Source organism: Perna viridis, chromosome 11, assembly GCF_037379345.1.
Source record: "Perna viridis isolate PV_CMFRI_1.1 ecotype Kerala chromosome 11, ASM3737934v1, whole genome shotgun sequence".
Lineage (NCBI taxonomy): Eukaryota > Metazoa > Mollusca > Bivalvia > Mytilida > Mytilidae > Perna > Perna viridis.
Window position 1 is genome coordinate 16,190,378 of NC_142455.1, and position 144,179 is coordinate 16,334,556.

The 144,179-nt window shown below is 32.8% G+C and overlaps 3 protein-coding genes and 3 long non-coding RNA genes across 8 annotated transcripts; 3 read left to right on the forward strand and 3 right to left on the reverse strand.

The window, feature by feature from the left end:
• The first annotated feature begins 2,770 nt into the window (after nt 1–2,770).
• Nucleotides 2,771–32,460, forward strand: LOC148603126 (calcitonin gene-related peptide type 1 receptor-like). The gene is made up of 13 exons (XM_088552261.1): nt 2,771–2,937; nt 5,534–5,586; nt 6,082–6,523; nt 13,426–13,517; nt 22,509–22,600; nt 24,725–24,878; nt 25,760–25,910; nt 26,315–26,375; nt 28,459–28,525; nt 29,061–29,143; nt 29,963–30,098; nt 31,208–31,249; nt 31,884–32,460. The coding sequence occupies exons 2-13, from the start codon at nt 5,554–5,556 to the stop codon at nt 32,106–32,108; spliced, it is 1,578 nt and encodes a 525-aa protein (XP_088408387.1). The 5' UTR covers nt 2,771–2,937; nt 5,534–5,553; the 3' UTR covers nt 32,109–32,460.
• A 2,132-nt stretch (nt 32,461–34,592) lies between these two features.
• Nucleotides 34,593–40,320, reverse strand: LOC148603127 (uncharacterized). Its single transcript, XR_015916549.1, has 2 exons — nt 37,840–40,320; nt 34,593–34,696 (listed from the first exon to the last, which is right to left on the reverse strand). It is a non-coding gene; the product is annotated as an uncharacterized LOC148603127 (long non-coding RNA).
• A 3,134-nt stretch (nt 40,321–43,454) lies between these two features.
• Nucleotides 43,455–50,716, reverse strand: LOC148603128 (uncharacterized). Its single transcript, XR_015916802.1, has 3 exons — nt 50,454–50,716; nt 45,439–45,570; nt 43,455–43,560 (listed from the first exon to the last, which is right to left on the reverse strand). It is a non-coding gene; the product is annotated as an uncharacterized LOC148603128 (long non-coding RNA).
• A 6,942-nt stretch (nt 50,717–57,658) lies between these two features.
• Nucleotides 57,659–60,827, reverse strand: LOC148603129 (uncharacterized). 2 transcript variants are annotated; one of them, XR_015916652.1, is made up of 3 exons: nt 60,696–60,827; nt 59,428–59,574; nt 57,659–57,703 (listed from the first exon to the last, which is right to left on the reverse strand). It is a non-coding gene; the product is annotated as an uncharacterized LOC148603129 (long non-coding RNA). The 2 variants fall into 2 exon arrangements; XR_015916651.1 differs by lacking the exon at nt 57,659–57,703 and adding an exon at nt 57,778–58,066 and having other exon boundaries at nt 60,696–60,826.
• A 27,551-nt stretch (nt 60,828–88,378) lies between these two features.
• LOC148603130 (uncharacterized) lies at nt 88,379–93,838 on the forward strand. Of its 2 annotated transcripts, XM_088552217.1 has the most exons (4): nt 88,379–88,511; nt 89,021–89,102; nt 89,900–90,043; nt 90,861–93,838. In XM_088552217.1, exons 2-4 carry the CDS (start codon nt 89,045–89,047, stop codon nt 93,548–93,550), a joined length of 2,892 nt encoding a protein of 963 aa, XP_088408343.1. In that variant the 5' UTR covers nt 88,379–88,511; nt 89,021–89,044; the 3' UTR covers nt 93,551–93,838. The 2 variants fall into 2 exon arrangements, with proteins under 2 accessions (XP_088408343.1, XP_088408344.1); XM_088552218.1 differs by lacking the exon at nt 89,900–90,043.
• Nucleotides 93,839–125,762: 31,924 nt separating this feature from the next.
• LOC148603131 (uncharacterized) lies at nt 125,763–129,940 on the forward strand. The gene is made up of 2 exons (XM_088552766.1): nt 125,763–126,056; nt 126,422–129,940. Exon 2 carries the CDS (start codon nt 128,185–128,187, stop codon nt 129,229–129,231), a length of 1,047 nt encoding a protein of 348 aa, XP_088408892.1. The 5' UTR covers nt 125,763–126,056; nt 126,422–128,184; the 3' UTR covers nt 129,232–129,940.
• The last annotated feature ends 14,239 nt before the right edge of the window (nt 129,941–144,179 follow it).

Here is a 144,179-nt window from a genome sequence, read left to right on the forward strand (position 1 = left end):
ATCACTGCAAGCTAAGCTTCAGTTAAATATCATTTAACCGATTACGAGATGTAAGCTTATACGATTCATCTTTGTGTCAGCATAAAATTGGTATAATGATAAAGTGGAAAGTCGTGTATTATTTGGTTTACTTAAGTACCATTGGTTCTCATCAATAAATTTGCACATGTAGATAAAAGTGAATTAACTCTTCTAGAGAAGATGAAAAGATCGTAAATACTCGGAAATAATTGCGAGACCAAATCACTGTATTGGAAAAGAAATGTACTGATAACTGTATTTAAAAAAAATGGATTGCAAAAGAAGTATTCTTAAGAATATTGCCAGAATACAATAACGGCATGTAAATTTGGTGTCAGACAATATCAATACGTTAAAAATATTTTATTTATTGGATTTTAGGTATTTTAAATGAAATTTTTTCCGTCAAAGAATGGTCTTGGAAAAAATGTCTGAAGTCCGCTGCTCAAGAAGGGACAGAACCCGTTGAATGCTCGAGCAGGAAATATTTCCATGCGATCGCCCGACAGAGTCCGTTGCATGGTCGGGCAGAGAGGCTTTCCCTGCGATAGTCTGACATAGTTGCGTGCTCGTGCAGGGAAGCTTTCCATGCGATAGCCCGACAAAATTCGTTGCATGCTCGAGCAGGGAAGCTTTCCATGCGATAGCCCGACAGAGTTCCTTGCATGGTCGAGCAGGGAAGCTTCTCCTGCAAAAGCAACTTTATTGTCCTCTTAACATTAGCGTATGATTGGTAATAGTATTAAATGACATCACAATAGAAAAAACACTGTGATGTCATAACTTACGATCAATTTTTCACTTACAACTTTCAGTCCATTCACATTTGATAAGCATGATACACGCATTCTAGAATAATAAATGAAATTTTATTCATTTCGGTCCAAATGTATTTATTCAGGGGTAGAATAAGAAGTTTATTAAATTGAAACTACTGCATGAAAAATCAAGGTTTATTTTGTATTGTGTGCACTAGCAAATGAAGTGTTACTTTTATGTGATTATAGAACTACTCACCAAATATTGATGTTGGTATATGACTATAATAAATTATTTATCTACTTTTGCTGTATCCATTACAATGTAAAGACATCACTTCAATGGTGCATGTCCAATATAATTTACGATCAACTTTATCCAGTATATGACGTTGCTTTTGATATATGTACACAAAATTTATTATTCAGGTGTTTAATACTTACTTTTAGTTTCCTTACCTTCTTTAGCTTCAACGTGAAGCTTTTTTTTGCATATCAGCAATTGGGATACACTGAAAACAAAACAAATTTATTTTAGTTTCAAGATTATCAAGTTTATTTCTCTAATATTTGTGCCTCTACATGCATAAAAATGTAGTTTAACAATTGAGAATCATAGGAATAACCCTTCAGCAGGAACACTTCAATTGCATTGTTTGTGCCAATACTTCAGTAACGTTAAATTACACAGACAAATATGCCACATATGATAACCATATGTTGCTCGATTTATACGACATTCATATGGAAACCATATGATAATCATGATATTTAACATATGATAGTCATATTATTATCATATAATTCTCATATGTTAATTTGGCTTGAAAACATTTGCTAATCCTGCGATGATCATATGTAAACTGAAACATGTGACAATCCTGTGAACATCATATGTTAACCCAAATATATGACATTTACATAGTGTTTGATTCATATAATAATCTTATGATACAAACCACATGATTCTCTTGTATGGCACATTTGCTTGTGTATGGAGAGACGAACAAATTCTATTACATTTTTTATACAGATATAATGCTTATGTTAAAAAAACAAATTGTGCTATAAATTTTGACCAATAGTTAATGCCAACTTTTTCTAATACTTCCATATCTCATCCATCTGAATTTGATGTAATGTTTTAATAGCAACATGCAATATACACATAACAAAGTCTTTGATTTCTTTTGCCTGTTGAATTCATAAACTGTGCAATTTGTTTCTTAAAATATTACTATCTAATCAGAAGTCACACACACCTCAAAAATTTGCATTCTGTTTCATAAAGGAAAAGATGAGTAGGTTATAAAAAAGGTCATGAGTCGACTGATTTTCTATAATTATCATGATAATTGGGCAAGTTATATTGTAAACATATTAATTTTCGCGTTGCACTAATTTTTACTATTTTTGCGTTTCACTGAAAGTGCGAAATGTATTACCCTCGAAAATTATTTTTAATACAATATAACATTATTTATTTTTTTAAATCTCGAAAATTGACACCCGTATATGTACAAGTGCCGGAATCTGCGAAAATTAATACTTTTGCAGACTATAATAACTATAAAGAAGTAAGAGCATGTGATTTCCATGTGCAAATATAGTTCAATAAGAAATATTATAGTCATAAAATATTCTATCTGGTTTTTATCTAAAAAAACCTTTTTCTTTTTCTTTTTTTTTTACAATATTTTAGTCTATGACAATAGAACAGTAAACAATTTGTTTTTTTTCGTAAAGTATTTAAATAAAAGTAATTTGTCTAATAAAAAAAAAAACTCCATTAATTTCTAACTTCAACAGTTACAACGCTTATCCATTTAATACTTAAAAACAATTCTTTTGACAGTGGTAGACACTAAATTTACAATTTGCTATTTGAAGTAATATATTGGATAATTATCTGTGGTTTTATTGAACAGTTGCTTCATGAGAACTAATTATTTATCACAAAAATCCTGTTAAAAATAAAGAGATTACCGAAGATGTCAAACATCCTATTTAAGATATTGATTGCTTTCTTTTGAGCAGTAGATGTTTTCTAGGATAACATTTCTTCGGACTGATTGCATTAAACCGTTCTCTTCATCACTGTCCAAGGACTAATTGGTATCGGATTGTTTTGAAGCCTTGGATACTGCACTGGATAAAGGTAAATATGAAATAATACTTCAATATTAAGCTATAAAATAACAATGTAAAGACAACATTTTAACGACAGGGTTTTGTTAAATGATGTTTTGGGTCGTTCAACTAAATATTTAAATGACACTGCATTTAGTAATTGTTTAGTTATGAAGTAATGCATTAACAGTGAGTAAACTAAAAAATGTACTAAGTTAGTAGATATCAAAGGTGCCAGTAAAAATTTATATTATACACGTAAATCTTATACATAAATACTGCAGCTAATTGTTTTGTTTTAAACGTTCAAAATGATGATAATTTTGTAAAATATTTATAAGTTCTATATAAGAATAATAATTTTATCGTTGCTTTTTAATGTAAAACAGCATGGTTTTGTTAAATGATTTTATAAGCCGTTCAACTAAACATAATAATACACTTAGTAATTGTCAAGTTATGAAGTAATGCATTAACAAACAGTGAACTTAAAAATGTTATTAGATGTCATGCGTGCTTGTAAAAAATTACATCATACATGTAAATCTTGTATATAAGATATATAAGCACTGCAGCTAATTGCATGTATTATACGTTCAAAATGATTACAATTTTGTAATATAATGAAAAGTTCTATAAAATAATAATTATATCATCGTTACTTTTGTGTATACTCCATTTCAAAAACTGTGTGGTGCTTTTTTTAATCGCATTTCACCCATGCATTCCCAGCTTAAAGTTATACGAAGATTACTTTGTAGCAACCAGAAAGTGACTATATGTGTATGTATCCACTAACGATTTCTTGCCATTCCATATTTGTAAAGTTTACTGCAAAATGCATGGAAAACCTTAAACCTGATTCTCCTTCTACAGTGTCTAGTATATTGCTATTTACGAATTATTTACTAGATAAGTTCTATTGGAAAGCTTCACATTTTACTTTTGCAATACTCTTAATTTTATTAAGTTGTACTTCAGCTAAGAATCGTGCAAAATGTGATTCATTTTTGAAAAGCCTACATATTATTTTTGATATGTTGTTTAAAATGTTATACTAAACAGAAATTAACATGTGTTTTTTCATAAAACCCTGTTCGTAAGATATATAAATTATATATAATGTACAGTAGAATTCAAAATAAAAGGAGATAACTCTTTCAAAGACACTAAAATACAGTAGAAACTATTAGATTTTCAATGTGAGTTATTTCTGAAGAGCAGACAGATTAGAATAAATGCATACATTTCATCATATAGACCTATAAACCAAGTTAATAACATAAATAAAGTATGAAGCCATTTTTACAGAATTTGCATGATTCTTACAAAGACTGCTACTTAAGTATTTGAAGACACTTTATCCAAATGTATTTTGAATTGCTTTATTGAAATCTGCCATTGTTAACACTCACTAGCAATTCACGCTAGTGCAGCATTACGTTTCTAAGTTTCATAAATGCCTTATCCATGTAATAGATAACCTATTTTTTTTTCGAGGAAAAATTAGACGATTGGTATTGTAATATCTATTCATACTATTTCTTCTTTTCAACCTTCAATTTAATAACATTACATATTGATTATCATTTCATGAACAATTACTTCTTATCTGGGATACAACAAAACCCCAAAGTACCATCGATCTCTTTCCTTATCTCAGAACATACCCAAGAAGAGATACGTTTTAAAATCATAAGATAAGTAATAAGTTGAAGGTAAATTCGAATTTGTAATTGAGTATAAATTTATTACAAATTGTTACATATTATTAACTCTGACTGATATTCTTAATTTCTATATTTTCCTACTTTTTTTGGAATATAACACTGAATGAACTTAAGAATTTTAATGTAAAAACGTAGGTCACCGAAATTGATATTAAGATAATCGAGCATTAACAAAGGTAATAGTTTTCACAGCATTTTAAACATTATTATTTCATAGCAAATACATATGTCTGTATTATTTTGTAAGATGACAGAAAAAAAGGGCTCAGTATAATAAGTATGATCTATCTTGAACAAAATTGTAATCTGCACAAATATTTTGTCCATTTGAAAAGCAATAATATTTTAAATATTTCACTTTGTTTTAGGCCCCGTGCAGGTCCGGGTGTTAAAAGAATAGGCCTGCAGCAGCGCTAAGCTTGTCGTATAAGGCGACTAAATAGTGCTCAGAAACCTAGCCGGGGGCTAGGCGCTCTGCCCACAGAGCAACTGGGATGTGTGCCCCAGGTGGTGGAATGGGGTACCCCTGGCGTGCTACATGCTGGGGTTGTCAGGCTATAATACGGAAAACCTGACCGCAAACCATAGTGGTGCACCGTGTTGGGAAAGATGCCACGTTCCTCGCACGTTAAAGAACCCTACTGTGGTATTCGATAGGAGTAGGAACCTTTGCGCTCCGCCACAGGAGGCTAAATTGCCCGACCTTACCCATCCCCCCCTTTTTCCAGTGGCAATCAAAATTTGTCGACCCTATTGTCCTTGTGTCCCATCCTTTTTTTTTCCATTTCATGTTCATTTTATCATCCATTTCATGTTCATCGTCTGAATATAGCTGAAATATTGCTGCTCGGACGTTAAACCCCAACAAACAAACAAACAAACACTTTGTTTTAGAAACATCACCTGACAGAATCATGGACATCTTCACGTACTTTGTCATTTACACAGTAAGTAGTTTCTTATAGTATTTGATTCTTTAAGTAAACTGCTTTTTTTCCATTGTTGGGAGAAAATATCTTTTTTGTTGTAAAGCGAAATGAGAAGTATGTGAAAACAATGTTATTTCTTTCAGCAATCAAATCTCAAAGATCAGATTCAAAGTGAAGAAAGCAGACAAAATAAAATGTCAACTCATACAACAACAACAAAAAAAAACAAAAACAAAAAACCAAAAAAAATCAAAAAAAAACCAAAAAAAAAAACAAAAACAAAAACAAAAAAAAAAACCAAATAAACAACCAAAAAAATAAAAAAAAAAAAAAAATGGACAAATGGATATTAATTCAAAGTAAAGTACTGAGAAAATTTTTCCAATAATACGCATAAAACTCGGTACGACATACTTGAAAGTTAAAAGGTAATTTAAGAGTGTAAAGGTTGTTTGATTAAAACCAAAACTGCTTTAAAATGATATGACGATTTTCTTAATCTCTTTTCGTCAGGTATGCGTCACAAAAGTCCTTTCCAAATTAGAAAATACCTGTAATTCTAGAAATGGGAACCACGATCCAAAAACATTTGACCTTTTTTCGTGTGCATGGTGCTATCACTTTCTTTTTTCTGTGAAACAAAGTATCTTACATGCCAGTGATAGAAATTTCTATCTAAGTTACTCAGACAGATCACGCTATTTAATTCCAAATATCACCGACGAAGGAAATAGAACGGAAATTTGCTCAACATTAACAGCGGACGAGTGTATAAGGTGGCAAGCTTGTTGTTCAAGTGCTAGTGAATGTTGCAAGAGACAGATAGCGGTATCACCTGGTGACAATAGTTCGTGCAAGCGAACATGGGATGGTTGGGGATGTTGGCATGATGCCAAACCGGACACCTCAGTGTATTTGTCCTGCCCGTCGTTCCTGACGTTCTCAATTCCATCAAGTAAGTTTATGTAGCGTTTCCTACCTGCAGTTAAAAGTAAAGTTTAATATAATGCAAACACAAATTATGTAATATGAAATGTCATTTTCACTTATACTTTTTAGAACCGGTTTTAGCAGTCAAGTCAGAACACAGATTTGCTCATTTTTAAAACAATGAAACAAAAGGTCGAATTCCTTACGCCCATTATTAAGTAGAATAATGTCTACATTGATAAACTTAATTAAATTAAAATAGTAACAATGACGTACCATCCTTGGAAGTTTAATATATATAACCAAGTATAATATATCGATACTAATGCTCAAACTGCTTGGCAATTGATATAATCTTTAATGTCATGGTCCTACTATTTCTATTACTGCTGAAATACATGTATTATCGCTTTTGTTGTGAACATAATGTCTTTTGAAATATATGTTATTTCTGATTAACAACTTTAATCACTTTGAGAAATTGAATGATTTATTACATGCAACTGAACAACAAAGTAAGCATCCAAGAACAGCCATTTTAAAAAAAATTAGTTTCAAACACTTTTAAAATAAAAAAGTGATAAAACAAGCTCAGTGTTTGCCCTTCATAACACGCCCCTGTATGGGAAAATGTTTACTCCGTAACCTCTCGATGGTTTGCCAATAGCGATGTTGGACAAAATCACGATAAAGGTGTAATTTTTCACATTTGACACTGCTCGTGTTTTTTTACCTATAAGACAAAGGAAGCTCTCAGACACACCTTAAGTACTGGTTTACACTTCCCTGTGAATAAATTGTCTCGCTAAAAACTTTAAATTTAATCAATGACTTTTGTCATTACCAAATTCAGTTTTCAGATACTGTATTAGAAAAAAAGGACACAAATATATGCATGCATGATCATTTAGATATTTTCTGATGCAAGATACTACTAAAATCCACTTGATTTAAATACTTCACCCCTATACTGCTCATGATTTTATTCCGTTCCCTTTAAAAGAAGAAACTAACCATTTACATCTGCCCGAAAAAGCTTCATCAATTAGGCCCTATATCTAAAAGTAAAACATACACATGACACCAACGAGTCATATCATAAATCTATATTTGACAGTCTACAGTCGATTTTTACATTTTGCAGATAATGCCTCTCGAAAAACAAATATTTTAATATTAATAGTGTTCTTTGTGCCAGTGCCGTAATGCATCGAAAGTGACATTCAGTTACTGTTAAAATACTTTAGATCCTGACCTAAATAGGTGAAAATGTTCATTCATTTTCCCGATCCACTATTCTCATTAATACAGGTTTCCCATCCTTGGGCATACTTTTAATATTTCATATTTGACTCTTCTCCTCTCCTTGAAGTAAAGCAAAAAGTATTTCAAACATGTACAGAAAGTCTCCTGTGCAGTGTGTTATTAAATGGTGTTCTCAAGCAAATGACGCTTACCCTTACCGGTGCATCTGGTCCATGCTCCTAGTTTTTAGTGGAGGCCGAGTTGCTCATTTGCTTTTGTTACTTTGTATATATGATTTTAGTTACTTTATCTTCTTTGTTGTATATGTCTGTTTTCCATGTTTGGTCTTATTCCCTTTTCAGGAAAGTTTAACATTTCGTTTAAAATATTTTTATTGTTCCTTTAATGCTGATCCATATAATTATTCGATTCTTTTTATGACCTCATTTCTATTTCCAAGTTATTAAATTTCAAAGAAAAAAGCTTTGGCTATATTTAGATTTTTAAATTAAATTATGAAAAATGACTGTCATGTTGTTTTCAGTCTATTTGAAATAACCTCAATTCCCGCGGTGCACCTTGAAATTAACCAGCTACACAGGTTATTCAGTGTGCACCGCGTAATTGCGGTAATATTTTCATACACCAGAAGAATATAACAATCATTCCTTAAGCATTTAATATTTACATGTTATAACAAATTCATATACTGATCAAAGTTTTCTGTTGCTATGTAATTCATCAACTAGAATGATATAGTGAATACGATATTTCATGAAATTAGAACTACAACCAAAAAAATAATTGTTTTTCAAAAGCGTCTAAATTCGATGTTCATACAACGAAGTTTAAAGCTCATCAGCGATTGATATTGAATTCATTTTTCCGCATCTTTGAAATCTATGTAGAACACTTATATTGCAATCCAAAATTAAAAAAAAATAGTAATGCATTGTTGCCTCAAAATCAAGGTAACAAACGTATGAAGATTTTTTTCGCATTAATTTACAGAAACGTACTTTAAAAATCCTTTATTTAATTCATTTCTTAAAATACACACACAAAGATGATTTAAATCAAATATCAAGAAATATAACAGTCACACATAGTGTATTGATTAGTCACAATGTTAAATATTTATGGAGACAAAAAGCTCTAGGATATAGAAATGGACTATTCATGTATAGTATGAGAGAGAATTATACCTATATTTGAAGATCTATTCTATAAACTAAGTATCCATCAATCTACTGCCAAGTACTCTCTTCACTGTCAAGTCGGATCAGTTGACGTCTTATGACGTCAGATAAATCGTATGTTTTCCCGCTTAATGGTAAAATCTTCCAATTTTCTCAGAGAAAATTGCACTGTCGCAAGTACTTAACATCAATATTAATCTCAAAGTAGATGCTAGAGGTTTGTTGATAAGTTACATAGTCAAACATTATCATATTAACTATTCATTTTTAACGCATTATTTATCGAAATTTTCAGTAGCACAAAATTCAAAACCTCTTCAACACTGATCCTTCATTCTTTCCATTAAACATGGTAGCTACAATTATACAGATCCGTTGATATACTCTGGGTTTGGCTTTTAGTACTATTTGTATGCATTTTTGTTTTGGATTTTGAACTTCTTGAGTATTATGTTCTCATGCTGTTTCTCCTTGAAACATGTGTGCTTCTGACTGAAATGAAAATTGTTATGTGATTGGTATTTTTGTATGTATTTTCATAATAGTTACATACATTGCTATATTGTTCCCTTGATTACTCACACTGCCGCGCTGTAAGAAATGTTTTCAGTGCTATAATATATATTTTTTTCTCTTAAAACCAAAATACTCTTACAAGCAAGCAAATGTCAATAGTTCATGTAAATAGCTTTTGTCATTGTTCATTAAAAACTTACTTTGATATCCAGGAAAGTGCGACTTATTTCGCAAAAATCTATAGCGCTAAACAATCATTATCTCTATATGTACCAATTGAATGTTGAAATCACAATTATTTTGCATCACGCTTTTTGTTCAATCATATTTGAAGTTGTTTAATTGCTTAGACTATCGGCCAAAGACGGCCATAAGCATGCCCGAACGATAGAAACACAACTTTAAATAAAAGATTTCATTGCGTTGTGAATTTTATGCTCTGTCTTTTATCCAGTCTAGTTTCGTGACATAACTCTTCTCGTCCATATTATATATCTAATGGGGATAAAAACTGACAACTAGTGAGTTTATTTACCACTTTGATTTTGATACCTCTACCAGGACGGCATTGCCAGATTGTTAATTTGATACTGTGATAATCGTCAATGTTTGTAGGTTTTTGTTTGGATATTTGCCAATGTTTACTTCATACAGTTGTTACAACCTATGTTTGTTTTGAAAATTCTCCAGTATAAGCTGCTATTACTAAATTGAAGTAATATCTCATTTTAGAAATATCAGTATTCATACGATATTATATTTAGCATGAGAGTTGAGAAATCGCATCGATAAAATACCACTTTCCTATATTGTAAATTTCGATAAGCTGTACACATGTTTCTAGGAGTAACCTCTCATCAGCAGCATTAAAATCAAATATGTAGAAAGATCATAATCAAAATATTATTGGTATACAAGAAGTACTCAAAACCAAAACTATCGAAAGAGGAAGCCAAATCCATCACCGAGAGGTTCTACCACATGCAATGCAAGGAATGAAGCCTAATTTACCCCTCTCCCACAAGACACCTCCGTTTAGCAAACGCCATAGGCAAAAATGTTCTTCCTTTGTCTACATGACTGGAAATACGCCGTACTCCGTTGACTTACGAAACAACTGACTGGTTTTCGGTTTATTTGAAATAACCTCAAAGCCCGTGGTGCATTTTATAGTCATTCCCGTCGTTGGGGATCAGTTCGTATTGTTAGTGCTTTTGATTTTCAGTGAAGTGCTTTTTTCCCAATTTCTAATTCTATTATATTTTGTTGTTTACATTATGTATACAAAAGGATGTCGTCGTGTTTCATGTTATCATATTTTCCATATCATTCCATTTTGATATCTCTGAATTGTCCTTTTGTTTGATATTGGTAATAACAGACCTTTGCCTTAAAACTAATCGGCTATAATTAAATAATGTTCTTTTACATTTTTAATGCAGCTCACTATATTGCCTACTCTCCTCTTTTTTCTACGCCGGACGACTTTTTATAAGTAGATGGGCGGTGTTTCTAGGAAAGCAGAGGACGCTTACCCTACCGGTGCACCTGGTCCATTACTCCTTCTTTCTCTTTTTTTTCATTTTTATCTGTTTGTTTGATGTTTCATTTGTTTTCATGTGATATCCTAATGCAGAATGTCAAAATATCAACAAAAATGACAGAAGAGTTAATGATAGGACATTTCAGATATCAAAATCTAACACTAGCCACAACGTGAAAAAAAAAAAAAAAAACACAGCTAAGCGAAGAAAATGAACTACAACTACACCAACAAATTAAAGAACCAGCCATAAAATCAAAAGTGGGATTAGGTGCTCAGAAATGTTTAACATATCCTGCTCCACTATTTGCACCTGTCAAATCGCGAATGTTTAAAATCGAGGAGGAGTCTAGCTTTAATAGTGTAGCTCTTCTAAATTGTTTACTCACAAGTCATTTCCACTTCGTTGACATGTTGTATTTATCATTTAATTATCATCATGCAATGACGACACATTACGCGGGGGATTTTGCTTTAAAAGCAATATTGTATGGTAAACATTATTTGATTAAATCTTCTAAAAAATGCATTGACAAGGACATTAACAGCAGATAATTCTGTAATATTGTATAGTGGAACAAATTGTATTAAATCTACTATAGAAACATTTTGATGAAATTAATGTAATTTCATGTGAATTCAATTCACAAGAAATGCATTGGTTTTTGTTAAAAGAGAAATTTTTTCGACGATCAATTTTAACAAAATATGTGGTAATTAGTTGCAGGTTTATCGTACCATTCTATGCCGGATTGATATTTTAGGCACGGCCACTATGAACGGGTACATGTATAGTTGCATTACTCTCTGAAACACAAATAATTCACTGGCACAACTAAACTTGAAGAATCACTTCATCGATAGTTTTACAGGAATTATCTCGTCTTTCTAGACAAATATAAGTAAATTTACTTATACAAGCGGTTAATGAAGTATATGGCATAACTGATTTTAAAGATTTTAAAAACGAAATGTTTACATATTTTTTTTTCCGGATAAATAACATTCGCTTGAGTGTGATAATTCTTGAATTGGAACAAAATACATGAAATTATTTAGGATATATTGAAATTAAAAAATGTAAATTCGAATCCATTAAAGCAGATAATCTGAAAAAAAAAACCAAATTGAATAACTACATCGAGAAGACTATAAATGTTTCAATTTTACATTTATCTGTACTAACGTTATTTCAGGGACTGCGTGTGTAGTTTTATCTTCCAACTCAACTTATGCAAATAAATATGAAAAGCAATGTTATGTTGCCTAAATTAAACAAGTGAAATTAAAACTTGTAGGGAAAACAACTTGTCAATTTTCACTATAAGTCGTTTTCTTTTTCCGTATACTTGACCAAATATTACGTAACTCATCAGAAGTAAATGCTAACTCTAACCATACACTGTTTGGAAGCTCAACGAATTCTTTTGGTGAAGTTTGGGCTGCTTATAGTTTTAATGTTCTGTGTTTGTTCATTTGCCTTATTTCTGTTTATGTTACATTTCCGGCCTTCCCGTTTCTTTCTAAATATTTGAAAAAAATATTATCCTGAGTTCATCCAGGTAAACAATTAAAACCTGTTATAACCCTGCCTATTGTTTGTCAACGCTGATGATTGGTGTAGGAACAGCATTTGTCAGAAATTGTCAGCAAGTGAAGTCGTAATGAAACTAGAGTAAAATTATTAGAGGTAGAATCGTCCCAGGATGGAAATGTCAAATATTACGTTTTATTTCAGTTTCCAAACAGTTTCGAACTAACAACCAAGTACCATTGATAGAATGGTTATTTTGTTTTAAATATCAAATATTACGTGTTGATACATGAACCTTGCAAAATAATTAGTCAACATGTTATGGTTGTATTTTTAACTTGTATTAATAAAGCATTGAATTTATGATTTTGTTTTCTTCTTTTTGTTGAACAGTGTGTGACCATAAATTTCATGGTTTGATTGATTACTAGTATGTGCAGAAATAAATAAGCACTAATAAAAAACATTTTTTCATAAAGACAGATTACCTCTCTCGGGTTTTAATTAAAGTTAATAATCATTCTCCAAGTTGATCTGAAATTGTTAGAAAGGTAATTGAAGAATCGTCATCGTAACGATTTATGACAGTTCTAAAAAAAGGTTTGAACTGATAACCACTGGAGATCCCCTAGAAACAGATCACATATATTAGTGTGTTTAAAATGTATTAAGACTGTCAATGAGTTGAAAGTGTTTTGCTTACGAATGAGAAAGACACTGAGACTCCAAGTACCCTTTTATATCTTTATATCTTTGAAGTCCCTACATAATGTTACATATGATACATTGGATTCAATTCCGGTTCCGGTTTTCGGTTGGTATTTTGGTTCCTATTAATTTTCCCTTGATCTATTTTAAAATACCTCATCCTATATAATATTTTTTTGTAGTCCAGGCAACAAAAAGATGTTTAAAGAACGGATCATGGGAGGAGAGAGATGGCGAGGCATGGACCAATTATCAACCATGTCTCAATTTTCATGTAAGTAAAAAGAAAGATATTCAATTATTCATTTAAATGCTAGATAATCAAATGGTGCAGGGTTCAAACATGTTGTTAAACAATAAATTATAAATGACGACGAATCTGAATCCCCTTCCATGACCTTACTAAACGAACTATCATTTTCAGTGTCTTTTGTTTCTCTTGAACACACCACTTCCTTATCAGCGTATGCATTTTGAAATCTTGGTCCAAGCGTGAGGTTTATCTTTCAAATGATTATTTTCAACTGCAATAATAGATACCACGCAGATGATATTTAGGGAACGTAGGTGTTACTATTATTTGGTCACTATAACATGAACATGATTGACATATCTGCTTTTAGTTCATAGTAAACAAATATTACACATTTCATGCTCCTACATCATACTTAAAGTTTACTGCGATTGCTCCCTTTTTGTTGTTGTGATGGTGTATGTGTTAATGTGTCAGTTCTTCCCCATATCCCTTAAAGCCTTGCGTTTCTAGGGTCAAAACAGTGACAATATAAAATTTATTATAATTATGATCATTACACATTCTACAATATTTATGTTTTGCTTACCGTATCAACATGGATTTTTTACAATATGGCTTTTGGAACACGGTTATATTACTACAAAATTGAAGCCTTCACTACAGAAGTTTTATGGCCTACGTCATAAACTCATGGATCGTTACAGTGTATCCATATACACAATAGGAACAAATTTGTTTACCGTGATATAGTTTTTCTTTCCTCTTTTCTCCACCCCGTACTCAACATGAGCAACTAGGCGGTCCTTGCTCCCATTTTTTGGTGAAGTCCGAGTTTCTCATTTGCATGTGTTTCTTTGTACATGTTATTTTGGCTATTTCATGTTCCTTATTAAGTATTTCGGGTTTCCCTCTCTAGTTCTCGTCCATGTTCTTTTGATTTCTGCCCGGATCTTGGTTCCATTGATTACTCTTTGTTACACGAATAACACATAGAATTTCCAATAAAATGTTGGCAACATTAGCATGGTATTAGACTCATTGTAGGTTTATTTCTATTTCGTTATTCAGTTTTAAACAGGTATTAATCCCCCTTAAAACACAGTCAAACACGTCTGAACTTTCTTGCATTGGCCTATATTATTAAAATTTAAATTATTAAATATTAAAATTGGGATGTTGTTGGAACAAAAATGTTATGTGTGGGAAAATGGTATCATAAACGTGGAAAGACGTCTAAGAAAATCGACAATATTTGTTCAGAAGAAAGATATTCAACGAAGGTTTTTTTTTAAGTTGTTATATTTAAAATCATAAACCAACTGGGTTACGCTATTTTGACAATAACCCATTTCCGTGATGAAGTTTCAATTATATGAATTAATCCCGTGAGTTCGATAACAAAACGTCTGATCTCTAGAAATAATTACGCTGTGTGTGTTGAACTGAACTAATAAACTATGAATGTAGGAAATTAAGCTAAAACATCAATGTAATTAATTTTGCGGTTCTGAAATTAAAGATTCGCCAGAGAGAATTACTTTAATATAACTGGTGTTATGCAATATTTGGAATCAAACTTTTACTGCAAAGCATCTAAGGCTATCGGGGAATACAATGAAAGACAAATTGTGACAATCCTTATTCCATATCCTCAAAGAGGGTTATCATTTAATGATTGTCTACAAATGAAAAAAAATATTTATATTGTTCAGTTTTATCTCCCTATAATTACCACGTTTTTGTTCCAACGTGTTGCGTTCGAGGAAAAACCATATACGTATAATTGCAAGTTAGTACATACAGTACTGTATAAGTTAAAGAAGAGATTTTTTTTTATTTCTAAAGCATGTGTAGCGTTAGTCTGTAGTGGATAGGGAGCATATAACTGCGATGTGTTCAACGCGTTTCGTATGCGTACATGACATATGCTTTATATGGACAACGTTGTCCACTCGTCTAACGTACACAGAAAGCATGCATAGCGTTTGACGATCTGATGAAAGTAGTTTTCTTTAAATGCATTACACAGAAGGTGATTCATCAATGTAAAAAAAAAACAATGAAATTACAAATGTATTTTACTTTCTATCCATAAACAAGTGTTAGTTTTTCATTTGGTTGTTGCATTTTTTAGACAAAACAAACATTTATATTGAACATGAACTATGCAGTTTTCTTGATTTAGTTGATTTAAGGAGGTAAACCTAGGGTAAGGGACATAACTTATGTATCAGTGATATGTTTGTTTCATATTTAATTTCACCACAGACTACCAACCTTTCATTTTACACAGAACAGAATAAAATTAATCTAGATTGATACACTACATTGATGTAAAATGCAAAATACAAACGTTCCAATGATTTTTAAGAGTTGTGTCCCTTACACTAGGTCTACCTCCTTAAGTGGAAGACAAATGTATTTCCTCTGAAATAAATATTTATAGGGAGGACATAACGGTTTTATGTGAAGATATTGTGTATGAAAATAGTAATAATGATAAAAAAAACATTTTTTTCGTTTTTTTTTTTTGCACCATGAAGCATCTCTTCCATATATACAATGGATTGGTATTCAATTCATCATCCCAAGGTGAACGTAAGCATAGATAGACATATCTCGACTCTTTTGCAAAACCGGTTGATTCGCTACTCGCTAGTATCACCTGGTGTTTTCCTTCCATGTTAAAAATACATTGATCATGGAGAGGAATGTTCGATAATACGTTAGACTAGTGTTGCTTTATCGTTACACCTTCATTAAACAATCGTTTCAAGTTCGATCAGCTCATATCCAACGCACTTCAATATGCAATAAACAACTATATAGCGCACGTGAGCGTGTGTATAACGTACCTCTGACGTTTGTCCTACATGTGTCTTAAAGACTTAAAACAAAACATGCTTGATCATCATGTAAATGTTAAGTATGTTAAAAATGTTCAACAGCACATGTGTCAAAGTGTGTGTTTCATTTTTAGTGACACTTCACACAACATTGTGTTAGAAAAAGTCCTCACATAGCACCAGCAGAAACATGCATGTCAAAACCCAACCGATTTAACAATATAGTTTCACTCAATGATGTTTTTTTTCTATTGGAAATCTATTTTTTAAGTAACCAATAGAATGGTAGAAAAATGAAATATTTTGACAGAGTTTTCTGCCATTAAAATGTTCAATTTCAGGGTAGTTCAGTGAAATCATAACTCAATCTACCAACATAATATGAAAAATCGTCTCCTATTTTCTTGATTCAAATGAAGCAAATAGTCAAATTAAACATTGATAACGTTGGGTTTTTGCATACTATGTTTCACCCTCTGCCTGATTCTTACACAGACTGACGCTTAAGAAGAGTTCATGGCGATGATATTAAAAAAAAATGATTTTGTCTGCACCACTTGGTCTTCTGTTGTCCATATGGTGTTTCCAATGATATTTCCTTGACAGTACCTTCAGGTTTGCTACTCTTACTCGTACGTCGACTGTATACATGTTTGCTTTGATTTGAATAAGAAAATATGATGGTACATGTAAGAACATTACAATAATGAGAAATAAGTCATAGTAAAAGCAGTAAAAAAAAAACTCGAAAGGCTAAGGACAATCATTGGAGAAAACAGAATCAGTATGCATTAAGCAAAAAATGGGCGGGAACGTATACAAAAAGAAGATATATTGAACTACTCATACTTGGTCTCGTCGTTATTGTAAGCATAATTGATGTATGTGGATTGTTTAAAGAGTAATCAAGGGAACCAAGGTTATAGCGGTAATCAAAAGAATGCAATCCAGGGACAAAGACCAGACATGGAAAACAGACATACACAACAAAGAACATAAAGTAACTAAAATCATACATTCAAAGTAACAAAAGTAAATGAGCAACTCGGACTCCACTAAAAACTGGGAGCATGGACCAGGTGACATATTACAAATTATGGAATATACATTTTTAGCCTCTTCATGTAACCGTTTTCCTTCTGGCTTAATTCTTAGGTAAACTGTTGTGAAATTCAGATTTTGTGTGGTTGAAATCTATTTAATCATATTTAACCATGAGATCGCTGAATTATAATTTCTGACTTTGGCATTGATAGCATATGATGTTAAAATCTAAATAAGTTCTTATATATGTTTCACTATCAATTGGTTATATATTCACCTCACTAAAACGGTAAGCACTATTATCTAAATCGAAAAAAAATCATTTGGTCAATTTGTTTTAAAAAAAAAACTATGAAAATATGGAACTGTCGTAGATTAGAAGGTCTCAAACCTATTTCTATCATGACAACATTTCTTATTATGATAATTTCACACTGAAGAATTATCGGGATTAAAGTAAGGAAAAGAAAGTTTTTTTTATAATTCGATTTGAAAGCTCGGTAAATTAGAATCAATAGAATTCTGGAATCTAGAACACTTGGCATAAATAATCATACGGATCTCTATTTGACTGTTTATTGGTACGTCACTAGTCAAGACATACATAAAACTGAATAGAAAAATTATCTCAATAAGATTGTTACTCTTTATTAGTTGTATTTCATGATCAAGTATAAACAATTTGTTTAGTTTTACATTCTTTGTGTTGAATTATTGAGATAATTCCAGACAATAAATTCATTTTCACCGTCGTAGAAAAAGAACTTTATTTGATAAAAAAAACATGGTACATTATATTGTACACATTGTAAACACGTCTTTCAATAAAGATTGATATAGATATCTTTTTAATGTAATCTATAACATATGAAAACAAGGGACAGCCATGACAATGGGTTTCCAAATAGTTATCATATTCCCACGAGATCAATAATAAAAAGAGAAATCAAGCGAACCAAGGTTATAGCGGTAATCAAAAGAATGCAATCCAGGGCAAAGACCAGACATGGAAAACAGACATACACACCAAAGAACACAAAGTAACTAAAATCATACGTACAAAGTAACAAAAGCAAATGAGCAACTCGGACTCCACTAAAAACTGGGAGCATGGACCAGGTGCACCGGTAGGGTAAGCGTTCTCTGCTTTTCTAGAAACACCCGCCGGGTTGCTCACAAAAAGTCAAGTTCGGGGTAGACAAACCTTTGTGAAAAGAATGAACGTGTTAGGTGATACAGTTTCTTTAGTATTGGTCAGTGAATTCTAGAACCAAGAAAACTGCTTTGTGAATGTTAAATAACAAAATATGTGATAGATAAGTCAGATCATGTTAAATGTTAAATATATTTCCGTTACGATATATACATTAATATGGTTACTCGGTGAGATGTGCGTAGGTTGTTCTTATATGTACTTTATAGGAAATTCCGAATAACCGAACTTTAAAGCAAATTATGAAGGGGAAACGATATGCACAAATACCGAAAAAGTAAATATCATTATACAGACTACACCAAGGCGGTTATTCTTGTATTGTACATGGAGATGTTACTTCTTGTGATAGGTGTACAACATATTGAAATTTGCAATATGTATGATTGGTATTATTGTATTTACAATATATTTCAAATGTATACATTATACATAAATAAAAAATTGTCGACTTAGTCATACCGATTTTTTGTACGAAGTTTATCAATTGTTTCGTCATCGATATAATATCTTGCATTAAAACTTCACAAATAAGTTTAATGTATTTTGTATGAAAGCCGAATTTGTAATCTTATTACATTAAATGAAGTAACAAGCTTATATTTTGTCTTCATTAAACATCTATTAATTCATGATATCACAAAGATCTGCTTTATTTTCTAGAATAATAATCACGACAACACTAACTAGATTTTAACAAACACTTGTACATTTATCATGATCAACAGTGAGAATTGATTAAGCCGTTTTGTGGTTTCACATGAAGTAGTTGATATATATATTTTTACAAATTTTATGGCGAGGGGTCTTAATTAACATTAAGTCGTAAAACAAATGATATAGTAACGAAACCGCTTTTGGTCTTAAGTCTGGGATCATTATTAATCCAAGTATTTGTAAGATGAATGTTAGTTTTGTAAAATCTGAAGTATGGTAGTAGAAAGCAAACAAAGAACCAGGATATCTTTTTCACTCAAAACCTACACCAACAGTCGATCTACTAATCTGCATTAAAATAAGTGTTTCCGTGTATGCGGTTTGAAACAGCTTGCTTTTTAACTTGGTAGTATAACCATTAACTTATCGCCAGATTGCGAATTTAAATTAAAATGAAGCTTATCTAATTAGTAGGGTTTTTAAAGTTATACTTATTTTTACCGCAGACAAACATTTACGAAGATAGACTTTATAGATGTTGAATGACTAAATTCCACTGATTTCTATACTTCATTTTGATTTTTATAAATTATTTCCTCTATTGATTAAGATGGTATGATCCAGTTTTGTTACCCTTTAGATATACTTTGTCATTAGGGTTCTGTGAGTAAATTACTTTGTTTAAAAAGAAGCATTAGTAGTAAATTGACGTCTTTTATTTACGATCAGTGATTTGTCATTTAATGATTAAAGCCATAAAACTAATAGTATAGGGAATGCCTAAAGGTTGATGCAGGTGGTTTTATTCAACATTATGGCTAAATATATTTAGATTAATTTGATAAAAACTATTACAACATAAGTGCCTGAAAACAAGTTCGGTCATCCTACAGACAAATTTTCCACTTTAAAAAAAAATTTTCTTGTCTATAATTAAGATTTTGTAACACATGTATGCATGTAAAACAATTGATTTGTGTTTTTTTTTATTTTCAACAGCAGATCTTGTTATTTTCATGATCAACTTAATTCTATTCAAAGTATTTTTGTTCATGCTTCTTTGTTATTTGTTTCTTATTTTAAATTCTTATCTTAGTTGGTATAACCGGGCTGTGCATTTAAGTATTGACATTCGTTCCTTAAACGGTTTTGCTAGTTTGACGGCTCTACAGGGAACAATTTTAATGTTTGCTTCAGTTTGAATTAAGTGTTCCGAATAAAATGTCTATTAAAGCAATTTACAAGGCTTTTCCTAAAGTATTATATTGTAAATGATGGAATTATCGTGATGTTTTGTGTCGACGGAAATGATTATTTCTTAATTCAGACCACATTTTTCTCAAAAGAGAAATTATTTTCGCAGCAACAATATCCTAGTGTCGGAAAACTATTACTGTTCTAAATTGGCATTTTTCAAGATGCATTATTGCAAATCAAACAATAATGCTTTGTCTATAAATCGTTTATTCACATCTTGTATCATTGCACTTTATGATAATAATGGTTATTATACAGTTTAATTGTAAATCGTGATGATATTGCACGAGTTTTTACACGGTTTTTCAACATTATATAGATAATTAGAATATTTTTTTTTAGTAGTAACGTTGAAAGAGTAATGAAAGGAATCAAGATCTATTGGAAATCAAAAGACTGTAATCCAGGGACAAAGATCAGATTGGGAAAACACACACACACACACACACACACACACACACACACACACACACACAACAAGGAAATAAAACAACCGAAATAATAAGCACAAAGCAACAAAAGTAAATGAGCAACTCGAACTCCCATTAAAACATGGACCTGGTGCACCGGTAGGAAACGCGTCTTCTGCTCTTCTAACATTCAGGGAGTTGCTTTTCTAGAACTTTCTGACTTAAAGAAGGAAAACCCTCGACTCAGCTAAGAGGGGGTCTGAACTATGTTTGCATGAAAAAGAATTCTTCTTAGTCAAAAAGATCATTTATTGAAAAATCATAAAACATAATAACAAACTAAGACTAGAAAATAACAAAATATTTACAAAAAAGAGACTACAATACTGTTCATCAAAATATTGTTACTAAAAAGCAAAGGCGGGGACCAAAAGCGCTACCAGATGAGAAGCATAGCGAAACATATTACTATGTCTTAACCCTAGTATCCCTTCAATAATTTGTAACCAACGTAGTACAACCAGCCGCAGTTAGGTTAGTATGTGGTCAGTTTATGTGTTGCGTTCAAGTCGAAAAAAATGCTGAACGATCTTTTTATAATCAGTTGTATTTCAGCTTATATTTGGTATTGTTTGCATATTGACCGAATTACAACTTGAAATTAAGATTATCACTCAGAGTTGTATAACTCAAAACCGCCTGATTAAATGCATGCTATCAATCATATTCAAGAAAAGATGTCATTATCGTAAATTTTCTTGATTTGTAATTTTATTTTTATCGTAAGGACCGATCAATCTTACAGAGTTTTCTTAAACATGTTACATGGAATTCATTAAAACTTTGATATCAAGATCCAACAGTCGATTTTAGAAAAAGTCGAAAATGAAACATTGATTGCAATCATTAAGCAATTTCCATCAGTAATAGGATATTGTGTACATTTGATGGATTTTAATCACTGAAACTAATCTTGAATAAGATCAGGTACCTTTGTTTCAGTTTGTCATTTGCAAATTAAAACATATCAAAACAATAGACTGGGAATAATCTTTGTATTTCTACGGCCTAATTATGTAGACTTATACAACTATATTTTAGAATGATATTGCATGGCGGGTTATGTTTGTGTGATTTCGAGGCAAACGAAAAAAAATAGCAAATAAATTTTGATGGATGGTCACGAAGTCCTCTAACATTTGTTGTTTTATTTATTTTGGCGTTTTCAGGCAACCCGGAAAATCTCCAAAATTAGCGCGAAAACTTCCCGGTAAACGGTATATTAAAAATCGCATTATTTCTGCACATCATAGCCTGATAAATTTTCTAATTTTATTTGATTTTATCGTTAACTAAATCACTGAATTAATTACATATGATCTCAGTTGATCTTGCTGTGTAAATAGGTTGTACATATTAATGGGGAATTGGAGACACGGGACGTGACAAATTATGTCAACACAAAACGGTTAAGTCTGGTTGTAAAACAGATTATTTTACTTTAGCACATATTGTCTATATATATGACCATTCAACACAGATATACTATCTACTAAGTTTAAATTTATAATAATGCTTTCAGGAACTGAAAACATCTGTGTACATCAGTATCGCTTGCAGTGCTGTGAGCATAGTTCTTCTGTTTCCAGCCATCATTATCTTTCTGCGATACCAGTAAGTATTTCTAAACACATCATACATTCATTACAATTAAAAACTAGTTGAAAAATTGACAGAAAAAATGGCTTCTCTTACAGTAATACAGGTGAATACAGTGAATATTCTTACTCCTTTTCACACTATTTGTGTAGACAAAAACGTTTTAAACGTTATCTTTCAGCTATGAACGTATGTTTACAAAGGAAATTATTGCTTCATATGAAGTTACAAGATTGAATTGGTAGCTAAAGTAAATAGACTTTTACAGTTAAAACAATTCTCCAGTAATATGTAGCTTTTGTATTTTTTTTTTCACTTAAAACTAGTTTAGTTAATATTTTCGTGTTTCCGTGCTTCAGGAGAAGCGACGAAATAATCCTTTCTTAAACAACAAACCACTTCGTGTTGTGATTTGTACTGAAATAGAGTATTTTAAAACAAAAAATAAAAGAAAGTGATTCGATATCAAGCTTCTTGCTTTTAAAAGAATAATTATTGAATGAATGAATGATAATTCTTTAGTGAAAACGACTTTGTTTATAAAGAAAAATCGAACAATTGTCATACTGTGAATTTCCTGTTATGAAGGAACACTAAACGACCGGTCAAAGAGTCAAACTTCTTCACTTGACGTTCCAATCAATAAACCTTTGTGTACATCAACATATGACTGATTCATTTGTATGTCTAAAACGAATTTCTCTTATTTAAACAGAAACGTGGTCAAAATAATAGTTTAAGAATCTTATTTGTCATTCTTACATTATTTCCTTCCGGGGATTTAGCTTTGACAATACGACTGGATCCGCATTATCATACTATAATATAAGAATCTGCCATGATTTAATTCATTGTAATTTGAAGTAAACTGCCCTTTTTAAACTTCCTGAAAATTCTGCTTTTCATGCAAATATGGAAACTTGAACGAAGTATCAATACCTAAACAAATATACAAAAAGCGTTACGTTGAAATAGTAAAACTGACAAGGTTCATTCTGTTTTATTATTCCATTTTTATTACACAGAAAAAGAACAAAATTATTGCCATGATAAGATGTTTAATTTATTATGTAATAACACGAACTAATGTAAACAAACGTTTACGTATTTTTGAGAGTTGAGCGAGAAGAAAAGAGAACGCGAAAGGAAAATATATTTTAGAGAGTGTTGGACGCAATGTTAAAAAGCCGCAAAATTGGCTTAGCATACTAAATCGTAAAAACAACTAATTGGCCTATAGTAGCTATCTGTTATTTGTTAACGTTACTTTGTTTGAATGTATTACGCTCCATTCATTCAAACAATCGCTAGAAAAATAAAGATATTATCTATTCATGTCATATTACATAACGGCAACCATTATTATGGCAACATTTATTTTTTTTCGAATGTAAATGAAATTTTTGTACATGTGTAACGTTAAAATTAAACCGGTAGTTTGAGAAATGGGCGGATTTTGTTTTGTCTTCTACACGCGCATTTATGTATAAGTCTCTATCGTAAAGTATTAGTTACATATTATATTTTGTAACAAAAGCAAAACGTTCAGTTGCTTGTCCATGACAGAAAACAAATAAGAAATAAGAACAATGATAAAAATAATAATTGAAGAAGTCTATTAAACACATTATTAAGTAGCACTCCAGCTAAGGATCATGCAAAATGTGATTCATTGGTAAAAACCCTACATAATTTTATTTTGATATTTTGTTTGAAATGTAATAGAAACAGAAATTAGGATGTGGTTTTTCATATAACCCGTGCTCTTAGGAGATACAAATTATATATAATGCACTGTAGATTTCAAAATTAAGGGAGATAACTCTGTAATTTGCGCTCAAATACAATAGAATCGACTGGATTTTCAATGTTGATTATATCCTAAGAGCAGGCAGAATCACATTTCATAGACCCATAAAATGACTTAATTACAAAAATAAAAATATGTAGCCTTTTTTAGGATGTATCATATTTTTCAGATTTTGCATGATTCTTATAAAGACAGCTTCTTAATAATTCATAAACAATAAATCGTTCAAGAGTAATAATAGTATATAGTGAAAGGACTGTCTCAAATATAAATGAATATAATGTCATTTATGATATGTAAGATGTATTAACAATTAATTTTTTTCACAGCTCTTTACGAAAACAATGCCGAATAAGACTCCATACTCACTTCTTCCTTGCCTTGTTTATGAAAGAGATTGTATCCATGTTATGGGATATTCTTGTTACGTATGACAGATTATCAACGGACACTATTTATACCACAACACTGACACGAAACCCGGTACTTCTTATCTTTATTACGACTTTAAAAAAATATAAAATAAAAAAAAATATGTGTTTCTAGATTATTTTGTTGCATAAAGTGAGCTTGTTGATTGATTGCATTAATCATGGCAATTCTGGTGTGAAAAAAAAACCCACCAATTGATAGTTTTTGATAGTAACTTGACTACTTGCACCATCAGAATCAATGAAAAGAAGCAAGAATTTTAATATCACTTTGGTAAATTGAGATATTATTTCATAAAACATTGTAAATGACAATATCAAGGGCAGATAACTCTGTCAAAAGTCTTGTTTTTCTAACATTCTATTATAAAATTTCTGAGCCAATCTAGTGATGCAGAGATCAAATTATGGTCTTTTCAAATAGAGAAATTATCATGAAGTGACATTGTATTGTCAGAACAATGGGGTTTTGATGTGCATAATTCAGATTTTCCCCATTTTACCCGATTCTTACGAATACTTACACTTTACAATTATTCTAGACATTCTGAAAATTCAAATATATAGCGTAGATCATAAGAACTGCATGTTTTGATGAATTAAACTTTAAGCATAAAAATTGTCCCGCAACTATATAAAGAAATAATTAATGTCAACAAAGAAGAAGTGGGAACGATAAATTTGCCAAAGAGACAACAACACTAATTAACATTAACAATCAACAATAGAATTAATTGTCTTTCATTTTCAATTCATTCTCAAATGATCTCTACGCTTAAAAAAATCATCAACTAGTTATTGGACAAGCTTGAAATAAAGCATAGGTTAATTTCTTTTTTTTTTGGACACTTGCCATAACAATGCAATCAGGAATAAATTTACTCTAAAACTAACTTCCTATATCTGATGTCCATTGCGCATGTATCTTTACAGCCATGGTGCAGATTCTTAGCATTTCTAAGAATCTATTTGACAAGTTGTACTTACTCTATGATGTTCTGTGAAGGATTCTACCTCCACCAGTTACTAAGCAATGCATTCTCACCACCAAGTTCACTTATAGGCCTAACGATATTTGGTTGGGGTAAGTAAAGAAAGATATTTTGCTCACACAAAATTTTACAATAGTAGTGATGCTTGTGTAAAATACACAGCTGTGTGAAGATTTTAATGCTTTCTGCAACTTTTGAAAAATTAAGCCACACCATGTGAAAATTAAACACTGTAAAATGATAAACCAATCATACTACCATGCACTTAACGGCCACTGTTTAAAAATAAGTTTTATATTCTGTAAAACTGTGTTTCTTTTTAATTATACCTTATATTTTTTGGAGTTCTTTTTTTCACGTAAATTTGAATATCGAAATCTATATAAAATGCAGATTCAAAGTTTAGGGTCAATTATATCTGAGATATCAAATATTATGTCTTGACTTGTAGATGGTTGCATTTCGGATGTAATTATTACATCTATAAATGTTTTAGGTATTCCCTTGTTTGCAGCTGTTCTATATTCTATAATCAGAGGGTTGTATTCCAATGAAAGGTATGTTTGCACATCGAAATTTCCTTTTCTTGAATTGTAGGTTTATTTAAAGTTTTTGTAGTACATGAACAGTTTTTTTCTTATTGCTGTTGTGATGCATGCTGATATTTGTTTTAAATGAACGAAAATATTAATAAATTCTTGCCAATTTTCGAAGGAAGTATTAAAAAAAGGAGTCTGTATTATTTATGACAATATTAAGTGAAAAACCGAAAAGTGGCAAACCACCGCAAAGATCAAGGTCATTTTCGACGGAAATGGTGGGTTAAATTATATACCTTTGTATAACATCACACCAAACCTCCCGCTTCTATCACGGTTAACTCTTTCTGGAATATTAAAATACAAACCGACAAAAAAATGACTACGGTCAAAATTGGAAAAATTAATAGTAAAAATGTATTGACGAAACTAAAAATAAATGAATAAGAATAGTAGAAAAATATTAGAAAAATTAGAAGTAAAATAAGCTTTGAATTCGTGGAGAATTTGCGTCAATTTTAATACGAATATAATAAGATACAAAAAAAATATAAAGAACATAAACTTATTGACACTCCATCATCTTTAACATGTTTGTCAGAACAAGAATATTTCTCAATAAGTTTTGGGTATTGAAATATGTTTGGGCAGCGTATGAGACTAATCTTTTATAATCTTCGTCCAAATATCTGTCTCTCAGGAAATAATTGCGCTTTAAGATTTCAGAAAACTGGACATATAGACACCATATGCAAAGAATGTTTGTATATTATTGGACAAAAAAAGGGAATTTATAATTTTAAAAACAAGTTGGTCTCTTTTGTCATACCTTTTTGTCCTGCATTGACACCTGTCGTCAAATTCAATGGTAAAGGTATAAAAAAATGACACAGAGGACGCTCCATCAATATTTCTTTTTTTTTTAAATTTAGATTTTTAAGGGACGCCATTCTCCAAATTAAGCAATATTAATCGAGAGAACATCGTCATTGTATCGAAATGTGAAAATTAACGTTTTTGTCTATCACAAGATTCTGATTAAACTCTGATTCACATGAATGAAGAAAGAGACCGGCTTGGAGAAGGGTACACTAAATGTCCGACGGAATGCCAATGGCTTCGGGTCAGAAGTGAAAAATATGTTTTCAAGAACAATCAATAGCAACTCTAGCAACCTGTTGCTCGGTATAGCAGCTTTTGTATTTTTGTTTTGTAGTTGTTGAAATATATAAAATCGTAACCTAAAGCAACAAATGAGTAAGAAGTCCAAATCTTAAAGGAGAAGACCATGTTATTGTATAAGTCATAAATATCAAAACTAATCTATTGCATATTCATGAAAATCAAATTGAAACAAAATAATTTCCTTGTCTTAATTAATTAATCGAGATTTATTAGGAAATTTGAATGATCGGTTGAACTGTGACGTCACGTAGTCGGTTTGTAAAGTGAATGTAAATAGGTGATTGAATACGATGTCCGAAGAAATCGCAAATTTGGGACTTTCGCCCTATAAATTCAACCCAAAATAAATAGAAGAGAAGAAGAGATTAAGGCACAACATGTAAGCAAATGTCAGACATCATTGATTCAGTACATCTAGAAAACAACCAAAAAGCTATTTAAGTTTATCCGTAAACATCTGTGACGTAGATATTTTCTGACTGCTTATACAGGGAAAGAGTGCAGGAAAATTTTCCTCCATTTTTCCGTTAATTTGACCTATCAATGTCATAAAGAGGCAAAATTTACAAACACTTTGATGGTTATTTTTTGTTGTTATCAGGTATAATTAATTGTTAATACGTTTTTGTCCTGCATGTGCCATACCTTATATACATTTTACCCGATTCTAAGACGGAGAAGTACTTCAAATAAAACGTTAAAATGCCGAAATTTCGAAACTCACTAGTTTTCTCTCTAAACGTTTAGCATTGCTACCCTCAATTACAATGATACCGTACGCGATACTTATTTACATATATTGTACTAGTTTTTTTTAATTATATTCACCTCTTTCTGTATTCTTGTTTAAAGATATTTCCCAATTCAAAATCGTAATTATTTACTCGCTACAAACTTTTTACACTTCATTTTACAGTTGTTGGTTGGAAAATTTTAAGTCTACTGAATGGATATTTTACACTCCGAACCTGGGTTTTATTTTGGTAAGCATTACAACTTACACCATTTGTTTATCACACTTGTTATAGCCCTTGAAGGGAACTGAATGATATGACCAATGATCGCGAATCTTGACATTACTTGAACGAGGTTTCCGAAGTAGACTTTACAAAATGGGAAAATGAAACATTTTCTCAACAAAATAAGGTAGCAAATAAACAAAAAATGACATCAATAATTTAAAATGTTATTAATGTGACTAATAACAAAATACACACTATTAATATCAAAATGAAGGATGACAAATAATACCGAACTAACTCTACACAATAGTCAAATGGCAATATGAAGGCAAATACCGGAAAGTTGAAAACAACTGCAAAGATCCTACTTTGGTACAGGGAAATCCGATAGAAATGCTTGCTTTCAAGTACATAAATAAAACATTTGTTTTAAGAAATCATTACTACTATATTTGAAGAAATTTTATATATGTTACAACCTTTAAAGCTGTAGTAACATATATCACTACATGTACAATTAAAACTAGTATTCTACCTCGTATTTTTTTTCTCTCAGGCAAACACATTTTTCCTGTGTAATATTGTCAGAATATTGCTCACTCAAATACAATCCCACCCAAATGAACCCAGCAACTTCAGGTAATAACGATATCAAATCATTCTGCAACCAAAGTATTTATTCAAAGTTTTGTTTTTTGTTCTTATTTTTTAGTTAATGAAAAAGCTTCAAACGATAAAGATCGTTGTAATCATTAATATATTTCCAATCACCAAAACATCTTAATTAAAGTAATTAATCAATAGACCCTTTTGTGGTAAGTTGACGAGCATGCTTAGTATACACATCCGCGAGGTGGAGCCTGGGTAGAACAAATGCATTTTCCTCGCGAAAGTGTGTAATAAGAATGTTGTATGCATGTTCATCGACTATTCTACAGCTAGCACAAAAGAGTCTATCGAAATAAAACAAGTGAATGGGAAGTAAACAAGAATAAAGGAAAGTAATTAAATGATTTATCATGAGTATTATCATACATCTCTATTTCAAATAGATAAAACAGTAATTAAGCGAACCAAGAATCTAGCAATAACAAAAGAATGTAATCCAGGACATAAACATGACATGGAAAAACGAACACAAAAACCAAAGACCATAAAATAACCAAAATAATACATACAAAGTAACAGAAGTGAATGAGCAACTCGGACAACACTAAAAACCGGAAGCATGAACCAGGTTCACCAGTAGGGTGAGCGTCCTCTGATTTTCTGGAATCAAAATATTAAAGAGTAGAAATGGAAAACAGACATACACAACAAAGAACATAAAGTAACTAAAATCATAGATACAAAGTAACAAAAAGCAAATGAGCAACTCGGACGCCACTAAAAACTGGGAGCATGGACCAGAAGCACCAATCGTTGATCTGTAAAAACATATTTTCTCTGACATTCCAGACGAGCAGTGAAGGCAACCTTTGTGTTGATACCATTATTTGGTGTGCACTTATTCGTTAAAATATACAGGGTTCCATTGTCGTACAAAGGTGGACATGAATATGAAAGATTCACAATATGTTTAGACAATTTACAGGTAAAGTAGAGAAAAAATGATGTAAAGACAGTGTACACGTTAAAGCCAGGCAGTGGGATGCACATGACAAATTTTATATTCAAAATGTTTTTATCTATTTTATAACGTATTTGCATCCTTTATCAAAGTTGAATGTTAGTTTTTGATTAACTGCAACGGTTAAAGAGAAAAATAGATAGAAAGCACTGAAATTCATTAAAAACGGGAGATTCTCTTTCATTTTGTGCAAAATTTTGTTGCTTTTTTTAGGGAACTGAAAATAATTTTTTGAGCCATCTATTGTTGATTGTACTATTGGACATATCATATTACATTGGGTAAAAAAATAGTGGGATAAAATTAAATAGGAACTGTCTGGTTTCTTAATGAACATCTCATAAAAAGTTAACGTCACTTTTAAACATATAATGCAATAAAACTTTAAAAAATTTAAAATAAAGCCAATAAGATTGAAGAATAAAGTTATTTAAAAGAAAAAGAAACAAATGAGACATGACATGACCGTCACAAAACTACAATATCACATAAGAAGTCAACATTTGCATACATACTTTTCAAAATATGATAAATGTATGTATTCCTGATAAGTGTATCCATCCAGTTCAGCGCATTTGTGTACCGTTTCGAAATGCATATAACCAAAATACAAGACATGAAATTAAAAAAGATACAATTTACCACTATTATATAGAGCTGCGTGAGACCAGACCATCATTCATAGATATTTCTATGCTTTGATTTTGCGTTTTACGAAGTAATAACCTTAAGATAGTGTACCCATGCAACCCAAAAATTCTAGAACGTCTTCTAACAAATTTGAAAGAAAAATCTACGTGCAGTTATTGAACATTTTAGACTAACAAAATTCCTATTTTTTTTTCTAGAAATATGGAACATTGACTAAATAGAACTATACCTACTATTGGAAGATAATTTTGTACAAATTGTTTTAATAAACAACTAAATATTGAGTAGGATATACCAATATAGAACATTTATCTTTTAATTTGTTATTCCTTTTTATATTGTAGTAGAATAACTGGGCTTTTATCCTCCAAATACTACTTTTTGTTAAAACCCATTCCCCTCATTCGCTTTTCGTTTTACAGGGATTTTTGATAGCGTTGCTGTTCTGCTTTTTTAATAATGAGGTAAGTTACCCTGAGTACATTACACATAATCTGCTTATATCGGCATAAGCTAGGAGTTCGTAGATAATTTCTTTGACTTTGTCGTTAATTACATTTTTTTTATTACCACTAGAACCTTGGTTCTCTTGGTTATTCTTTGCAAATATGAAGCACACATAGTCTGACAACTAATGTGAATATAGGAAAGACTTACATTATGTATTACAAAATATACAAAAGTACCCTATGTATTTCGTATTTTTATCTAAACCTCATATCATATTTTTAATTTAAATTTTTACGCCAAAACATAAGTCAAATCGATTTATATGAATGATTGAATGCAAGTCAAAAATTTGATTCTGCCATTTCCAAAAATGGGACACTTCACAAGACGGGGTAATTAAAAATATTTTATCTTGAGTGTAAGTAGATATATTGAGTAACAATCTTTTTGAAGGAAAGTTTGTATCATCGATCGAAGACACCCTCTTCAAATAAAGATAATAACTATCCATATCTTCAGCTTCAACTTTACTTACTATATTATCTTCATCATTTCTGATATGTATTACATATATATATATATATAGTGTAACCGTTTAATGTTATTCCAGAACCGACTGTTTTAAATTTATCAACCATATTTTTAAAGGTGAATGGAAAACTTCGGAGAACCTGGCGACGCCAAATCAGTGAACGTCTTACATCACGCGGTAGACGGATGACTTTGACATTTAACCAAACGCTATCACTTCGATCTGATATGGATTTCAAAGCTCACAAAGTAACAACAAAAGATGAAGAAATCTGTTTGAAACTAACAGCTAATGGAATAAAGGATGAACACAATTCTGATAATTCTATAGCGAGTGTGTAAACGGAAACTTTCACACACACACTGTTATAACGCTCACAGTTACTAACTCATTGATATGAATAGATCATAAATTATTATAAAAGACTGTAATTCAAAACTGGTGGTGTGCTGAGGATATTAGACCAATAAAACATTTACATACCTCAAAAAAGTATATTGAAGTAAACCACATAAAAATATTGATGTGTTACGTTTTATTATGTTAAAACAACGACTGAATTCGTGGTTTTATTTTTCTTGCAAATAAGAACATTGTCGAACTACGGTTTTCTAAATGTGTTAGTATAGTTGCATCTTAGTTTGTTTAAACTTGCATCAAACCCAGTTTACGAAAATTGTTTTTTTTATATAATATTTGACTTACATTACATGCTAGTACCTCATTATTATCATAATATTTTGAATAAAAGAAAGAAGAAAAGCCTATACTTATTAATCCATTCGATACTAATTGAGAGAAACAATCAAATTGAAGTACAACTGTCACGGAATCTAACTATTGTTCGACTCTGTCATGCAGAACGCTAATCTGCTTTTACCGTACCATTTGTTCTTCTGGTCTTAATAAAAATAGATGAAAGAAAGCTAACTCTGATTAGGTGTCAGTCTTGTACTGCAAATCCCTAGCGAATTGTAGTCATGAAATGAGGTGAATAGTTTACGATAAGTTTTTGGGTTGCTATTTCTTACTTTATTTGTAAATTAGTGTCATTGTTATGCTAACTATAGGTATAATAACAAAATATATTCTGTCTTGCATAGGTTTTTATATCAATATAAAGCATCAAAAGGGGGATTACTCTATTGACTTAAAATGAGAGCGAAATTTGAACACAATCAGTTATTGTTATATTTGTTTAAACATCAAAAATGTTTTCTATTCAATAGATTAATCAAGGGAACCAAGATTCTAGCGGAAAGTAAAAAAGAATGTAATCCAGAGATAAAGATCAGACATGGAAAACAGACAAACACAACAAAGAACATAAAGTAACTAAAAATATAAATACAAAGTAACAAAAGCAAATGAGCAACTCGGACTCCACTAAAAACTGTGAGCATGGACCAGGTGGGCCGATTGGGTAAGTGTTCTCTGCTTTTCTAGAAATTCCCGCCGAGCTGCTCATTGTGCCAAGAAAAGAACTTTAAAATATGCGATAACCCGAGGAGGGGACAGGTCTATATGCAGGTTATGTAGAAGTTGGTGTATCTATTGTTCCACTTTATTGCAATACATTGGCGATAACCGGTAATATCCCGCAAGTGCCTCTACACTTGTTTGTGAACACGTTTTTACTGAGGTAAAGAAGGTTTTCAATAGTAGTCTTGTTTGAATAGCATGATTAATTGAAGCATATCTACAATTACAGTGCTTTTATTCAACGTCTTATTCATGTCGACTTTTCTCCCGATTCGTGTTAAACGTCAGTTTAAGTAGGTCATTCATTTACTCTTGGATGTAGATCTTGTATTTAGGTCATTTTCTAAAATTTGGAAAAAATTATGAATGGTCTGCTAAAACATTTTGCATTGCAAAGGAACGTCAGCATGCACACGTACCTAATGTTGGTGAAAGTATATTGAATATTAGTTGCTTACTTAAGACAAGTTTTTAAGACTTTGTGTCATTGAAAAATTATTATTTAAGGGGAATGTCCACTGAAGAGACAATAATTTGCAGTATAATGAAGCATGGCAGCTACTATATTTGAAATAGGATATGATAATTAAGTAAAACAATACTTCTTAAGTAAGATGAATTATTTTTTTCTCATAAATCATTGTAGATAGTTCATCTTGTATGTCATTTGCGGTGAAGATGTTACAAATTCTGGTGCACAGATTGTAGATCTAACTGAGTGTTTTGGCTCAGTTGATAAAACGACAATATTTTTATAATACCAAAGGAACATAGTTTTGGAATAATATCTTCCAATCTTTGATTTTTCCCCCATTTGTTATAGTTTAGGTGAATTTGGATTTTAGAAATGCAATATGCGGTAATATTTCTTCTGCTAATGTAGTCACTTCCAGTGACGTTCAATTTGGCTTCATTGTTTACGTCATTTCTACTTAAGGCAGGTTGTGTCAATCAAGAAGCAATTGATAATCAATAATAAAAATAATTTACAGACAAACCAGAAATGAATTTCAATTTTGAGCTTTTTATAATTTCAAGAAAAAGCAGACGTAAACAATGGTTCACAATTACATTCACGAGTGGCTTTGTGAAACACCTGTAAATGTAAGTTGGCGGTGGTCGTAGGTGTACTCGTAAACGTAGAACGTCCGATTTTTTTGAAAAACCCTGGCATGGAGGTTTAATAGGTAACCTACTATTACAACTTATACAGTAAAACAGAACATATCCCCACATTACTGCAAACAACACGATGAATTTAATATGATATCCATTTACTAGGCATGACAATACTACATCACTTGTTATAACTAGTTTTCATCCATAATTTAAACGCAATATCCTGTTTGTTCAAGCAACATTATTTATTGGTAATATCCAGAAGATTAACCATTACATCATTACTGTTTACTGTTTACTTCAGCATTGCAGCAAAGTTTGCTGAAAGCTGTAAATATAAAAGAAAAAAGAGAGAGTAACATTTAGGCATGATTAGAAAATTGTGAACGAAACACGCACATAGATACCAGTCAAATATTAAAACCATACTCATTAAATGAAAACAAATAAAAGCAAAATACAAGCCTTCATTTAATACAGAATGGAAACACAGTTGCTTCAAGGGAAAGTCCTACTCACACTAATTGCAATTCAGATTAATAATCAAAACATCAGGAAACAATGACTAAACGTTAAAACCAACCATATAAAATAAATCTATGAAAAATAGATGGATACAAAATCGGAACCCTTACCATCTATTTAAATAAAATCATGTTACATACCCCTCTTTCTAATGTCATATCTTCTAACCGCTGATTATCCCAAATTTTCAAGTTTTTGTGTTATACATTTTAGTGTACATGTTTATCAATGCTGAATGTCCCTGTGTTTTGACCACGCTCCATAAATTGGAATTATTACTTCTTATAAGTTCTTATGGATGCCATGGAGGACTATGCAAAAAATGGATAAAACGAGAAGAAGAAGTCATTGATTCATTGTCAGAGAGGTTAAAGGCCGTGAGGTCTTTAATTTTAAAGAAATGAAAGTTTTAAGTAGGTCAATGAGTTCCAATGCCACATCAGTTTTAAAAGACCCCGATGTAGCAAAAACATTGTCTACTATACATGATAAATATGTTGCCGTACCAGCAGACAAAGCCCAGAACAACCTTGTTTTTATCTGCAAAACATTTTACATAAAATGTTTATTATCAGAGGTAGACGTAGAAGAAAATAATAGCAGTGATAAGACCTATACTGCTACCACACTCTCCAAAGAAGAGTTTGTGGAAAACCATAACTCTGTGCTATCCTAATTTGGTCTCTCTACCAAAGACGATTTACCGTCTGTCTATGTAATGGATTCCTAAACTCCACAAGAATCCATACAATCAACATTACATAGCTGGTTTCCTTGATTACTCTTGTGATCACTGATGAGATGTACATAAAGCGATATAACTTTCAAAAAGTGTGTGAATTTTGACGTTTTTATGCATATTGTAAATAAATCAGGGTACATTGTGTATCTAAACTTTGGCACATTCACTCTGGTATTTCAAAGATAATTGGCCATTTAATAATGGTCTTATATTGTCACTAGTACAGTGGCGATCACTTCTAACCTCTCTTAAATTCTGCAAGAATCTGTCAGGATTTCTGCTGTACGACAGCAGATAGAACAGAAATCCTGACAGATCCTGACAGAGTCTGACAGAGGCTGTCCTGAGTCAGGACACATTTTGTTCTATTCCTTGACAGATCATGACAGAAACTATCCTGGGTCGTGACAAGGAAAAAAACGAAAAGCTGTTCTAAACTGTCAAACCCCTAAACAGTTCCTGACACTAAATCTTTCTTTTCTGTGTGACGTAATTTAGGACAGGAAGTCTATAAATGAAACTGTGTGACTAATGTAATTCAGCAAATCCAATTAGGAAAAAAATCTTGATTTTAAAATTAACATTGGATTTCCAATTATATATAGAGAGCTCGTCGTGATCATCATCCCACAGTCACTCGATCATTGTCCATGTTCAAAAATTATCATGGTTTTTATGTATGTGGTTTTTTTTACATTCTCTCATACACCTGTAATATTAGTTAAATTAAATTATTTAATTATAAAATTGAAGGTCTATGTTTCTGTTCTAAGCAAGGATTTGTATATTTAACTCCTTGTTTTAAGTGTAGAAGTAGTAACCGATAACTTTCAGATGTTTGGTAATTCTCACGAAGTTTAAGCTTGACAACGTACTTTTTGAGTGAAAGCTACTTTTAATAACATAAGTGTCACAAATCATTCTAAACAATGTTAAAATTGACAATTTTAGCATTAGATGGGTGACTGATACCTAAATATTTCGGTCAAAATTCTTCAAAATGCCACTTTTAGCAACGAATATGAATGTGAAAACTTCCAATTTACCTACATGGTCTTATATGTAGAAAATGTAAAAATGTTTGTTTTATATTAGTGACTGTGACATCTGTGTTTAGGTAAAAATTCTGCAAAATGTATGAGTGCGAGCAGTTTTATTTTTCATAATGATCTGAAACTAAAAGAAAATAAAATGCTTATTTTTTGAATATATAAAAAATAAATAAATAAATAAATAAATAAATAAAAAGATATAATAAAATATCTTGGTGCCTGTGATACATATACTTCTGTCTAAATTCTTCAAAAATATCATGTTCCAGCATATGTATAAGTGCCCACACAATTTCTATGAGGGTCTAAAATGAATAACTGAAATGTTTTTGTTTTCAATATAACTATCTTGTGGTGGCTGCGACTCATTAGTTTGAGTCAAAATTCTTTAAAAATGTCATATTCTTGCAAGTATGAGTGTGAAAACCTTTAATTTCCATGAGGGGCTAAAATTAATATTTCTGTCAAAATTCTTCATAAAGGTATATATACATCAGTCAACATTTTTCAAAAATGTTATACTCTTTCAAAGTATATGAGTTTAAACACTTTAAAGTGCCATAAAGGTGTAAAAAAAATTTCTGTATGAACTGTTTAAAATTGTCAATATATATAGATACTTTGTATCATACCGGTGTCTAGATATGCAACCAAAGAATTCAGTGCAAATTCTTTAAAGTCAGGGGCGTAGCATGTACGGCAGGCAATATTTTTATTGGTACTGCATGCCGTACATAAAAGTCGGGTAAAAATTGAAAAAAAATCAAGTTTAAACATAGCAAGGGTTCTTTCCCGTCGTAAGAATCGGGATTTGGATACTATGACTTTTTTCGGAATCAGGTACATGCACTACATGTAATTCAGTCAGAGAAGTATGCTCGAGCTTATGACTCTTCTAATCCACGTTTCTGTTCTACCTAGAACAGTTCCTGACAGGAGGTATCAGGACTCATGACAGGTTATGACAGAGCTTGTCCTAATACCTGACAGACCCTGACAAGGTGTGTCGCGGGTCAGAACAGTTTCTGACAGTTTAGAACAGCAATCCTGACTGGATCGAAGAGAGGTTAGAAGTGATCGCAACTGTCTATATCGGAAGTGTTTCAATAGAATAGGGGTTTTTTGTAAGTAACTTAGTAAAAATATACTTACGGGACTTTATACATTTCCCTTCACGTCCATTAGGATATCTTTTGGGAAAAGTTTGAGTAGATGGTTGAGTAAAATATTGTTGGTTCTTACAACGTAATTACTAGAACCATCCCTATGTGGTCCATTGATAGCTAACACAAGATAAAATTTAATAAGTATTATCAAGTCAGTTTGAAAAGCTTAGGTCTATATCATAAAATCCTATTTCTAAAACGATTTTTCTTACAGATTTTAAGAAGTACTCCTGATAAGAATCATGCAAAGTGTAATTCGTGGTATTTTTACTTTTGCTATTTTATTTATTTTTATTTTACAGTAAACAGAAAGTAACATGTGGGTTTTCGTTTACCCCTTTATTGGAAATAAAAATTATATAGAATGTACTGTAGAATTTAAATTAAGGGATATAACTCTTTAAAGGACAGTAAAAAATACGATAAAAACTGCTGGATTTTTTATGTTGATTATCTCTTAGGAGCAGACAGACTGGAATAAATAGTTATGAACGTTGTTATACTGTTTGAAAGATTGGTTAATTAATTGAGGTTATTCTTTGGCTGGTTGGAAGAAACTTTAATATCTCTTAAGATAGTTTAAACGTGACAGTTCACTTAAGCAACACCTCTCTGGATGTAAAGGTAAACTGAAGATTTTGAAGAAACTACAATCCAGGAACCACAAAGTGGTTATATACTTATAAAAACATGGGGACACCGAAAATATTTCAATACTGAATACTAATTACGGACTCATACTAAATATAAAGTACTTGTTGCCCCTATATCGTTAATTAACAAAATATGAACCACAACGCTCTTTTGACACAATAAATCCAATTACAAATAGATTGATTAACAATAACAGACAAGTCAAATATATTCATGACTTTGGACAGGAGTAAAACTCTCAATGTATATACCTTACTTTGATAAAAGTAAATTTAATAGCTATTTTTTTTCGCTATATACATGGCGTGTTGACTTTACAATTATGGTGTCATGGATGTTTAACTTGTTTGACATAATGACACTACAAACATTATATCTCATATCTTGACGCTTATCTTACCGGTGCACCTGGTCCATGCTACCAGTTTTTAGTGGAGTCAGAGTTGCTCATTTACTTTTGTTACTTTGTATGTATGATTTTATTTACTTTATGTTCTTTGTTGTATGTGTCTGTTTTCCATGTCTGGTCTTTGTCCCTGGATTATATTCTTTTGATTACCGCTATAACCTTGGTTCTCTTGATTACTCTTTGACCTACTGTTAGAGATCAATGTAAATGTAAATTTAAATAAAGTTACATCCATCATGTGGAACTCTTTGGGATTTCTGGATTTGGTGTTCCAGAAACAGCCGAACAGTTCCGAATTAGAAAACAAAGTGAAATGCAGTTTACATTAGTTTCATATCTTCTTCGTTGAAGAGTTATGCCCATAGACAAGTCGTCCCAAATCTGATAGGACCTAGAACGTTCTTGATAAGGCCTCCCTAGCTTATTACTGCGTCTTCTCACATGTTAATTTTTTTTCATATTACAGTATACTTAGTTTCGAATTCAAATAAAAGACGAACATATATCTCACAATATGACATGTTATGTTTTTTTTATGATTGTTAGATGCCCTGTATGAAATCTAAATGATCCTGCCTGTTTATAGGCCGTTGTTTTAAGTGGCCAATAATACAATTGATGGACTAACATACGTATACTTTTAAAATTGTTCAATGAAATGCTCCTGGATTATCTCTCTTGAACCACAAAAATATTTTAGTTTAGGTATGTGGGTTACGTAACCAAATGAGACAAAGGATCAGTGCTAACCTTACTTGTAAGTGAAAACACATGTCCACCTTTCAAAAGTTGCTAAAATAATTTTCGTCAAATATGAATATTAGGCTAATAGTACAGAGAAGCTCGAACCTTTATTGTTTTTCTTTTTTTTTTAACTTATACATACCTCTAGCTGATACTAACGGAGAAGTCCATGGTACTAAAATAGTAATTATCAAAATTATTCCAGGTGATTTCATTCTTAATATATTCCGCTTAAAATAAACTCTATCAGTACAACTGTATATTTTCGAATGTTTATTTGTGCTCAGTTGAAGACTTTACTTTGAGATCTCTACTTATTTCCTTTTCGTGTCTTATAAATAGCTTTGTTCGTCATGGTGAACTACAATATTCGTACATGTATTCACTGAAACAAAAATGCTGATTAAAAATTCAGTTTGATCGTTAATGTACTTCATCTTTTATACACATATGAAACAGCTTTATGATAAGGATGGTGATCGAGGTTGTTAGCAATTCAATTTACATTTCGCTTTCCGTGTTTTCTTTTAATCGATTGAAGATCTTGATTTGTGGTAAAGTGTATGAAAGAATAATTAAGGGAACGAAGGTTATAGCGGTAATCAAAAGAATGTAAAGACCAGACATGGAAAACAGACATACACAACAAAAAAACATGAAGTAACTAAAATCATACATACAAAGTAACAAAAGCAAATGAGCAATTCGGACTCCACTAAAAACTGGGAGCATGTACCAGGTGCACCGGTAGGGTGAGCGTCCTCTGTTTTTCTAGTAAAACTCGCCGAATTGCTCATAAAAAGTCAAGTCCAGGGTAGACGAAAGAGAAAAAGGAAAACTATGACACATTGAATAAATCAGTTTTCATGGCGCAGATGGATACACCATAACGATCCAGGAGTTCATGATGACGACCATAAAACTTGTGATGTCTTCAATCTTGTAGCAGGATAACACTGTAAAAATGATGATCTTTTTTTAATTTATCAGCATTTTCTGTTCTTGTTTCTTTGGAAATTTTTTTACAACTTTAGGTCATAGTTTGATATGTAAATTCGTGCATATTGTTAATTTATTTTTAGTTTTAAACTCTGTGAAATTAGTAAAATAATGATTTTTTTTTAAGCTGCAAAAGGATAAATGTCTAATATTATTAAGAATTAAAGAACCTTACTAATCACTCTCACAATACCCTACGCATAAATAATTCAGTTACCATTTCCAATGATAAAAGATGTTAAACTGGATCGATTTTTGTGAAAATCAATCACATCCAAGATCTTATTGTGGTCCGGTCATTCACGAAAGTTCAAACATATTGGTGAAAAGATACAGGTGATATTTAGGCGACAACTTTGTTCGTTGATTTTTACTTAGCCCTTGATAAAAAATGACATTTCTGTGAAAATATCCTATTTAAATTTTATTGCTATTTTATATTCACCAAAGTTTGAAAGTAATGGACTGACGGATGTTTAAACCAGTTGATATCCTGGATCTGCACATAACAAAGGATGGAGGTTCACGTGGTATTCATGCCCGTTAATTAAGGGATAGATTTAAATAAGGCATCTTTGAACATTTAATTTCATTGAACATTTTTTTTAAATCGTTTGGAACTGGCATGGCAGTAAAAACAACGCTGTCACTGTACCTGTGTATAATGGTGTTAAAGGGGATGCTGCAGTCTGCCCTGTGGTGTGAAATTTCCTTTTCGTTCATTGAAGACAAATGGATGGTCTTGACCTGACATTTTCTTCCTGGTGGGGTTGTTGTCTCTAATATTCACCATACCTAATCTCTTCATATGATGAACATAAATTATTAATCTATTTTTTATGATAATAAAAAAAAAATACTTGCTATGGGAGAGAGTCTCTCCTTTAATTTTTCATAAAGCATTCATAAAATATATTTAACGGCACCATAAAAAAGAAAAGAGAAAACAACGGTTCCCTTTGCTCTCAGAATACAACATTTATTCCTCTTAAACCATTTAAAAGCTAATAGCTGCATGTCGAAGGGAAGCGATATAAATATCAGTTAATTAAACTATACTAATAACTTATCGGTGTACCTTAAGGTGGTGTTTGGTAGCTTCTTTTTGTCAAATAAAAAAATGCGTATGTACCGTTAATACGTTTTCAAATAGCCTGTAGTTTAGAATGATTTCAACAGGTTTGCATCTATTTAATTGAATTACTTTTGTAAAGATAAATGTGAGTCGGGTACCGAGCGGATATAGGATATATAAGGGGGTGGAGTTTCAGACCTTCATTTGCTCATTTGTGTCATAAATGTTCACATTATTAACAAATATTTCAAACAAATGGTCTCCCCGAAATTCACCCCATGGATCCGCCACTTAAGAATAAATATAAAAGTTTACATAAAACACAATTACTTGAAATATGCAAGCAGTTAATGTTAGAAAACCCTGCATTTTTAAACTCATAAAAACCTAATATATATTTTTTTCAATGAACTTTAAAATATTCGTTAACCCGAGTAAGGGACATGCAAGATTGGGTTTTTCTATTGTTCCATTTTATTGCAATACATTTGTGATAACCGGAATAACCCCAGAAGTGCCCTTACACATGTTTGTGAACACGTTTATATTAATGACGTCAGATTATTTGAAACATTCTTACACACGTGAACCATGATAGTCATATACAGAATCTTTTGAGTTATGATTCCTGGAAGGACTCTTTGTTCACAAGAAGAAATTTTCAATAGTAGTCTTGTTTAAATAATACATTTAATTGAAGCCGTTCCACAATCTTGTATTTAGGTCATTTTCTGAAATTTGAAAAAGATATGGATAAACTGCTGAAAAATTTTGCATTTCAAAAGAACGTCAGCATGTACACATTTTAAATGTTGGCGAAAGCATATTGAATATTAATGCCTTACTTAAAACAAGTTTTAAAGACGTTTTGTTACTGAAAAATGTTCCAGATTTTTCGGAACAATATTGATGGAGAATAGCCATCGAAGAGAGAATAATTTCCAGTGTAATGGCAGCTACTATATTTGTAGTAGGATATGCTTATTAAGGAAAACAAACTCTTCTAAGGTAAGGTGAATTATTTTGTTTCCATGTATTATTGTAGTTAGGTTATCATACATGTCATTGGCGGTAAAGATGTTACATATTTTGGTGCATAGATTGTAGATCTAACTGATTGTTTGGCTCAATATTTTAATAATACCCAAGGAACATACCTTTGCGTAAAATCTTCCCATCTTTGAATTTTACTCCATTTGTTATAAGATTGTGAATTTGGATTTTAAAAATGCAATATGAGGGGATACTTACTCTACTTAAGTAGTCACTTCAAGTTACGTCCAATTTGGCTTCCTCGTTATTTCTACTTAAAGCAGATTGTGCTAATGAAGAAGCAATCAATAATCAATAATAAAAATAGTTTACAGACGAACTGGAAATTAATTTTAATTATGAGTTTTTCATACTTTCAAGAAAAAGAGTAACTCTTAAAGAACAAGAAAACGATGGTTCACGATTACGTTTACGAGTGGTTTTGTGACCCACACGTAAATGTAACCTTACAGTAGTCGTATGTGCACTCATAAACGCAAAACGTATGATTTTATGTGAATCGGTGGCCTGGAGGTCTAATAGATAATCTGCTAGTTAAAGCATAACACATGGCAAATAACACGATGAACTGAACATGGTATCCCTTGTTCTATACCAGGCATCACTATACTATATCATTTATTTATACATTGTAACTAGTTTTCATCCATAATGTAAACACAATATCTTGTTTGTCCAAACAACATTATTTATTAGTAATGTCCAGAAGATGAACTATTACATCAATAGGTTTTAGTATTGAATTCCAGCATTGCAGCAAAGGTTGTGTATAGCTGTAAATATAAAAAAAACACAAAAAGAGAGTAGCATTTAGGCATGATTCGAAAATCTTATGATTCTTACCTCTACATAATGAGGAAAATGCTAGCAATAACACGAGTAAGAGGTCTAGTAAATTTCTGTGTAACTGGTTATGGCTGTTATATTAATTGTTAATTACAGTGCTCTTTGATTTACATTAAATGCTTTGCAACTGCTTCTCATTGAAAAACAACTGTTCCTTATTTTTGCAACAATATTGGAAACATCAAATACCGAATAATATTTTGAAATTTATTTTCTGAAATAAGCCGTTACACAGAATTCGACGCACACATCAAATAAAGCACTTCGATCTGCTATATTCCTAGTATTGAACGCAATATAGTATTACAACAAGAATGCCGATAGAGCTTATCGTTGCTGGATTTGCATATCTTTTATTTTGATTTTTTTTTTAAATATTAAGTACTTATTGTATACATGTTTTTATTCTTGAACTGGGTAAATGTTGCTGATGAGAGGTTACACCTTAAAACACGTGCACAGTTTACCGATATTTACTATATTTATATGACTGGTATATGTGTGTGTGTGTGCAAAGCACACACATAGGTACCATTCAAATGTTAAACCATATTCAATAATTAAGAATTAAAATTGCAAAATCAAAATACAAGCGTTCATTCAATACAAAATGGAAACACAGTTGCTCCAAGGCAAAGTCTTACTCGCACTAATTGCAATTTGATTCAGATTAAAAATCAAAACAGCAGGTTCACAATGATTAAACGTTAACACCAACCATAGAAAATGTCATATGAAATACATCAAATGGTTTATGAAAAGTAGGTGGATACAAAATGGGTACACTTACCAACTATTTGAATTAAAATCATACGTAACAAAACCCCAATTCACAGATAAAAAAAATGTATGAATTCGCGTCTTTGAAATTGGGAAATTTATTTGGTAACGAAGAGTAAATGGTGCAAATTTTTTCATTACAATAATTATTATTATTGTTATTTTTAGTTTATTTCCCTTGTCTAATGTCATCTCTCCTAACATTGGTTATCCCATATTTTCATCATTTCGAATTCGTATGCTACATTTAAAGTGTTTATCATGTGGAATGTCCCTGTATTTTAACCATGGTCGTATATAATTGCTAAGCACTTTCACCGAAATCCGGGGTTGGTTCATCAAAAATGTTACATTAATTTAATAACAGCCATGTATAATCAGTCTGTGAAAAACAAACAGTCATGTGGATATTCTTCAAGTACTGTCGTAACACAGTAATGTGAATAAACGTAAAATTCGACTTACGAAAATATAGACATTTAGGTTGCTTCGAAACAACTTTTCGATATATAGTGCCTGATGTTATTATTGTCAATATAAGTAGAAAACACCAGTTGATTAACCCAACTAACATCCTGGTTATATGTGCTGTAGGTTATTGATGTTTGTCTCTTTAAGTACCATAACATATGTTATTGACATACTAAAGCAAATACAAGCAAGATTTAAGGAGGTAGACCTAGGGTAAGGAACATAATCAGTGATATGTTAGCATCATATTCAATTTCGCGAAAGCATATCAAGCTTTTATTTGAAACAGAATGAAATTACTACAAGTTACTTTGATGCTTACATGAGATTAATGTAAAACGCTAGCTGAATAGAAACGTTCCAATTATTTTTATCCCTTACTCTACGTCCCCCTCCTTATATGTAAAATATTCTAATTGACTGTAATTGAAAAAATGAACAGTATAGATTTATCTTACTGCATAAGTCTTTGCGCTTAGTCAAATATTGTCAACAGCATTTATCGAACGGGTTGCAATAGATTGATGTAAGGTATTTAGTAATAATATACTTACGGGTCTTTATACAGTTCCCTTCATGTCGATAATATCCATTAGGACAATTTGTTTGAGTAGTTGGTTGAGTAAAAACATTATTGGTTCTTCCAACAAAATTACTAGAACCATCCGTGTATGGTCCATTGATAGCTAACAAAATATAATAATTATTATTAAGACAGTTTGTACAGCTTAGGTCTAAATAATTAGTTCTTTTAAAATGGTTTTCACTTTCATATTTTTAAAGTATACGATTTAACCTAACAATATTTTGTAGCTTTATTAATTTTCGCTACATGATGAAGATCTCGATACGCAGGTTTATATGGAAAATTTTTTCTATGCACATTTGTTTTATTGTTTGAAAGCTTGAATGATAAATTGAGGGGTATTCCAATGCTGGTTGGAAGAAACTACAGTACATTTTAAGCTAGTTTAAACATGACAGCACACTTAAGCAACACCTTTCTGGATGTAAAGGTAGACTGAAGATTTAAAAAAAAATGTCAATCCAGCAACCACAAGGTAGTTATTTAAGCTAGTTTAAATAGACAATTCACTTAAGCAACACCCTTCTGGATGTAAAAGTAAACTGAAGATTAAAAAAATGTCAATCCAGCAATCAAAATGTAGTTATATACTTATAAAAAACATGAAAAGGGGGGGGGGGGCAACGTAAAGACGTCAATACTAAGTATGAACTCATACAGCTCTTGGATGGTATAAACTTCCCACTTTTACCGTATACAAAATGTACCATCCCTATATTCCCCATTCCTCATAGTCCCGATCCCAATCCCCATAGAAAAATCTCCATTCCCCCATTGAATTCCCATTGCATAATTCTTATCAAATATTTACATACTTACAATTAAAGTTTATATTTATAAATACTTTAATTCTAAAACTGATATCCTAAATTAAATTTGATATATTTTACACGTCAATACAAATTTTTAAAACAAATTTCCCCTTCCCCATACAATCTCCCATATACCAAAAAATCGGAAGTTTTCCGCATACAAGTACTTATCGCCCACTTTATCGTAAATTAACAAAATATGAACCACAATGTCCTCTTGATACAATGAAACTAATAACAAATAAAAAAAATTATCAATAAGAGACAAGACAAATATGTTGATGACCTTGGACAGGATTAAAACTCTCCATTGAAGTGATATGGATATATTGTTTGTACAGAAATAAGTAAATAAAAATTATATATAAACCTTTCTTCGATAAAAGTAAATGTAAATTTAATAGCCGCTAAATACGTGGCTCATTGTCGTTCTACAATCATAGTTTTATAGATGTTTTACATTGATCTATCCCATATAACTTGTTTAACATAATAAGGGTAACAATAAAATTATCGAACACTAATACTTTTAATAATAAAGTCAAAATAAATCTGGCCAAATAGATATTGCATCACTAGAGCAGCTGGTGTAACTTGGTACAGGCACTTAAAACTAAATGGTGTGTTAAATCTAGGTTATACAGCGCGCTAAACCTCCCTCTTCCATTGCAGCGTGACTATACTAGTGGTGATTAAAAAGCATTTACTTGCTATTGTTATAATCGGTAAATCAGCAGTCACATACGCAAAAAGAAAAATTTACGAAAAAAAAAAAACCCAATCATTAATCATTGTTTTAGAAGAAACAGAGTATTTTTCAACCATGGACTGATTTCGAAAAAAATGATTCAATAAGAGATCTTTTAAGACATATTTCTTCATACCCCGGCCCTGATTTAGGAATCTGATACGCAGATATTTATGGCAAATCAATTGTGAAATATAAAAACCATATGCATGAGATGAAAGAATATTGCTGCACCACAGGTAATAAACATTTATGATATTAAAATTAAAGTCGTCTATTGTATGATAAATATTAGTGCTGAGATGACCACTGTTGTCAAATTCGAGATGATGGTCCAAAAAGTTGCAGAACAGGCTGTTTCTGTAATCACCTTCATCTCGAGCTCTGGTGGATATATTGACGATAACCAAAAGAAGGGTCATCAATATATTTGTATGTAAAAATAAAGGATTTAACATCTTTTAAATTTTCATTCTTTACGACGTTCTGAAACAATTCAGTCTCGTATGAACATAAGAACAAATCGATTAAGAGAGAAGCACAGTTATTGCCCACTGGAATGCCAACTTGTTGTTGAAAAATAATTCCTCAAAATGTGACAAATATGCTTTCAATGAAGAAAATAAACGTATCGCCAACCTGCCTTTCTGTGTAGCACACTTTGCCCTTCTGCGTTGTATCAGAAAAAATATGTGGATTTGTAACCAAGAACAACATAATTTTTTGAAACAGCAAAACATTTACGAATAAGTCCTTTCAAACGAGATTTCAATTCATCATGTGGTATCGTACATGCAGAGTAAAGAGTTGAGAAGTCAAATGTTTGGAGAGAACTAATTTCAGAAAAGCTGCGGGATTTTAGAGTTTGAAGTAAATCTTTAGAATTTTTAAGTACATATACATATGGTTAATGTCACTACGAGAGTAGGTGGTATTGCAATAAGCTTGCTGTCCATGCTTCACTACTGTCATTATTTTTGTAAAACGAATTGACATCTCATTCGTGACGCAAGATGAAGATTCTGCTATATATCTTTCTTTGTATGGATACTTTTGAAGTTTGGGAATCCAATACAAGTAAAGTAAGTCCTCACGTTTTGTTCCGATCTTGAGAGAAGACATGCAGGACTTATCATTGTTTAGGATTTCATCTTTATCAAAAGTAGTACGTTTGTATGTGGAATCACTTGGGATGTTACTATCAATGCCCAATTTTTCAATAAGGCAATTCAGGTAATGCGCTTTACAAACAAATACAATGTTGTTTGAAGCTTTGTCCGCAGAGACAATAACATATTTCTCATGTAGTAAGGAAAGACACTCAAGTGCCTCACGATCGTTGAATACGATGGGTCTTTTATTGACACATATCTGGAGATTGTTAATACGATTCCGTACCAACGATCGGATGACACGTATCCAATCTGACAAGGACTCGATTTCTTGTTCCTGGTCTTTTTCTCTCTCTATCCATGATCTGCCATTATCTTCAACAGCATCCATTATGGCTTTGAAATTAAATTTCCAATTGAGGCGCTATGGTTTTCTGAATTTTGGACCATGAGAAACTACATTACATAGGACTTCATTCTCAATGATATTCAAATCTCCATTGATGACATGACCAGAAAGACTGTAATTAAAGAAAGAACAAGCACAGTCACATGTCAGAGTGAATTTTAAGTATGAATGACACTACAAACATCATATCTCATATGTTGACCTACTCTTAGAGATCGATAAGAAAAGAAAACTGCTGACCAAATTATGCGACAAACGAGATAATTTCTCATTCCATATTGTCTGCCTTCCTTTCAGCTGTGGCAACACCTCCTCAGCAACTGCGTATGGACTTCTAATATCATAACCAATACCTTATGTCGGAGCTTGCCAAAACCATGCAGACTTTTTGATTACTCCATAATACATACTTTTAAAAATGGACTGTAGTTTATAAGGAATCATGCCTATAATATGTCTCGTTTTTTAGTTGTTTTTGTATCCAAAATTTCTATAAAGTATTCAAAACCGAAAACTGCGTTTGCTTCTTACTATCACGTCAATATACAATTCATGGAAATATAGATTGATTTTTTTTCTATTTTCTGTTATAATCAAACTAAGGTGTTTTTACTATACAACCACGTCCTATGCGTGAATTCACGTGAAGAGAGCTACAAGTCTTGTTTAAAGAATTTGAGCTTCTATTTTTACTTTCAATAATTTTGCATAGTCATAGAATGAAATTTTAGAGGTTTTAAGAAAAATCATCTTTGGAATATTTATCCGCCTAATATTATCACCTAGAAATTCCTAAATATTTCAGAAGTTATGACGATCTCTGAATTGTTCAGTAGCTTGGTAACGAAAATGGTCATTGTTGCTGGTTTCTTGTTTAATATTTTTGTTGTAAATTTATTGCTTTTTCGATTTTTCTCAAAATTTGATAAAGATATGGTTATGATATCACTGATGATTTCATAAATTTTTCAAAACTCAATTTTGAGGTTATTCATAAGTTAAGATATTTTCTTATAAAATGTTTTATAATTAGCTTTGATTTTTTTTAATGCCAGTAGTATACTGGTAAATGGAATTAAATTATCTTTTGAATTTGACCGACAACTATTTATAGTACTTTATATATGGTTTATTCTGCGCCATGACTGGATATAACGGGGTCGTAATTTAAGTGACTACGTTTGTCATCATAACACGAATTCGACAAAATCTTAGACGCACCAAGAATCTGAATTCAGTCTGACAGATCTGTCCTGTGGAAGTCTTTGGGATTTCAAGATTTGGTGTTCCAGAAATGGCCGAACAATTCCGAATGAGAAAACAAACTGTAATGCAGATTACACTAGTTTCATATCTACTTCATGGAAGATTTTGGCCCATAGACAAGTCGTCCAAAATCTAATAGGACCTAGAACGTGTTCGAATTATTGATAAGCCTCCCTTACTCATAACTGCGTCCTCTTACTGGTTAAACTTGCTCAATATTACATGTCAAAATTGCTTCATATAACAGTATACTTACTTTCAAATTCCATTAAAAGACAATCGTATATCTCAGAATATACAATGTAATATTATTATGATTGTTAGATGCCCTAAATGGAATCTAAATGACTGTTTATACTGGACCGTTGTTTTAAGTGGTCAATTATATCCAAAAAGAGAATACAATACCAACATACGTACGCTTTTAATGTTGTTTGATGAAATGTTCCTGGATTATCACTCTATAGCCACAGAAATATTTTTTTTTAGTTTAGGCATGTGGGTTATGTTATCAAATGAGTCAAAGTGCTAACCATATTTGTAAGTGAAGACACATGTCCACGTTTCAAAAGTTGCTAAAATAATTTTGGTCAAATCTGAACCTTTATTTTTTTCTTCTTTTTATCTTATACATACCTCTAGCTGATACTAACTGAGAATTCCATGGTACTAAAATAGTAATTATCATAATTATTCCAGGTGATTTCATTCTTTATATATTCCTCTTAAAATAAACTATATCAGTACAACTGTATATTTTCGAATGTTTATTAGTGTTCAGTTTAACACTTTACTTTGAGATCTCTACTTATTTTCTTTTCGTGCATTATAAATAGCTTTGTTCGTCATGGTGAACTACAATATCCGTATTCACTGAAATCAGTTTGATCGTTAATGTACTTCATCTTTTACATGCATATGCGACAGCTTTATGATTAGGATGACGATCGTGGTTGTTTTTTTTAATCGATTGACAATGTTGATTTATGATAAAGTATATAAAAATGATGAATTAAATTTTTTTTTTACTTATCAGCATTCTTTATAATTTTAGGTCAAAGTTTGATGTGTAAATTCATGCATATTTTTGATTTATTTTTGGTCTTAAACTCAGTGAAATTAGTAAAATAATGAACATTTTTAAGCTGCAAAAGGATAAAGGTCTAATATTATTAAGAATTAAAGAACCTTACTAAGCACTCTCACAATACCCTACGCATAAATAATTCATTTACCATTCCCAATGATAAAAGATGTTACACTGGATCGATTTTTGTGAAAATCAGTCACATTCAAGATTTCATTGTTTTCCGGTCTAAATATACTGCTGAAAAGATAAAGGTAATATATATGCGACAACTTTAAATCGTTGATTTTTACTTAGCCCCTGATAAGAAAAATGACACATTTCTGTGAAAAAATATCCTATTCAAATTCTTATTGCTACTTAAAATTCACCAAAGTCTGAAAAGTAATCAGTCAATAGATGGGGTGTTTAGATCATATGACATTTGGACGAATGGACTGACAGACGGACAGATAAAAAACATTATACTCCCGCAATTTCATTGTGAAGGTTATAAAAAAACGTTGTCTCTGAAAGTTAGATCAATAAAAATAAAAGATTCATATTTAAGAAAAAATCAAGGGAACCCGAATTCGAAAGATGCATGCAAGAAAAAGAATATATCCAAGGATAACGACTAGGCAGGGCAAATACACACACCACAAAGATCATAAAATAACTGAATAATAATAATACTGAACTAATTAAGCAAGCCGGACTACATTAAAAAACTGAGTATTGAACAGATGCACCGATAGGGTAAACATCCTGATATATGAACAAATGTTTAAACCTGTTTGCTCCTCTAGATAGATACACTTGGGAAGTCATGCATGTGGTATGGTAAGCTTAACAAGCTGTCATTTGAAGCAGAATAAAATCAACCTAAGTTACTTAGCTGCTTACATGAGATTGATGTAAAATGCTGAATATAAACATTCCAATGAGGTTTATGAGTTGAGTCTCTTAACCTAGGTCTACCCCCTTAAGCGCAACCTTTGTGTATAGTGATTTTCTAAAAGATGCACTGTAAAAACGTATTTTCGCATTATTTGTTTTTGAGTTACTGTTTAAGACAGACAAATTTTCAATACTTTTCAACAAATAAGTTTACTAGTATAAACATCTTGGGAATGAAACGGGCATCATATATATTTTTTTTCTATTGATGTTTCAACTTAAATACCAAAGTATAAGGAATTACAGACAGTATTACAGGTTGAAATAAAAATTTTTGGGTATCATATTTGTAATGGTATGAGTTAATTGTTTTAATTTTAAACTTTGTCTGGTAATCGCTGCATTGAAACTTTGACCTTTCGGATCTTCAATAAATCGAGCATATTTACAGGAATTTGAAACCTATTACAAGCACATGTCATAAGTTTCTTTTGTTGAAGACTTACTGTTTTAAGTAGCAGTCTTTGTAAGAATCATGCAAATTCTGCAAAATGTGATACACGTAAAAAAAGGCTACATATTTTTGTTTTTGTCATTAAATTGCTTTACAGGTCTATATGATGAAATGTATAATTATTCATTCAAATCAACCTGCTCTTAGGAGATAATCGACGTCGAAAATGCAATAGATTCTATTGTATTTGAGTGTAATTTACAGAGATATCTCCCTTAATTTTGAAATCTACAGTGCATTCTATATATTTTTTATCTCCTAAGAACACGGGTTATATTAAAAACTGAATGTTTACTACTGTTTACTATGGCAATTCAAACAAAGTATCAAAAATAAAAATATGTAGGCCTTTAACCCATGAATCACATTTTGCATGGTTCTTAGCTGAAGTACTACTTAAATATACTTTGATTTTCACTTCCTATTCGTGTTAAGCCTTCAATTTTTTAAGAATTTGAACAAAGTTCTTCGAAATTAAATAAAATATCTCTCCAATATGCGTTAAACGTCTTTGTTACATGTGTTGGCCTTCTTTATTAAAATATCTTGCCTCCGCCAATCAGTTTTATTTACTAGTAATATAAAATGCATGTGACGTTTTCACGACCGAGTGGTTATTAAATTTCTGTCAGAGTTTTCCCGTCATTTACATTTTTCAAGGTTTCTATAGATTTTATGGGAGAAGCCAATTCCTCTGAAGTCTTCTCCTGACTTAACTTATTTTCTTGTACTCTCTATAGTAAAAACTCGTAGGTTGAAAATCTTAATTTTACAATCTCGAGGAGAGACATAATTTGAATCACTCATTACTGTGGGAGAGTATGTAACAACGATGTATTCAAATCTTTACAGAAAGGTATAATACTAGTACAAGAACGTGGAAATTTAAGATCACCTCCCTTAGTATTATAAATCATTACATTTCTCTAACCTTTGTCCGGCTTCTAATCCCACAAAAGTGAAAAGAGTATTTTGTGTTTCTTGTATGATACTATGATGCCCAAGGATTGTGATTATGGTCCCCGTCATATGATCTGGGGGTATGTAAATATGTTAGGATCTATCCCAAATTGGGGAGAGCAAATTTCTTAATGACAATGGTTGGACCTATGTAGGCTAACCCTTATTGCCTATCCCCCAATATTTATTTTCAGTCTAGCAAGTATAAGGCATTTTTATAGTACTAGTTTTATCACTTAAAATTAAGGTTGAGTCGGATGCATACTGATTGTAATGATACATTTATGGTGACATGATTGACCTAGGGATCAAATTCTTATAATGAACTTAGACCTTAGACACAACGGAACCAAAAATGATAGATAATTATGGGGTCTCTTTGAGAGCCCCAACAATTCATTTAAATATCTACATATTCCAACTTTTTTATCGCTCCACTGGAGATATTTGTGTAAAATCTTCACAATAAAACCCACACTACTCTGTACAAAAATTATCCAAATTAATGAACAATAACAATATCTAGAAGTCTGCCCCAATTAAGTCTAAAATAAGGCAAGCATTTCCAACTATATCTTCCCTTAATGTGTATGGCATACACATTTTTGTTACAAAGAATGATCACAGCAAGTAATTTTAACTTCATCCTGTTAATATTTTTTCTCTTTTATACTTCTTTTTCAGTTCAGATAACTATTGCCACAGATATTGAAATGACATAAATACATATATACTGTTCTTTATTCAGTTTTGTCACAACTAGTTGTTTACATTGTATATTATGTTTTATTGCTGACGTATGTTCACAAAATATTTGCAATATAATTTAATTTATTATGAGGAAAGGACCTCTGTAAGTTGATATAACTTATGCCCAATCCAATTGCCTGTAAATATATTTAAACTAAACTACAAATAGTGGGAAAACATAAGTGCACAAATATGGTATACCAAATTCTTCATACATGAAGATCATTAGTCGTATTCATTCAATGCAAGATAACTGTAAGGTGAACGACAACTTATGCAGAAACATGTATATGTCTTACAATCAGAGAAAAACCAAGTCAGATTTTATTTGACATGGTATGTAGGGTAAAACGGAGATAAATGAATTGGAAAGAGAAGAATGTACATTAGTACAAAACAAAATACGAATCGTACGTTTTGTAATAGCCATAGTGTCACAGTAGCAAACAGGAAAGTAACTTTTCTAAAATTCATCATTGGCATTTCCTCCTTTATTCTTACACAATGAATAGGGTAACAGAAATTTAACCCTGCTTTAGCTCACTTGATTTATTATGAAACATTGGCCTTTTTGTACCATGATACTGAAGCAAATACAATACGGATAGTTTAATAATAACGTGTTCTCGTACACGTCAATCAGTGGAAGTAATTTTATTAAACCGCTGATCACAAATTATTTTATTTTTTTATAGTTTGTATATGTAAACGATTTCCTACAGTTCATTTTGGTGAATTCTTTTGAATTTGAATAAACATGTGTATTATGAAAGTGCATTTAATGTGACAGCTTTAAAGATTTCGATTGTTTTTTTTATTACGCAATCAAGAGTCTAGTTGAACAAATGCAACATTTTAATGTTTCTTATACATTTGTTTGCGTCTTATTATCTATTGCCTATACACTTAAGGAAAATGACATTTGGTAAAGGAAATAACTCATAAAATCATTGATATGTTTGTATCATATTCAATTTCACCAAAGCCTACTATGCTTTCTTTTGAAACAGAATGAAAGCAGTCCAAGTTACTTTGATGCTAACATGAAATTGATGTAAAATGATGAATAAAAACATTCCAATGATTTGTAAGAGTTGTGTCCATTACCCTAGGTCTACCTTTTAAAGTTTCAATATTTACAACACATCAGGTGATGTTCTGATTGGTATCTATTTATTCTTAATAAATATTCTTGGGGTGATTAAGTTTTTTAAAGATTTATTAATTTATTATCATTTAGTTCAAGATCAACTGTTAAGCGTTCGATGGTTTAGGTCTTCTATGTAATAAGGTGGCTTTTGATCTTCTTCATTTTAAGAATCAGGCAAAATAAGAAAAATCAGAAACATACATATCAAAAACCCACCGATCTGTCAACATAATTTCACTTAAGGATGCTTTCTATTTTTGAACAGACCTTTATTTGATCTCTGCGTCACTGGCTTTGCTCAGACATTTTTTCTATAGAATGTTAGAAATATGAGGTTTTCACAGAATTATCTGCCCTTGAAATGTTCATTTTTCAGTGCATTACAATGAAATTGTAACTCATAGATCCAGCATGATATTGAAAATCTTGTCTGCTTTTCTCTGATAGTGCAAATAGTCAAATTACACTATCAAAATGATGGTTTTTGTACCATGTTTCACCTACAGCCTGATTCTTATGAGGACTGAACTTAATTACACAACAAAACTTAGTTAAATGATATCGCCCAGGTGCTAAACGCATAAGGAGTTACTTCGTTGTTCCATGTATTTGTGTGAACACTTTTGTGCCCTGACAAAGTGTGTCAAGACGCTTCATTATTGAAGCTAGACTCTAAGTAGAATTAAATCACTTATCCTCTCGGTTTTAGCGTAAGATCCATCAGCACCATGAAAACTGATTTATTCAACGGGACATAGTTTTCCTTTCCTCGTTTGTCTACCCCGAACTTGACTTTTTATTAGCAACTCGGCCGGTGTTTCTAGAAAAGCAGAAGACGCTTGCCCTACCGGTGCACCTGGTCCATGCTCCCAGTTTTTAGTGGAGTCCGAGTTGCTCATTTGCTTTTGTTACTTTGTATGTATGATTTTAGTTACTTTATGTTCTTTGTTGTGTATGTCTGTTTTTCATGTCGGGTCTTTGTCCCTGGATTACATTCTTTTGATTATTGCTATAACCTTGGTTCCCTTGATTACTCTTTCGTATTGTTATAGTGTTTTAGATGTGTGTGTTGTACATTGTTGTATTTAATTCTGTTCAGTACATTATATTTGTAGACTGTTCTCGTTTCCTGTTTGTAATTAGATTGTGATGTGTCTGCATTGTTTAATAGTTTATGCTCTAGTGTCGATATCTAATAACTTTTTCTGAAGTGTGTTTTCGCCATAGGATTTCTCTTCAATACCGATCTTTTTCTTCTCTTATATATAGGTGTTATGAACCATGTTTTGCAAACCGGCCAGCCTGTTTATTATCTCAATCTCAAAAGTGTTTTGCATTGTTTTTTAAACTTGAAAACAAACTTGAATTTATTATCGATTGCCTGAACTTGTGATACTGACAGGGTATGAGTCAGGAATTCAATTTGAGTTGTATGTAGTTATACGTACTTAATTGCGACTGCAGCGACGCTTCAAGTTTTCTTTTCTTTTGTTGTGTTTTTTTGCAGCATTACCATTTTAAGTAATTTTGACAAATTCTGAATATTAATCTGTGTTGTTGATACGTTGAATTAAACCTAGATGGTGATTTTATATGTACATGTGTAATTCGCAGTTGTGTTAACTTGGTGTTGAAGTTTACGTTATAAGTGTAAGTATTTGTAAGAATCAGATAAAATGGGAAAAATCAGAAACATGCATGTCAAATCCCCATCGATCTGACAATATAATATCATTCAAGGATACTGTCTCTATTTTGAAAAGAGCATTATTTGATCTCTGCATCACTAGCTTTGCACAGAAAGTTTTCAATAGAATCATAGAAAAATTAGTTTTCTGCCCTTGAAATGTTCATTTTCAGTGCTTATCAATGAAATTGTAACTCAAAAGCCCAGCATGATATTGAAAATTTTGTCAATTTTTTCTTGATTCTGATGGTGCAAATAGTCATGTTTCACCTACTGCCTGATTCTTACAAGGACTGACACTTCAATATTTCAATAAATTCTCTAGCATAGTCGTTAATTGAATATTCTCTAATGCAAACAATTCAAAGGAATAACATTGATCTCTTCTTCATTTCAAGGTTTAGACTGAAATTTAATGACCTGTTTATTTGCCATTTATTACTTTCTTTTACTTAATGCTGATATGTTTGTTGTTGTTGACATACTCCGTACAAGTGGTAATGTCAGAGCACCTGTGCTGATACGTAGCATCAAGGCTGATGATAGTCAAACCTGCTGTTAACAATAGACTGCAGATCTATTTTCCAAGTTTTGGTATTAATTTAGAAACACAGATTCCAAGATTTCATCATTTTAAACCATTTTTGTGACATCAACCTATTGTTTAACAGTTGATTTTTTTTACGAATCAACGGTGGACAAACAATTGACAAAGCTTTCCAAAAATAACTCGGTGGATAGTTTTTTAAACAGTGCAAGTCTTTGTTGGATTTAAGAAATAAATCACGAAAACTCCTATTTATCGTTGTTTTACCACGGGCTGATCATTTATGCCGCATCATTTTACCACGAGCGATAGCTATATATAGAATGAATAAGATTAAAAGATGCATTAATAAAGGCATTTTCGTACCGTCTATTTAATTTGGATATAAATTGAATAGTTCCATTGTAGACAGGTTTAATAGAATACGAAAACAGAAGATAACACTTGCATCACATAGTTTTCCTACTGATGGGAAATATGTGAAATTTAAAAATAACAAGATCATAAAGAATTAAAGAAAAGTGATTACGAAAGATGACCAAAGTGTTCGTCCTGATATCTTGGTGACATATTGTTTTTAGCATGAGTGGGTGACGATTGTTAAAAATTTGATCAATCAAAATTAGACAATAGCTTCGTTACAACATTGAATAATAGGATCTTCATCGGGGATACCTACAACAAAATAATAAAAAAAAATGAAAAATAAACATATGACATTAGAAATTTTGTCTTTGATCAACTTTCCGAGTTTAGCTTTGATATAAAACAAATTACCAATTTCATTTTTTTCTGTTTTTTTCCCAAGCTTTAAGATTTGACTTTTGTGGATACGTATTTTCCCCTTGTCCTTGAAAACAATTTTAGGAGACACTAAAAGTATTATGTGACGATAGAGACAGTTAGTGTTAATCGAAAACTCCAAATTCCATTTTCTGCGTAAAGGGATTCTTCAATAAAATCGTAAGTCTCATCATATTTGACTCCATGATTTCTCGAGAATGGGTCCTAATCTATCATGCAATTGGATAGTGATATGTCATTTTCAGAGCGTTTGGTTCAGTATCCAAAAGGAATACATATTTCCATGTCAAAATACCAATGAAAATGACAAATATCTATTCTCACACGATAAAAGTGTTGAGAAATAGCGTAAAATAGAAGATTTTGCATGGTAATACGGCTTTTCGAGATCCCAGAAGTAAACAATAATGCAGATCAGAGATCAATACGCTCTACATCAGAAATTCCAGTAAGGAAAATGAAACTAGAACGAGACTTACAGACCCTATTTTCCTGTCTTTTTATTTTGTTAGCATTGTTACTGTAAGGGTAATCAAGGGAACCAAGGTTATAGCGGTAATCAAAAGAATGTATTCCAGGGACAAAGACCAGACATGGAAAACAGACATACACAACAAAGAACATAAAGTTACTAAAATCATACAAACAAAGTAACAAAAGTAAATGAGCAACTCGGACTCCACTAAAAACTAGGAGCATGGACCAGGTGCACCGGTAGGGTAAACGTCCTCTGCTTTTCTAGAAACACCCACCGTGTTGCTGTTAATGATGCTCTATAATATGCTTAAGTATTTTCTTTAGATGATTGTCGATAGAGGGAAATCAATACAAAATAGGATTCGAGCGGTATTCCAAGGATAATGACAATAAACATGAAAACAAAAGTAATTAAGCAACCCAGACAGGACTAGAAAACTGAACGAATGAAGCAGGTGCACCAGTAGGGTAAGGAGCCTCTATTTATGGATTATAATATGTTGTAAATTAACTTCATATTAATTATTCCCTTATCGTCTTATTGTATTCTAAATTAAAGCCAACGATATTATAAAATGTGGTGCCAAATTTCCTAGTTTGAGAATAAAATGATTTTACCTGCTTTAAAATACAAATAATGGTAATTCAGTAGTATTAACAACGTTGGTGTGACAATCCCTAACAAGATACTTGTAAGTATTCTTTTTATTTCACATGAATTAAAACAAATGAATTATAGTTTAAAATGAACATACTTCTACTGGGCTGTTCTTTTACACAGTCATTCGTCACTTTGTCAAATGTGTAACCATCTAGACATCTTGGAGTGTCAGGAAAATCCTCTTCCAACAGTTTAATGTCCTCAACACTTTGTTCCATACTTTTCTTAGATCGATTAATACCTTGTAAATGATTAAATGAATTATTAAGTAGTACTCCGACTAAAAATCATGCAAAATGTGATTCATCGGTGAAAAGCCTACATATTTTTAATATTTTGTTTGAATTGCCGTAGTAAACAGAAATTAATATTTGGTTTTTCATATAATCTGCGTTCCTAGGAGATAAATATTATATAGAATGCACAGAAGATTTAAAAAATTAAGGGAGTTAGCTGTAAATAACACTCAAATACAATAGAATCTATTGGATTTTTTAATGTTGATTATCTCCTAAGAGCAGGCAGATTTGAATGAATAATTACACATTTCATAATATGGACCCATAAAACAACTTAATTACATAAATAAAAAAATTGTAGCCTTTTTAGGGGGTATCACATTTTTCAGATTTTCCATGATTCTTACAAGGACAGCTATGTAAGCTAACACGAACATACATGAAACGCCAACTCTTTGTTGATCAATAGATGGTTTGAGCCAACTTTATGATTACGGATGTACATTGGTCAAGTCAAGCCATTTTTGTCTGACTTTCGGATTTCTCATTTCATAGCATTAATATTTTGTGCGCAGTGTCCCCACTTTTCTGCTCACAATTTCATGATATACACATTAAAATGTAATTTGGAAAGCTTTTTTTAAAAATAAAATCCTTGTCATTTCTTCAGTGTTTTTAATAGATAAAACCTACTACGACTAAACCTATGGAAAATCCAGAGAAATCGTTTTTCCCGTTTAATTTTCAAATGCTTATACCTAAAAAACGAGCACACTGACCCATCATTTTTTATACTCATATTGTTCTAGCATGAAAGGTCTAAAAAGATTTCATAAACCTCTGAAATCCTTGTTATTCTTAATCAGAGCAGCGAACATCCTTAAGCAAAACAGTTGGTCTTTGGGCATTAATCATCGAAAATCCTTTTCGATTACAGTAAAGGAGAAGATATTTCAAATTGAAAACTATCTGATACTACATCACATGTCGCTCTGCATTTCCAAAATTGGAAAACGATGCCAGTTGATTTTCAATTGAAGCATAAATACAGATAATGAAAAAAAAAGAGAATTTTCAATATTTAAAATACAACCTTAAAAGTACAAAACAACGCAATACAAACCGAAAGCTGACACCGATGAGTTCTGAACAATCCAAAGTGTCACAATAACGAAAAGGGTGATCCATTTTCTAAAATTCATTTTCAGCATATCTCTACCTTCCTCCTACTCTTTTATAATCTAGAATTTTAATAGAACTTTGACTATATATGCTATCTGACTACCACGATTATAATATATCCATCACTAGTTTGATAATAACATGGTCTCGTACACGTCAATCTGTGCTAATCATTTAATTCAACTGCTGAGCACAAAATTTACTTGTGATTAATAGTTTTGATGTGTAATTGACTACCTGCTGATCATTTTGGTGAATTCTTCTGAATATTAATAAACATGTAGTTTATCAGAGTGCATTTCAGGTTACAGCTTTCAAGCTTTCGATTTCTATTGCGTGATGATGCAATCTCACTATTAGGTATTATAAATAGAAGCAACATTCTTTTTTTTTCTGATGCATAATTCTTCTTTCCTCGTTTGTCTACCCCGGACTTGACTTTTTATGAGCAACGCGGTGGGTGTTTCTAGAAAAGCAGAGGACGCTTACCCTACCGGTGCACCTGGTCCGTGCTCCCAGTTTATAGTGGAGTCCGAGTTGCTCATTTACTTTTGTTACTTTGTATGTATGATTTTAGTAACTTTATGTTCTTTGTTTTGTATGTCTGTTTTCCATGTCTGGTCTTTGTCCCTGGATTTCATTCTTTTCATTACCGCTATAACCTTGGTTCCCTTGATTACTCTTTTGTGTACCCCTTACACTGGAGTTCCGATTTCCAAGACACAAAGTGGTCTTCTGGTATCTACTCATTGAAGAAGCCTGTTCTTACGTTTTTCAAGTATTGGATATATTTTGGTCTCTCAAATATCTTTTTTTTTCTTCCAGTTGTGTCGCACCATGTTCTATAAGTCTGATAAGCTGTGCATAGCATTTGATTCAACAGTGTATAGTTTTCAAATTTTGACGGATTAACGAAATTGTCCAACCTGGAGTTCATTGTCGTTTGTCGTATGTTCTGAAAAAGTATCAGTCAGAAATACAGTCAAATTGAATAGTATGTAGTTTTGTACCTGATTGTGAATGTACCATGGCTTCAGGAGGTAGACCTAGGCTAAAGGGGATAACTCTTACAAATCATTGGAATGTTTGTGTTAATCATTTTACTTCAATCTCGTGTAATCATCAAAGTAACTTAGCTAGATTTCTTTCTGTTTTAAATAAAAGCTTCAAAGGCTTTGGTGAAATTGAATATGATATGAACATATAACTGATTTCAAGAGTTATGTCACTTACCCTATGTCTTCCCCTTTTGTCTGATAGCATTAAATTTTAAGCGCTTCTTTTTTACATTGTCCGACCATCTATCTCCATCGTTGATAATCTGACTTAAATCTGTAAGCTATTTTATTTGAATTATTTTCAGTTGTAATAATTCAATGTTTGAAGGTGTTGCTTCTAGAGATCTTTAAAAATTTCGTAGATTGAAGTCATTCTTAAATTTGGATTAATATCTGTTTTGCTATAAACTGTAATTTTCAAATTTGAAACACTTTGTCTACCTTTCTCACGTTTATCCATCAAAAGCTTATGTGATTAACTTGTAACGTAAGGTGGTTCTTGGCTGACTACTACGTTACATTACCGACTCTTGGACATTTTTAAAGGTGTCAGAGAACAGTTCCAGAACCAATTGTTCTGACACTTTTACAAAAACAGTTCTACCAGTAGAGCCAGCTTTACGAGAATAATTCTATATCTAGAGCTGGCTCTGCTAGAACTATCAGAGAACTGTTTGAAATTTGTCGAACAGTTCTTCTGACAGTTCTGATACAGTTTTTTGAGAAGTTAGAACTGATCTGATCTGTACTCCATAGCAACTAAAAAAGTAGTTAGGATGTACGGCCATGCAGTGAAATTTTAATGTCCTTTTTCTCTTTCTAGAAGTCCCTTTCATTTTTTCTCTCATCATGAAGATAACATATCATTTACAATTTAGCATATCATTTTTTTTTCAAATTAAGATCATGCGCGGATTCATAGGGGATAGATTCGACATATCTCCAAAAATTGCAATTTTGTTTTCGTTTTTGCGTAAATGCAGTACATTGATTCTTAACAAATTATATCCCATTAACCAAAACAATTTTCGAGTCGCTTAGCTCAGCCTTTTATTGTATTTACACCTCAACTTATTCGATATTTAAGTAGTACTCTAGATAAGAATCATGCAGAATGTGATTCATGGTTGGAAAGCCTACATATTTTTATTTTTGATATTCTGTTCAAAGTGTTATAGTAAACAGAATTCAACACGTGGTTTTTCATATAAGCCTTGTTCTTATGAAATAAAAATTATTTAGAATGCACTATAGAATTCAAATTTTAGGGAGATAACTCTGTAAATGACACTAAAATACTACAGAAACTATTGGATTTTCAATGTAAATTAACTCCTAAGAGCAAACAGATCGGAATGAATAATTATACATTTCATCATATGGACCTATAAAGCAACTCAATAACAAAAATAAAAAATATGAAGTCCTTTTTAGGGTATATCACATTTCACGGAATTTGCATGATTGTTACAAAGATTGATACTTAATTACTTCTAAATTAATTACAAATTGAGCAAGGGATGGGAATGATTAAATTGATCTTGATTAAATTATATTAAGATAATTAGGAATTATGTAGTTCTCTGCATAGGATGAAGCCCGCATTAAGGTAATAAACACGTATTAAGATATATTATTAGAATTATTGAAAGCCTTACTGATTTCAGGAAGTTACATCCAGCAGAACTTTCCGGGTTTTGGATTTAGTGCAAAAAAAAAATAGTTTCTTATCTTAACGTATGGAACAAATCGCCCAACATGCAAGTTGATGATACAAAGTTTACCAGAAATTGGTGCGATGAAGCCACTGTAGATTAATACTTAGACAGTTAGTTCTTTTATAAATTAATATGAAGTAGTGTTAGCATTATACATTTTTACACCTAGACTTACCATACATTTGAAGACGCAGATGTAAAAAAAGTAAATGTACATTGATTTTTTTAGTTGTCTTTCCTAACATAATAAATACACAAAAAAAAAAGAAGAAAAAAGGAAAATGAAAATAAAAATAAAAACACAAAACATCACCGTTCAAATAAATTTTCCTTATATAATGTTAATCCCTGGTTTTGTATCAGTGATTTCATGGATGATGGCTCGTGAATGGAATAACCTGAATCTGGTGGTATTAAAGGGTAGTAGATCTATAACAAATTTCTGTTTAAACAAAAAGACATTGACACTTTGATGTTTCCTCTTTTGTAAAAAGCTTACATTTCCAAATAGCCTTATTTTTAGTATGTATAGATACATTGTATTTCTAATCAAAATATTCAACAACAAATCAAAATTGGAGAAATGCTGGTTAAAATATGGGCACAAATAGGTCAAAATACATAGTAACTTTGAAAAAAATGTCGGCTAGAAAACAGTGTATTATGACAACGTAAAAGGTTGGATTTTCGCACGTCCGTATTCCAAACCGCACGTGCAGACATAATTCGGCATCAACAGAACTATACTTATAATTTTAAAGTCACTTTTCAAAGCAGATGCTACAGTTTGTTTTCTATCACACGTGAAAATGCGATCAAATTACATAAAAGTGTTAATCTATCTGACAAGAAAAACCTACAATCTTGAGATCCGTAGTAAATGCATTTCGTTTTTTTTTTAGCATTTTGAGTTGTTATATCCGGTTAACAAAATTGAAAATTTAAAGATGCAAAACGAAACCATAAAGTTAATCGTTGAATTTCCATTACCATTTAAAATTTCGTTTCGTGAAGAATATATTGCAATCCGTATATAGAATTAGTGACCTTGTTAAAAATGAATGGTGACTTCGAAAACTCGTTCCATTTAAAGTGTTTTTTTTATAGGATTTTATAAAAAAAAAATAGGATTTTTATCGTTTGATTACCGGTAGCTTAAACTTCAAATATGAAAATAAAAGACCTAAAATATTTTAAAACACGTTTTAGAATAAACTAATTTGCAGTGACTGTGGCACTAAGTCAGAAAATAGCTTGCCAGACAAATTCTAGCATTGCTGGAGTAGAAAATAGTACATTTTCATATTGACGATATAATAATACAAGAAAGTGAGCGTCCTGTATGTTTATTTTTCAACAGACAGTCGGTATTCCAAACAAAACAATTTATAAATGATCTACAAGAATTAAAAATGACACCTTGCAGTTTCCGCTGCATCAATAGATTTCTTTCATTTAATAATCCCATACACTGTATTGAGTAATTTTCTTACATCGCAACTTTCCAAAAATACTTGAGTTAAGCAACACTGCAGATAATACGTCTTGAGCTACAGTTCTACGTGTATAATCATCATTTTTTTCGAGTTGGAGGGGTCTTTCTTGTCATGAAACAAACATCAGTACTATTGTTTCATACGCTACAGGATTATAGAATTCTTATTTTACCTCTGCCGTGCTTGGTTTCAAACGCCGATTGTTGACAAAACTGAATATAATTGTACATGATATGTGGGAAAATAAATGAAATAAACAATAGCCTGCATGAGGCTTCCATGAGGATTTTTAATCACCAACAGCAGAATCAAGTCTGATTTGACGAAGTTAAATTGGGATTTGATACATCGCACCCCAAAGAACTTGAGATAAAGGATACTACAGATACTGTGAAGTCAGCCTCATATCTTGACCTACACTTAGAAAGCGATGGTAAGGGAAAACTATTGACCAAACTTTACGACAAACGTGATGACTTTTCATTCAGAATTGTCAACTTTCCTTTCATCTGTGGCAACATCCCTTCAGCACTCTATCGGTGCACCTGGTCTATGCTCCCAGTTTTTAGTGGCGTCCGAGTTGCTCATTTGCTTTTGTTACTTTGTATGTATTATTTTAGTTACTTTATGTTCTTTGTTGTGTATGTATGTTTTCCATGTCTGGTCTTTGTCCCTGGGTTACGTTCTTTTGATTTCTTCTTGGTTCCCTTGATTACTCTTTCCAATAAAAAGAAGTTCTAAATAATAAAGACTTAAATTAAAGATTAGTCTTTCTAAAAATCAGACAGAAAGTGATTCATGTATGTCAAAAACCCACCTGATTAAAGTTTTATTTCTTGTTTAGAAACAGATACAGATCACATAACCAGTCTTCGTTTTTCATTTAGTTGTTGCACTTTTGAGATAAAAATTATATAGATGGTACATGAAATTTGTACTTTGCTAAACTTATCATTCTTGATTTGGCTTCATTTAGTTGATTTTAGTGAGAGATGAATGTATGATTTTCTAAAAAGTGCAGGTCTGAATGCAGAAAAGATTGTTATTATGTGACAGTATAGCATATATAGACTAAAAAAGCATTGTTTGTTTCGTGGGTTTTTCTACACCATGAATCACTTTACCATTGGCAGTGTCTGAATTTTATGTGGACTGGTACTTAAATACTAGACAACCCAATCATTCGGTTGTTGCACTTTCGAGTAAAAAAAAATAAGTTGAGCATGAAATTGGCACTTTGCAAGAGTTGTCGTTCTTGATTTTGCCTCCATCGTTAATTAGTAACACACATTATTGTAGACAAAATCATCTGTGAAATTCAGTATTTCAAAGAGACTGTCAACGATACAGATAAACGCAGAAAGATGCAAATTCTCTCATTCATAAATCCAGTCTTGGTAAAAATTCGCTGCTTTTATATCATTTAGTTTTGTGAAATCAGGTATGACAAAATTTTATTCGTTTTTTTAATAATTATTAATGTTCGCGCCATTGAATCGGTCATAGCAATATCGTACAATGACATATTTTGTTTTGTATTTATTGGGGACTAGATATTTGCGTTATATGTGTTCACGGAAGTAAACATATTTAGACAATGACAAGGTTCAAACATTAAAAACATTTCTGAAAATGTTTATGCTCTTTTTCTTTTTTATCTACCAGTTCAAAATTAGTATAATATGATTTTTCTCAGATGTTGTTTTTCGAATATATAGGATTAAAACTAGTTGTCTTAGTACCTCAAACTGCTACAAAATGTATCAGAACTAAATTAATTAACATATTTTAAAAGGTACATGAAAGAAAACCAGTCATTGGAATAAAATACATAGAAAACAAAAACATTTTAATTTCAATATTTCAAGAGTCATTCAGTAAATATTTTTGTACAAACATCATTACATATTTGGTTTATCAAAGGCGTGTCTATCTTTTTCTCTCCATACATTTTTGAAGACAAGCAAAAGATCTCTTAGCACAAGAAGCGCACAACTTAGATTCGCCATATTGGTCTAACTTTTCTGGGCACTCGTAAAACTTTTTGCAATGTTCATAGTCCATCGAGCACAGGTCCCAACATTCAGTTTGTAGGCTTGGATACACCTGGTCGCTAGTCTCCACAGCTGCTCCATAAACACTTACTGATAGCGCCATTAAAACGAATATACTTGCGGATACTAGACAGAAGTTTGCCATCTGCAATGAAATTACAATCATATATATATTTTTTTCTGATTTGAGTAAAATAGAAAACTGATGTTCCAGGTATTAAGCACTTAGGGTAAATTGATGCCGGTAACTGCTTACCGACATCCCAATATGTCGGATGCAAAACAAACAAGATCAATTACTTTAAAATTCTTCGTTGTACAGATACAGTTATCAAAAGCCATAGATACATCAATCTTTATCATTGGAACGAAGCGTACGTCATCCGTAAAAATCTTGGCTTTATTCGACAAATTATTAATACTCAATAGCTAAAGACGGCGGTAGCTACAACCATGTGCTCAGGCAGTTATCTGTTATATTCACTAGATGTAAAGCCTTATATATATTTTTAACGGAGCGTCAACGGCGTTCTATGTATGTAGAATGTAAGACCAGATCTAAGAATGATTAAAAGATATTCTAACAGAAGTAACGAAACTTGTCCACACGGAATTAGACGACTGTGCAAGTGTAGAGGCGTAATTTTATCTTTTAATACGTCGACATATACGATTTTATATTTATTCATATTTTTATACGCTCCCAAAGGGGAACGTTAAAGGTTATCAACTGTTTCTGTATGGACAGAAAAAAAACCCCATTAATATCCGGTCTCAAGACATTTGTGTATACTTTGTAAATGCGATTGAGAAGCGAACCAGTCTCAGGAAAATATTCGCTATCTTCGATGATTAAATACAAATCGAATCATAGTTTATCCAAGATAGGGATGGCAAAAACAGTGTACAGCAAATTGTTTATGGTAATGACGTAATCAGCATTACCTATAATTCTTGGGTACTTAAAAATTGACAACGATAACGAAACATAAAAAATCAATAAAAAGAAAATCAAAAGGAAACAACTCGAAACATAATGAATAAAAACGAATAAAAATAAATAAATAAAAACAAAAACGGAAACAAAACTAATCCAAACAGAATGAGACGAAGCTAAGCAAAATGAAATGATAGAAATCTTTAAAACCGTTTCGTAGTTTATATGTACCATATATTTTACCCATGCCGGACATTCGACTCTTAGACATTTCGGACCATAGCAATTCGGAGCATGTATAAGAAAGAGTAATCAAGGAACCAAGATTCTAGCGGAAATCAAAAGAATGTAATCCAGGGACAAAAAAAGACGGGAAAAACAGACGCACACAAAAAAAGAACATAAAAAGGAAAATAATACGCACAAAGCAACAAAAGTAAACAACTCGGACGCCACTAAAATCTGTAAGCATGGACAAGGTGCACCGACAGGGTAAGCGTCCTCTGCTTTTCAAGAAATACCATCCGAGTTGCACATAAAAGGTCAAATTCGGAGTAGACGAAAGAGGAAAGGAAAACTATGCTACGTAGAACAAATCGGTTCTTATAGGTCAAATGGATACACCGTAACTATCCACGGGTTAATGATGACAAACCATTAAATTTCTGTAATGATGACTTCAATCTTGTAGCAACATAACCTTGTTCCGAAAGCATAATTTTAAGGAGTCTAGTGTGATACAAAATGTCTGTGTAGACACGGCAAGCTCTGACATAAAGTATGAGTTTTTATTTGAAAACTCCATACGCTGGAACTGAAGGGATTTCATCACAGATCCGTCTTTTGTTGTATGACGGAATAAATGTATGTTCGTAAGATCGACTTATTGAATTACAATATATAATTGAATCAAATTTATCTAAAATGGTTGAACTGTTTGATATCGTGAATGTAAATTAAAATATTGGACCAAAAAAAAATTAAATAAAGTAAAATAAAATAACGACAAACAAACGAAAACAATGTTTTAAGTCGTTTCAATACAGTATAATTATGCCCGGACAAAAATGATTTCATGTGCATACTGCTAAAAGAGCTACAAATGGACATATAACACTTGATCCGTTTTATTTTACTGTGGGAGGCAAGGGATGAACAACAAGGCCAATACTATAGATTAACATTCAGATAAGATAAAATAAAATAAAAACAAAAAACCCACTTTCTTCTTCAGTTGAAAAAAAAACCAAAATAAGGGAAGAAGAACACATATTTTGTTGTCTTTATCCACAGCAACTTCCCCACTCCTACTCCCACCCAATACCAGTAAAACCAAATGGTTCACGAGTCACATTAATAAGGTATACCTACCATGTATAGTTCTTTAAGATCCAGCTACAGCATTCGTCAAATGAAACGTTAATTCTCGTGATTGTCCTGCAGAACGTGCCGTTTCATTTTATAGTGCACCCTCAGAACACGATCATTATTCAGCATTAAAATTAATAGATTTTCAATCATCATTTAGGTATGGTAATAACATAATCAACACATCACTGCCCATGGGAAATGTTGGATTAAATGGGATGGTTAACTGGTCATTTGGTTAGGACAGATGTCAATAAGCTTTACAGTAATGCAAGGATATAGAACAGATTTGAAGCTGGTGTTTTCATGAATTCAAGGCCAATGGCATTCTTTTTTATAAGTACTGTAACTCAGAAATGGTAGCAGACTGAACCTATATTTCGTAGGACGTAGAAGTTCAAATTACCTATTTTTACCCCCCTCCCCCGCCAAAAAAAATGGATGGTACATGCATAAAAGATTTTGTAAATTACATTTGAGTTGATGATTATACGTGGAGTGGTTGGGTATCGCAGCTTATCTCTACTTTACATGTATAATGAATGTGCTTAAGAAGATTGGCTTGGTACGGAGTTCCGAATAAACCCTACTGAGCTAAGTTTTTGAGCCGGCGCGGTTGGTGTACTTCTGTGAGGTATGTGTTACACTTGATATTTCCAGTAAAAAAATGTACTATCCACTGCACCTAAGTAGAGCATCAGTAGACCCTTCATTTCGTGCTATTTTTTCTGAGCTGGCTTATTTGGTACTTCCGTGAAGTAAATGCTACACTTTTAGAGTTTTAACAAGTAAGTGTAGCATTTACGGAAGTACCAACTGAACCTTCTTAGAATAATAAGCACGAAATTAAGGGTTTTTTGATACTCTACTTAGGGGCAGTGGATAGTATCGACCTAGCTTCTTACCAAGTCAAGTTAGTGCATGCAGTTTCAATCTTTGTACGAGTTATATAATTAAAATAAACTAAACTTCTATTGTTTGCAATTTCATTTCTAATAACATTAAAAAAGCACGGGTCCCCTAACTTAGAGATCATATGTGGAGTTTGTCACGTACTCGAAATACACATACTACAGTATGTACACTAAAAGACTGTGGAAACAAGTTTAAATGACAGCTGTCACAGAATACATCATTAAAAATTAACCTGGTAACAATCGTATAAAAATACTTAAGTTCATGTATGTATCTTCGTTTTAAAGACTCGGGCAAGGTTGCAGAAAGATATAATTTGTGTCTATTTACAGGCTCGCGTTGGCACCAACATAGGAATTGTGCCTGAAAATCTACTTGTGTTGTCTAATTTTATAATTTTTAAAGAGAAAGCATAACCTGAACTTAAAATTATATTTCAGCTCACTTCTACAAGTCCCAGCCCCGTTAAGAAGGTAGACCTGGAGCAAGGGACATAACTCTTGAAATCAGTGATAAGTTTGCATTATATTCAATTTCATCTAAGCCTATCAAGCTTCATTTGAAATAGTATGAAATAAATCTTACCTTGATGCTTAGATAAGATTGATGTAAAAATGCTTTACACAAATGTTCCAATAGTTTGTAAGAGTTGTGTCCCTTAACTTAGGTCTACCTCCTTAGGTGTGTAGAAGGTAATAACGGTTAAAGTAGTGTCAAAAGAAAAAAATAGGCTACATACGACAGTAAATTTTACCAGTGAGCAAGCTACATGAATCTTCTGAAGGCCACATATTTTTTTCAAAGAACTGTTTTTTTTTTCATTTCTTCAGTGAAATGGTATATATAACGGAAATGTTGCCATGTATGATGATGTATGTCAATACCTAATAGCAAAAAGAGTGTATTAAAGAAGGAATACTTCTGCACAACAAGTACTTGACAAATTACTTTTAAAATCTGGTGGCCCGGATGATCCTAAAATGTGAAAGAACATCTTTTTTTGGTGAATCCGATCCATTTCCCGATTTTTATATTCTCCGAGATTTTGCTTATTCAATTGAGTTTTCTTTTATTGTTGACTAAGACGGAAATAACATTCAATACCTAAGGCTGCGGTTAAGCAGACAATGCAGCGTACAGACAAACATACCTACTTAAAATTCTTCATGCAGGCAAAGTTAGATAGGCTACAATGATGCGCGAAATGATAATGGCGGGATCAACAAACGATTTCATGTATGAAAAGGTCACGCATTATTAAATTTTATTGTAATTATCATTATAATGTTAACCTTAGACCCAGGGGATGTATGACGAGTTCATTACAGTTATTTGATTTAACAACTATTGTGTTATGTATTATTCATTTAATAACATAAAATGTTGTCATAATGTATTCGCGGTGGCCCATGCTGGTGTAAAGTGTACACGTAAGGGCGCGTGGCATGTTTCTGATTAATAATATATATTTTATATAGGTACAATCACACGTACAATGTTACAGTGTGACAATAAACATTCTGGTTAAATGACTTGACATGCATCACCAGAAGCTTCTGCATTGCATATCAATTGGGAAAAAGTCGAGGGGTTGGAAAATTATACATTGAGTGACTTGGAATCTTATAATTTACTCGATCTCGTTCTGAAATACTTGTTCAGTATCTACTTCAGTGTAAAATTGACTGCATACTTGTTTCATTTACAACCATATTATTCACTACCAGTTCCGTAGTTGTGGATACAGTAGTCTATGGGGGTGGGGTATTTCCGATCCAGAATTTTAAAAAGGGGTGTTGCTATAATTTGCTCTTTTTTTGCCAAAATTTTCCTCAAAATCAACTAAGGTCTTCAAAAGGTGGATTATGGAGGGACGATACCAAGAGGCAGCCTTGTATAGGAGAATACAATGTAGTAGACTATCTATATTGTATGGGAAACTAGTAGACTATCTGTATTTCTGCATTGGGTAAATCCATGATTAATTCTAATCAGATGAATGAAGGTCAAACTCTACTTAATGTACGTACATAACGACTGTTTGTTTTATTTTTAACACGAGCAAGGATACGTTCTTGAATATTTAAAGGGTTTGGTTGATGTTACACTACAATTAAGGACACACACACACACAAATAGAAATCGGTTTTATTAGTTTAAGTAAAACATAACCAAATAACTTAATGTGTGGACACACCTTCATTGGTAGGGTACTCATGTGACTGCATGACTTGATATGTTAGTTTTCAATAGAGATTAATGTTGAGTCACGGGCGGATGGGTTGGGGGGGGAGGGTGTTCCAGTATTTCGTCCTCTTTTTGTCGGAACAATCTGTTAGATTTAAGAAAAAAAATGACAAAAAGAATAGGTAATAGACTGAACCCTCTTTTTAAAAGAAAATATGGATCGGAACACCTCTTCTATAAATATGGATGGGAACACCTCTTCTATAAATTGTTGGATACGCCCACGACTTTTACAGTGTAAAAATGAATAAAAGCAAAATCACTCAGTTAAATATCCAGGAATAATATTTTATGAATTAAAAGGAGCGTGTACAATTTATGACTTTGGATCAAATAAATACCATTATTTATCAACCAGTCGAGAGAGTTACAATAATTGCCGAGGCCACCGGCCGCGGTGATTATAAATCTCGAGGGTTGACAAATCATGGCATCTATGTCATTCTATAATTTGTGTACCAAGTATCAATTGTTTAATATTAATATGACCAACCTCACGGTTCCTAAACGCTCATCTAATTACAACCATATCCACAATTTCTCTATCAAAAGTTAATCCAATTGTGAGCATTTTAATTGTGATTTTCCTCATATACCATTAATCATATCATTTGTATGTGTGTGTGTGTGTGTGTGTGTGTGTGCGTTTTGGATTTTCCCCTTAGTCTATCTCGGGATTTACAATTCAAATTATCTTTAAAATTCTATACAGGGGAATCAGTGGCCTGACTGGTGCTTTTGGCATCTTTGTTAGTCAAGATACCTTTTATTTGATAGTCGTTTTAAAGTAGCTAACCTTTTTTGTCAAGTGCTACCACTAGGACAAGCCAACCAGCATTGTTAAATGATCGTAAACATTAGATAAAGAGGGCGGATCGAAAAGCAATTCTGATATATCGATAAATCGTTAACAACAATTTAAAAATGATTAAAACTATTTACAAGATATTATCTGATACTATATTTGGATACGCGTTCACAGGTGATTAGTTTGCAAAGGACAATAAAGTTCCATTTGAGCCAAAGAAAATCCTGTTTATTTATAGTCATACAAGTGTGGACACGGAATGGTATTGCCGGAGGGGCAAGTATGGACGCAGACTGATATTGCCCGAAAGGCAAATTTGATTGAACATACATACATGTACATTTTGTCTTGAATGTGTTTACATTGTCTGGAAAACTCCTCCATTTATAGTACCAATAAATGAACTGTGCGTATGTTGATGAATATCCATTCGCATATGTTACTAAACATCTAAATGGGGAACAAAATTCCACAATGGCTTGCCATAATCATAAGACAAGTCATATACAGATAACAATGCTTCTTTAAACTTGATATGGCATATTAAGGATTGACCATTTCACTTTATGTACGTTAGTTTGATAAAATTCTGGACACTCATTTTTTTTAGATTAACAGAAACCTACAGTGTGGTATCTGTCAGTTACATGGATAGCCCTAATTTGAAAACAGTAGGGGTCATAAACTCAAAATTAAGTAGGAGCATTCCTTATGTAGTTAGTAAAATCATATTAAAATATACCTAAATAGCAAAACTAAAAATCGTTGGAACTCCTCGGGAATGTACTTTTACGTGTACATAATGTCTATATGTATATGTAGAGTCCCCGAAACTTCATGTTACAGTAATGGGCAGCTAATTGGACTACCCCAACTCAACAGATTCCTCATTGCCATGTGTTTTTAAACAAAATAGCTTGCCAGACAACCTCTAGCACTGATGGAGTAATAAATAGACCATCCTATTAGGCCTCAAAATATTTTATGTTTCCGGTCACCCTACCGACTCTCCTTCCGACCCCCTATCGAAATATTTTTATTTGATATTTGGAAAAAATAAATAATGATAAAGTTTGCCGATTGTCTTTCAGGAAAAAAAATAAAGCCATAGATGTTTTTTTTTCTATGATCCTAGATGGAAAACAAAGAAAAATTTTGGTTGTCTATATTTAGATTCGATTGTAAACACACATGCCGTGAGTATGTTCTTGGTTGTGGACAATCCCTTTTGGGATTCGACAATTGAGTTACATTGTAAATATTTGTTGTTTTGATCACCACCGTCAAAACAGAAAAAAAAATCTCAAGTGGCGAATCCCAAAAGTGATTAGGCTGTGGGCCAAGTCTATTAGTTTTTGCATACTTGGTTAACTGTACGAAGATTGGTGTCACTATGACGTATTCCATTTTAAATTTTGAATAAAAATAAATCCCTACCTACCGACCCGACAGCTTTTTAGAATGGTGACCGGAAAAATAAGATTATTTTTTTCGGCCTTGGAGATTTCTCATCAATTGACTGGTTTGCACCATTAAGTTGACCTACCTTTCGGTCTTACATGCATTAGAAGTGTTGATTTTATACCAAAAAGTATTTTGCTGGGTAAAAGATTCAGCAAATGCTGCAGGCTGTACAGTATATAGTGTTACATGTTGGATCACTAAGTCACGGATAGACATTAAATCACGTGATAATGCATTTTAATGAATGAACATGGTCACATGACAACTAGTTTCCCCAATACACCATTATCCACATTCACAGGTATGACTATGCCCGGTGACTGCATAAACGCTTCAATGCTTTACACCGTGTGTGAGAGACCCAAATGACAGCCAAGGGCGTTAAGAAACCCCTCTGGTCGTCATGTATAATTACAAATACCACATGAGTGCAAACCGGGTCTAACAGTATTGAGTATATATGTTAGCACGAAAACGAAAATTAAACCAAGTGTAGGAACAGTCAGCTGATGGTCGGCGTCACTCATACCGTGCAAATGATTAGCTAACACTGTGTTACGACAGATTTTTTGGAAGGATTTTAGTGGTTTATTTCCACAAAGACAGTCGAAATATGTGCTCAAAGCAACGATGTCTTAGCTTTATGATGCACGAAATGAAGGGTGTAACGGATATGCGGAAGGAGCTATCATTTTCAACTTTATTGTGATAGTGTTATTTAATATTATAACTACATTTATCACCCTTACACATCCATGTTAACCTGGTACCTAAATAAGCAAATTATTTTTTAACGTACAACATTTTAAGTCCACGACAAGTAAAAAGTTAACACGTCTTACAATGTTTCGCGTTATAGGCACTAACTGTTTTTTTAAGGTTGATCTGGTATGGTTCATATTCATAATGTTATTTTGAAGTAGTGTCATAGTTCTGTTACCGTAGTTTTATTACTGTTGTTGTCGGGACATTTCAAAGCTTATACTTAAAGGTGTATTACAGTTGTTTTAGTGATCTGTTCAAGTATTAACTAGTTTGTATAAAGGTTATAATTTGGGGCATTTGTTGCATTTAACCAGATTTTTCACTGGATTACACTACTTCCTTTATCGCTGCATCACTTTCCATCTTACGATATATGAAATTCATTTTACATTTTTAATGCGCTTGAAACACACTAAAATAATTTGGATTTCTATGCTGTTTTCTTGGTTTGTGGTGTATGGTAAAGGTTCTCTGTTTTGGCTTATAATTTCCATACTTATAATTTCATATGTCTCCCAATTCTTTTTCAAAACTTTCTAAACATTGGAGATTTCTGTTTGAAGTACTTGTTAGGTTGAAATTCGGCTTTAATCTTCATTTCGATGAAATTAAGTCAGGATATTACGGGGAAGCTTCTTAGTTTTGTTCAAAGATTTTTATTTGAAATAAGTGAATGCAAGATTTTTAGGTAAATATATAGATAAACATAAAAATGTCATTGTTTGAATTGACAGAAGGCACCTTGTTTATGGACAAAAGAAAGGACCGTTGTAAGTTGGTGTAACTTATGTCCAATCCAATTGCCTGTAAATTTTTGCAATAAAATATGTTTATACTAAACAAAAGGAACTCAAGAGATTTCAGTATGAAATATTGTGCGGATAACTAACAGTCACAGTTATACGCGACTTTTCATACTTAAGACATTCGAGGATGAGAGAAAATACACCCATTCATTTCAGAGCCCATGAATTTCAATCCTTGTCCTTGTTTCTGTTTTAAAAATGTCTCAAAATAATATGTCAAATGAAAATACACAATGTCATATAAAAATGTATCATAAATATAATGTTATCAAATTAAATAATAAATACAATACAATAATGGAAAATTGAAAAAGTCCGCTTAAGCAAGGTTAACCTGTCATAATAAATAACATGGTAGGTGAAATATAATTAAATGCTGTTCCTACTTTGTATTCGAGTGGTATGTTTGTTTGTAAACTATATTTTAACACGAAATGGTAATACAATGTTCATGGTGTCAAAACATGATGATTTATTCTGTATGTGTTCATTTAAAGATAAAGGCGGACTGAAAATATTGTAGACTGTGTACATACTTAGGAAACTATTTTGAACGAAACTTGTCTTTCGATTTTTTTCCCTACGTCTGCTACACTTGTACAGGTCGATTGTTGCATGAATTTTACATGGTTTTCTTTTTATTTTAAACAGATAATTTTTTTAGAGAGTTTTCGAATTTCGATTTGAATTTCGTGTGAAGTTTCCACATGAAATTCTGCACAAGTTTATTTCACGAGAACATCACGAGAAAGTTTCGTGTAAAACTCGTGTGAAATTCATGTCGGTTGATATGAGTTTCACGCAGACAACATTCGCCTGTGCAAGATTTATACTTAAGTTTACAAACCCTGCACAGTAACACGACTGACGTAAGCTTATACTACCCATGTAACTGTCTATATTCTCAATTTCTTTTATTCCTGATTATTAATGCAGTCACTTCGTGTTTTTATTTGATTTTGATTTGATTTGATTTGATTTGATTTTATTTTCATCCCGGTGGGGTTTGTGTCTCTTTGACATATATACCATACATATTCTCGTTATATTCCATGTATTTAACATACAAAGATTTCATACATCTAAACAAACAAATCAATATGGTGTGTTGAGAAACTCGTTACACATTTTTGTCAATCACCAGAATCGCCAATTAAATTGAAGAGTGTATTACCTTAATGGAGGTAGTCCTAGGGTAAGGGACACAAACCTTACCAATCATTGGAACGTTTGTATTCAGCATTTTACATCAATGTCATGTAAGCATCAAAGATTGATTTCATTCTGTGTAAAATGAAAGCTTGATAGCCTTTCGTGATATTGAATATGATACAAACATATCACTGACTTCATGAGTTATGTCCCTTACCCTAGGTCTACCTCCTTAAATTACTAACCTGTGAGATTTCTTATATATATATATTATTCAGATAAGTATTTCTTTCTTTATCGTATTACATAATTTAATTTTTTCTTTATTTTGTTGTTGTTTTTTAGAGGACTTGAGTAATTAATGATATATTTGCTTTTTTTAATACTGTATTTTATTTACCTGTTTTGTTGTTGTTGTTTTTCTTTCAGGTAATTCAACCTCTTAAAAACTTCAAGTGTGTTTTTATACAAGAACTCACAATATCGATAAGGTGTGTTTGTCCTTGTCTTCTGACAATTGGTTCATTTACTCAATAATTAGGATTTGTAAGTCTCGTCATGTGACTCCGTGGTTTCACGAGAATGGGACCTAGTCTACCATTCAAATGCATAGAGATTTGTCATTTTCAGAGCGTTGAGTTCAGTATATAAAGCAAAACATATTTTCGCGCAAAAATATCAATAAAAATTACAAATATCTATTTCCACATGATGAAAATGTTAAGAAAAAGCGTAAAATAGACAATTTTTCATTGTATTACACCATTTCGAGATTCCGGAAGTAAACAATTAAATGAAGACCGGTCTTCGGATTTCTATACGTTCTACATCTGAAATTTCGGTCAGGAAAATGAAACTAGAACGAGACTTACAGACCCTATTAAACAATCGTTTCCTTGTTAACTTAATAATAAAAATAAAATTTCCCATTTTTTTTCAATTCTAGCATTATTTCATTGGTTTAAAATGCTAGGTGGAACGGGTTAAATTGAAATTGAATTTAATATAGTCACTTTCACCTCAACTTAACCTTTCGTGAATAATTATTGAATGGAATTGATATGTAATAGCAATAATGAATACCTTTTGACATATTAAAAGACCATAACAGTTCAATATTGATAAGTTATTTATCTGTTTTCTCTGTGGTGTTTGACAGAGATGTCATTTATGTCGTCTTCCGTAATCAGCAAAGGTCACATGATAAATCTTAGCATAGTTAACCTTGCAATACTGACAAATAAAAATAATAATGAGCAGCAAATGATTTCAATATTTAAACTTGAAATCTTAATTTATTATTCATAATATAATTGTATTTGTATATTTATATATATATTGATATCTTAATATGCTTTAATAGTGATGCTTTATATTAAGTTCGTATTGCCGCGGCCATGGACCCATCTGTCAAATTCAGTAATAAAAAATTCCAATATTTTTTCTGCTTATGAAATAAGATATTTTTGTCAATTAAAAATTACTTCAAAAGCCTGTCAAATCTATAAAAAAAATATTACCATGCATAGTTTAAGTAATAAATTGCACGCTAAACAGCAGTTCAGCTTATTTAAGAGAAAAAAAGTTCAACTGTTCTAGATTTAGGAATGAAAATATTTGTATGAAAATGAGTCTAATTATATTTATAACTGTACAGATCACGGTCATTTCGTTCGTTTAAACATGCAGAGTGGGAGGTATGATGCATACCCAAATAAAGCCCTGAAAGAAGATTGTCCTTCAATTTCATTGAATATTTAAAAAAATAGTTTTAGTGAAGTCAGGTGACAACATGTAAATAGCTGGCATGTTAATGTCCCTCGTTACTTGACAATCTCGTGACTCGCATATTGTAACCCATCTAATTAGTAATTATACGTGCAGGGAATAAATACTTCATCATATTTTAATTTCATGTCACCAATGATTCCAAACGGACTGTCGTTTACACTTTGTATACGCACATACGATTACTTTTTAAAGTGTTTTTCAGCTTGTCTATACTAAAGGTTACAGACCACCAATTCAACCAATGAGCATTTGGAACGTACGCAAAAATAGTCCTACGCAGAAATTACCCCTGTTCCTCATAGTGCTGTGAAAAAAGTTCTCATCTTATTTAAAAAATTTAAACAGTTTCTGAAAGGAAAAACATTTCTGTACATTTTATAGGTGCATTTTGCTTCTTGTGATGTGAGGCCTAATCTCCATAATGATTTTTAAATATACCCCTATCTTGTGAAAACACTGGGATTTCCCATGCTATTTATAGACCCTTCACTTCTGGTGACCAGTACTGCACTGCAAGTCTGCTAACCCCACATGCCATTCTGAGGATTGTGAGCTGACATATGTAGAATCATGCTGATATATAGTCCTCTGCAGGTTAAAGTTAAGGTAAAGTCCAGAGAAGCCATTGAATATTGTGAAATTAGCATAGAAGCCTATGGAAAGTGGAATTGGTGGTTTTTAGCCTAAACAGGTCTTTTTAAGTATGGTTCCGTCTAAAAACCTGGCAGGGGTATTTCATCCTGTCTCAAAATAATCAATGAAACTGTTCAAGTATATTTGTTACGACCTAAAACAATCTAAAATCTGCTATACATCAGTATATAATTTTTGACCGGTGATAGTGTAAAAATTCTGGCGGGAAATTTAAAATTTTTCCGTATTTTCTGTAGTAGGCGACCTAATTTTATATGTTAGTATCTCCATTGACCAACTTTATTTGCACTTTCTTTTTTAAATACAGTTTCTAGTAGGTCTACTGAAAATACTTGGGATTAAGAAACGCAAGAATCACTAATCATAAACTTCTGCCTGGTTTTAAGGAAGAGCTGCATTTATAAATAAGTTGGATGGATTGCATAAATGTATTTTTTTCATTACCATAACAAAGTATTTGATACTTCCTGTTCATTTTGTCATGTATTGTGATAAGTTAACTAAAACAGCAAACGAAAATAATCACTTGTTCCATGCAGGCGAATTTGTAATAGTTTTGTTGTAACAGAAATAAAGTTTGTGATATTTACATTACTTTGCTTTGTTTGTTTTTGTCTTCCCGTTAATTCAAAGAAATAATTCAATATATTTTTTTTCTAAATTAAACTATGTATTTTTCTATCAGTGACGAGTATGTAAATACATAGCATTGGACCCTTTGAGCATGCATATACTAAAGGGGACGATACGAATCACTGCGGTATTACAGACTACATTTGTACCACAAGCATACACATGGTTACTGAAAGCCCATTTAGGTAATACGACCCAGCCGAGAATAAACAATTTTAATCAGAATATTAGTCCTTTTATTAAATTCATGCAAAATGATGCACATTAATCTCATTAAAACGTAGTAAAATGGAAAGTACATTAATTCATCGAGTATAAATGACCTAGGTTTACAATGCGACTCACGAATGCATGTAAATACAGTTGACCACCTTCTCATCAAAATTTACACGACTTTAATATTTCATATATTCACAATCTTACATGTAATTCCCAACGATGTTAGAACTGTCAGTTCTAACATCGTTGGGAATTTTTCAGACCCTTCTATAAGTTTATGTTATCTTCCCTGTATCAATTTGATCCGATGGCGCAGTGTAGCGAATAGAGTCGTCACATTCTGAGACGTTGTATATATATATATATATAGAAAGGTCTGAAAAATTCCCAACGATGTTAGAATTGTCAAATTTGCGACGCAAATGTTTGGTCGTTCCCTCCGTGAGACTCGAACTAGTACCGCTGTGACGTCTATGGCAACACCGCCTGCACAAAGTCAAGCGCCCTAGACCACTCGGCCAGCTAGGCTATATAAAATATAGCTTTCGCTGGCCGGGTCTTTCCTCCTCGTAGGATTAATCTAGGGCTGTAACTTAGTACACGATGTATGGTAGTACGGGACAGTTCATTTAGATGTTATTATGTAGGATAGAGGATCAAATTAATGATGCATGTCACAAAAAATCAATATTATACAAACGTCTCAGAATGTGATCTTCCCTGTAACAATTTGATCCGATCACATTCTGAGACATTTGTATAATATTGATTTGTTGTGACATGCATCAATAATTTGATCCTCTATCCTACATAATAACATCTAAATGAGGCCTTCCTATACGTATACATATCTTCCCTGTATCAATTTGATCCGATGGAGCAGTGTAGTAAATAGTCGTCACATTCCGAGACGTTTGTATATATATATATATATATATCAATTTATATCGATCGTTTTAATTTTTGCGCCTCAAATAATTGTCAAATTGTGAACAAATTAGGAGAAAAGGAATGTACGGGGATCGAATTCTAACGCATCTTAACACAAGCCTAGTATTACAATTCATGTTTAAATATTGAACTATTTGTTTTATCTGTTAAATTTGCTATTCTGATTAAGAAACACACACACACACACACACACACACACACCAAAATGCAATACACATCGTAGCAGTGTGCCAGTGTAAGTAATATTCAGGTTAAATCATTCAAACTTAATCCACAGTCATTGAAATAAATCATATCCTTAGATACATGTTCCGCTACATTTCTCAGTTGATAAGCTTTATAGTTCATGTACTAAAATTTATTCCATAGATATTTAAGTGTCATATAAAAGCGCTTAGTTTCTGCATGGACACCTATAGTTCTAAAGACACGCACATTAACATACACGATAATGTCTTATTATACACATACTGCCTGCAATTGAGGGTTTTATACTGGATTACCACACAAAGGAAGAATATTTTTTCCTGAGTGTGGTGATCCAGTATACACATGTACCACACTCAACTGCAGGCAGTATGTGTTATATGATACTGAATATCTTTTTAACCAGTATACCACCCTTCTATTGATAAACAAATATCAAAAGATCCATTGATTTAATATTTTTCATTGTGAAGTGTCTTTTTTCCCTCTGCAAAACCATCCTTTGGCGTCCTTGTTTGCTATAAGTTCATTAATTGCATCTTCATTAATCTCAGCAAAAGCCGTTGTAACTGTCGTCTGGCGTTTTTGTTTTAGGCGAAAATTAGAAAATGTACAGTAATACCGGACTGCGTAACGGTAAGGACAAGATACATTTCCGGTCGGAGCGGGTGGTATACTCGAAGGAAGGGTGGTATACTCAAAGGAAGGGTGGTATACTGGAATACCACTTATCCTTTTATCCAATAAAAATTCCAGAATTTAATATGAAGTATAATATAATAGAATTCCACCAATCGTGTCTGGTGCAGCAATCATTATCCATGCCCTTTTAAGCGCTGGACCACCTACAGTTCTATTATAATAACATACACATGGCCAAAATAGCCAAATAGAATGACTATTGCAAGAAAAAAAACCCAATAACACCTGACCCAAAAATGACACAATTCCCAAAAAATGCATTATCGAAATTCCTAAGCCATTGTCTATGCGAAGTTTTTTTTTGTCATCTCCAGGCTTCCGATGTCACAAGAAATAAAATATACGATACCGCGGGAATGCGTCGGGATGGTTTCAGGGGTTATACTGTTTTTTTGTTAAAAAAATAGCCAAACGGTAAGCAGCAAGTCATAGCCTGAAATCCCTTTCTTCATACAAGTTTCTTGATCAGAACCACCACCCCTTTTATCAGCAAGGGCCTGCATGAAATATCGGAAGACAGCTCTTCCAATTGGCACTCTGCATTCCACCGTACATTTCAGTTCTATTATTGATGACTGTTTATAATCTCGCAGGGCTTTCATTACTAGCTAAACATCAAATGGTAACTTGAATATATCGACACTGAACGACTGGTTTAATTAGGTAAATGCATAGAAATAAACAAATACAGTACTGTTAAGAGGTTAGAGGGCAATTACTTTTAATCAGATCGTTGTTAATACAAATTAAATAAATCAGTGTATTAAGTTGTTTATAGGGTTTGTAAATCTCGTTCTAGTTTCAGTTTCCATTCCGGAATTTCTGATGCAGAACGTAATTGAAATCTGAATACCGATCTGTATTTTATTGTTTACTTCCGGGAAATCGAAAAGCTGCATCACATTACATGTTTTTCTAACCCTTTTATCCTGTAGAACTAGATATTTGTCTTTTCTATAAATATGTTTACCCCAAAAAGATATTTTGCTTTTAATATTGAACCCATTGATGTGTTAAAGACGAATCTTCATGCATTTGAATGGTAGACGAGGACCCATTCTCATGAAACCACGCAGTCACGTGACGAGACTTACATACCCTATTGGGTTTGTTGCTTGGCGTAAAAAACATAGAATTAAATTTGATATATTAGGAATACCTACAAGGTGGACCTAACTATCTGCATTTGAACCTTAATAGGGAATGCCAATGGGACTATTCTCCTGTGGTAGTGTAAGATAATTGCAGATGCTATCAGATTTTACAATTCTAAAAGCTCTGATGACTGCTATATCAATTCTGATCTTCGGTCTAAATCGATAAAAAGAAATGGCATCCGGATTTTAATTCTTAATTAATGTTTAATAAAAAAAATGTTCGTTCACAGAACAGCAGTTATTTTCCAAAAAATGGCAATAAAAGTACTAATATGGATAATAGATGGATAGTAATGAAGTAAAGACAAATATAACTAGTGAAATTGATCTTGAACAGAAAATGTCATCCATTGTAATAAAAGTATATCGACTTTTAAGCAGAGAAAACTTTTTAAGACTTGATACTTTCACAAAAATAGTTTTCATACATAGGAATTGCTGTTAATATATTAAGTACTGACCATGGTAGAACCTGACAAATAAACAAAGTGAGCCATCAAAACACTTTCTGAGAAATTTTATCGTTAGAATTCAAAGCATCTTGGGATAAAACCTTTATATTCTAATAAGTCGTACTTAAAAGTCTTCGAAACCACAAATGTAGTTGATTTTGGATTGCTATATCAGCAGCACGCGACCTATAGGACGTGGCCTTTTTTGTGTGTATATACTACCCCCCTTAAACCATGTAAACAAACACACGTACCATTTCGATGTGTATCAGCTGTTTCATTCATTTCAGTAGCGTGAATGAACATCAATTTCCTATTTAATAAAAATATTAGACGTTATGTTTTAGAAAAGTTATATGATATTCCGCAAAAAATCACTTACTTGCGTACGTGGTAGCAATTGCCACGTGCGCCATTTTGTATGAAAACAAACAGTAACAAATGTCAATGAATGAAATGTTTCAGTCCAGGCGTTTTACCTGTCCATGAGTGACCTTATAACGCAAATAATTGTACCATATCTGACATCATTCTACTTAATTCGTTCTTTCTTTCATTATAAATATTAATACAAAGCACTAAGTTTCACTACCGACCATTTCAACTGATATAGGGTAAAGTGTACAGCCAAATATGGACAAATATGACGGGTCTAAGGTTACCATTATAGGTCATGAAAATGTAAAAAAAATCACGGAAATTCAATTTTAACATTGTTTTATCACGGGCTGACCATTATGCCGCATTCGAGAGGTAAAATTATGCGGCATAAATGGTCAGCCCTCGATAAAACAATGATAAAATGGAGTTTCCGTGATTTATTTCTTAATTTTACAGAACAGTTCTTGAAGGATGACCATTATGTGTTTAGAACATATTCCAATGGCATTTGTATTCATACACCCGACATTTTTAGAGGGTTCATATACATTGCTCATACACGTAGTCGTCTAGTCTTTTAGAAGGAAATCAAGTATGTTTTGGCAATAGCAAACATTTTGGTAGCTAAATGATAAAAGTAATTATAAGTCTTTGTAAAGTCTAGAGATGAAAATATATCCCTTTAATTTGTCCTTCTCGGACAAAATCATTATGTGTCTATACATAGGCGGAAAACACATGTATATGTGTCCTCAGTTTTTTGAATTCAGGACTCTTGTATAGGAATAGTAGTGGGCTTTGTTTATTTCTTAATAAAAGAGAATACATGAGAGTAGGGATACAAATACACGTATGCAAGTACATGTATAGTTCCACGCAGTGACAGACGTTCGTTTCCTCTCTTACTAATCGCTGCAGACAGACCTTTCGAAAATCTCGGGCGTAATTCAAATCATACGTCATTTGACAATCGGATAACGTTGCGTAAAATCAATCAATTTTTCCCGACTTTCCAGCACCTAAAGTGAATTTCAAACGTCAGACGCTTTCCGATGCTTGATCTATTTCAATCTTTGAAACCGATGTCATACATGCAGAAACTAAAAGAAATACCAATTAATAACACGTCATACAAAAACTGAAACTTTTAAGACAAAAATAACAAACGTGAAACAGAAACAGAGAAACAATATAACAAATGTCAAACTGGCCCTAGCACAACAAAAGATAAAAAATACTTAAGTCTGAGAATATTCTTAACTTCCATGGAAACTCCAATCAAAGTCTTTGAGGTTGATGACGTCACAAACGGTAATGATTTTCTCAGACTTAAGTATTTTTTTCCAGTTCCGTGGCGCTGGGTCAAGAAACTAAGAAACAAAATAACGGAAACTGTGAGACAGATAACACAAATAAACGTCAAACAGAATCTAAAAGAAAGAAAGAAAGAAAGACAAGCTCATTTGAAAAGAGGAACTAAAAGTAAAAACTCCTAGAAAAATAAATGTATTAACAAATGAAAAACGATTTAGATACTCATAAGTAAAAATGTATCTAGCATTAAACATTTGATTAATGATTGTAGATACACGGTAATCATTTACGTGTACATGTAGTAACCACATGCTTTCTTATCCTGTTTGTATATCACGTTGACAATATCATTTTTTTTTTGTTTAGAAGTCCCTTTTTGCAACATCATCATTCACAATCTGTTACTACATCAGCATATAACAGTTGTTATTTGTGATGATTTTGTGCTCTGCATAAAGCGATTCGTTATATCTTCACAAGTACATTTTATTATCGATGGCTACGTTTTTCCTTCCCATCTCGTTCAGTACAGAACGGGGAAGTTTAATGTAATAGGTAGGTTTTGAACAAAGTTTGAAATTGTAAAACAATTATAACAGCAGTTCTTTGTCAAATGACTAGTAAAAACTTCAATTAAAATTATCGGTTATTCTCAGAAAATTCAATACATGTATGCGAAAATACAGCAACACATTCATACTTCCTGAGTGGCATGACAAAGATTAAAATATATTATCTCCATGTACAGTAAAACGTAAAAAAATATAATTTAAACATGGTACTTGCTTGTTCACGCTACTTGTCTAGTTTTCTCATTTGCGCTATTAAATTTAACTTATGTACATTAAAAAGGACAATAAATTATATATATAGTCTCAGAATGTGACGGCTCTATACACTACACTGCTCCATCGGACCAAATTAATACATGGAAGATAACGCAGCATAGAAGGGTCTAAAAATTCCCAGCGATGTTAGCACTTTGGTCGTTTCTTGCGCGGGACTCAAACTCGTACTGCAATGACATCTATTCTAACACCGCATGCACAAAGTCCAGCGCCCAGAACACTCGGCTAGCTAGGCTATATAAAATATTGCTTTCTCTGGCCGGGTCATTCCTCCTAGTAGGATTTGAGGAAAATCTTAGTTTGAGACTTATAAAGAAAATCAAGGCATTTTTAAGTTGCTAATATTGTTAGCGACTTCTTGAACTCGTTATTTCAGTACTTTACATTCGCATATGATTTGCAAAAATTCACATTAAGCTGCTGATCGGTGCCGTGTTTACCGTCATAACTTCGTAGTTCTAGCTTCATACGAGATCAAACTATACCTCTTAAATATCATACACACGTGTTCTAAGTGTGTTTTTGCTTGTATGAGAACGGGAAGTTTACATTAAAGGATGAAATGATCGGTTAGCATTGAACATTAACCAGTTTCCGATTCAGACACAAGGGCTCGTTACAAATGAATATATATAGGTCATATATATTATCAGGGCCTCAAGATATATAAAGATATATATAAATATATACATTGCCACACACAACCCCCCCCCACACACACACACATACACAGCAAAGCATGAACGAAAATAAAGAAGAATAACCCATGGAAATTCCAATGAAAAGGTGAACGATATCAGGCAAAACATGTACAATGTAGTGGTCAGATGTGGAGGTTTTTTGTGTATAACAAAATGATGCAAGTTTACATGAAACACTTTCACGTAGCATACGTTTACCAGTTGTTTTGAATGCATCAGAAATTACTGTATTCAGTTTTGCTATTTCCGTTTTTGACGCCATTACTTACGATCAATTTTATACTTACTCTTGATATCTTAAAAAAAAAAAAAAACAGCAGAGCAAATTTTTGAATATCGACTGTCAAAACTTACATATTTTTCCAAGTTTAACTCCAAAAAATCACTTTTCAAATGAATGATGAAAAATAAAAATCTCTTTGCTACATGTACTAATAAACAATTATGTTGGTGTCGAAAGTTCAAACATAACTTTCGTATTTGTCATGAAAATAATATCTTTAAAATCAAGCATTCAGGAAAAGGCTTTCTTAAAAATGCTTTTATTAGAATAAAATGTATAAGGCAAGGTTCATTTCCGGCTCCTTTTAAATTTGTATTCTCTCAGTTATCTGTTAATTATCGCTGTCAACCTTTGGACATTCATGCACAGGAACATGGGACAACAGTACAGTAAATTATTCAATTTATAAAACTTTATTATAAGACAAATGAACTTAGATTATAATTAAAATTTATAATTAGAAATGGTAATTACACATAGCAAAAGGTATAATTAATCAACCTCTCAGTGTTCTATTGTTTCGTAAAAGATGTGCATTGAGGTGTGGCTTAATCATGCATTGGACACTTTGTGGTCGCGTTCGCCAGAGCGAGGCATTTCCACTATAAATTCTAAATCGAGGTCGGTAACTCCGCATTAGCCAGGACTTATTTCTAAACCTCGATTCTCAGAAACGGTAAGTCCTTTTAATTATTCAATTATTTAAACAGGCATTACAAAAGAGAACTTTTAACATTGGAACTAGAATTTTGACCATTTTATAAATTCTTTTTTTTTCTAGAGCAAGTCCATTCAATTTACATTTGAAATTTATACATGTATTTTGAAGGTTTAGACATATTAATTTAGTTGCCCTGAAGTACTTTTTTTCTTGTTTTGTATTTACGATTTTGCATGAAGATTTGGGGAGATTTTTGTACTTTTTTTAACGATATATTTGTAACATGTTGTGATTTACACAAAAATGAAATCAAAGTAAAAGAAATAACAAATTAACTGTGTTGTAATTATTTAGACATTTTGAAACTAAATGGCAACCTAGGCAGATGCATTACATCATTTATTTTACTTCTATTCATTTAAGCTCATATTTACTTAGGAATCAAGCAGTTTGTTATTTCAAAATCATTTTCACTCAATAGGTATTAAGACTGACTAATGTGCATATATATTTTTGAATTTCAGCCGTTTCGGTGAAGAGGTTCCATCATGCATTGGCTTCTTCCTTTACTATTTTTGGGCACATTAGCCCCGCAGATTAAAGCAGGTTCGTCAATTTTTAACCAGCTTTCGTTGCTTTCGTCTAATGCACAAACAGGAAAAAGTTACTTACAGAATTCAATCAAACATAACATGCTAGCTGTTGCTTACGGAATTACTGATACATTGAAATCAAGTTAAACATAACACCTATTTTATTGATGTGGTGAAATCTGCTTATACTTAATACTCCTAAAACTTACTAAAGTGTTAGGATAGATGTTTGATTTAGATCGCTTAGAAATGCACAGAAATGAAAAAAATAAGGAAAGGTTGACTGACTCTACACTTGTTTATTTAAGCTTCAATTCAGACAGGTTTACCTACAATCATTCCCTTTAAGAAATGACCACTGTATCATTTTAATTGGAAAAAGAAAGATTCTTTATTGGCCTGATGTTATTTAAAAAATTCTGGTTTCATTAAAAATTTTAAAATTCCAATAAAGTCGAGAATTGCAGATTTTATTATTTTCCTCATATATTTTTAATGAAAAACCTTAACGTATAAACTTAGCTACAATTGCTCGACTTATTATTTGAGGAGTCGAACTTGAAATAAAAAATCATATTATCGGTTAATTCAGGAAGTTATTTCTAAACAAAAGGGTGATAAAAAAACCCAATGTGCTTCCAAATAGGACTAAAGTGCCAAACATTTGTTTGCAAAAAAAGGGGAGGGCATTAATTTGGCACAATTCGTAAAAGGGTTCGGGTTTTGTACACTAATTAAGAAGTCCTTGTCCTCATACGCAAAATGACAATGTGAATGTCATGTAAGTGCGTTTTCCCTGAATTCTTCCAGCATGTAATTTACGGAAAGTCGCAGGGGACGTCCGTCAATACCAACAATTCCAAGAGGGTTCGGGTTGGCAGGACATGTGGTGTGCCTTGGGTACAGGGTTCAGTGAACAAGACTGTGATTGTACAATCTGGGTTTCTAGTGGCGGTAAGTGTTGAAACCTCACTATCACTGGCCATAAGGTTTTGTTCAGGCAATGGTTTTGTGAATAAAACTTCAAGTATTTGTTCTGAGTTTTCAGTGTTGATTGTCGGTGGGTTTAAAAACACCACGATTTAGGCCTTTTTAAGGAAAGGGTTTATGATCCAGACTGTATTAGTTAAATCTGAATTTCTAATAGCATACTTACATATTTTAAAAGCGCCAATTATTGGACATTTTTCGGTATAGAGCTATATGATATGACATGGAAATGAAGATCGTAGCTGCAGATACCATGCACTGCACCCGAAGACTAATACAACCCCTTTAAATCAATTGAAAATGAATTATTAACGTATTTATACCAAGCTCTAATAAAAGCTATTTCTGTTCTCGCACAATTAAATCTGAATTTATAGCAGTTCTAGGCCTTTAAAAATCCTGCTAAGCTTTAGCGCTTTGTCTGCACTGGCTTCTATGTCAAAGATAAGTCTTGTTATAGCACACAGTTTTAATTGATTTTAGTTTTCTCTTATGAAACAAATCTTAAATTGTAAATATGTAATGTCATTTTTTGTATTCTTTTAATTTTTACAATGAAAAGTGAATTTATGATAATATTGTATATGTAACTTTGGACTTTTTAAGTGGCAGAAAACGGCAACAACCAAACGACTACCGTCGCTTCGATTTTTGAAAGCTTTATATACTTATAATTTCTAAAACTCGTTGCCTTTTGTAGCTTAATGAAGCAGTATTTTCTTAGATTTGCAGAAAGAAATGTTTATTTAAATATCATGATACAACTTGTTTATTTTTATAGCTGGAAGTGGGGCGGCAGCTAGCGCTGCTGCAGCCGCAGCCGCAGCCGCCGGACTTGGAGCAGGAGCAGCCGCTGGAGCTGCTGCTGGTGCCGGCGCTGGAGGCCTCGGCGGTTTGGATCTCGGAAGTTACTTCGGAGCAATTAGTGGTGGAGCCGGCGGTGGTATTGCCTTGGGCGGACTAGGTGGAATCGGCGGACTTGGTGGTCTTGGCGCCCTTGGTCTCGGTGGTGAAGATGGTGGATTAGCTGCCCTTTTAGCTGGTAGTGCTGGTGGACTAGGCGGACTTGGTGGAGGTCTTGGAGGAGGTCTTGGAGGAGGTCTTGGAGGTATCGGTGGACTTGGCGGAGGTCTTGGAGGTCTCGGTGGATTAGGCGGAGGTCTTGGAGGTGGACTTGGAGGAGGTAGCGGCGGTGGTGGAGGTGGCGGCGGCGGCGGCGGCGGCGGTGACTGGGGCTTTGGAGGTGGTGAGAGCGATGATAGTAGCGATAGCTCCGACGATACAAGCTCTGACAGTGGAAGTGATTACGAATTAAGCGACGCAGAAATTGCTCAACTCGAGGCCGAACTTGGGCTTGGTGGTGGTGGAGGAGGCGGTGGTGGTGGATTAGGAGGAGGTCTTGGAGGTGGTCTTGGAGGTGGTCTTGGAGGTGGTCTTGGTGGTGGTCTTGGTGGTGGTCTTGGAGGTGGAGCAGATGCCGAACTGGAACTGTTTGAAGATTTATTGGGCACATATGGACTTGATATCTTTGAAGGAGAAGAAGGATTGGCAGCTTTGTCGCTTCTCGGTGGCCTTGGTGCCGGAGCAGGTGCTGGAGCCGGTGCTGGAGCTGGCTTAGGTCTTGGAGGTGCTGGAGCAGCTGCTGCAGCAGCCGCAGCTGCAGCTGCAGCCGCTGGAGCTGGAGCTGGAGCTGGTGCAGGTGCTGGTGCAGGTGCTGGTGCCGGAGCTGGAGCTGGTGCCGGAGCTGGAGCTGGATTTGGAGGAGCTGGTGGATCTGCTGCTGCTGCTGCTGCTGCTGCAGCGGCCGCTGCAAGTGCAAGAAGTAGGGCAGCCGCTGCCGCTGGTGCAGCTGCTGCTGCAGGAGCAGGCGCTGGCGCAGGAGGAAGCAGCGGACTTTCAGCTGCACTCCGATCACGATTACTCGCAAGAATTGCTGCAAGACGTGCCGCTGCTAGTGCTGCTGCTGCTGCTAGTGCAGCTGCAGCTGGTGGTGCCGGTGGTGCTGGAGGGGCAGGAGCTGGAGCTGGAGCCGGAGCTGGTGCAGGAGCTGGAGGTGGTGCAGGATCAGGAGCAGGTGCAGGAGCTGGAGCAGGTGCTGGTGCTGGTGCTGGAGCAGGTGCAGGTGCAGGTGCTGGAGCTGGAGCAGGATCTGGTGGCGCTAGAGGTATTCTCGGGTGGTTATTGAGAAGACGAGCTATGGCAAGAGCAGCCGCTGCCGCCGCAGCTGGTGCTGGATCAGGAGGATCAGGTGGATCTGGTGGAAATGGTGGTGGAAGCGATGGTGACTGTGGTGACTCTGACTCTGATTCTGGTTCAGACTCCAATGGAGACAACGATACTGATAGCTCTGACAGCGAAGGAAGCGACGGTTCTGACTCCGACTCTGGATCAGACCCAGATGGGGATGGCGATTCTGATAGTTCTGGAAGCTCAAACAGCTCTGACGACAATGGCGATTCTGGCGATTATGATTCTGGGGATGATGGTGATGGTGATGATGGAGGAGATTTCAAAGCCGTTGCAAAGGTTGTCATTCAACTTTTGACAAGAGTCTTGTCGTCTGGCGTATTGACTGCAGGTGCCAGTGCAGGCGCAAGTGCTAGTGCAGGAGCTGGAGCTGGTGCTGGTGCTGGACTTGGTGGAGGATTTGGTGCTGGAGGTGGAGCTGGAGCTGGGGCTGGTGCCGGAGCTGGAGCAGGATTCGGATCTGGAATAGGACTTGGATTTGGAGGTGGATTTGGCGGAGGATTCGGCGGAGGAGCCGGTGCTGGTGCAGGAGCCGGAGCTGGGGCTGGAGCTGGAGCTGGAGCTGGAGCTGGTGCATCTGCTGCTGCCGCTGCTGCTGCAGCTGCCTCAGCAAGGAGAGCTGCATTGGTACAACTTGTCATCAAAGCACGAGCAGCAGCTCAGGCAAGAGCCGCTGCCGCCGCAGCAGCAAGTGCCAGTGCTAGTGCCGGAAGCGGAATTGGCGTAGCAAGTAGATTTGGCGGTGGATTTGGTGGAGGAGCTGGTGCAGGAGCTGGTGCTGGAGCTGGTGCTGGTGCCGGAGCCGGTGCTGGTGGTGCTGGAGGAGCTTCTGCCGCCGCTGCCGCCGCTGCTGCAGCAGCTGCTGCTGCAAGAAACGCAAACTTGAGAGGATGGCAATCTGCAAATGCAAACTCATTGGCCGCTGCAATCGCTGCAGCTTCAGCAGGAGGTGGTGGAGGCGCTGGCGCTGGTGCTGGTGCTGGAGCTGGTGCTGGAGCCGGTGGTGGAGCTGGAGGTGGAGCTGGAGGTGGAGCTGGAGGTGGAGCTGGAGGTGGAGCTGGTGGTGGATCAGGAGGCAGTGGCGGTTCCGGTGGAAGTGGTGGTAGTGGCGGATCCGGTGGAAGTGGTGGTAGTGGAGGATCAGGTTCTGCTGTGAGATTGTACGCTTATGACTACTATAAGAACAGTGATGACAAGAAAGGTCCCGGTTATGAGAGATCTTAGACTTTATTCTCATTGCGTAGTGTTACCTCTCGTCCAATAAGTCTTCACTTTATTTATATATGATACATGCATTGAATCCATGTTGTTATACAATCATGACGACCGTTGCATGAACACCGAGTTATCCTGAAAATACAGGGCTGGGTGGGGATCCTAATGATATCAATGGACACATGCCTATTTTACAATTGTGATTTTTTTATGTATTTTCATTGTCTGCACCAAAGGCCTTTGTGTTTGTTTATTTGTGCATTGTTATTTCTTAAATAAATATGAAACTATGCACAACGGTTAGTATTAATCATAGCTATCAGAAAATACGATGAATATGATCTCATTTTAGCCGCAAAATACGTCGATTCAGATAACAGAACGGCGCACATCGTGCAACACTTTGACATATGTTGAAACCGATACAAAGATATCGGCACTCTTACAACTTGATAAATTTTGACACCAGTCTAAATGCCACCCTAAGAAACAATGGACACATGTCTTAAGTAAAACCTGACGCGAGTAACTGGAATAACCGTCTATATTAAAGCCAAAATAACTGAAAGCATGCCAGTATTCGATAAAAAAATATTATAGTTACAAATCAATTAGTAGTAACTTGCTAAATGTAACGCATTTAACCACAGGCACTTGGGACCAGGATTTTTTTTAAAATTTTCCTCAAAAATATCATTAAATCATTTCGTTTTTATATTTGAGTTATTATGCGTGTCTTTGATATGTCCGCTTGCTATTTATTACTGTTTATACTATGTCTAGTTTTCATCTATATACTTCTCTAATAAAGCTAGAAATTGTATAAATTCTAAAAATAGAACATTGTTTACCCAACGGTAACTCCGCTTCGTTTTTCTCTTAGAATTTTTTTCCAATAGGTATCGACGAATTGTTCGTTTCTTATCGTATTTTGCTTCTTGCACAAAACTTATTTCCGGCACGACAGTGTCTTTATTGTCAAAAAGTAAACTTTTGAAATTCGAATGCATAGAATATATTTCCGTGCCTAGAAGTTTCTTAGAATTTCCAGGGGAAGTAACACAGATTTACTCCCCAGATGTTCCGTATTTGCTGAAATGAAAGAAAAGGCATAAGAAGTTCCGATCAGGAGTATACTTGGCGCAAAATTTCAAAAAAAGTTGTAAAAATGGGAAAAGACGGGGAAACAGTCAGAAGCTGTCCAGAAAGATGAAGAAGGACAAGGAAATCCCACTGATTAAAAAACATCACAACATGGTAATTTTTGAGACAAATAAATACCCAATACGTTGATTCCACACAAATTAAATTCATCATAAAAGTCATTGTATTCTAGTAATGAAGAACCTCCAACATTTGTTTGCTCTCTTTATTTTTTTATTTATTTTTTTGATTTTTTTTGTCAGGGCAGGAACATATATAGGTTTGCTTTGGAGTAGTTAACAAGACTGAATTCGATTAAGGCAATAACCAAATGACGGGGGGGATGTCTTTTTAAATTTTCTTTTTCCAAAAAATAATCTAGCTTATACATTTTGCTATTTAAAAAGAAAACATTGCCAACAAATATTTACTGCTGGGGAGGGTGCACTCCAATACTTATTGATATGGGTGCTGCTTGGATTCTGTAACCCCACCCAATTCATTAATATGTAGTTTGCTTTTGAAAAAATGTAGACCTATACATTTAGTTTATAAGAAAAAAGAGACATAGTCCCATAAATAGGCTTTTATACATGTAGAATGACACCGGTCTTCAACCTATTGCTACAGTTTAACCTCCAACTGGGACAATTAATAGATTATCAACTCTCCCTTCAGCTATGTTAAATGTCTGAAATATCCATATAATTTGTAATCGAAACGTCTCAGAATGTGACGACTCTATTCGCTACACTGCTCCAACAGCTCAAATTGATACAGGGAAGATAATGTAAACGTATAGAAAGGTCTGGAAAATTCCCAACGCTGTAAGAACTGTCAAATTTGCGATGCAATTTTTTTGGTCGTTCCCTCCGCGGGACTCGAACTCGTACCGCTGTGACATCTATGACAACACCGCCTGCACAAAGTTCAGCGCCCTAGACCACTCGGCCAGCTAAGCTATGTATATATACCTGCCCTGACAAAAAGAAATTTAATGATGAATATAATTTGTGTGGAATAAATATATTGGACATTTACTACTGTTGAGAGGATTTTTTTCTTCTTTTTGAAATGGATTTTTTAAAAACTTGTTAAGGCTAATATTTTATAGACTTGTATTTCGGTCTCAAAAATTACCATGATGTGATGTTTTTTATTCAATGGGATTTCCTTGTCCTTCTGGACAGCATCTGACTGTTTTCTCTTTTTTCCCCATTTTTACAACTTTTTGAAATTTTGCGCCAAGTATACTCCTGATCGGAACTTCTTATGCCTTTTCCTTCATTTCAGCAAATACGGAACATCTCGGGAGTCAATATATGTTACTTCAGGTACGAGAACACAATTAATTCCCCTTGGTTTTCGTTGTATATGAATATAGTTCCAACTTTGGTAGTAGGTACCTTCCACATTTTTTCATATTTTTACTGGAAACTTATTTGCTGAAGTTTTGCCTCTAATTGGTAGAAAATAGGTTAAAATTACTTGGGATTTTTTTTCATTAATCAATTCTGACTAAAAGTTGTGATTTGGTTCAGTGGAAGAAGGTTAAAATTTAGGACTTTTAACTCAGTTCATTTGTCATGTTTACCCCATCTCCGAATTATATGTATTAATTTCAGAAAATGATGGTAAAATTTTCTACAATTGATATATAAAATCCTGTTTGTACATATCTTTAGGCCAGAGAAGTTTTATTCAGTTTGCACCGGTGGAATTTTTTTAATCTGCTCAAATGTGTATATTGAAATGCACTTGAAAATTAATTGCGGTCTCGTGCCTAATAAGGGGGTTGCCAGGGTATCAGAAATTGTATTTGCTAGTATTTGCTGGGGGTAATTTGGTGTTTATTTTCAAGAATTCAGTAAATCTACATGAAATAATAAGATTTTGGCCCTTTATTCTCTATTTTCTGAAATTAAAATAAAAAATATGGTTTCTATGGGATTTTCCATTGAAATTGCACTTTTGCTAAGGTGCTAGGTATGAAATATAAACCTGTGGGGAAAATATTGTACAGCTTTGAGTTTTTCTCCTCTAACTATACACTAGGAACATCAAATCAACAAAAAACATACTTTATGAACAAGGTTTAGGCAGAAATCTGACAATTTAGTGTAATTTTTATGAACCCAGTCAATGAAATATGGCAAAATCAGGGGTTTTCACAGCCTTGTCTTAGGATCTATAAAATCACAGATATGTGTTTTATTGGTCTGAATCTTTTGTATTTGCTAGTAAATAATATAAATAATGTGAAAAAAAACCTAATATATTCATTCCATTGATATTCATGCATCTAATGTAAGTCACTACATGTATATACCTTGTGATTCTCAAAAACACCTAATTTTAGACTTCGGCATACACTATAAGGTTTCAAAAATGAAATTTTTTGTAGAAAAACTGGAAAAATACAGCTGACTGTCTGCTTATGTACCTGATAAGCTTAGAACCTTACATTATTTTACATTTGTTTCAGATCTTTCATCCTTCAAAACCCAAATAAAGGCTAACTTTTAATATCGGACACAATCACACTTGAACAAGCTCTGTAGAGGTCTGGTTTAAATTGATCTGGAGTGACAGTTTTAGTTTTGAAACCACTTCTTATTGTTTTCAATGTACATTTGATATGTGTAGACCACTTTATGTTTGAAGTTGATCAATTTAAGTCTTTGTCAGCATCATAAAATGAGTTTTCATATGTGTACCCCTATACATGGTCTAAAAGTGCATTGACCATGGCCGCATGTATAAAAACCCAATTTTTGGCCTTAAAACAGCTGGAACTTGAGTAAACTGAACTTCATTGCATCAAATACACATAATATGATGCAACCAATGTAAAAAATCACAAAAATATTGCATTAAAAAAAAAATGCACATTTTAGAGGGGCCTTATTTCCTTCGACCATTGGACATGCGAGTCATGCAATGTACCACTGATACTAAATTTGCTATAACTTATATATTTTTCAACTAATCATGATGAAACTTTGTACTTGAAGTCAAAAAAGGTTTATCTTGACATGAGTGCAGTTTTTATTCAAATTGAGCACATTTGTTGATCTAATAGGTACGAGAACACAATTAATTCCCCTTGGTTTTCGTTGTATATGAATATAGTTCCAACTTTGGTAGTAGGTACCTTCCACATTTTTTCATATTTTTACTGGAAACTTATTTGCTGAAGTTTTGCCTCTAATTGGTAGAAAATAGGTTAAAATTACTTGGGATTTTTTTTCATTAATCAATTCTGACTAAAAGTTGTGATTTGGTTCAGTGGAAGAAGGTTAAAATTTAGGACTTTTAACTCAGTTCATTTGTCATGTTTACCCCATCTCCGAATTATATGTATTAATTTCAGAAAATGATGGTAAAATTTTCTACAATTGATATATAAAATCCTGTTTGTACATATCTTTAGGCCAGAGAAGTTTTATTCAGTTTGCACCGGTGGAATTTTTTTAATCTGCTCAAATGTGTATATTGAAATGCACTTGAAAATTAATTGCGGTCTCGTGCCTTCACCTGGAAATTCTAAGAAACTTACGGGCACGGAAACATTTTTTATGCATTCGAATTTCAAAAGTTTATTTTCTGACTATAAAGACATTGTCGTGCCGGAAATAAGTATTGTGCAAGAAGCAAAATACGATAAAAAACGAACGATTAGTCGATACCGACTGGAAAAAAATTCTAAAAGAAAAACGAAGCGGAGTTACCGTTGGGTAAACAATGTTCTATTTTTAGAATTTATACAGTTTCTAGCCTTGTCCTTAGAGAAGTATATAGATGAAAACTAGGCATAGTAAAAACACTAATAAATAGCCCGCGGACATGTCAGAGAACACGCGTAATATCTCAAATATGGAAACAAAATGATTTAATGATATTTTTTAGGAAAATTAAAAAAAAATCCTGGTCCCAAGTGCCTGTGCATTTAACCTTTGATTCATAATCACGGAAATTAAATTTCACCACAGAAGTGGACTTACTATACTAGTCGTGCTGTATAAGCGTACGTAAATTCCTCTCCCTTAAAATGTCTACGCTGCAACTTACATGTATATAACGCTTTATCTCCTAGATACCCGTCTTAACCAAACAATAGATGTAATATAAACCTGCCAAACTTGACTTAAAAATACAATAAACCTGTCTGAAAACCTGTAAGATCCAGAAATTCCGGAAAATGGGAGGGGCTCTAAATGACCATAGAATCGCTCATAGAATTTCCATATTTCTACTTACTTAAAATTTTCGAGTGGCAACCTTTCAATCCGCTGTCGTGTAATTCTTGTTCCGGCCGGTTACAGAATGTTAATATTTTGGTTCGTCTCTGCCTATAATTTTGAGTCTATCTCTGCCTATAATTTTGGGTCCGCATATACAATGCCTGAAACTTTACATTCCGATGACTTACAATGTATCATAAACACTATAAATATACTGACTTGTTTAAAGTTTATACTTATGGCCCGTTATACTGTCAACCGAGAGAAATCATCGTGTACAGATCTATAATAGATTTGCAGTTTGATCGGGAACGGAGAATTTTGTGGGTGGTGAACAAGTTTTTCTTTTTTATTTTCCGACAATTCAGCGAAACTGAGACTTTTACACAAAAATAATCAAAGATGTCTATCAAAATAACTACTATTTGCAAAAGATACAATGTATGTAATAATCGTGTAATTAATTTTGGTAATCCATTTTTCAAAAAATTCTAAGATCAATTTCTCGCCCTATTTTAACAAGCTACATGTAGTTAATTTTGGCAGACATTCTCGATTTGTTTAAAAAAAATATGCAGTTTGTAGTTGAAAACAAAATGTCGAAGAAGTAGAACGATCCTAAATATACTCCATTTACGGTCAAGCTACAATACTTAACATTTACTTGTATTATATTACATTATATTCACCGATCTCTCTCCCGTGACAGTGTGACGTGGTATTATGCGAAAAAAATAAATGCCCAAAGGAATCAAATTTTGGAATAAATAATTCAAGGAAGGATTCACCGGAACAAATACTATCACAGCCTTTTACAGAAGTATTCCTGCCGAAAGTGGACATCAGTTTTTATGACCACATTGTACAAGGTACCTTTGTAAACTATTTCGCCCGGAAGTACTGAAGTGACACCTTAGAATAATACTAATAGTCCCGAAACATGTGTTTCTGAATAAACAAATGCTGAGGTTCTGACATGCGTGAATCGCCTCCTGTCTGATTTTTATAAAAACTTATTCTTTAAAAAAAATTTCAGGTCATGTTTGGGTCATTTGTCAAGTTAAACATTCATTGAGATACAGGCTTTTCCAGAAACAAATATAGATGCAACACAATTTCACGTAAAAAAATCTTCATAGAGACAAATGAATACCAATCCCTCGAAGCTAAAAAATGTACTATATATATAAAAAAAAGTACATGAACTTTTCAAGAAGCCCAAATCCAATCCTATATGTAGTAACTTTAACACACCCCTTAATTCCATCCCTGTAAACCAATATTATAGCCTACCACAATCCGCCAATCCCACCCTAGTAAACTAAAATAAAACTCTGGAACAACCCTAAAAACTAACACCAATAAATCCTTATCCCACTCAATGTTGAATTTTGTACGTCACTGTGTTGTGTTCGGCAAATCATTTCTCCTATTTATTTAAGTAGCTGTCTTTGTGAGAATCATGTAAAATCTGAAAAATGTGATACACCCCCGAAAAGGCTACATATTTTTATTTTTGTAATTAAGTTGTTTTATGGGTCTATAGTATGAAATATGTAATTATTCATTCAAATATGCCTGCTCTTAAGAGATAATCCACATTGAAAATGCAGTAGATTCTATTGTATTTTAGTGTCATTTACAGAGTTATCTCCCCTAATTTTGAAATCTACAGTGCATTCTATATAATTTTTATCTCCTAAGTGCACGGGTTATATGAAAAACCACAGGTTAATTACTGTTTACTATGACATTTCAAACAAAATATCAAAAATAAAAATATGTAAGCTTTTTACCCGTGAATCACATTTTGCCTGATCCTTAGTTGGAGTGCTACTTAATTTCCCGAGTGATATAGTACCATATTTTGTTCATTACTTGTGATCTTCAGAACAAATAAAATAACACACAGAGGGAATCGTCATTAGCGTTAAAAATGCATGAGTCCCAAGTAAATTAATATCCTTTCTTTTGATAGCTGAAAGACTGATTCAAAATTTGGAAGGTGTATGTAATGGTTTGTATAAAAAAACGAAAATAATTAAATTCCACATACAAAACACCAAGTCTTTTGTTTCTGAACATAAAAGAGTCCGTAAATGGTTTCGAATTGCTAACTATATTTCTTTAAAATTGATAAAAGAAGTCTTACGAGATAAAAATCCTTTTATAGTTTCACATGAGAAGAACAAGGAAGCACATCAATTAAGTATCAGCATCTGTAAGAATCAGGCAGTGGATGAAACATGGTATTAAAAAACCACCATTTTGTATGTTCAATTTGATTATTTGTACCATCAGAATCAAGGAAAAAAGAAGAAGAAAAGATTTTCCATATCATTTTGGTTATTGAGTTATAAATTCATTGAAGTTATTAACATAAAAATTGAAAGGGTTTAGATATTTTATCACTTTATAAAGTTGAAATATACCTGTTTAGACATTTTGTCACTTGATGAAGTCGAAATATATTACCCTTTTTGTACTTTGGATTATGACATTTTACCAATTTGTAAAGGTGAAACATACTTTCTTGATACTTTCGGTCCATTTAACTCCGAGACTATATAAACAAAACTGGTGTAATAAAGACAAATCAAAAGATGTTTTATGTGCTTTTGATCAGCTTAACCAAACAAAACACTAGTCTCTGTCTCGATACTTCGTCAAAAATAAATCAGGTCAATTTCTTTTTACTCTCTCCGGAAATGAATGGGAAATCTCAATACCAGAAAAAAGGAAGTCCCGCCGTATTTCTGTTCGTCACAGACACGTATCAGGCTTCTCATTTGCTCTGTTCGGCGGCAGGGGAAGGATTTTAGAAGTTATAAGTCTGCTTAAAATCTAATGCACATTTTCGTACATTGTATTGGAATACACGTATTTATGTAATTATGTAAATTGATATTAATATGCCTAGACTAGCAGATACAAGAAAAAAGAAATGTTTAATAATTAATACTTTGTAAATAATGTGTTCAATTTTGACTATACAGACCTCGAAAATTTGAATAGATATGAAATACACGTTAAAACAAGTGAAGTAACACATATATGGTTCGACTTCCAAACTGTTTTATTTTTAAAAAGTAAGATTTGTGATATGATTTTTGAAATTGAACATTTACATATATTTTTTATACGCGCAATTATACATGAACATGCTCGTCCTCCATATGAGTCATAACAAACCAAAAGGAAACATGCACTGCAAGTGATCCTATTTTCCCGGGGATATGACACTATATGTAGAGCGTTACTATTTTTCCACATAGGTGACAATAGCGAAACTAAAAAAATCATCCCTTGAAAACAATGACGGAGCTATAAATTTTTTAAAGACTTTTTTCATCCAAACGTAAAATGCAAATATAGCTAAAGCAAAACTGTTGTTTTTTTTTCACATTTTAAGCAGATGAGGTTCTGTGTCAATGTTCCTGCCTGTTTCTGTTAATGGCTTATATAATAAAACTTATATGAAATGGTTTTCCAAGAGAAAATAATGCAATTTTTAAAGGGAGAATAATGTTTAAGTCTGAAATTAATGAAAGATTTATCACATCGACACAATTTGTCCAATTACAGTGTTCGGTAGTATTTACGAAAGTAGGGTATATAAAAAGCCAACCTAAAACAATACTGTTCTACTTATAACTAAAAAGACAAATAACATGGAGAGCAAAATACTAACCTATGTACAATGTACATACCTAGAGAACTATGAAAAGGACAAGGAAAAATACATTTTTTGTGTGTATGCACAATTTATAGAGTGCACACAAAACAGATGAGAAATACATGTACTAATATTGAGTTTTATTCAAAATTATCTCTCTTTATACAGCAAAGAATTATTGCAGGTATGTTTACTGTACAAGTAAAAGAAACATCTATGTTAGTATATCGTTGCCTCTTTAAATGGGCAACATCAATGTTATTTACGTGCACATGTAAGTGTCTATATAGCGTTGTGGGGAAAAAAAGCGAAATTATGATATTTTGGAGGGCATTCCCTCATCATTTTACACGTGCAAGAATAGAAAAGGAAACATTCTATCGATGGGAAACTGCATGATGTTCTCATTTCGTGTTTTCACTGCATGGTCATAACTTCCTGACCATAAAGGGACGCTCGTTAATTTTATCGTAGTCATTGCATTTGCTTCAGATCAAAGAAATTGAATGATTCAATAAATTATTTTCAAAATTATAGATTTGGAATGGGTTCAAATACAAGGAAAAATAAAGGATGGAAGGTCCTTTTCAGAATCTTCTGTTTTTTTCCTATGATTAATGCTTCCACAAATCATAACATAAAAAAAATTGTTGATCAGAAAAGTCATCTGAACAGAAGTAGAATGGAGTGTTGGTAGATCCTACATACAGTGACTGACCAGAACAATTGATAGGCCTAATTGTAATTAGATTGTGTTATTTGCAACTGCTGTGATATTTTTCAAACCATACGTGATATTAGCTTTTTTTAATTGGATTTATTCCCATTTTATTTTTAATAATGATGCTAAGAACCATGAAAGAATCAATAATTTTGAGTTTAAAAATTAAGTAGCAGTCCAGCTAAGAGTCATGCAAAATGTGATTCATGGTTGGAGAGCCTACACATTTTTATTTTTGATATTTTGTTTAAAATGCTTTAGTAAACAGAAATTAACATTTGGTCAGAAATTCAGATTTCAAGAAAGGACAAAGGTTATGATTATAGTACTCAAGATCTGCACGGTGAAGTTTCGTTCGAGTTTGTCAGAAGATGAGAGACAGATACATTTGTAGTGCGACTCGAGCAATGTCGACTTCCACTTTGACAATTTTCAAATATGCTTCGACCATTTCAGGCTATCCCTAAATGAACTTTTCTCGTTTTTATCTAATTCAATTTAACGTTCGAATAGATTTATTTTCTACGGTACTAAAACTTTGTTATTGTTTTTCAGTTAAATACCAGCTATTCATTAAAACTAGTGATATGATGTCGTCCTGAAATTGCAAAAAAAATATCCTAATTGGACATGTGACTAAAATATTGAAAAGGTACATCTTATAGACCAGCAATAATCTATTTACTCTTGCACTGTGTCGAAATCGAAATGAACCGAGTTGTTCTGTTTTAGTTGCGTTACAGACTCTACCATCTCTACCATGACTTGCCTGAATTAAACCTTTTTCACTCCCATGAGGAGCATTAGCCATTCACAATCCCTTTCCATCATACACTGTTCTATGCTAGTTGGCGTATGATGTTCCAGCTGTACCCACTTTCATTCAGAGGACGCTTACCCTACCGATGCACCTGGTCCATGCTCTCAGTTTTCAGTGAAGTCCGAGTTGCTCATTTGCTTTTGTTACTTTGTATGTATGATTTTAGTTACTTCATGTTCTTTGTTGTGTATGTCTGTTTTCCATGTCTGGTCTTTGTCCCTGGATTATATTCTTTTGATTACCGCTATAAACTTGGTTTCTTTGATTATTCATTCATTTCTTTATCAATAACTCTCCTTCAGGTTAATCTTGGCTGTCCCCTTTTTTCAGTTTCTTTGAGGTGCATATTGTACATGTAGGTCTTGACACGGGATGTTACCTTTGCCATTACGAAATGTAATTCATTTCCTTTATTTTTCTGCTTTATTGGTTCCTGATTTACTCTTTCTCAAATCGGTTCATTGGTAATTTTTAATATCTATATCTGAAGGATGTTTCGTAGACATCTGTTTATGAATGTTTGAAGTTTTGAACCAATCTCTGCCTTTGTACTTCTATTATATTTAAAGAATTACCATCTTTGTTTTTTACAGGTTTTTCCGATTTAGAAAATAATTTGATAACTGACATATTTTGTCTCAAAAATCCTTTATCTTTCTTTGTTCTGTTACTTTATCTGCTCTTGTTGTCCAAAATAAAGTTTTTTTTGTCATTTTCTACACTTCTGTATGTTTTGTTTTGTAATCTGCCTCAAACTTTGATTATCTTGATCTTGTCTTTGCACCTAATAACTGTTCATAGATTTTATACCTTTTTATCGATCTTTTCAAGTTTTCTACAGTCTTTTTTCAGATTTGGAATTTTTTCATGATAACTGACATATTTTATCATAAAGTTCTTTCGTATTTCTTTGTTCTGTTACCTTTTCTGCTCTTGTTGCAAAATTCTTCAAAATAATGTCTTTTGTCATCTCTTTCACTTTTTAAACTTCTTTATGTTTTATTTTGTAATCTGCCTCAAATTTAGCTTTTCTTGATCTTGTCTGTGCACATGACAATTGTTCATAGATTTTCTACCTTATTATCGATTTTTTACAAGTGTTTTTGTGTATAGTTCACAGTCTGTTCTTCTTTTTTTTCTGTCAATGCCATCTTCGCAAGTTGATGTGATCATTTCATTTTTACCTGCCCATTTACTTTCCACAGAATCATCTTCTACATCTTGGTCTGGTAATACTTGATACTTGTTTTGCAACAAGAGCTGGAAAATTTGGTGTTACCTTCTTTTAGATTTTCCACATCATACTTCAGTCGTGAGTCTTCAGTCTTCATACACTTCTAAAATTATCTTGACGAGAGGAGGCAATAAAAGAGTCTTAGTAGTGCAGAGTCTTTTTGATGGCAGCGACGGTAGAATTACATTTTTATCTCCGTCACTAGCACTAGACGCATTTCACTACCCAGTGCTATAACCAATAACACGTTTCACTATACCGCAATTAATGATAGGTATTATGTTAAGCTATATTATTTGTCAAATTTGACTGGATTATTCATTAAGCTGTTCGAATATAATGCTATTCTGGAATCCTGGTTTGACGATATTGTTGTGCTCGTGCCAAAGAGCGGTCATCTTAGAAATCCGAATAACTATAGATAACTTTAATAATTTTTTTTTATTTCAAAGATTTACATGGGTGTTTGAATAAACGGTTACCAGATTTGGAACCTGAATATGGAACCTGTATGTAAATCACAAAGGGGGTCTTTTTAGCAAAATTAAAAATAAAAATTTACTGTGGAAAACAATTCAAAAAAGTCAAAATATAGTAGTACTGCGTATTAATGTATAGCATGTAGTGCTGTGCCAGCCTTAGACCAAGACCTAAAAATGGAAAAAAATTTTCTCGTTTATTCCATCTGGAGAAGTTGTATTCAATTTTTTCATCCAAAAGCTTTCCCGAGACACTCTTTTACATTTTGAGTGGTTTTTATTATGTTCTATGATCGTAACAAAAATGTTGTGGAGATCATCCTGGGTGTGTACGGCGGATCTAAGATGGGAGGGAGGTCTGGTTTGCATTTGTAGTCACTGCGATGACCATACATACGCCCGTTGAAAGGCTATTCTGTTTCACCAGCGTACTGCATACCACATCGGCACTGGAGGAGGTATATGGTATTTTCGGTTTTGCAAGTTACGTCCAATAAATGGCAAATTCCTTTCTAGTGCAGTAGTTTTCAAACGTTTTGATGTACAGTATCTGGGTACAGGTCTTACATCTTTTATCTCCACATGGTCGACACTGACCCGTTGTATTTTGTTTGGCCTGAGATGAAATCTCTGCTCTTACTAGGGCATCTCTTAGGCTCCTAGGTTTACGGAATGCCAGGACCGGGGCCCCAGGAAAGAGCTTGGAGAGCTTAGGATGTTTTTGAATGTCTTCCCAGTTTGAATGCAGTAGCTGCGAGAGTTTCCTAAAGGCTGGATGGTATGTACGCACAAAAGGAACCCTTTTGTTCTTTTTCTTGGGTTTGTACTCGAGGAGATCTTTACGGCTGATGTTGTTAGCACGTTCAAATCCCCGATCTATATCTCTTGAGTTATAGCCACGCGATAACAAATGACAACGGAGTTCATCTAGACGTTTGTTGGTGGTATCGTCAGATGAGCAAATGCGCCAAATTGGAAGTGTCTAGCTGTATGGTATGCTTTTAGTACAATGTTTTGGATAACAACTATGGGGAGATATGTATTGGTGACTATCAGTTGGTTTGCTGTTAATATCCATTAACATTTTCCCGTCTCTTACAAACGTAGTAGTATCCAAAAATGTGATTTTAGTGTCAGAAATTTCATGGGTGAATATGATTGATGGATGAACATTGTTGGCATGTGTAATGAAATTGTCTAAAGTTTGTTTAGACTCAGTCCATTTCATGTCAACATCATCGATGAATAGAAGCAAAGAAAGGGCTTTCGATAAAGATGTTGACGTTATTTGATTTTATAATTTACCCATGAACATGTTAGCATACGAAGGAGCCATTTTTGTTCCCATACCTGTACCATTGATTTGGAGGTAGTGTTCGTCGTTGAAAGTGAAGTTGTTACACTTCAAAACTAAAGTGAGTAAATTTACTAGGCAGTCAGTAGGGGGGGGGTCTAAAATATCTCCTGATTCCCAAGCTTCTCTGCAGGCTTCTATACCGTCATCGTGTGGGATATTAGTATAGAGTGAGGTGACATCAAGGGAAACCAGAAGTGTTTCGGAGAGGTAAAGAATTCATTGATTCCATTTCCCTCAGATTAAGAAGTAAACAACTTCATAAATTCACACGAGACGGTGTAAGCACCTCGAACAATACAGAAGTACATGATATTTTGTCTCAGGACAAAACTACGTCTACAAAATCTCGTAAACGCTTTATTTCTGGACTTTGTGCACGCGGTGTTGCCATAGATGTCACAGCGGTACGAGTTCGAATCCCGACGAGGGAACTACCAAAAATATATATATATATACAGAAGGGTCTGAAAAATTCCCAACGATGTTAGAACTGTCAAATTTGCGATGCAAATGTTTGGTCGTTCCCTCCGCGGGATTCGAACTCGTACCACTGTGATATCTATGGCAACTCCGCTTGCACATAGTCTAGCGCCCTAGACCACTCGGCCAGCTAGGCTATATAAAAATAAAGCTTTCACTGGCCGGATCATTCCTCCTCGTAGGATTAATCTAGGGCTGTAACTTAGTACACGATGTATGGTATTACGGGACAGTTCATCTAGGTGTTATTATGTAGGATAGAGGATCAAAGTAATGATGCATGTTACAACAAATCAATATAACACAAACGTCTCAGAATGTGACGTCGAATTTTTCAGACCCCTCTGTAAGTTTACATTATATTCCCTGTACCAATTTGATCCAGTAGAGCAGTGTAGCGAATAGAGTCGTCACATTCTGGGGCTTTAGATTACTAAACCCTTTTTCACAACTCAGTTTCTCTTTTTCTTTGTCTTATTAGCTTTAAATCAATGGTTTTAGATGGAGACAACACAAAATATAAGTTAGCGTGACTAAAACGACAAATTTATAATAACTATTTTGTTTTGAATATTAAAAAAAAAAAACAGATTTAGATAGTAGTGATTGATCAAGTTCCCTGTGTAACAACTTCCGATGATTCATATGTTCTGACACTCTGAAATTTCACTCACGGTCTTGTTCTTACTATACGCCACAACACATATATCAATTTGCTGATCATAAAATTAAAAATTATTTTGAAAATAGATATAAATCATGGATAAAACTCATGCAATGATCGGAACACTCGAATATTTAACTCGTGTGGACTTGTTTCATGCACTCTTAATTTGGTTAAATCTATTCATTTTCCTTTCATAATTGGTTTACATTTTGCCAAATTTTGAATACAATATACGTTATAAAACCGAGAATTTCGGTTATTTTTTTTAACTTCACAATTTGTTGGACAAATTAATTAATTATTTTATATTTTAGATGTAGGCTAAACTGATATTGTCGCTCAGTGTGGGTATAAGCGCCCTGAAAGAAACTTCCATTTAAAAAAAAATATTCCGTGTTGCAGGTTAGATGTTGCCGTTTTGTTGTATTTTAATATAAATTAGACAGTTGAGACTTGAAACGATCCCGAAAAAAACTGTAATTCATACCAATTTTCATTATTATTCATCTATATTCTTGTTACCTTCCAATACATGTCCGTCATTTTTAAGGAATTATGGGAAAAACTGATAACGCCATTATTGTAATCATTTATCCTAGATAGTTGATTATTTTGGCTATCACAATCTTGGATAAAGGTATAAATCGATTTGTATTTAATTAACGAAGCTAGAACATATTTTCCAGGACTGGTTTGGTTCGCAATCTCATTTACAATAATCCCTATAAGTATAGTAAAATAAAGTTTTCATGATTCTATTGTAGTTCCTAAATGAAGGTGCAAACCGGAAATTGATACTTTTTCTGGACGTAAGTATACTGGATTACGTTGATAATACAATCATACACGCTCCCTTTTTGAACGTCTATTATTTCGAAACGGTGCTTTATAGGAACATTTCCTACGTCTTTGATTATACTGTTGGTACCATGAGTAGAGTTCCTTTACACTCAAACTACTTATATGTGTTATGTCTATACACAATTATTATACAGAACAACATTATGGTAATCAAAGTTCAACATCGTTTATAAACGGATATACAATGGTATAGTCTTGATACTTATGGTTTAAGATTTAGTTGGAATTCGAGAGTACATTCAATATAATTAATATCTCTTATGAGCAGAGGTTATATAAAAACCACATATTAATTTCTGTTTACTATTACAACAATTTAAACAAAATATCAAAAATAAAAATATGTAGGTTTTCCAACCATGAATCATTTGCATGATTTTTAGCTGGAGTACTACTTGATTCAGAAACCTAATAGTTTTCCTTTCCTCTTTCGTCTACCCCGGACATGTCTTTTTATGAACAACTCGGCGTGTGTTTCTAGAAAAGCAGACGACGCTTACCCTACCGGTGCACCTGGTCCATGCTCCCAGTTTTTAGTGGATTCCGAGTTGCTCATTTGCTTTTGTTACTTTGTATGTATGATTTTAGTTACTTTATGTTTTTTGTTACGTATGTCTGTTTTCCATGTCTGGTCTTTGTCCCTAGATTACATTCTTTTGATTACTGCTATAACCTTGGTTCCCTTGATTACTCTCTCAATAGCGGGAAATACTTTTTTTCATTTTAAATACATTCTTTCTATTATAAATCTCAATAAACAGGAATCATCATAGAATATTCAATGAAATTGTAATAAATATAGCTATGTATCAATGACCAAAACTTGTCGTTGGAAGGAAAGATATTAAACTCAACTATCATACGTGACAAAAGTTTAGTCCCAATGTTCAATACCGAATGGAAAGTTATTTGTATTTTCATGTCCGAACTGCATTTGCTAACTTAAAATATGGTTACACGCCGTTTAGTTGTGAAACAGATAGGATTTCCTCGTCATTCATTAAAGAGTAATGAGTGGCCTTTGGCTGGCATTTTTGTCCCGATGGGGTTGTTTGACATATACGCCATACCTATTTTCGTTATAGATAAGAATGATTGTCAAAAGAACAGAGATGTTTAATCTGGGATGATGGCGGTAACTTTTCCAAATTAATGGGGTATGAGGCAATTTTGAATGAAAAGTAATGTACGGGATAAAAAAGAAAGAGGAGGTATGGGTATTTAATATATATGCATTAATGATAAACATCATTTTACATAAATTGTCAATGTAAAATATTGTAGAAAATCTAGAGATAACCATTACAATGCACAATCCGTGTTTTTACGCATTGAGAGATGGTCAATATGAATAGGAAATGAGACGTTGGTAATGTGGCATGGCAAATGGGGTATTAGACTTTACCCCATTCACGGGACATCTTGAAAATATACGAAAAACATCTGTTTGCCAAATATTCTTCATATATATATAGGACCACCATATAAAATATATGTTCGTTACTAATGACAAATAATAATAATAATAATAATAATAATAATAATAATAATAATAACCGTATCGACATTTCATATTTTCAATAGGATTTATTTTTTTGTAAATTGCAGGGTGTAATATGATTTTCTCAAATATATGGTTTCTCTTATTTTTAAGCGCTCAAAATAAATATTTACCATACTAGTCCTAAACATATTCTATCCTACGTAGTAGAGTGTATTATAATTTAAGTTATCAAGATATTAAGTGCAACGTTTAGACATATTTCTGATATTTAGCAACTGAAATTGTTATTTATCAATGGACAAATTGTTACAGAAGTGTTCCAAAAATAGTCACCGTATGTAAGGCGAAGAGAAACAGTGGCCCCTTATGCACTACAATATATATTTAAATTAATAGTAAATAATGTGTCGTTTTTTTCTTTCTTTGTTTGTTTGCTATGTTTTGTTTTGTTTAGGTTTTTTGTTTTGTTTTGTTTTTGTTTTTGTTTTTTGCAAGCCTTTAATATATATTTATTTAAGGTGAGACAGAAACAAAATATCGATTTTAATTAAAAATGCTTTACAATATACTTTCAGTGTACATCTCAGCTCAGTTATTCAGCAATGAAAATACGACGTTCTGTTATCAGGGTAAAATATTGGTTGCTTATGAATATGATCACCAATTGTATATAATTGTATGATATTAAGCCTCAGTTGATAAAAACAGTCCGGTGAAATTCCCAGAAAGAACAATATCTTATACTCGTCTGTGAAGGTCAAATACAATGTAAAAACAAACAATTTATTACTGATACAATCAAATACATGATTATGGAATTACATTAATATAAATTTTTACTGATATTTTCGTAGCGTTAAACATATTTTTAATAAGGCTCGTAGAAGTTAAAATAATAAAAATAAAATAATCGAATTCACCTTTACAACTTTATTATAATTCTTTGATCTAGTTATAAGTGTGTTCCACAATTATAAAATAACTATAATATATAATTTGAAAAAAAAAAAAAAAAAAAAAAAAAACCAAGCCAAGGGGCGATGACAATCATCAATATAACTATTTTTTTTTAAACTTGCCATTACATGATAAACTAGTTTTCATCTTAAAGAATGACCCGCACGTATCGTTACTTTCTCCTGAATAGATTAATTGTAAACATGCATTAAATGTCAAATTAAATGCTGAAGTTTTTCAACAAATAAATCCTCCAGTCCCGATCTTACTTACAAATTATGTGACAAATGTATTTGTCTAGTTTAATTGTTGTTTGCAACAAAACTATGTAAAAATTATATATTATATAAATAATTTGAGTACTAAGTGCCAGTCTCTGTAAGAATCAGGCAGAAGGTGAAATATGGTATGAAAAATCCACCAGTTTGTTTTGAACATGTGTACAATAATAATCAAGTATTAAAGTAAAGATTTTTCATATAATTTTGATAATTTAGTTACATTTTCAGTGAAATGCAAGGGCAGATAACTCTGTCAAAACCGTCAACTTTCTAACATTCTATTGAGCAAATTCAGTGATGCAGAGATCAAATAATTGTCTATTCAGACAGAGAAACCATTTTTGAATGAAATTATATCGCCAGATCGGTGAAGTTTTGGTATGCAAGTTTCTGATTTTTCCTATTTTGCCTGATCCTTACAAAAATTTACTCTTAAATGTACTATGATATTTGCTTTACAAATAATTAGTATAATAAAGGCCACTATACTAACTTGTACATTCTTTTCAAATATTTACATGAAGGTGTAGTTCAAGCAAAAATTGCTTAAATACTACTTTCTAGTAACAGACACATTAAAAATAGTGATCAAAATTCTGACTCAATACTAGAATGTAAACTTTAAAATTTATATTTCTCAAAAACCGATACAAATCAATCACTTCTGTTAAGGAATATAAATTGTTATGTAACCAGGTACGATGGCAAACGCATTAAATCGACGAAACGTTATATAAACGACATACAAATATGAGAATAGACATGGGACTTTTTTTTCTAAATGAATACAATACCTGCTTATGTGTTATAAAAGTGCTTAATTCCGAATAAATTCTGACGCCATTGAATACATTATTCAGACAGTATATACTCATCATCAGTTCACATTTAATTAGTTGAACCATGTCAACTCGTCTGAGTCTGGCCGCTTCATCTGGTTTCAATTAGATCTATTTCGTGTCAAATTCGTCAGGAAATTAACTGGTAATCGCAATAGTAATAAAACACAAAATATAGATTTTTACTAGGTCAGTTGAATGCTTTCAGTTCATTAACAAATTAGTCTGAATGTCTTTGTCGAATGTGGTAGACCATAATGGAAAATGATATACAGAAAAGAATAAGGAAATGAGGAAAATCATCAGAGGCAATCTCACTACCAAACAGAGAGAGAGAAAAAAAAAAGAAAAAAAAAGCCCAAGACGTTGTATGGATCTTTACAGCACGATGATAAAATTCCTAGCAGTCTGTCGTCTTCACGTCTCTGAATGTGTGTATATACCCATTCATTTAAATTTTTTTCTGTAACTGTCTTCTTGATTTTGTATTTTTCCATTCAAAAAATGTTCCCGTTATCATTTGATTCATATTTGAAAAATTAAGCAATTTCAGTATCTGTATTGTCTTTTAATGTTGAATGAAGCCATTACTTTGTGCATAATCAAATTCTCACAATCAAATTTATGCCATGGAAATGTTATGACACTGTTTGCAGCGTAAGATGAAAATTGCTTCTTTATTACCGTGAAATTAATTCATGCAACCGGCAAATTAATATAAAGTTATCCTTTAATGCTTTGTTTTTAAAGTAAGTTCTTCACCAATTAATTCTAAATGATAAAACATATTTTTGATCTTACATTTTATTCTACAGCCTGTAACAATGGGACTTCATGGAGTTCTGGATCAATATTTTGGATCAAACGTTTTCCATTTTTTTAACACATTCCCGCAGTTAACATGTTCATAAAACCACAGGAGCCATGGCGATCATTACATATAATACTACAAAGCTTCTGTGAGAGACTGCTTTGTATGATCTTGAATATCTGCACGTTAACTAGCAATTACTTTGAAACGGCTACATAATAGGTTTCTTGATACAAAAAGTTACTACTCCACTAACTGCATGATAAATTATTTAACCGGAAGCCCGTCTGCGGTCTGAATTGACAAGCCTAATTTGTCATGCACACCGTTGGTAGAAATCAAGATTTAATAGTTTTTATGTTATTTCGTGACAGGTAATTGCTAATTATTCGTTGTACATGGTGAGGCAATTGATTGTGTAGTCGTGCTAAGGAACAATTGTGAATAATGTATAAATGTAATTGACCCAAAGTGATAAGAGTAACAAGGTACTATGGTTAAAGTTTGTTGTTTTATCATATTATATATTATATATGTAATTGACCCAATATGATTAGAGTAACAAGTACTATGGTTAAAGTTTGTTGTTTTAACATACATTCTTTACCCATAATACTTTTTTCGTTTGAGACAGGTGAAACCTGAAATGCTTCCAAAAAAACATTATATGTTCATACCAACTTTCATTTTTGTTATTCCTTTTAGGTAAATGCGGATTAAATTGTCATGATACGCGGTTTGATGCCCTTTCAAAATTGTCATGGTCTGAAATATTTTTGGAGGAACTATTCGGCATTCCATCGGCTGGTTAGTTCTTTTGAGCGCCATGCCCTTGGCTGATTTGGCCATCCCTATCTAGAAAAAAGATATGATTCTGTTTGTATGTAATCATTGACGCTAACAATGTTTTCATAGACGTGTTTGGTTCTAAATATCATTCATAATAATCCCCATAGTATAGGAATATGTAGCTGCCATGATGCTATTTTCAAACTCACAAATGAAGACAAAAACAGATATAATATTAGATTATTTCATATTTTTTCAACAAGAGGGAGTTTCTGATGCTCATCTTGTCGAGCTGCTTTGCCATGAGACGAGATGAGCAGGAGAAACTCCCGCGAGTTGAAAAAAATATTTAATAATCTGTTTATCGGTGTTTTGCTGTAGTATAAAGTATTAGTTTTTTTTTATTTTCAGTTTTCCTGACCTAAATATGAAAATTTTGTTAGCTTTGCAAAGTTTCCTTTCAGGACTATTTTTTGGCGACGTGCTGCGTAACGGAACGTATGTTGTGCGGCTGTGATATACGTCATTTGAAAAAAAATTCGGTTAACTATGTCGGTCGCGTTTAAATTTTGTGAATTAATTTTGGGATTTATTCATTCTAATCGGATAAGTTACTGTATTTTTATTATTTTTTTATTGTAGACTAGAAAATATTATCACAAATTAGGTATTATTTCATCCACAGTAAACGCCCCGTGCAGGTCCGGGTGTTAAAAGAATAGGCCTGCAGCAGCGCTAAGCTTGTCGTATAAAGCGACTAAATAGTGCTCAGAAACCTAGCCGGGGGCTAGGCGCTCTGCCCACAGAGCAACTGGGATGTGTGCCCCAGGTGGTGGAATGGGGTACCCCTGGCATTTTACATGCGGGGGTTGTCAGGCTAAAATACGGAAAACCTGACCGCAAACCACAGTGGTGCCCCGTGTTGGGAAAGATGCCACGTTCCACGCAGGTTAAAGAACCCTGCTGTGGTATTCGATAGGAGTAGGAACCTTTGCGCTCCGCCACAGGAGGCTAAATTACCCGACCTTACCCACCCCCTTTTTCCAGTGGCAATCGAAGTTTGTCGACCCTATTATCCTTGTGTCCCATCCTTTTTTTTCATTTCATGTTCATTTTATCATCCATTTCATGTTCATCGTCTGAATATAGCTGAAATATTGCTGCTCGGACGTTAAACTCCAACAAACAAACAAACAATCCACAGTAAACAAACAGACGATTATTTGGGTCGTCAAATATTCCTACGCTGTTGCTTCTATGGCACACGAGGACGTAGAAACTAGCGATAATTTTCATTCTCACTCGACTGGCGTGAGATCAAAAATGATCATATAGCAAGATCATAGGGATTTTTTAACAAAATAGCGATAAATATCTTTTTTAACGTAAGTATAGTGGAGTGGGTATAGTTGATACAGTAATACACTCCTTTTACGGTAGCTTGTTAAGTAATTCTTGTTGAGGGTAAAGTACTATTATTGTAAATATAAAAAATGCTTCGCTACCAATAATATATGAATAATTGATTTCAAAATGAAATAATGTCCTAATTGTATACAATTTTCTTCCGAAAATACTTACTACCAATGTATCTCATAGTTTGCTGAAGTAATGTCGCAGATGAGGTATATCATTGCAGTAATGGCATGAACCTAGGAAGTAGAGAGTTATCGAACAAAAACATAAATCCTTCATTTGGTGAAATTATATTTTCAATTCGTACACGTTACGATGTTAGAACTGTCAAATTTGCGATGCAAATTTTTGGTCGTTCCCTCCGCGGGACTCGAACTTGTATGGCAACACCGCCTGCACAAAGTCCAGCGCCCTAGACCACTCGGCCAGTTAGGCTATATTAAAATATAGCTTTCGCTGGCCGGGTCATTCCTCCTAGTAGGATTAATCTAGGGCTGTAACTAAGTACACGATGTATGGTAGTACGGAACAGTTCATTTAGATGGTATTATGTAGGATAGAGGATCAAATTAATGATGCATGTCATAACAAATCAATGTTATACAACGTCACATGTGTGTTTGTGTGTAGACGTTTTGAGGTTTTTCAAAATATATAATCTTGGTTTGATATAAAAATCCATAATCAAACTATACCAGGAAGAAAAACATGAAAGAAAACCAACAATACAAGCACACAAAACCAAAAATGAAAAAAGTTTTCAAATACATTCCCACGAGTATACTGTGTTATATCAGTATATTCTAAAAAGACTTGCTAGATCGGTGATTTTCAGGACAACAGAACTCGTAAGATCAATGCAAGTGTCAATAGTACTAATTTATTTTCTTTGTATTCGCGTTGATTTGATTATCATATAGAAGTAAGAATGAAACGTGATAAAGAATTGATTAACGTCACAAAACTTCACTGATAGAGGCAGATTAAAAAGAAATTGTAGATCAAGGTATCTCAAGATTTCTTAAGTGTTTCCACCACAGAAAAACGAAGCAGGTCAACGGTCATATAATCTATATAAAGGATAAATTCTAAAGAAACGTTTGCGTCATTCGACAAAAAATAAAAAAAAAAGATAATTTCAAGTATTTAAACTATTACAAAACTTTGCTAGAATGTAATGTTACTTTTTCTAAGAACAAGGTATAGTCTTAAATTAATTCTGTTTAAATTTTACAGATACGTGTAAAAAAAATAAAAAATAAAAAAACAACTACACAAATATAAAAAAAACAAACAACAACAAAAAGCAAACAAACAAACAAACCGTTTAGATGTTATCATACGAAACGCTAACACAAAGATTTCGGTAGGTGTCATAGTTGAAAACATTAGGATGGCATTTTGAACATTCGTCTAATATTTCTGTCTATATGTAAAATTGAAAACAAAATCGCAGATTAAATCTCTAATATCAAGGGACGAATTTGACAGAAGGGAAATTGTGCAAAAGGAGAATTAAATATTACCAAATATGAATGTACATTTTGAAATGAAAAAAATTCTCTTGTTTCCTTCAAGATATTGATAACTTTCATTTTTTTCGTGAAATAATTAAATTATGGGTTATACGTAGTGAAGGTACACTTGAGACCCTAAAAAACCTGTTCAAAGCAAACTTAAATCGTGTATAAAGACTGATACAAATACATGTAGGAAGTTATAATTTTGCTACATGTAAGATGTGTTTTCTGTCACAATGTTTAGTGTGAATATATGTATGCATATATTTGAACAATGTATAATATTAGTAAAATACCACTTAGTCTAAGGTATCTTTGTAGTTTTTAACCCCAAAACTGACTTCATCATTGTGTTATCATTGTAAAGAAAAAAGTAATTTTAAATCACACATTTAACACTAAATTGAGTTTTACCTCTGAAACAGAACACATTTCTACAAACCAAACCAGTTTCACCGCCTTCATTAAGACATTTCTTCAAGAACGAAAGTAAACATAATAAATTCCTAATGTCCACTCCTTTGGTGCTGATGGCGATCACTATCAACTGTTCTGAATGATGAAAGCAATAAAATATTATTCAGTACAAAGACAAGAACTTTACAATTTAGAAGCGTAATTCACAATGCACTAAGCTGAAATATATAAGTATACATAGGAATGAGGCATAACTTTTATCTATTTTTTTTTACCTTTTTTTTATCTATAAAGAAATAAATTCTATAAGATGACAAAACAATAAAAAATCAGTTGAAAAGTCAATCTTACCTCTTAACCTTTGAAGAAAAAATATATTAATTGTCGTTATGATAAAATAATTTTTACTGGTTTTTGTATGCCATGTTGATTTACATAGGTAATAAAACTACAAAGCTATCAAACTGCCGTGAATCAATATATATATATATATATAAGGAAAACAAACATGCACAACAAATAACATGAACTACCCAAATAACACGTACGAAGAAACAAAAGTAAGTGAGCAATCGGACTCCATTAACTGGGAGCATCTTCTGCTCTTCTTGAAAAACACCAACCGAATTGTTCATTTGGATCACGTCCGGGCAGGCGACAGAGGAAAACTATGAAACGGTAAACAAATCGGTCTCGTGGTACAGTCAATGGGTACATAATAACGATCCGTGAGTTCATGTTGACGAACATAAAACATGTGTAGTGATGATCTCAATCTTGAAGCATCATAACTATGTTCCAAAAGGCTTACACGGTACAAAAATCCCGCGATATTACGGCAGGCTCTTGCATAACGTTAGATTAGATTTGATATGTGTTTTCTTTTCTCTTTACTGCTCTAGACTGCTGCCAGTATCTTACTGTAAGTGACAGGTTTTAAATTGAACTTTTCCAGTTGATTTGTTTGTGAGAAGTGTCTTCTTAAGCATGTCATTTTTTTCTAATATCGACATCTTATTGTTTTAATCTAAAAAAAAGACATTGTAGTGAAATAGCAGATAAACAGAGTTTGATATTTACGGAGGCTGTCTTTGGTAGAATTAAATGTGATTTTGGCAGTTTTTTAAAACTTTTCCTTATAATCTACTCTCTCACGGGATTAAACACAACCACCGGAAACGTTTTGTAGTTGATTAAATACATTATGTACATGGGGTGATCATTTGGTTTAGAATTATTTATAGCATTGTGTGACCTCATGAGGGATGTAGATTTTGTGCTTATATGAATTAAACAACTGGTCTCGATTTCACAAAAAGTCGTACGTGTAAAGTTGATCGTAAGTAATGACGTCATAAACTAAAATAGCATTGTGACGTCATGATTTACGATCAATTTCACACTTACGACTTTTTGTGAAATCGACGCCTGGAACATTCTAAGTGGTGTTTTAAATTTGCTACGACAGTCAAATGCACTACCAAATCCAATTCGTAGCTATTTAAACAAAAAAATAATAATTTTGATACCTGTCTTACACGACGTGGTTCTTGAAAACTTCTAATAAACTTCCAATGGGATCTTATATCAAAATTTTCCCTCTTTGTGTTTTCAAAAGAACATTTTTGATTTATTTCACTCTTTATACAATGTACACTTTCTCATGTATGTATGTTGAGTTTTAATTCAACACTGTTTTTTTTCGTACAAAGAATTGGAATCGTAACATACGCGTATTATGCATAGGTCATTGAAAAATAAATTCCACGAATACAAATGGTAGAATTATACACTTTCCTCTGTGAGTAATCAGGAGAACAAAGATTCGATTGGAAATGATATATATATAAAATAAATAAATAATTAAATGAATAAATAAATAAATAAATGAGCAACACCGATCTCAACTAAAAAATGGGTGCATGGACACGGTGCACCGGTAGCGTCCTATGGTTTTCTAGAAACACCCGCCGATCTCGAGTTGCTCATAAAATCTCAAATCCAGGGTAAACGAACGAGGCAATTCAAATTATGAATCTTGTAGCAACAGAACCCAGTTGAAACATTTCTACAGATAAGCGAATTTAAGACTCAAGATATAGTTGCCTTCCCAATGAGATATGAATCGATTGTGAATATCTACTGGTTAATCTCCTGTTCACTCCTATGAGATATACATTCTCCATTTAGAGAAATAGAACGTAAATTGACACTGTTATATAGATGATGTTTTATCATCACTAAGTTCTCCTAGATTTAAAAGCTATCCGCATTTTATCTCGTGTTTCTGTGAGTTTGATTTGACTTCTGCTGTGCAATTTGTTACTCATGTGTTGTCGTTTAGATGTTCCCGATGTTGGTTTAATCTAGCCTCACCACTCAATTGTATTTTCATAGATCTTGGTAACCTTTTATGTTTGCTTGCTTAATATAGTTTCCCATCTCCCATCTGAAGTTTACTTATTTCATCCTTCATTATTGTATCAATGTAAGACTATAGAAGGAAAAGCGCTTTTCGTAAATTTTATTTCCATTTGTTAACCTTTTATTTTTTTAATTGAGACACATATCTACATAAACATCAATAAATACATAAATGAAAAAATGTGTTATTTGTAAAACACTGTTTAAACATATTGCTGTTACTGAAGTCAGTTACAGAAACAAAATCAAGATTAACTTTTGTTGACCTCAAAAGAAACCTGTCAATACAAAAGTGGTACCTTAATGACAATCAATTTATGGTTAACATACGTTTTCCATCTGGTTCACTGTATGAGATCTTGACTGTTTTTAGGTAAGCTCTCATGTAACAGTTTTGATTTCCTTTTCGTTTATCCTGTATATGACATGTCGTGAATAACATTGCAGGTGTTTCTGGAAAGGCAGAGGACAATTACCATACCGGTGCACTTGGTGATTGGCACGTCTTATTTTGGTCATTTCATTTTTTTTGTTGTGTGTGTCTATTTTATTTGTCTGAACTTTGTCCCTGGATTGTGTTCTTTTCTCTCATCGGTCTAATTTTCTGTTTTTTTTCTTCACCAATTTATTTATTTTTGTTATAAACGCATATGTTTTACAAAACACCGTATTGAAATGTTTATTATAGAAAAAATATGGTGTCACCGGGATATTTACAGAGATATTTAGAAAATTGACAGATCTTTTTTTCCAAAATTTGAATATTCGGTCATAAAAACCAATAGATTGGAATTAAATTCAAATTAGATTATTTTCTTTGCATTTTGATACTAAGTAACACTCCAAAAAATTGTTTGGCTAAAAATCAATATCACTTGAAAAATAGTCCTCTTTGGAATATTTTGTTATTTACTTGTAATTGAGTTGCCTCCCATTTTCGATGATCTTTCTTGTAGTTTAGAACACCTGCAATTGAAAATAGAAATTGTTCAAAATGCCCCACATTACCATGATAAATTCACATGGAATAGTTTTAAGATTTCCTGAAAAGAGAAAATTAGAAATTTTGAAATTCCACTAAATAGGGGAACCACCTTAAATGTCGGTTGTTGTTTTCATTGATATGTTATTTCTCAATTCGTTTTCACCAGATTGCCGTGTTTTCACAACGTCTCCATCTAGTTTACTAATACATTACTACAAAGTGTATTTGGTGCTTTTTGAGAGTAACATAGTATTTTTACAATTAATATTTGTTTGTTCATAACGAACACCACTTTATTTCAGTTAACAAAAAAAACTGATTAGGAACAAGGTCAATGCATCCTTTTCGATACAGCATATCTTCAGTTATTACGAACAAATAATATAGTTTACTTCATGTAACTTCCTTCATAATATATATGTCTAACTACTAAAAAACAAAGTCAAAGTATATTCAATAATCAATTAGGTAGGGAGCAGCAAGTCTGAACAGTATGGAAGAATATATCTAGTTTCATACGAGAAGAAACACGACATAAAATAGCCATTATCACTGAGGGAATTTATTTTTTGCTCAAATACATTAAGTTGATTAAAATTCAGTTAGCTATTAATTACCGTAAGTTGTACATGCCCTTTGAGTGTTGTTCACTATAAAACTATTTCAAGCGGATAAATGGGAAGTGCATTGGCATTTAACCATCGTATTTTAAGGTGGTTAGTTGAGCTCCTAGTTTCAAGTTTATGAATAAATAAGTCCTTATTTTATGGAAGAATGGACAATAATGCAAATGTCATTAGAGACTTTTGCTCAATGATTGAATTTATCACATTACTGGTTTTTGCTCCATTATTGAAGTCATTATAAGAAGAATGTAGTATTGTACGTTGGCTTGTTTTATCAATTTACAGGCAATAAGTTCTCCTACAATGTAATTCGAATGGGTTTGTATGGGGAAAGGACAGGCAACTGTCATTCGCCTTTGTGATAAAAACGAGCAATATTTATGTTTCATGTACAGCCAATGGAAGTCGTACTGCTAATATGATAATTTAGGTAAGTCTTAAGTATCAGTCTTTATAAAAATCAGCCAGAAGGTGATTTATGCATTTTAAAAACCCACCAAATTCAGTATTATTTCTTGTTCAGAAACAGTTACTGATCACATGTCCACTCTTAGTTTTTCATTAGTTTGTTCCGCTTTTGAGATAAAAATCATATCGTTATCGTTCTTAATTTGGGTTGATTTGGTTGATTTCAGTGGGCGATGAATATATGATTTTCTTAAAAGTGCAGATTTGAAGGCAGAAAAGATTGTTGTTATGTGAAAGTATAGCATTTGTAGACTAAAAAGCATCGTTTGTTTGGTGGGTATTTCTTCACCATGAATCACTTTACCATTGACAATGTCTGAATTTTATGTGGACTGGTACTTAAATACTAGACAACGCAATTATTCGGTTCTTGCACTTTCGAGTAAGTTGAGCATGAAATTGGCACTTTGCAAGAGTTGTCGTTCTTGATTTATTAAATATTCAAGCTTTGTATTCTTGCTCGTTTATTTTTGTCTCTGAATGTATAGCGTCGTATTCAAACTAAAGCAATTAAGTAGGACTCCAGCTAAGGATCATGCAAAATGTGATTTATGGGTAAAAAGCCTATATATTTTCATTTTTGGTATTTTGTTTGAAATGTCATAGTAAACAGAAATTAACATGTGGTTTTTCATATAAACCGTGCTCACAGGAGATCAAAATTATATAGAATGCACTGTAGATTTCAAAATTAAGGGAGATAACTCTGTAAATGGCACTCAAATACAATAAAATCTACTGGCTTTTCAATGTGGATTATCTCCTAAGAGCAGGCAGATGTGAATGAATAATTACACATTTCATAGTATAGACCCATAAAACAACCTAATTACAAAAATAAAAATATGTAGCCTTTTTTGGATGTATCACATTTTTCAAATTTTGCATGATTCTTACAAAGACTGCTACTTAAAAGGTATTTAAAAACACGATTAACAAAACAAGATATAGCATCTAGTGGAGAGCATTTATGTGGTTCACATGTTACGTTCAATGACAGAAATGCCATGCATTTCATGACATGAACGCTATGCCGGGTCTAATTGTGCTAACTTACAGACACGGCAGCACGCAGGAAATCTTGTCACCAAACTCGAACACATTATCCTGAATTAAAGCCAACCAGTCGTCTCACTATCTCATAAAAGACTACTGATTGGTATTGCGTGAGTATTATGAGTAAACTTAACAAAGCCGTTGAGTGTAACTACAATAATAGAGTGTGATACTATGTAATATATAAAATCATTACATTACTTTAAAAGAATTGTTAACATTATTTAGTTGGCGCCATATAATCATATATATATAAAGGTCTCAAAAATTCCCAACGATGTTAGAACTGTCAAATTTGCGATGCAAATTTTTTGTTGTTCCCTCCGCCTGTGTACTAAGTTACAGCCCTAGATTAATCCTACGAGGAGGAATGACCCGGCCAGCGAAAGCTATATTTTTATATAGCCTAGCTGTCCGAGTGGTCTAGGGCGCTGGACGTTGTGCAGGCGGTGTTGCCATAGATGTCACACCAGTACGAGTTCGAGTCCCGCGGAGGGAACGACAAAAAATTTGCATCGCAAATTTGACAGTTCTAATATCGTTGGGAATTTTTCAGACCTTTCTATACGTTTATAATATCTTCCCTGTATCAATTTGATCCGATGGAGCAGTGTAGCAAATAGAGTCGTCACATTCTGAGACGTTGTATATATATATATATATATATATATATAATTAAGTCTAAACCACACCCCAACTCTAGAATCGATGTGAGGTTGCAAATTTGGTCGATCCCTGAGCGAGATTCGAACCCCTTCTCTTTTTTGATATCTATGGCAACTCCGCCTGCACTAAGTCCAACGCTCTAGACCACACGATATATAAATATATTTGACGGATAACAGAAATCATAGTTGCGATATTGTATGTTTCGTGATTTCGAATTACCTTAAGTTATATTATCAAAGAAAAGTACATGCTACTTACGAAAAGATAGATCTTATCTTCCAATTGCATTAGCTAAAAGGAAAAGAAAACAAGATAATTGGAAAATGTTTCAGAACATGTTTATCGTAAAGCTAGTTTAAAACTTGCTTGGAATTTGACAAAAAATCTACATTCATGTGTCAAAAACAGTAATCATATAGAACGTATAAATAAGAAGTAATTACATCAATATATCTGTGGACAAATACCCTCGTGTTAAGAGGTTTTTTTCTGCATTGAACTAGCATTGATTATATATATAAATTTATATATTTAGAAGGGTCTGAAAAAATCCCAACGATGTTAGAACTGTCAAATTTGCGAAGCAAATATTTGTCGTTCCCTGCGCGGGACTCGAACTTGTACCGCTATGACAACTGTGGCAACACCGCCTGCACTAAGTCCAGCGCCGAGTGGTCTAGGGTGACGGTTCTAACATCGTTGGGAATTTTTCAGACCCTTCCGTAAGTTTACGTTTTCTTCCCTGTATCAATTTGATCCGATGGAGCAGTGTAGTGAATAGAGTCGTCACATTCCGAGACATTCTATAATATTGATTTGTTGTGACATGCATCATTACTGTGATCCTTTATTCTACATAATAACACCTAGATGAACTGTCCCGTACTACCATACATCGTGTACTAAGTTACAGCCCTTGATTAATCCTACGAGGAGGAATCACCCGGCCAGCGAAAGCTATATTTTTATAGCCTAACTGGCCGAGTGGTCTAGGGCGCTGGACTTATTGCAGGCAGGCGGTGTTGCCATAGATGTCACAGCGGTACGAGTTCGAGTCCGCGGAGGGAACGACAAAAATTTGCTTCGCAAATTTGATAGTTCTAACATCGTTGGGAATTTTTCAGACTCTTGTATATATATATATTTGAAATTGATTAAAGATAGTTTTTAACTGTTGGGTCAAAATATCTATTGAATTTTCTTTCTGTTATACATTGTAGGTCACCGTCTTTCTAACTCATTCAAAATATTCTTTAGCGGAATGCACAAATTTAATTAGAAGGATGCTAAAACCATTTGCGTGTACAACTTGATGAAATCAGTGTAACGGATTGAAAAAAGGCGTTGAAAACGATATTTGTTATTGAGCTGTAAGCAAATCTGCCTTTCAATTGATTGGTGGTACGACAATTAAGGCCTTTCAATACTTGATTTATTTGCGGTTTTCTTAGAGCATACTGTGTGCGTTTAAGATAACATTGTAGTTTTCTCAATGCGGTATTTTCAATATTTTTCCAGATTTTTACACTTCAATTGAAAAAAAAATACGCGTATGTCAGTACGTATATTCCATAATGTGACATTTTCGCAACCGATTCAAACGAAGGTAGCTAATATGATTATGTACATCATTAAGAAAAGATTGCTTGCATGTTCTAGTTTCTTCATCGATCTTAAGGTTTACTCTATAAGCTGTGATCAATAAGCTATCATACTGGTGTCCACCTCACGACAATTACACTGGTTAATTAGTACAGACATTGGTTATATATACCTCTGATTTCTTTTCAGGATTATTTTACAAATAATGTGATGGTTCATGCAAGTAGGACATACATAGAATTAGTGATCGGACACCGTAGCAACATGAAAAAGTCGACCTGACTGATTTATTGTTCCAATTGTGCATACCTGATATAAGTTATTACAGAATCATTGATTTATAAAACAGATTATCGAAGTCTAAATTTTTACGCATTGATGAGGGTCTGGAAAACAAACATTTTAGGCTATATTGACTATTCCTATAGGATACAAAAGATAGAAGATTACAGAACTACTATTGTTAAAGGTCAGACTTTATTAATAAAAATATCATTGAAAACACATATTTTACAATTCCACCACAAAATGTATAACACTGCGTCGGTGCAATTTGACAATACTTCTGTTGGTGCAATAAATCGTAAACAACCTTCTTCTGTTGAAGGATTTCAGAAAGTAATATTTCAGATGTAATTAAAACGCAATTATTACAAACCAAAGACGAATTGCAAAAAACCTTCACAAATCGTTGAATGACAAGCATAAACTAAGCAGTGATACATATTCTATCTCCGGTACGAAACATTAAAGCAATATTGTAAAATATTTATGTTTACAATCGGTTCGAAATGACTTGAAAAAAATAATTACTTGATGCATTTTTTTTTCTAGATATTTTACGGTAAGCTTTTTAAGCTTCAGATAAATGACAGCAGCAACGGGGAAGTGAGGCAAAATATCCTTACTGTGATTCAGACGGTATTGACAGTAATGTTTGTTTTTGTACTATATTTAATTACGTATTGGTATCTGATTTAGATAATGAGAAGTGACGGTTGATGTATGTCTGGTAATAAAACCAAAGCCATACATCTACTCATTCCAGAACGGTGTTTTTTTTTGGCTTCAAGCTGGTGATAAGTTTGAAATAGTAACGATACTAACGTCTTGATCAGAAAAAAAGTTTTGATTAGCTGCATTTTTAAAGTAGACAAAATGAGAAAGCATATAATTTTCTAAGTTTTGTATTGAATTCACTGAAGTGGTACTTGAATATTTGAAGTTGTTTGTGACATTGCTGGACAATGTAAAACAAATACACTTTAGACAAGTGTTCTTCTCTGCAGCTGTTTTACTGTGATAAATGATTGGATAATCAAATGAGCAGTTCATTGTGTAATAATTATACCACAATGAGATAACTGAAGGATAGTTCTATTTGTAGCAGGTATCTTGATAACTTTGTTTATTGACAATAGCTGGAGATTGAAATTAAGATGCCATTGTGTTTTATCCCGGGATGAACATCATTGTAATAGAACCACTGTGAATAATTTATAAAATAAGCAACATAAGCTACCACTTCTTATTATCGGATATTATACCTGTTGGATTTTTCAGTTCATTCAATCGAAAGGTTATAAAGACTCTACAGTCATTAAATTCATAGACAGGAACATGATCGATTGGCATATTTTCTCATATTTTCTTATTGCTTCCCCGGGAATTTTAAAGTTTATTGTGTCTTAGAGATGTTTGCATTAAAAAATAGATGGCAATTGGATATGAAAACAGTTGTTACGGATAAATATAACTGACGCAAAAATTTAAATGTTTCCATTTTCGGCAATGATCATACAAAAAGTGATTACATGAAATTCAAATCGTCAAATCGTTGTATTCTATAGTGAGTAAAACTGGAGTAAAAATAACATAGAGTACAAAAGAGATACTATCAATTACTGGAGTTACATCATCTGTAGATGAAAGGATATCAACAACCTGATTCAGTGTGATTTGAAATTGTATGATCGAGATGAATTATATGAAACTTAATTTTCGAGTTATGACTGTGATTACAGATACAGTGTATTAATTATTGACTAGTTATTTAATGTTTTATTTGTAAATGCATCTACTTTTACGAAACTTCAAAAGTATGATTATTTTAGACAACATCGATAAAACATGTAAAATTTATATATATATTCGTAGTTAAGATAAAATCTCATACATGTTTTCAGTGTGACATTGACAATAGAATAAAGGTAAAAAAAAACAATAAACATAATGCGTAAAAACTACAGCAAAATATTGTTTATTTATCAACAGATTCCTAACCACAATAGAATTGTATGTCGTAGAAAACGACAGGAAACAACTTTTGGAAGGGTGAATAGCTAGCGGTAGATTTTTGTATTGACTTGAAATAACGATCAATCATAGAACGATTGGAATTTTTTAACAGAGGAAACAAACATATATTACCTAGTGATTTGTGAGGAGATACGCGCGTTTTGAATCCGATGCAATTAAATGCTTCAATCACCCCACTGATTGTGTATGGAAAATTTACGCTGACAGCTGGAATTTTAATGAAAATACCTATCGAATAGATTTACAAAGTCAGTATGATGTAAGTTTTAACAAAAGACATGCTGGGTTATAACGCTTCTACAATTCCTATAGAAAGTTTACAGGTGACAGCGTCAAGACGATCTTCTATTGAAATACTTTGGCAAATAGGCAAGATGCAACCAACAATCAATGTATTAGGTTACAGAGTGCACTATCAGAAAGTTGCAAGTTCGTATATTCAATATGGACCGAGATTGCCTCTTTCAGACCAAACGTACAATGTTCAAAATTTAGTCCCTGATACATATTATAAGATATGTTTATCAATCCTTAGAAATGATACATATCCTAACCAAAAGTGTGTCACCGCTTCTACTGAAAGTTGGGATTTACCAGTTTCCGTTGGTAGCAGCATTGGTGCCATTCTAGCATTATCTATGATTATTCTATTGATTTTGATGATTAGGTGTCGATCTGTAATTGTGTGCAAGAGGAAAACAAAAACGAAACATAGTAAATATGATGCTGTGTCATCGCCTGTTCACGACGACATGTACGACTTCAGTCAAAGTGAGACACATCCTTGTGAACACGTTACTAACTTGTCAACTAGTGATATCAAACCTCCAGTTAGTGTCGAAAAGGGTCATCGTGATTCTGCTTCTGGTGCTATACCCAAAAGAAAACCTCACAGACAAAACACATTTGAAAGTCAGTGCTCTGATCATTCTGATCATATGCATGTAAATGGCTATATACAATCACGAATAAGACATAAATCGCATGATCATTATCACGATAACTCAGTAATTTTGCACACTGATGGGAATAACCCTGATACAACGTACGTGCCGGAAATATGCAGTTCAAACGATCACATGACTAGCATTTCAGGTATAAATATACGTGACAAAAGACAGCAAATGCAACACTGCCGAATTCCGACGTTTGACAATTCAATTGACTCTGTCACATTCCCAGCTGATAAATTAGATATTATTATGTCTTTCCCAAATGCAGATTCCAGCTCAGAATCCGATTGTGATATAGATGAAATGGAAAGGATTAACCCGGAAAATATCAATAAACATTGTTCAGAAATAAGACCAAATAGTCATATTTGAAGTTTCTGACATGCAAATCCTGTTCTCAGCAGAGTAATGTAAATATGTGATAACTTAACGTTAACATGGCAACGAAATTTTATTTGATAATATGACAATGATTTTTGCATTGATTTTATAAACGTCAATGTGTATATTGTATAATTTTCCGTACGGTTATAAAATTGCATATCTCCTGAACAAAAATGCATTATAAGAAGCTTATTTCAATGCTATCTTCTGCCCCACCTACTACAATCAGCTATATTCAAATCAATCAACTACCAGATTTTTAAAAGAATCCGTAAAGGTTGAGATTAGTTTCAAAGATATGATATAACAATTTATGTAGTTGAAATAATGTTCATTAGAACTGTTTTTTAACCTCATAAGACTACTTTTTTGTTTTAACTTATTATCTAGTATATGGTATTATTTACCGCCTTACCCTTCTCACATTGTGTAAGGTTAAACTTGGTATTCGGTATACTCAATCTGACTTAAATAAAGACTTTCTCACATTGAACCAAATTTTAAATATATCTTGACTCAAAGACTCGCTATTTTACACAGGAAAAATTATTTCACGTGATTTTCACATGAATTTAACATGATTTTCACCTGAGTGGGTTGTATACATACTAAGTTATATACCCTGAATCGTATCGTTAACTGCAGCGTTTTCAATAAGTTTGTACTTGCAAAATAAACATTATATACAAGAGGCAAATCGGATGATTAGTCCCTTATTATAAGAATGCCACAAATGTGGTATTTTTTCCATATTACAAATACTGCATGAACCACAGAGACATATATTTTCACCTTTTTTTCAATGTGAAACTATACTGCGCATATTCAGTATGAATATCAATGATACCCTGTTACCGTTTACAACATTCAATATTCAACATATAAGGTTTAACGCTTTTCTTCTCGTTTAACTAGTGCGGTGTCCTGAGTGTGAAATACCAATAGACAAGTATAACATGACTTTAAATTAAGTGTTCTTAACTTGCAAAGTTTGACAGGTCAATTTATTCAAGCAAACCTATTACCAAGTTACTGACTTTGTTTTACGTTTACCTTCATCTTAGACGACGTATAGATCGAAACACTCAAGATTGAAAGAAATACACATGCTTAAAGAACTAGAATTGGAGAAAATAGATGTTAAAGGGGAAAATTACTTAATCTATCAGCAGTGAACAACCAAAATGTTTATTTGACTTGAATATATTGAGATGTTCTTTTTTAACCAAAATGTAGAAAGTTATCTTATTCCGTGTTTGGGAAGTCAGGTTCAATCTGCAACGTATATAAACATATTTGGATGGTATGTCGCGAATTTTGATTTCTTCAACAAAAAAAAAGAACTCATTTAATCGAAAATGTTCGCCTTAATAAAATAGTTGTACGGGATTTTGACCATGATTTTCATAACTTAAAACATATATTAGACAAGCAATGATTCTATTAAAAGTTTTGTAGAATATGCAAAGAAAACAAAGAAATGATAAACGTTCTAGAAAGCAGGCAAGCTTAGTACTGGTACATGGTACTGTATCTTATGAATTTTAAATTAATTTTCTTTATTTAGTCTTGTCATGTCAGGTTTGGTTTAAAAGTACAAGACACCAATAACAAGGGAAAACGAATAGAGACCTATTTGATAAACACAAAATATTTCCATCCTTTGATTAGTTTCCAAATTGGAAATCAATATGTACTTTAACAAGTCTTATTCTTAGAAACATAAAATACTGATTCGATTTTAATTTTGCTATTGATTAATTGAAAAAAGAAAATCCTGAATTGAAAGGAAATAACAATATTGAAGTTCTATGTACATATCTTAATTGTTATATAAAAAAACATATTGCGTTATCATGAATGATAAAAAATGTAAAAAACTTTTTACAGAAGTTGAAATACATGGCGTTAAAACAAATACATTAGACAATACGAAACTATTGACAAATTGTGAATGTTTTTTTTTAAATTCTCATTCAAATGCTGTTCATTTAATTTTTATATCTGCAAACGCCACATACAAAAGGTGTCATTCTTATTTTGATGTCAATAAGGAATCACCATATACATGTATACTATAGAAGGTTTTACCCGCGATGGTTCAGTTACCTTTTCTTGTTTTCTTTCCATTTTCTTATTTGCTTGTTTTCATTCGGTAAATTGCTGCAAACAATATGTTTTCTATTATTTCTTTTTTTTTCTTGAAGAAAAATGTCATATTATTTGTTGCATGAGTAATAAAGGGAACCAAGGTTATAGCGGTAATAAAAAGAATGTAATCCAGATACAAAGACCAGACATGGAAAACAGACACACACAACAAAGAACATATTATTTGTTGCATACATTGAGATAAAAACTACGAGATATTACTAATCAAATGGGGTTACCAGTTTTTAAACCTTGACCTATTGTGCGTATTTTGCGGTTCTTTCGTTATAATGGTACATATAAAAACGAAAATGATTTTTATACACTGAAGTAACATCAGCCACTATTAATCTATACAACGGATGTATCAGGCATTCATTTGTCGATATATTATTTTGATTAACTATCTATATCTTCATACAACGATCTCCACTCCAACTAATTAATTAATGCATTTAATCTTTATATTGATTGATTAAATAAGATTATGCTAGTTCAATTAAGCAAGGAAGGATGTAATTGGTACCCAACAGCAGTAAGGTATAAATGATGATTTTATATTAATTCTACAGACAGGATGTTTCTGTGCCACTTTGTTATAATAACATTCGTAGATTGTTTTTAATGATAAATAAGTTGTGCAAAATAAATAATCTTGGCTAAGTTTACGCTTTGTTAACCTCTTTTTATGATCAATTGTTTCTAAGTTAGTATTTCAAGCATCACTTAAAACTGATTTCTATTCGAATTTCGAAAAATGCTTAAAATGTTTGTTATTTCCATTAATCTTCTGAAATGTAGACTTGATATCAAAATCGGTCTCATTACGTAACAAAAACGAAACACAAAATAAGAAAGGACAAAACAAAACAAATGATCAAAAATAAGTACTAATACATGACATGATCAACACAAATTAAACAAAACAAATAAAAACGAGGACACATCTACCCTGTAAAACAAAATAGAATTATACGTCAGAAAATTGGAAATATATTCTTCATGTATACTGAGGTTATGGTTTGATGTATAATGTTTACTTTACATGTATTTTTTGATAAAATATGTGATCAACAATGACGAAATGTTTTACTTGTATTAAAACAAAATGTGTGATTTATTCGTGTTTCTAATATTGAAATAAAACCGTTATTTAGTTTGGGAACTTCATCCTAGTTTGTATTGCAAAAGGTATACATATTTTTAGAATATGTAGGAAGTGTGAATAAAGTACCATTTCTGAATGCTGGATTCACTGCCATACTGGTCACCATATCTATACTCCGTCGATATTCGAACATACATTTCTAGATATTGTTGAAGTAATAAAAAAGAGGAAAATGGAATCGGAAAAATATTCTATGACTGCGGAAAGGAAAAAAAAGATGATTTATACATGTTTGAGGAATGACGTATTAGGGTTAAAGATTAATTGAAGGGTGAGAATTGGGAGATAATGAAAGATTACTTAAACAATAATGAAAGATACGTGTCTGTGTTGTTATGGAAAGTCTGTACCATTCATGTGTTTTTCTTGACCAAAAAATGCAACACTTTTTTTTTCGGTTTGGCTAGGCAAAATAAAAATTAACATTGAATGGATATTATATAAGTACGTTTTTTAATTAGTTACGAATGCAAAAGTTTTAACTGAAAACCGAATCCTGACATTAAGGAATATTTACGGGCTGTCAAGCTAACATGAATAACAGGTATATACACTTTAACTTAATGAAATTGTAATAAATATAATTAGGAAATATTTACATTGGTTATAAATAAGGGCAAATGAATAGGATAGTGATATGTAAATACTTTCAGAAAATAATACACAGAAAAAAGTGCATGTGCTCAGCCGTCGTAATTTCATAGCCATGACAATACGGGCAAAACGGTCTAGTTTACACAATCTGAGGAATTTTTCCAGCGAGAAAATTAATACAATAGACAAAATAAACTTAAAATCAAATTACAAGCAATATGCCGCAAAAACACAGTAAATTGGATTAAATAAGCATATCTGTTTTTGTAAGCTATGAATATTGGCAGAATTCATCAGTTAGATAAACTACTCTTATTCAAAAGTAGAAGCCACGTTCCACGAGTGCTTGATTCTTGAAATGTTTGTTAAACGAAAAGAATGCTTCTGCTATTGGTCATAAAAGTAATATAATTGGACACCTACTGTAGTTGGAATGATACATGAATATTGTATTTCCATCCTGGCTGTGGCATATGACCAGTGCTAGTGACGGGTACATAATATAAATGATTTACGACTAGCTGTGACATATTATGCAAAGACCTACTCTGAAAAGTCCAATACCATAACTGGTTATAACACATTGAATGCACCTCTGTTTTCATACATACATTGTACATTTAGTGATATCATTACATGCAATACGGTTGTAGTCTATATCAGTAAAGATAACTAAATGGTTTGGTAAAGACTCTCTTCATTTGCAGAAAACAATTTCAAATAATCTTGTGGCAACACCCCATTAGAACTTGCATATGGAGTTTTCATATCACACCTCTTAAGTTATGCTAACGCTTGCAGAAACAACACAGACGTTTTGTACTGTTCTGTACTTCTTACAGGCTTCATGAACAGGCTTGTTCATGTTGCTAAAAGATTAGTTTCATAACTACATAAGTTTTTTGGTCGTCATCATAAACTCTTCGATCATTGTAGTGTGCGATCTGTACCATGATAACCATTTTTTTGTATATTGTTTCACAGTTTTCCTTTCCTCTTTCGTTTAACGAGGATTTGACATTTAATGATCACTTCGGTGGGTGTTTCTAGAAAAACAAGACTTACCCTAACGGTTCACCTTTTCCATGCTCCCAGTGTTTTAGTGGCGACCGGGTTGCTTGTTTACTTTTGTTTCACTGCGCATGTTAGTTTGGTTATTTCATTTTCATTTTCTTTTTGTGTTTCCTATTTTCTTTGTTTTAACCTTGGAATATATATATTCTTTTGATTTCCGCTAGAATCGTGGTTTCCTTGATTACTCTTTGCAAAACTGAAGTTGTAGTATAGTGTAATACGAAGTAACGTCTGTGATATATAAAATAAACAGACGAATATTTACTCTATAACCCTTTTTAAGAACTATTAAAAACTATTAGTTTTTACAACATTAATTAATTCATTTATGTAAACAATATATAATACAAATCCCACACGTGGTTTTCTAAGGTGAAAAAGTAAAACATTTGAGTATTATATAAATATCAGGGAAAAAAACCCCATCATAATAGAGATTAAAGTCAACAGGGTGTGTATTTTATAATCAGATATGAAAGTTACAGGTGGTGTATATACGGCACTGTTAATCATTTTAGATTTTTTTAAAACATTTTAGTGTTTAATTCATATTCAGACTGACAGGAAACAACAATTATACATATTGTTAATGTCAAAGTTGTGTTTCTAGAAAACCAGAGGACGCTTACTCTACCGGTGCACCTGGTCCAAACTCCCAGTTTTTAGTGGATTCCGAGTTCATGTGCTTTTGTTACTTTGTATGTATTATTTTAGTTACTTTATGTTCTTGGTTGTGCATGTCTGTTTTCCATATCCCGTCTTTGTCCCTGGATTACATTCTTTTGATTACCCTAGAATTTTGGTTCCCTTAATTACTCTTGGGCCTGTTTTGTGTTATATTAATCATATACACTTACATCATCATGAATTAGACTGTTAGCTCTTAACATATACTTTAATTTTTGTCACAGGTAGGGGATTCTGCTTGTCAAATGAAATGCCGCATTTCATGGAATTTAAACATGTTAGAAACACATATATTTATAACTATTTAAAATAGGCTTTTGAAAACTGTACCCAGTGCAGGTCCGGGTGTTAAAAGAATAGGCCTGCAGCAGCGCTAAGCTTGTCGTATAAGGCGACTAAATAGTGCTCAGAAACCTAGCCGGGGGCTAGGCGCTCTGCCCACAGAGCAACTGGGATGTGTGCCCCAGGTGGTTGAATGGGGTACCCCTGGCGTGTTGCATGCTAGGGTTGTCAGACTATAATACGGAAAACCTGACCGCAAACCATAGTGGTGCACCGTGTTGGGAAAGATGCCACGTTCCTCGCACGTTAAAGAACCCTGCTGTGGTATAGGATAGGAGTAGGAACCTTTGCGCTCCGCCACAGGAGGCTAAATTGCCCGACCTTACCCATCCCCCCTTTTTCCAGTGGCAATCAAAATTTGTCGACCCTATTATATTTGTGACCTATCCTTTCTTCTTTTCATTTCATGTTCATTTTATCATCCATTTCATGTTCATTGTCTGAATATATCTGAAATATTGCTGCTCGGACGTTAAACCCCAACAAAGAAACAAACAGAAAACTGTTACCAATATGCACTCACTTCACATTGAATAGATGGGCAGTGCAAATATCAAAATCATCAGTACACATATATGCATGCACAAGTTACAGTGGCCATTATTGTGTCATTGAATATTTCGTTACTGCTTTAGGAAAATGTTTGTATATATGATACATATAATAGAACGATTTCCAGTTTTTCACATTTCCTTGTATAGCTTGAATATTACAAAACGTACGCGCAATATTAAGGTCAATATTTATAATTCATGTTATTATTCATGGCGAACAAGAGTTATCTTTCTTTGACCACTTTTCAAACTAGTAGAGGTATGTAAGAGTAATCAATGGAACCAAACGTTTTGCGGAAATCAAAAGAATGCAATCCAGGGACAAAGACCAGACATGAAAAACAGGCACAAAGAACAAAATCATAAAATGACAAAATAATACACTCAAAGTAACAAGTAAACAAGCAACCTGGACTCAACTAAAAACTGGGAGCATGGACCAGGTGAACGGGCAGAGTAAGCATCCTCTGTTTTCTAGAAATATCCGTCGAGTTGTTCATAAAAATCAAGTAAAAATCCAAATCCAAGTGACTTCAATCTTGTAGCTACATAACCCTGTTTCAGAAGACTAAATGTAAGAAGTCTAGTGCGATACAAAAAGTTTTCGTAGTTGACAAGCTCTGACATAACGCAGTGGTTATATGCAAACTAAAAACTAGGTGGTTAAGGGATGTTGCTTTAAATGACAGGAAAGTTAGCAATACAGAATGAAAAGTCATCGCGTTTGTCGTATAGTTTGGTCAAACGTTTTCCTTTACCATCGATCTCTAAGTGTAGGTCAAGATATGAGGCTGACTTTACAGTGCCTGTAATATCCTTTATCGCATGTTCTTCGGGACAAAAACGAGGTATCAGTTCCCCGAAACTAGGATTGTTTAACGATAATACGTCATCTATACAGCGGAAACTGAGAATAAAGAATCTAGCTAAACGATGTTCGTTCTTGTGGATCAGATCAGCTTTAAACATTCTACAAGCTATAAAATACACAATCAAAAATGTTCAAGAATTTACCTTTTACGGAGTAGATATTTAGCTTATTAAATTATTTTGTTGCGTTGGATATGGATATATACTTATGTAATGTATGTTTTTTCATCGATTTTATTTTTCCACATTAAAGCATACATTTGTAAATATATATGAGTCAGTTTTATAAGTATTACGTTTGGCCATTATATAATGAAGGAAAAAACGCGAATTGCATTTAAAATTTATCTCTCATAGTCATTTGCAATTACAGTCCCTGTATTGGATAAACTTCCCTTTGCCCCATACCTCATTGCCCCATCCCCCATCCCCAATTGGCCCATGCCCCATTCCCCATAACCCCATCCCCATTGCCCCATATCCTATTCTCTATAGTCCCATTCCCAATTGTTCCATCCCCCATTGCATCGACTTATTTCCCGTTGTCAAATGCCTTTCCCCATTCCGAAAAGAAAAAGTAAAGTAAATGTTTTATCAAACACATATAATGCATTAAGATGCAAAACGTTTTGGGCAATCAATATTGATTTTAGAATCTCCACGGCGAGTTCGATAATTACCGAAATCACGCGAAATTTGCATTGTTTACATGTATTATCGCCACTCCGAGCTGTATGAGATATAATCATGCACAATATTCTTAAAACTATAGATATGTGTATATATTGTGAATGAATTTGATTTCTAAAATTATTCTTAAAAATGTTAAAATTGTTAAGATAAAGTTTTTGTTGATTGTCGAAATACATATATTTCAAACCAAATTCTTGTACATGAGATATTTTTTCATATTAAATAAGTGCCAACACTTAAAATTACCTTAATGGTCTTAAATAATTGTTTAAAATGTTAAACTTATTAATATAAACATCATATATGGGCTTTGGTACAATTATTTCAATAAAATTTCTCAAAAATGACATATTTCTGCAAATTGTAAGGGTGCGAACAATTTCAAAAATTTTAATAATTATTGTTAAAAAAAAAAGGCAATATTTATATCCGGTTGGTGGTTTCGACAGTAATATTTCAGTCAAAAATCTTTAAAAAGACATATTTTCTTTATAATTATTGTAAATGTTAAAATTGTCTACATCACTATTATGTTGATGGATGTAATATATATTTTTCAGAAAATACTTGAAAATGAGATATTTTTTGCAAATTAAATGAGTGCGAACACTTAAAAGGACCTGAATGGTCTTATTTTATTTTTTAAAATGTTAAAATTGTTAAAAAATTATCATGTGTTTGGCTGCGATATATTTATTTCAATCAAATTTCTCAAAAATGATATATTTCTACAGATTATAAGGGTGCAAATAATTTTAATTTAAAAAATGGGCCAAATTTATTGTTAAAAATATTAAAAAGGCAATATTTATATCAGGCTGGTGGTTGTGACACTCATATTTTAGTACAAAAATCTTCAAAATGACATATGTATGTGACACAAGTGTATGTGTGTAAACACCTTTAATATACCTATTAGTATTGCAAGAGTAATCAAGGGAACCAAGGTTATAGCGGTAATCAAAAGATTGTAATCCAGGGACAAAGACCCGACATGGAAAACAGACATACACAACAAAGAACATAAAGTAACTAAAATCATACATAAAAAGTAACAAAAGTAGATGAGCAACTCGGACTCCACTAAAAACTGGGAGCATGGACCAGGTCCATCGGTAGGGTAAGCGTCCTTTGCTTTTCTAGAAACACCCACCGAGTGGCTAATAAAAAGTCAAGTCAGGGATAGACAAACGAGGAAAGGAGGAAAGGAAAACTATGACCCGTTGAATAAATCAGTTTTCATGGTGCAGATGGATACACCATATCGATCCACGAGTTCATGATGACGACCATAAAACTTCTGTAGTGATGAATTCAATCTTGAAGCAACATAACTCTGTTCCAGAAGCCTATTTCTTAGAGTTCTAGCGCCGTAGTTTCGGCAAGCTCTGACAAAATGTATGAGTTGTGATATGAGGACTCCATACACAGGTGCTGAACGGATGTTGCCACAGATGAAAGGAAAGTTGACAATTCTGAATGAAAAGTCACGTTTGCTGTAAAGCTTGGTCAATAGTTTTCCTTTACCATCGATTTCTAAATGTAGGTCAAGATATGATGCTGACTTCACAGTGTCTGTAGTATCCTTTATCTTAAGTTCTTTGGGGTAGATGCGATGTATCAAATCCCAGAAATTAGGACTGTTTAAAGATAATACGTCATCTATATAGCGGAAACTGAGATTAAAGGATCTAGCCAAACGACATTCTTTATTTCGGATCAGATCAGCTATAAAGTCAGCCTTATAAGAGTGAAGGAATAAAGTTAAAGAGCACAATTTGTTTCCACTGGAATGCCGACCGTTTGTTGAAAAACACGTCCACCACACTGAACAAATATGTTGTCGATTAAAAATTCCAGCATTTTTTAAACATCGTCTGTATATTTGGAAGACGATTTTCAATTATTTCTTACAAAGTATGAAGAACCTCTACCAAGAACTGTATATTTGTATCTAGGTGTACCATCGTTTTTGGAAAAACAACGATGTATAATGTTTTTAACTGAGTATGGGGATAGAAGTATACAGTGTTGAAAAATCATAGATTTTAATGCTATTATATTCAGATAATAGTCTTGAACTGACCTTTCGAATTTTTCAGGATCCACATTGAATTAATACTACTACGGGAGTAACAATTGTTGTGGTAGGACTGAAGACCCTCTTTGACAGTTGTGAGTAGAGAGTTTTGAAAAAAGTTTGGTGGTTCAAAGGAATGCAACCCAGGGACAAAGACCAGACATGGAAAACAGACATACACGACAAAGAACATAAAGTAACTAAAATCATACATACAACCAAATGATCAACTCGGAATTTTATAAAAACTGGGAGCATGGACCAGGTGCACCGAAATATCCTCAATCACAAGGTGTACACTAAATAATCTGCGTAACAGGTTATTTTCATGTTTGCACCATATGTCATAATTTGAAAGTATCAAAATTCAACGAGTGCATAATAAAAAAGACGTTGAAAACGTAACACTCACATTACAAAATTTGATGAGATAATGATTCTTGTTTAAATCTGAAAGCTTTTTTACTTCTGGAATTTAATTATTGTTCACTGAAGTGTTACAGGTCAGATCAATCTGAACAAGTTGATATTAGAAGAAATTACTGTATACAAAGAAATTGATTGAAAGGCATTTAGACATTTAATGTAGGTTTACATTTTAGTAATGACAACGTCTTAATGGAGATCATAACATGTATCAGTGACTTTATATTACATAGACTGGTCACTCCCAACAAAGTCTATAATAACTACGTCACCCTGATTTTTATGACATGTATCAGGGATTTTATATTACAGGAACTGGTCACTCCCAACAGTCTATAATAACTACGCCTCCCCGATCTTTATAACATGTATCAGGGACTTTATATTACAGAACTGGTCACTCCCAACAAAGTCTATAATAACTACGCCTCACCGATCTTTATACTGAAGAAGGGGTCATTGTATTAAGAAACGCTCACTTAGTTCAGTATATCAGGTTACTGAGGGATTTCTTTAAAGTTGTTACCATTCGTTAGAAATTATATATTGCTGATAATGGACTTCCGCTTTTCTAACAAAATGCATTAGCAGTAATGAGAGATAAGTAAAAATGAAACGTATCATCAGAAATTAGTGTAGACATCACGCGAACCAGTTTTTTACCATGTCACCGAAACCAATCAAGCAGAGTCAAGATTCAGACACTTAGAGACATTGGCAACAGCAAAAATAGCTGATTATGCATATCTGGTGTAGTATTTCTTCTTACGAAAACAGGATATGCTATCGTGAAGCTGTTTTAACGGCAGGTCAAACGCATAAAAAATTAACGGATCACATACGATGGTAACTTGAGGTTGTAAAAACATGAAATTACAATTGAAAAAAAACTTTATTTTTTTTATTATTTAGTATTATTTGACACGTATGTTGGTATACTACAATTATGTTACAATTTATAGCAAGTACGTGGTAAATTAAATATCCTAAAGTGTGTAGAAAACACCTAATAATAAAAGCAGGCATTCTAGATAAATTATTGAAACGGTTAACAAATAACACAAATTCATTCCCGAGGAAGTGTAAACAAACTTGGTGTTTGATTACTTCAGAAAATAAATGAAGATTTAGAAAAAAAATGTTTATCAATTTGCCATTCTGCACAAAGGCGTCACGGACCCAATTATACACGTTCCAGTATAGTGGAACAAGCAGAAAGTCATGTATATGTTAGTTTTACCGGTATTTATAATAAAGTGATTTTAGTTTAGTTCCTTTTTTTTATTCAAACTGCTCAAGCAGAAATATGTGATCAAGGGAACCAGGATTCCAGTGGAAATCAAAAGAATGTAATCCATGGACAAAGACCAAACATGGAAACAAACAATAACAACAAAGAACACTAAATAATACATACAAAGTAACAAAAGTAACTCGGACTCCACTAAAAACTGGAAGCATGGACCAGGTTAACCGGTATGGTAAGCGTCCCCTAAAATACCCCCGAGTTTTTCATAAAAATAAAAGTCCCAGATAGACGAAAAAGGAAAGGAAAACTATGACACGTCGAAACATATCAAATAAACACTGACAAATACTGATTAACACGTTTTAAGATGTGACTTAGACATGGCTGAATTAAACCGCTTATCAGTCACATTCTGGTACATGGAAATCGTGTTTGATAAAGCACTTCGTATTTGCAGTTGTTAACAAATAAGCTGTTTGCAAAAACAGTCAATTGTAAAAAAAAAAGAACATTTTTTACTCAAGTTAACGAAGTAGACTGAAATAGAAACGATCTAAATCGTAAAATGCTTTGTTTATGGAAAAGAAATCGAGGGAACCAAGATTCGAAAAAAAAAAATAAATAAAATAAAAGTGAATGAGCAACTGGGACTCCACCAAAAACTAGCAGTATTGACTAGGTGAACCGGTAAAATAAGGGTCGTCCGCTTTCTTAAACACCCGTCGAGTTTCTTATAAAATGTCGAATCAAAGCTAGACGAAGGAGGAAAGAAAAGTTATGTCACGGGGAACGAATCGGTTCTTATTGTGGAGATGGGTACACCGTATCGATCCAAGAGCTAATGATGGCGGTCATATATCTGAAGTAATGTACTCAAACCTTGTACATATAGCAATATCTTGTACAAAACTGGGATGACCATGAAATAAATTCTTGCTTACTGATTTTGTAAAAGTTTCTTACATTATTATAATGAATTAAATATACCGTTAAATGTAATCCTGGCAAAGTGATACAGTTATATACTTGCATTCATTCAATTGAATATGCTATATTTTCACCACGTTGACCAATGGTGCATAAATTATACCATTTTTATTTTTATGACAATTAACTATCAGAACATCCTGAAAGAAATATTTGATGTAATAACACATTTTACTTGATTAGCGGATTGCATACACTTGTCCCGATAAATTATTTACACCAAGTTTTATGCATAGAACATGTTACGTCCATTCTTTACGTCAATGTTTTCAGTACGCAATGTAAGCATATAATGTAACCTATAACTCGGGTAATTTTTACGTTCCACAAGTTTCTCTAAAATAGACATCCCAGGCTAGTCATTCTGTATTTCTGATTGGCAGAGCGGATATGACGTTATTAAATTTAATATTGAAAGTTTCATCGGTGCGATAAAGCAGTTAACAGTAGCATATACAATAAAGCGCCGATGAAACATTAACAATGACGCATTCAATTATAAAATTGCAAAACGACATATGTGTTCAGCCAATCAAAAAGACGGAATACGATACGAAACTGATGTTCTTTCTCTTTCCCTTACTGACATAGTTTTCGACCTTAAGAAGTGTAAAGACTACGAAGACCATAGACTTGATTACTCAGCAGTAGAGACTTAATTCAATTCTTCCGTTTCGTAAAGGTTTTAAATCTATTTTCTGTTTTCTTATTGGTTATATCCGCTGGATATTGTTTTAATTTCTTTAATGTTGCCTCATTTGTTATATCCATGTCAAAAGAAAAGTATTTCGTTAATATTTATGCATAAAAAATAAAACTGGCCAAATCAACAATTACAGTATCAATATACTTATTCAATATCAGTATTTGGTTGTCATTACAGAATACACAATAATCAAATGCCAATGAGTAATATTATGAGTGTTGTGGTAAGAAGGAACCGGTTGTCCCTTGTGTGACAATTAACAACATACACAATTAAAAACGTCATTATTTGGTCAGAAGATAGTTATCATTGATACACACTAGTGTAATCTGTAATCAATTAAATTAATGTTATATTATACTTATCGTCGTTTGTCGTGAACTCAATCAAATGTGTATCAATAAAACCTCTAAGGCCTAATTAATCAAATCTTTTAAAGGTCAGCGGCTGGTGACTCTTCCTAGTACAAAAGTAATTCACTCGTTGTAATGCCCTTCATTGAGTCAACGGAAAATCATCATTAGACGAGGGTCAAATTAAAAACACACTAACTGCATACCATCAATTGCGACTATAAAATCCTTGAAATCTTATGCAGAATATTATCTACAATGCAGAAATGACATTCATTCTTTTATTTTAGTGTCAATAATTCGAGGTATTAACAATATGAAATGTATTGCAATTCATCATTAAGAGGAGATAAGTCACGTTTCCCCCATTGTTCTGCTGTAACTTTGAACTCGCTTTTCTGCATCCTCTGACATTACTTAGACGAACAAATTGTCAATTTATCTTCATTAGACTATCAACTATGTGCCTATATTTTCCCCTTCGTCTTTTTTAAAAGTATGAGTCATTATATTCCGTTTTTGCTTGAGATTGACTGATTCTTAGCACTTGGTTATACATGTATATCTTCTGTCGAGAAAACAGAAATAAAACGGGTTGGATAAAAAAAATAGTCAATTAGTCTTTTAATGTTGTTTCGTTAGTGTTTTACCATGTCCTTTACATATTTGAAAACTATAAAGCATGTAAGTAGATATCACGCCTTTTATCTGATCTGTTAAATTATAAAGTAGTCTTTTTTTATACAAGAATAACTCATTGTTTTAATTTTAACATTGTCTCCATCGAAAAGATAGAATTTGTCATCCTATGAAACTTAGCTTAAATTAATCATTTCGCCCTAGTATGAATAGTGTTGGACACATGTCACGGAGATGCATTATAGTTGCTAGATTATTTCCTAAATTCACTGGCTTACAATATGACGGGTGACGCTGGCAAATCAAGACGTGCTTACCTATCCCAGAGCTTATGGTGTCATTCCCGTTTTTTTTTTTGTAGGA

Bases quoted from the DNA above. Each gene is read 5' to 3' on its own strand.
- LOC148603126 (XM_088552261.1), top strand. From the start codon at position 5,554: ATGGACATCTTCACGTACTTTGTCATTTACACA. The intron at 13,518-22,508 runs GTAAGTAAAAAG...TAATGCTTTCAG, and splicing joins AACCATGTCTCAATTTTCAT to GAACTGAAAACATCTGTGTA. The intron at 24,879-25,759 runs GTACTTCTTATC...GTATCTTTACAG, and splicing joins CAACACTGACACGAAACCCG to CCATGGTGCAGATTCTTAGC.
- LOC148603130 (XM_088552217.1), top strand. From the start codon at position 89,045: ATGCATTGGCTTCTTCCTTTACTATTTTTGGGCACATTAGCCCCGCAG. The intron at 89,103-89,899 runs GTTCGTCAATTT...GAATTCTTCCAG, and splicing joins AGCCCCGCAGATTAAAGCAG to CATGTAATTTACGGAAAGTC. The intron at 90,044-90,860 runs GTAAGTGTTGAA...TTATTTTTATAG, and splicing joins AATCTGGGTTTCTAGTGGCG to CTGGAAGTGGGGCGGCAGCT.
- LOC148603131 (XM_088552766.1), top strand. From the start codon at position 128,185: ATGCTGGGTTATAACGCTTCTACAATTCCTATAGAAAGTTTACAGGTG.